Source organism: Crotalus tigris, unplaced genomic scaffold (assembly GCF_016545835.1).
Source record: "Crotalus tigris isolate CLP2741 ecotype Arizona unplaced genomic scaffold, ASM1654583v1 scf7180000017589.2436309, whole genome shotgun sequence".
In the NCBI taxonomy this organism is placed as follows: Eukaryota; Metazoa; Chordata; class Lepidosauria; order Squamata; family Viperidae; genus Crotalus; species Crotalus tigris.
The window spans coordinates 733,729-877,907 of NW_024096495.1; the positions used below are offsets into that span (position 1 = coordinate 733,729).

Consider the following 144,179-nt stretch of genomic DNA (forward strand, 5'->3'; position numbering starts at 1 on the left):
GGGATTAGATTTTGATCTCGGCAGTTGCGTAGGAATGCGAGGTCGCATAAAATGGAAGCTCTTTGGACTTCAAGTTTTTCATAGGTCCTGGTCAGATGGTGGATTTCCTCCCCGTAGAGGTTCAATATTTGTTTTCTGAGGTTTTCGCGGGTATTTGTATGTAGGTCTTTGGTTGTTCGGGTTTTCTCCCACGTAAAATTGGAAGTGTCTTGGCGACGTTTCGACGAAGTCCCATTCGTCATCTTCAGGCTGGTGCTTTCAGCTTCATGCCTCGAGCAGCAGTGTGTGGTCTTGGCTGTTTCTTCCTTTTAACTGCCAGTGGAGGTATGAACTGATTGGGTGGGAGCTTGGCTGTGTTCTGATTGGGTGGAGGTGTGTTCTGATTGGTTAGGGGCTTGGCTGTGCTCTGATTGGCTGGGGGGTTGGCTGTGCTCTGATTGGCTGGGGGGTTGGCTGTGCTCTGATTGGCTGGGGGAGTGTTCTGTTTGGTTGTGCTCAGGTTAGTCTGAGTTGCAGAGGGATTCAAGATTTTGGGCTGCCCTGCCATTCCTTGGCTTCGCGTTCGTGGTCGTGCTTCCTCTTCATGGAGGGTGTCAGTTTGCTTCATGTATGGATTGGGGGGGTTTAAAGTGGCTAATGATGCAGCTATGGTCTGGCTTCTGGTTTGTGGTCGTGCCTCATAGTCAGTGTGGCTTTGGGTTTGTTTTTTGCGTGGATGTTTGGTGGTGACATCCTGTGTGGTTTTTGTGAGTGTGGGTCTGGTATCATTTTTTGTGTTAGGGAGTCGTTTGTCAATGAGGGCGGGTTTCCAAATGGCTGGTAGGCGGGAGGTATCATCTCGCTTGTTCATGCTGTGTGGGCGTTTTTCTATCTCGATGGCTTCTCTGATTATTCTGTTATTAAAATGTTCACTTTTGGCAATGGTTCTGGTATTTTTAAAGTCAATTTCATGTCCTGTAGCTTTAAGGTGTTGGACCAGGGAAGATGTTGGTTCCTCTTTTTTGACTGAGTTCTTATGTTCTTCAATGCGTGCACTTATTCTTCTGTTGGTTTGTCCGATGTATGTGGTGGGACAAGTGGTGCATGGGATTTCGTATACTCCTTGATTATATATATTATATTATATTATATATTCTATATTCTATAATCTCCCAGGATTTGAAATGGTCACCTAACATTAAAGCCATCATTTAAAAAACCACAAAGAATGTTCTTCCTGTGTCAGCTCAGGAAGTTCAGACTGCACCAGGAGCTGTTAATACAGTTTTACAGAGGAATCATTGAGTCTCTTATTTATACTTCTATGTCTGGATTGGTACAGCAACCAAATAGGACAGATACACATTCCAATGCATAGTTAAGACTGCAGAAAGAACAACTGCAAATCAGCCTGCCTTCCATAGAAAACCTGTATATTGCACCTGTCTGAGGGCTGAGAAAATATCTACAGACCCCTCACATCCTCAATGTAAATTGTTTAAATTCCTCCCCTCAGGAGGCCACTATACGACATTGCATGCGGAAACAATTAGACAAGTTTCTTCCCTCATGCCATCCCTCTGCTGAACACCTAATTCTTATAGTACTAATGTCTATGTACTTTTACCCATATTATATGGCTGTAGTATTAAATTATCATTGTCTTTACTACCCCTTCTTATTGATATTATTATGATTATTACTGTTGCTTTTCTCTGTACAGACAGCTTTTGCACCAGAGACAAATTCCTCGTGTGTCTAACCACACTTGGCCAAATAAAATATTTTTCTTTTCTATTCTATTGTAGTCATCTTAACCAAACATATATTCCTAAAAGGGGGGGAAGAAATGTATTATCTCTCTATGGCTTTGAGGGATAAATCAACTATTATCTTCTTCCTTTGCTTATCATCTGGGATTATGATCATGACCATGATGATCAATAGAATACTGAACTACAGTCATCCTTGACTTAGTTCTGAAGAATATTTTATTGGAAACAGGATATCATTATTATTACTCAGTATATTTATTTATTGCCTTTCCTTCAGGATCACCAGACAGCTTATATGGCCAGCCCCCTTCATTCCATTTCCTAGCAACAACTCTGTGGGATTGACTGGGCTGAGGAAATTTATGGCAAGCCCAAAGCCAGCCTGTGAATGTCCAGTCCTCCCCAATTCTAGTTCAGCATCTTAGCCACTACATCATACTAACTCTCATTTTCTTATCTGAATAAGTGCCAGGTTTTAGACACATTTTCAATAGGCAAATATGACCTATGGAGATGCTTTAAGAAAAACATGTTATTTCTAAAATAAAACTAGAAAAACAAACGTGTTTCTTTGTTTTAGCATCAGAAAGTGAACAAAGAAATAAATTGGTGGCAGTCAAGTGAGAACATACATGAAAACAGGAGAGTCAGTGCCCCATAACTTAGGGGAGAAATGATCACACAAAACACGTTTTAAAAAGGCTCTTTTATAATCATCATACAGATTAGATCTATTATGATTTATCTTTCCCTCTGTATACATGCATACATGCTGAAAATTATGAAGACACAAAAAAAATTAAGTAGCAATAATCACCCCAACTAGTTTAATACAGAATTACATTCATACAAGACCGCATTTCCTTTATAACCTCTTGATGAATTATAAAAGAAATTTCACATAATTGTCAAAGATACTGTATGTTTTTGAAAATGAAATGTCTTAAAGTGTTTAAAGGAAAATGTGTTTAATATCCTTAACATATGTAAATTCTCAGTGCTTATTTTGTCTGCTTGTTTCAATTCATTTGTAAATGTTTATATCTGACCCTGAAATTGAAAACATATTTTATTATTGTGTTAACCTTTTTTCCCCCATCAGAGACATTCCATGCAAATAGCTGTAAACAATTTAAATTCTATCTGTCATCCCCAATCTAGGGTTGGATATTTGGATTTTTATACTGCATAATTTTTCTTTATGGATGCCCAAGAATAAATCATTAGTTATGCTATAATTAGTTCCCATCCATACTCAACTGTGCATTCAAGCAAGAAAAAAATGCTTAAAGAAGAATTTTGTTCTCATCAGTCTACAGAAGCAAGCTCACAGATGCTCCATTATATATTTCCCCATTGATTTCTGTTATCCAGAAGAATTTAATTTGCAGAGGAAAAGGAAAATTCAGACACCTATTGCATTTCTGATTTTTCCCCCTACCCCCTTTGACAAATTAGCTTTGTTACTTACCAAAAATATTATTCATTTTTTCTTCTTAATTTTCTATGCAAATGCTAGTAAGATAGCACAATTTAATTAATAGAAGAAAAACAAAGAGAATAATGTTTTTCAATATTCATTTTAATTAAGCCTATAAACAGTAACAAGGGTCTAAGAAGTTTTGAGATTTAATTTGCAGCCTAATCTTAAACATGTATATAGCATTACATATCATTACATTTAATTAAATGTATTTCTTTGCAAGTATTGCTCAGGAATTCAGAGAGAGACTCAGATCTTGAAGGACCCTAAGATAATCATGCAGAACTTTGACCGTAAGTCCAAAGCTGGCAGAATACAACCATAGTACTTCTTATTCAGTCAGTTTTCAACTCAACTTTTCCAAAGCAAAGACAGTGGCAAAGCATGTTCAATCTTCATAGATTCTGTAATTTAAAAAAAAGTGTTGATTTCTATATGTTATCTATCCATCTATATTCAAAAGAATAATGATATAAGATTATCTTGAAGTACATCCCCACCATCCCTGTTGTAGGATATTCAAATATGGCTTATAGTCATCTGGAATGCAACAAATCTTTTACATCTTTATACATTCACAGAAGTGAGATTGGCAAAAGGTGAATTCTGACATAATAGAAAAATGTGACAGAATTATTTAGATGCAGTATGAAGAAATCTCTTTGCTTTTCTGTACCACTTTCCAATTAATTAAAACAAAACCCTTAGTTTCAGACTGATTGAAGGATGATTGAAGGATGAAGTATTCCTTTGGGTCCTCTAGGCCCCTACTATTTTAATTACTCAGAATATGTCTGAGCCCATGGGAAGTAAAGGTACAGATTCAGTATGGAAAAAAGAAAGCTCATCACTGCTTCTTAGAAAAAAGGAAGGCTGGATAAGGTCAGCAGACGAACTAGAGTGGCTAATTCTATAAGCAGAAATGAAGGAAGTGGGTTGACAAAGTGGATTGTGCATTCATAATGCACAGAATAGAAATGAAGTAGGGAAATATGGCTATGTACAAGGAATACTGTACAAATGAAAATGTTTTCCTAAATTAAGTAAGTAGAGAATCAAATTAATGGTTTTATATTTTAATGTTCTTGCTGCTTGTTTGCCTTGTATTTAGACTCTGGAGCAATTATTTGTCTGCTACTCTCAAAGGTTTGACCTTTAGAAATAGTACCCTTGAGACTTTCTGAGTGTACCAGCTCAAAACGGCAGAACCAGATTCCCTATTTGATGCTAACGAAACATATATTGGTATTTTGAATAATCTGGAAATGTTCATTACCCCATGGGTAGTAGAAGTTTTCAGTTTGTGTACAATAACAAGAATTACGGAATTGTGTGGATGGGAACATAGGAAACATACGTTGGTTTAGCTTCTTGTCTAACTAGTTCAATGTATCTTTTCCAACTGGCATCAGCTAGTTCTCTACTTTCTGTCTGAAAGGTACTTTTGCTGGAGAAGCCGAAGAACGATTTCTCCCATTGAACAGCCTAGCAGAATTTATATCCTGATTCCTATTTTAAAAGTTAAGCCTTTATGGAGTTACAGTTAACACTGTAATTTAAAAAACTGTGCATATTATCATACCTTTGGAATTATCAGAAGAGATGACTTCAGTAATAAAACAGTTAATGTTTTTTAAAGTAACTCCATTTGCATATTTGCTTTCTCAGCATGTTAAAAAATAAATAAAAAGGAATCTAATTTTATTGAATTTAAAAAAAAAACATTTTTTTGTAAAACCCAATCAAACAAACAAGGCAAACAACAGGCATTAAGTGTTATATGTCAGCAATAAGAAAACAAGCCTAACCACTCTTACCTCACCCTGAGTTTGCATATTTCTTCACTTTCTTCCTAGCAAAGTTGTTAAGGAGGATTTAGAAGCTTTTGTTTCAACTTTACATGAATCGTAGCATACCATGCTGTAAATCATAATGCACTATGATATACTGGTTTAGAACTATGTCTATTTGACTACAACGAGTCAGATTCAAGTTTGCTCTCAGCCATGGAAGCTCATTGGGTGACTTGGGCCAGCACTTTCTCTCATTCCAACCTACCTCACACAGCAGTTTAACGGGGAGAAATTGAAGGAGGAAATGATAGGGACACCACCTTGAGCTCCTGACAGAAAGATAGGATTTAAATTTAATCAAGTGAATATAATGGCCAAATCTGAAAAACATATTCTCAAGTACTGAAACCATAATTTATAAGTTGTTAGGAACATGTTAAACAATGGCCATCAAATGGAAAATTTTACACTGCTAACAGCTCTGGTGAAAAAATGGAGGGGGGAAAGTTATTTATTTACTTAAATGTTTTTTAGACTCACACTTCCACAGCAATTATTCCGGGCAAAATACAAAGATTAAAATCTTTGTAACAATATAACCTATGGTGCCTTGGTTAAATAATAACCCCACATATAAAAAGCCAGATCACCATCAGAGGTCACTGAACTACCTGACCCAAATGCATAGGGAATTGCGCAAGAAGAATTCAGCATTAATATTTAAATGTATTCTATTTAGATTAGTTTCATTTATTCTAATTGTTCATAGATCTTCATTGTTGCTGTATTAATATTATAAAGCACCTCAAACAATTTCTTTTAACTACATAGCATTATGATTCAGCATATACTTTCTCTATGCAAAGTGGACAGCTTCTGGTCTATTAAAATTGCTCATCTTAATTTGACATGTGCATTAAATTATTCCACTTGTTAGAATATTATTAGAACAATTTGGAGCAGAATTCAGAAATATTTATTTTTATTTTAACAATTGTTTCTGAATAGTTTTTAGAATAAAAATAAATATTTCTGAATTCTGCTCCAAATTGTTCTAATAATGTCTAATTAACAAGTGGAATGGTACTACTAGATGGACCTTTATTCTCTGTCGCTGGTATTCCTTATAAAGAGTACAATTTTAATAATACAATTTTGTCCTAAGGACAGTACATGCTTGTTTTTTTTTACCTGTTCAACAAGTAGTAATGGAATATTTTATTTTACGGCTTTTTCTTCTTGTACTTTCAATTCTTTTTCACTTTCTGCATCGGACTTCATGAACAAATAAACAAGGAAATTAAAAATTAAAAAAGTACAGATTGAAGTTATTTAGAAACAAAGATTACTGGGAGATAACCAAGAAAATCTTACAAAATTGCCTCCTGAAATATTTAGAAATATTTAACACCTCAGATTCCACATGTTCATGTTAAGATGGCACCTAATTTTTATTTCTCCTAAGCAGGTATTTTGGAATATTTGAGAAAAAAAACTAGTATGTAGGCTTGGATTTTTGGAGGGAATTACAAAGTGACTCCTCTGATTATATAACTCTACCTATGGACAAAAAAAAAAATCTTTTGAGAGAAATAGATATCTGAGTAAAAACAAGATGGTATTGCATATTAAAAGGAAAATGTCTACATCTATTTCAGTAATAAAATGGGAGTGTCAAGAGTGATTCGCTTTTCACCTAGTTTCTTCTCCGCTCTCAACTTGACAACAGTAGGGGGGGGGATGGTTGAATTGCATGGGGTGGGAATGGAATGCCAAGAATCTGTCTGCAGATTGTGAGACCCTGCTCCTCCCTTCAAGGCCACGCTACACAGATGTTTGAATGGTCCAGGCAGTTCCCATAACAAAAGGAACATATGTGATTGGACATTGCAATGGCCTAAAGGGGACAGCCAAAGGGGAAATTCAAGTTTAATTATGTGGACATTTGAATGAGAAATTCAGAGCTGGTTTTACTTCTTTTGTTCCAATGTAGTGTATTCAATAAAAGTGTTACTTTTGGGAAGAACTAAGTCCCAGGAGTTCCTTATTTGGATTCACTAGCTGGACATCTGACAGGGAGATAGCAAACTTTTCAGATTATATATTGATCATATTAATTTATTTAATTTTAATCTCAGGAGAATGGGGGCATTGTTCTGGTGATTAATACATTGGCAACCATAAGCTTTATCTTCTCCCCTTATGGCTTAGAGAGACTAGTAAGACAAAAATTTAAAGATTTATGATTTCTATAAGATTTACCTCGAATTGTAATGATCAACTAAGACAGAGGGAATAAAGCTCATGTTCTATAGTTGCTATAATTTACAACTGCCATTAGATATATCCAGCATAGGCAATGTAGTCCAAACTATACTGAAGTTATCTAGAAGTTTATCTTTACCCTAAAATATATTTTGTTTGTTTGATTGATTTGCTGCCCATCTCGCCATGGGGCTACTCTGGGAGGCTTACAATAAAACGGAACAAAAATGATAAAAAATGTAAACATAACAACAGCAAAGGAATAAAACAATAAAAATAAACAATGGAAGTACAATAATATGAAATTTAAAAAGACGGGCAGAGGAGGAGCAGATAGCAAAGGGGGGAGGTGGGGTCAGTTAATTAGTTTGGTAGCCTATAGTGATGTACTCCCCTGATGCAGCAATCCCCAACCTTTCTGATTTGGTGGTCTGGTGGGGGGGGGCAGAAGGGATGGTTCTGTGTGACAGGCAAATGTGCATGTGAGTGCCCTCCACTCACACAAGTGGAGCTATGTGCACATGTGTGCTCGCTCACAGCTCACGCAGCCCGGTTCCAAACAGGCTGCAGCCCAGTTTTAGGTCAAGTCCCGGGTGGTTGGGGACCCCTGCTCTAATGGATCTCCAGACCAAATAGCAGAGCCAGGTTTTCAGGCCTTTCCTAATTATTGCTGAAGTTTGTCATAGCTTGTGTTTATCCCTGCATAGCTTTTATAACTAAAATATGAGGACAAATCAGCAGAAACAAAAACGTACATGCCAAATTTAAAAAAAATGCCAAGAAACATCTCAGACACCATACCTTGTTACTAGCTTTTGCAGACCTTTTCTTTTTTGAACTATCTTTCCAAAGAGATTCTAGGCTTATATATGCTTGTAGACTCCAGTCATATAGGCGGAAGCCAGTTACCTTTCAAAAACAGTGATATGATAATAGTTACCTTAAGAGGTATATTCTGGCTTGATCAATTTCAATAAATAGACATATCTAAATTTAGGTAAGTAGTATAGCAAATCACGATATTGAGAGAAAAAGCTATAAAGTAAACAAGATAGCAAGAAATAACTGCTAGTTTATTCAATTTATACTAAGATACCTTGATACATACACTGCAATACACATTAAACAACGTTTTCAATTTCTCAGTGCCATCATAAAATGAATGTATAGGTCAGCCATAAGTATTGCCCAGTATGACTTTATTATAATATAAATAAATAAGAAGAATAGTTGAGGTTTATTTGGGAAAGGCAGCACAAAAAAAAGCATCTGATTTTCTTACCAAGTTTTGAAATAAACTGTAAGTAGAAATTTTGCTTTAAATTACTGCTTACAGAAACAAAGAGAAATTCCTGTGCCTATTTTACATAGCAACATCTTGCACTTTACCCCATACTGACAAGCAGTATTTCCAGAAACCTTTTCAGGGGCCTCAAATCTCTATAGAGGAGAGGAAAATTTTTTCCCCTTGTGTAAACACCCTTAAATTTCCATGCTATAATTCAGTAGAAAATAAATTATAGAGTTACAAAATGTGAACAGATGTAGCTAAAACTATGATTTAGAATAGTGTAAGACTTGACAGAAACAAATTGAAACATTGGTTTTCTCTGAGAACATTTACAGTTTAAAAACTGAAGTTCTGAATTTCAGCTGCAAAAGCAGGATGCATAAGCTCTGTGTAATCATTAACAGAACTGAAAGCTTCCATCCTATAAACAACTTCAGCTGTAATCATTTCTATTACACTTTCAAGATTCATATAATAGACAGCTTTGTTCTATGGTTCAGTATTTAATGTTGGAAAATATTGTATTGTCTCAAATTATATTCAAGAAAAGATGGCTATACAGTGCTAATATACTTTTTAGCTGCAATTAGAAGAGAAGAGAAGAGAAGAGAAGAGAAGAGAAGAGAAGAGAAGAGAAGAGAAAAGCTGGAAGGGATCTTGGAGGTCTTCTAGTCCAGCCCCCTGCTCAAGTAGGAGAACCTATACCATCTCAGACAAGTGACTGTCTAGCCTCTTCTTAAAAATCTCCAGTGATGGACTATCCACAATTTCTGGAGGCAAGCTGTTCCACTGGTTGATTGTCCTCACTGTCAGGAAGTTTCTCCTTAATTCCAGGTTGCTTCTCTCTTTGATCAGTTTCCAAGCATTGTTTCTTGTCCTGCCCTCTGGTGCTTTGGAGAATAACATGACCCCCTCATTCCTTATGGCAGCCCCTCAGATACTGGAATACTCATGTCTCCCCTATTTCTTCTTTTCTTTAGACTAGCCAAACCCAAGTCCTGCAGCCATTCTTCGTATGTTTTAGTCTCCAGACTTTTGATCATCTTAGTTGCTCTTCTCTGAATATTTTTCCAAACTCTCAACATCTTTTTTGTGATGAAGTGACCAAAATTGGCTGCAATATTCCAGGTGTGGTTCTTACTAGGGTTTAATTGGTTAAGTAGACACATTTTATAGGCACCCCATAAAATTAATACATAAAATTGCTGCAACTTGATATTCTACTACTTGTACTGTTTCATGAGCAACACTATTAAGTTATTTGTGCAGACTTAATTTTAGCATTTATAAAATAAAGAAACATTTCTATTCAGTTATATATAAAAAAATCTGTCTTCAACATTACTAAGAAGAGGAAAACATAACTGATGAAAAAAGAAACTACAGGAAGCTACAAAGTTTTTTCATGAGAGGCTCTGCAGAAAAAATAGCTATAAAAGTATGTGCTAATGAGAACATTTGGTCTCCTGATTATTCATTAAGGAAATAGAATTAGAGTTACAAATCACTAAAATCTCCCCAACTGATATACTGGGATAAATAACAAATAATAATGAATTGGGACTAAGTAGACTCAACTATGAGATGTGTTTGAACATTAGTAGCTCGGATTGGTAGTTGGTTTGATCTCCAAGGTTGGCAATTTGGCTGCAATTTAAAGGCCGATGCTCTGACAGACGAGCACAATTCAAAGCGCACTGAAGATGCCTCCCTCCGAATGGGGATGAAACGTTTGCAGCCAAATCGCCAAGCTTGGAGATCAAACCAACAGACTCAACTATGTTTGTATGTGTGTGTGCACAAAGTCATATTCACTTATGGAATCCTACACTACAGTATATTAACCCAACACTTTGGACTGAATGTATTACTTAATAAAAGTTAAAGATTACAAGAAATATAAGGGTACGTGAATAAAAAGGATGATTTTCAATAATTACCTTGGCAACAGCAACTGTTTGCTGTGGATAGTAGAGAGCAGTACCAATCCCCATGAAGCTTATTGGATACACCAATCTTTTAATTTTGGAACCTATTCCACAGAAGAAATGTTACTTCTGGTATGAATAAGATAAAATTAAAAGGGCTTGCTTATTTACATACATACTTAGTTATTTATTTAGAGTATGGCATACAATGTCAGGGAAATCTACAAATGCTACACATAATGCAGTCCTGATAGCCTAAATTGCTAGTTCATTTTGTTTGGCACTTGCCTGTCTATCCTTGGTGCACCACAGGGGACAAACTAGCTTACACTAGCTGATTAGTGGTGTTCAGAGTGCTGGCTCTTCCAGGCAACTCTGCTGGTCTTGCCTCCCTTTGCCTCATGTTGCATTGTCTCACATCCAGCTAGGTCCAGAGCTGGCTTCCCCTCATCGCACACACAAACATAGCTAGGTTTTTCCTATCAAAGTGATATCTATTTATCTACTTCCAATATTGCATGCTTTCAAACTGCTGGGTGGGCAGGAGCTGGGGAGCAAGTGGCAGGAGCTCATTCTGTCTCACAGAGCTGGTATTGAACCACCGGTCTGCAGACTATTCTGGCCAGCAGTTCCAGCATCATTAAGCCACTATACCACCGTGTGTCCAAAAGGGCAGATTCTTAGCCACACTAAGTTACATAATCTTTCTATTACTATTATAGGAATTACTTTGGCAATAGGTAGACTAGGGAAAAGATGTTAACTGATAATTAGATATAAAGATATAGGAAAACAGGATAGTGAAGAACAAAGGAATATTAAACACTGTAGCAAAATGATGCAAGCCTGGCTTTGGTCTTTGAAGACCCTACCCACATATTCTTAATTTATAATTCAGTCTCCATATTCCAAAACATCTGGGAAAGAATTATATTGCCTAGCCCAGGGGTAGGCAACCTTGGCTCTTTTATGACTCATGGACTTCAACTCCAGAATTCCTGAGTCAGCATATGCTGACTCAGGAATTCTGGGAGTTGAAGTCCATGAGTCATAAAAGAGCCAAGGTTGCCTACCCCTGGGCTAGCCACATAGATAGATTCAACAAGTGATAAACACTTGCTCTATTCATAAATGCTATTTATGAATAACCAGTGCTTATACTGTGTCAGATTATTCATTTATTAATTGAGCCCAGAAGGATCTCTGATTAATAGCAGAGATAAGGTTTAGTCAGGATTCTTTTCTACCTCTACTTCATTTACTAGAGACATGTACCTTATAGCTAAGCTATGATTTTTAACACATGACTTCAGCAACAATATGAAAACAGTGTTTTGCAATGTTTGTCTATTAAATATAGAGTAACTAATGGCTTTAAAAGAGGATCATGATTTATATGTCATTCTGTATAAGAATATGTACATTCTCACTGTATAAAAAATGAGTCATTAAATGCATAATCATCATGTTTCTGTTCCTTAATAGAATTTACTTTTGAATTAGTTGATGCAATTGTTGGTTTATAATAAGTATTTTTACACCTGTATTATGCATGGTCCTCTTGTCTGAAACGTGTCCAGCTTATTCCAAATAAATTCTAATGCTGATCTATTGAAATTTTTATTTGTAGTTTAATGATGGTAAAACTCTGGTTGAGCATCATAGTATCAATTAATTGTACCTTGCAGTTTAAGTTCTGCCTTGCTGAAAGAGTAAATGGACACCAAAATTTGAATAAACATTGAAAACAAACATACCTCTTGCCAAGAACAATCCAACAATACCAGCAAAACCTATAACACCAAGCCTTGGATAAAATCCTGGAGGTGGAGCTTTGATGATTTCATAATTCTCTTAAAAAAAAAAAAAAAAACACCAGTAGCACATTACCTGTTTACACCTATTTTCTAGAGTATTTAAATATTATTCCAGAGTATTTAATTATTATTTGTATATTTCCATTATGAATAGCTAGTTACATATTTGATATATTATTATCTAATATAATAAAGATATATTAGTTAGAAAGATATTTGCACTTCGTCCTTGTGACAATCTTGTTGGTAGGTCAGACTAAGAAACAATGATTAACTAAGAAGTATCAATCAATTTTTATGTTTAATTGGGACTTGAATCAAGTACACCTGTCATAGTCAAATATTAACAATTGGTTCTTTTGTTTTTCCTGTTCTTTTCTGTTGCCACTGTTCATTGGTAATTAGCATATCAAGATCCATTTCCTAGGTCAGCATTAGATTTGAAATGTAACCATTTGGTATATTTTTCATATTATTTAAAAAGCTGTTTGTTCTCTTGGAATTTCCTGATGTCTAGACTGGAAATTTTAAAAAAATAATTTAAATTGCATTCAGATTAAGACATTTACAATTTTGATCAAGTTTTACACTCTTTACTAGACTGACATACCTTCTCATACAAGTAAACACAGTATATTATACATTACTCTCTTGAAATTCCTTCCTCTTCAATTTGTGTTCTGTGAGAGGAGGAAGGATAAGGAATACGACATTGCTTAAAGAAATTGTGTGCTTTTTTCTACTGCACCCACTCAGAGTGACGAGATTGGAGAGGAAAGGATTGAAAGAGAGTAAGGTATTTGCATAGCGTGCCCATTTTAGGCTGTCAATGCAATTCATTGCTTTTGATGTGTGGGAGAGCAAATAGCTTACTCTCTTGTTATCCTTTCCTCTTCAATCTCCCCATTTGAAGGGGAAAATGACACAGATCAGGCACAGGACAATCATTGACTGAGGGACACTGTAAAGATCATAAATTGTCTTAAATTGGCTGTAAAATTATTTTTTCAGCCCCATCGTAACTTGAATGGTTATTGAATAAGTAATTGATAAGCAAGGGCTATCTATACTCGCTGAAATTATGAGAACCTTTTAGATAATTAACTTCTCTATTAAAACAGTTGCAAATGGTAACTGAAGAAATTGATGTTCAGCAATGACTACCTGTATGATGGAATTCATAAGAATTGTTCCTTATCGCTTATCTCCAATCCTCATGTTATGAAAGTGGTTAAACATATTTTTGCTCAAAAAGTAACAATGAAATTATTTGAAAGGATGTTATGGCCTGTTATAATTAAGATACAGGAAAATATATGCCTGGGGAATGTTAAAAGAAGAGAGAGAGAAAGAGAGAGATTGGGTTCTGGAACTGTACAAGTAGACATTAAATAGCATTTATTCAAGATGCTTTAGTTTGGATTTCTAACACAGAGCACGAGATTTGCACTCCAGATCCCAAATGGTATTTTCAAGTATACAAACATTTACTTACTTTCACTATGAATGTTTATATCTAAACAGAATCTAGATATCTGAATTCTAATTATATAGAATATCTTCCAAATGACTCTTTTAAGTATCTTTCTATTGCAGGGATGTCAAACTCAATTTCATTGAGGGCTGCATCAGCATTGTGGTTGTCCTCGGGGGGGCGGGTAGGTGTGGCCAGGGTGGGCGTGGCCTACTGGGTGGGCATGGATGGAGTGGGTGTGGCCTACTGGGTGGACATGGCCAGCTCTTCATCGTTCGTGTCAAGGGTGCCTGTGGGGGTCTGGGCAGGAGTGGGACAGATCTGAGGGTCTCTGGCAGAAGGGGGTGGAACCGGGGCAAGCGCCAAGGCATGATCCACTGGAAGAGCCTCACTGTTCCTCTCAGGCCATGCGGGGGAGCCTGGATGGTGCTGGAGGCTTCCCGGAGCCCTGGGCAGCAGAGGTCAAACACCCAGCCTGGCCCTCAAGCACCTGCGGCACCAAGCCCAGCTCCATTTCCCCAAGGAGGTGCCCAGCTGCACTTACCTCCTCCTAAAGGCTGCTACTGCTGTGCTTGCTCTCCTTAGCCAGACTGCTCATGATGGGTATGAAGACAAAGTCAGAGGGAGGCGCACTCCCTCTCCATGGGAAGAGACCCGGTTTTGTATCCAAAGCTTCCTCAGCAATAGGATGGGAGACCACAGGATAGGCCAGGAGGAGGAGGCAAGGAGATGGTGAAAGGGCAGCAGGGCAGGACTAAGGCAGACTTCCCTCAGACCCTCCCTCTCCTTCCTTCCTTCCTTCCTTCCTTCCTTCCTTCCTTCCTTCCTTCCTTCGAACAGAGTGCTGGGAAAATATTCGAAATGAGGGAGGGAGAAAAACAGGCAAGAAACGCAGCTGGGGAGGTGTCACCCTTCATGAGGAATGAAGAAATGCACCCATGGCCCTCGCCTACTTCACATATCTGTCTTGGTAGGCTTTGGGGGAGGGGATGCCATGAGCAACATGAGAGTCGACATTAGCTGCGCAATGCTGCCCAGCCCCCAGCCTGCCTGGTTTCGGCAGGCAGCAAGGCGCTCTCCTCACAGTGCCAAGAGGCTGAGCCAGGCAGCGCGAATACGAAAAGAAGCACGACACCACCCAGCCCCCAGCCTGCCTGGTTTTGGCAGGCAGTGGGGTGTTTTCCTCACAGTGCCGAGAGGCTGAGCCGGGTAGTACAAAGCTCGCATGTTTCTGCCTGCTGAAATTGGGCAGGCTGGGGGTTGAGCGACGGCGCACTTCTTTTTGGATTTGAGCCGCCTGGCTCAGCCTCTCGACATTGTGAGGAAAGCACCCCGCTGCCTGCCGAAACCCCTCCCCTGGAGCCCATCAAGCCGGATATATGAAGTAGGTGAGGGCCATTTGCTGGCCACTTCCAGGCGATGGTGCATTTCTTCATTCCTCACAAAGGGCGACACCTCCCCAGCGCGCGCCCAGGGGTGGGGCCAACGCGGCAGAGGCTGGTTCCTTAGTGTTTCCAGACGGCCTTGTGGAGCTAAGACTGAATGCGTTTCAGCATAGATGGCCCCACAAAGTTGTACATTGGCTCCTGGGAGGCCTGGGCCGGGGCCAAGCAGTGGGGGCCATTACCTCACTGTTTCCAGGATGGCTTCGTGGGCCACATGAAACCACATCGCGGGCCGCATCCAGCCCCTGGGCCTTGTGTTTGACATGTCTGTTCTACTGTTATTAGAAGGGTGGTATATGACCTTATTCATAAAACAATCATAGGCAATGGGAATGTAAACAGACTGTATAATGAAGTTACAGTACTTTAAAAATATGTACAGTAACACAAGCACAGTACAGTAACAATGTATTATAATATTTCCAAAATGCGTATAGTTTAATTTCTGGAAACATGCTCTCACCTTTAACATATTCACAGGCCTTTTCTACCTTAGGCATAACTTTACCAGTACAGTCCTAAAAAGGGCAAAATTGAATCAACTATTAGTATATTAAAAGATTGTGGCATTTCTTCCAAATCAATTTAAGTATGGGATATTTCTTGGACTTCCCAGTGTAAACCATAGGCCCTGGCATTTTTAATCCAATCCTGAGTAATTTTGTGAGATCAGGTAAGATTGGCTACCACCAAAATAACTGAGTTGACAAAGTAATAACACTGAACACAAGAGAAATAGGTTCTCCTTGTATAATTTCTGCAATAAATTGCTTATACAATAAGCTTATACAAATTGTTCAGTTCTTGGAATGGTAACAAAATGAAGTGCTATACCTGAACCCAAGCTGCGTATGGCCCCAAAGAATGCCGCAGATGAGAAATAGTTTCTTCCAGTTGTGACTCTGGATCTTCCACATACTTTGATTTTGGTGATGGACTAGTATAGAGTGAAAGCTGTAAACAGCAGTAAATACAGTTACTATTTATGTTCCAATAAAAGTGTATATTGGAGGGGTTCTCCACATGGGAAATTCTTTTACATAAATCAGAATGAGGCAGCATTGCAACACACCTTCATAAAAAAGAATAAGTACATTAGAAGAGAAGAAATCTAAATTATGAATCTACATATTGAAATTAGAGAATGGTTGAATAAACAAATCATTTAGAGAAAAGATAGACTCATACCTCATCAACCTTTAGTAGGTTCTTTTTGGAAGATTTATTCTCAGCAGAATCAGCATAAACCTGTACAGCAAGCAAGCTTAAGGTACCAGGTGCAACAATCAACTGCCTTATCTAAATATAATAAAAATGGGGATAATTCATATGTACAAATGGAATTGAACATACATAATTGCATTTCAAACATGAATTAAGCAAGTTATTGCCAGACTGCACAGTTTTAGTAAAATAGAAACTGAAAGATGCATATAAATCCACAAAAGCACATTTTTGAGCCTCAATAAGGCTGTTCCTTGTATCTCCTGTACTTGGTGTGTATTATGTCAAATATGTAAGCTTCTAAACCTGTATTATTGGAAGAAAAAAATCTACAGGAGCCAGGAACTTAAAACAAAGCATTAGGCTGATCATGGGGGAAAAAAACCAATGACATTTTCAAGAAGAGATGTAAACATGTTTTTGAAAAGCATTCATTCTCTTGATCAAATTACAAGGTCAGGTTTTTATGATTAATTAGTATTTACTCTGGACACCACGACCTAATCCTAGAACAAGGGAGTGGCAAGAATTCACTTTTATTCATTGGTTCATCAGGAATAGCTCTCCTTTTGGAAGTTCAACACTTCTACAATTCCCTCAAAAATAGCAGAAGTTTAAAACAAAGTCAAATCTTGAATGCATGCAGTTAAATCCTAATACTTCTTGCCATTAACAAAATTCTAAAACAGGGCTTTTCAACCTTTTCACAGATTATACCACTTTTAGGACATGACAATATTTGAGTACTACCAGTGCTTAGCAAGGTATCAAAAACTTGATGACTAAAAACAAAAGAGGGGGATTTGGGGTTTTACTGATTAGATTCATTTGTTGTTATAGAAATGGCTAGTTTATAATATTATGGAAAAGTAAAAAGTTGAGGTTCAATGTTAATGCTTCCTTCTACTGCAACAGAGGAAGTCTGTTCTTTTTCCCTTCTCCCCCTCACTTTCCCCCCCTTTCCCCCCCCCACTGTGTCCTACTATTTGTTTTTGTATTTTATTCTATAATGTAATAAAATATTACAAACTGTAGAAAAAAAGGAAAAAAGTACCAGTTTTAATTTCTTTGGTGGCTGTTCCTTTGCTGAATCACTTTCCCTTTGCACTGACAAATGTATGATGAATTTATCCATGTTTATTAATAGGCACCACTAACAGCTAGCTCAGGGGTCTTCAAACTTGGCACTTTTAAGACTTGTGGACTTCAACTCCCAGAATTCCTCAGCCATCTTGGCTGGATGATGAATTCTGGGAATTGAAGTCCACAGGTCTTAAAGTTGCTAAGTTTGTAGACCCCTGAGCTAGCTGGTCAGCCCTTCTTCCTCTCTCCCTTCTGAGCACAGTGTAGTAAGAATGCACCCCCCATCCCTTCCCTCTACCTTTAAGGACATAGGAATCAAGTGCAAAGCAAGAAAGGCTCACAAAATAAAGAAATACATAAATTCTGGATTTTTTTCTTTAAGCTGCCTCAGGTGTGTCACGTGTCACAATGTTGCAACCAAGACTGAAAGGCTCTGGCAATTGCAAAAAGCTTTAGCCTTAAATTAGGTCTGTTTACCTTCAAATAAAAGTTTCTAAAATCCATAGACAGACTCAAGATAAGGGGATAAAACTAATGACATTTATTTAAAGGGATTAAACCTACAGAAGTCAACACTTTGGTCTCATTGCTAGCCTAAAATACAGACTAAAATATTCCAATAACCAAAGCACACAAAGGAGCCTCTGAATTACAAAACACTGTAAAAACTGTACAAAAATCCTTATGGTAACGTAATCAAGCTGCCAACTGATCCAGAACTAAATAAACCCACTTCCTTTCCAACATGCTCGTTTGCCAGCGCTGACTGCAGTCTCCTGGCTGGAGAAAACGAACCAGGGGACCTTTTTTCCAGCAGCTGCTGCTTTTTCCCTGTCCCCGTTTCCTCCCTGCCTGCTGCGCAATCCTTCTGTTTCCCTGTTGTCTTTTTTTCCCCTTTCTGGCCCAAACCACCTCCTTTTATAGCTTCTCCTTTCCCCCCCCCCTTTTTCTTCAGTTCACCTCCAGCTCTGTGCTGCTGCTTCCAGAAGCGCCAATCAACTGGAGCCCTGCCAGCTCCTGGGGCTTCTACAGAGCCCAGACAGTCCTGCAGCTGCAGCTGCCTCTCCCTCAGGCTTGGGTCACTTTGGCTCATTCCCCTGCCCCGCTACACTTGGCTAGCAGTTGCATATCACCTGCCACGTGGCAAAGTACCACAGGTGGTACGCATACCACCAGTTGAAAAGTCCTGTTATAAAACAATCACATCACAAATAGATCTATGTAAATCCTTACAGAGAAAACACAGGATGGTTTCAAAGCAGCCACACTGAGCTTCCTAGGGAATGCAGTTACTCTGCAAGAATGTTATTTGGGTGTTAAGGACTCAGCTAAAGCAGCAGTGATCTGCCATAGCTACAAACTATATAATTTGGAGGGGACGGTATCTGCTCTCCCAGGATCAAAGAAGGTAAGCCTACTTTTAAAAATATAATTGCTTATGTATGGATCTCTTTGCCGCTATACTCTGTATTAATAATGTGAGTTGTCAATGGCTCATAGTACTTAATCATACAAACATTATTAATTATGGAAAACCCAGGCATAAACCTGAGAACTTTACTCATTGAGTAGCTCAATCAAATTTTCTAGGACATAGAGTCACAATACAGGCTATTTCCATTTTGTAATTTGAACAGCTCAAATTGCTCAAAATTCAATCCATACAGAACCAAGAACAAAACAATATGACCGTATGGCTATATTTTCTTAGACTGGATTTTGTTATACAAATGATTCTCTGGCTTAAATTTTTTAATGCTAATACATGCTTTTCATTAGAGTTGGCCAAAACAAAATTGTCATTAATTACATCACTTGTTTCATCCAATAGCACAGTGGTTCTCAACCTGTGGGTCGGGACTCCATTTGGGGTCGAACGACCATTTCACAGGGATTGCCAAACAACGCAGTCCACCATTTTTTTCCCCTTTTCCTTAGCTGTGCTACTCCCTTTTATTCTATTGGCTTTTGAAAGCCAATAGGAATTGTCCAGGCTGTCTCTGCCCTGCTGAGCCCGCCAAAAGTCCCATTCTGCAAACGGTGCTGCACCAGTTGAGTAGTCCTTGACTTACGACCAGTTGAGTAGTCCTCGACTTACGACCGGTTGGGGGGGGTCGCAGCATTAAAAAGGTTGAGAAACACTGCAATAGCACATTAAACAGTAAAGGTAAAAAAACACAACTGCAGCCCCCCCACTATACTGAATAGCACAACAGATATATTCAAGATTTGTCTTCACTTAAAGTAAAATCTCTTTCAATTGCTAGTGACAAATTCCTATAGTTCACTTCTCAACAACATTAAAATGATTTGCTAATGCCTTAATTGTGTAGAATATTTTGTGACTATATAATCTAACCTAGAGTCACGGAGTTTCCTGGTCATCTCCCAACCATTTTTTAATGAAGAATGCTCTTATTTAGCTCCTGTGGCCAGAGAAAATCAGACAACACCATCTGCTGAGGCACTTCAATTATTATTAATTATTATTTAATTACTATTCTCTGTCTCTTGGGCTAAGTAGATAGAATGTGTACTACTGATAAACAGCAAATTATAGAGACTTTCTGTTTTCAAATAGAAGGGTTGGGCACTATTTAATTAGAACTCTAGTTATTTAAATTGGAGTTAGGAAAAAAGTATCAATAAAAACAATTCTGGGAATACATGTGACTACATAGCCTAGAACAGGGCTTTTCAATCTTTTCACAGATTGTACCACTTTTAGGACATGACAATATTCAAGTACTACCAGTGCTTAGCAAGGTGTAAAAAACTTGATGACTAAAAAAAAGGGAGAGAGGATTTTGGGCTTTACTGGTTAAATTCATTTGTTGTTATAGAAATGGCTAGTTTATATTATGGAAAAGTAAAATGTTGAGGTTCAATGTTAATGCTTCCTTCCTACTGCAACAGTGGAACTCAGAAGTCAATGCCTTTTCTTTTTCCCTTCTCCCCCTCACTTTTCCCTTTTTCTCTCATACTTCACTCGCAACCCCCCTCCCCCTTTGCTAGTAAAACTTCTAGCTTGCTCTCATTCACTCACACGTTGCTCACAAAAGCTTCTCTCTTGCTCATTCATACACACGTTGCTGGCAAAAGCTTCTCTCTTGCTCCATTCACTCACACGTTGCTCGCAAAAGCTTCTCTCTTGCACCATTCACTCACATTGCTCGCACAAGCTTCTCTCTTGCACCATTCACTCACATTGCTGGCAAAAGCTTCTCTTGCTCCCTTCACTCACACGTTGCTCGCAAAAGCTTCTCTCTTGCTCCATTCACTCACATGTTACTCACACAAGCTTCTCTCTTGCTCCATTCACTCAAACGCTGCTCGCACAAACTTCTCTCTTGCTCTCATTCACTCACACGTTGCTCGCAAAAGCCCCTCGCTTGCTCTTTCACTCACCCTTCGCTCGCAAAGACCACAAAAGAGAAGCAGTGGCTATCAATGAAGGGTCCTGAGTTGCCACATGCACAGCCATTAGAAAAAGCTACATAGTATAGACACTGGTAATGAAATATTTAAGAAAACAACCCACAAGCTCGGAGAACAAATTTCACCCTCATCCTACACCCAAGCTACAGATATTCGCCACTATTGCAAACATGCAATAATGTTTTTTCTCACACTGCCCAGCATGCACACTTTTATTTAGTCACCATGAATATCAATTACATTAAAAATGGATTCAGAGAAAAGAGGGTAATAGATTGTTTTAAATATATATTTAGAACTTATATTTAATATAAATATACAGTATATAAGCATGATGGCTTGATTACTGCAATGTGGTCTACATGGGAGTGACCTTGAAGAGTATCCAGAGGCTTCAACTGGTGTGGTATTCAATGTGTGCCTTATTATATCCATGTAATTCCTCTGATTTGCATGCTGCACTGTTGCCAGTTTAGATCTACATAGGACTTGGTTATAAATTTGGTTCTTTGTCCAGGCCTTTGATAGGGATGACTGAAGCCTCATTTTAATTTAGGTGGTGTTCTTTTGTTTAAACTTGGTTGGTTATACTGTAATATCTACCTTTTTTTGTTATATTCATTTCATGTTTTCATGTTTTTTATCATTTGTAAACTTTCTAAAGTCATGTCATGTTTTCATGACATTTGTAAACTTTCCAAAGTCTCTAGGAATTGGGAAGCATATAAATTTAATAAATAATAATTACTATACATCCTAATTTTCAAAATTAAGAGCCGAGGTGGCGCAGCAGTTAGAGTGCAGTACTGCAGGCCACTTTAGCTGACTGTGTTCAGCAGGTCAGCGGTTCAAATCTCACCGGCTCAAGGTTGACTCAGCCTTCCATCCTTCCGAGGTAGGTAAAATGAGGACCCAGATTGTTGGGGGCAATGTCAATATATATATATACATTGCTTACTGGTGTACACCGCTTAGAGAGTGCTTGCACTTAAAGCGGTATATAAGTCTCATAAATAAATAAATAAATAAATAAATGCTACATTTCCAGTACCAACCTACTTTACAGAATTGTTGTGGGGAAAATAGAAGGGAGCATTGTGTATATTCACTGCCTTGAGTTACTTACAAATAATAAAGGCAGGATAAATACCCATCTAATAAATAAATAAATAATACACAATTTCAATCTATCTAACAATTTAACAGTAAAATCAATTTCCTGGAGAAGTCTCCAGAATATGTGCAAACAGGAGCTAGACTGCCATCTGTTGGATATACTTTAACTACATTGAGTAGTGGAGCTGAACTTAATGATCTTATTTTATTATTCTATTTTAATAGAAAAAAAAACTTTAAACTGACAGCACAAATAGTTAATATAACTAAGGAATAAACCAATATATCCAAATTGTATTATAAATGAACAGTCAGCCTGAAAACAAGTTTCCCATTCAATAGTGAAAAGGAAAATTTCTCTTTTACAGGTTAGTTGACAATATGAATTTGAATGTTCATATGGATTATGAACTGGATGTTATTTCTAGACAATTATCTGTTGGTGTAATTCCTCCGTATCAGTTTAATGTATTTTAAAAAAAAATTATATCTACTCTACAAGACTAACATGTTTTCAAACTAAGAAGTTCACCATTCCTTTTACAACATCTTTCTCCAAAACTATTTCCTCTAGTTTAAATATGCAACTATATACTGACTAGGAACCACAAAAGTTGTGATTCAGGACTTCTGGAGGCATTCTGGTTGACAAAAGTATGCATTCATTCAATCCTCTATCTCAATCTTGCAATCAACTTTAAAATGAATACAGCAGCTGAACTAACTTTTTTTTAAAACGTGAGTGTTTTAGTCTTTTTCACTTTTCATTTTTGCATCATTTAACATGAGGAAGAGTTAATATTTTGTGACTTTTTCCTAATTCTAATAAATATAATTATACATTCAACCATACAACTATACACTCAACTATACATTCGGAAGTGTTACTTTAATTTTAATCATCGCTTTTTTTAGTTACTAAGCTGTTCATATCTCATCATGCGCTCGTCTTCTTTCTCCTGTCTTGCCGTTCCTTATTTATGTACTCGGTAACAAATATTGGTGGGCGAGGCTGGATAAACGGGCATGAGTGCAATACCGCCACCCCTTCGCCTAGCCCGCCTAGACTATCTCCAACTAACAAGCAAAAGCCCAAGGAGCAAGTACTGCTCTACAGATGATCTCAGCTCAAAACACGCACGTTGCAGGAGCTGCACCAAAGATGGAGAAGGCTATGTCGCCAATTTTGTTCCTAAAAGTACTAAGGAAACTTTCTCACCTTGAACATAGCGGTGAAAATGTGTTCTCCTGAAGTGTAGCCAGGGCTGATGACGTAAAAAGTATGCGCTTGATATACGGGTACTGTACTGTAATGGTAAAAGCCGGCGGACGTTACGTGCCACTTTAGAAAAAAAAAAAAACCACTACTCGGAGGCGGGTTTTGCCTGTCCTGCTTTCTGTTGTGTAGAGCGTCTAGTATCTAGGCAACCGCTAAAAGCGGTTGGACTGAAGACGCTGAGAAAACGGATCTTCGAGCGAAAGTGAGGTATGATGTGGAACGATACGCCCTTATCGCCTTCCGTCCTAAATGAAAAGGAAAAGGAAAACCAGAGGTAAACCTCCCTCCCTGTTATTCCAGGAGTTCGACTCTAATATGAGATAGGGATAGCATAACCAGGTTTTGAAATCTGTTGTGAACGACAACTTGTTCCCTTTGTAGTTCACAAAATCATATAAGCTATATGTTCGATTTAGCACACTTGCCTACAAATAAAAATAAATCGTCTCTTTCCAGCAGGGAAAGTGAACTTACTTTGTTGCCTCTAAATTCAGGGACCCCGATTGTGGCGCGGAACTGATAAGTTGATGCCTGAATTTGAGAGACACACAAAGAGACTTTTTTGCCCATCTGAAAAACATTTATTAGGGGGGGGATCAAGTATTTTTATAGGGTATAGAAACTACAGAAACAAATGACATTTGTTATATATGATACGTCAGAAAGCAAGTGAAACAATAAAAGACTGATCAATCAATCAGAATAGAGCTGGAAGGGACCTTGGAGATCTTCTAGTCCAGCCCTCTGCTCAAGCAGGAGACCCTATAACATTTCCAACAAGTGACTGTCCAGTCTCTTTTTAAAAATCTTCATTGATGAAGCACCCACAACTTCTGTTGGCAAGCTGTTCCACTGGTTAATTGTTCTCATTGTTTGGAAGTTTCTCCTTAATTCCAGGTTGCTTCTCTCCTTGATTAGTTTCCACCCATTGTTTCTTGTTCTGCCCTCTGGTGCTTTGGAAAATAAGTTGACCCCCTCCTCTTTGTGGCAACCTCTCAAATACTGGAATACTGCTATCAGGTCCCCCCTAGTCCTTTTCTCTAGACTAGCCAAACCCAAATCCTGCAACCGTACTTCATATGTTTTAGTCTCCAGGCCTTTAAACATCTTAGTGAAAAATTTAAACAGTAGAAAAGACTGATTCTACATAACATTCCACAAATGGCACATTTATTGGTTACATTATTTTTTCCCATCTGAGTTTGTAACATTCTTAAAACTTGCAAGGGACTGCCACAAAGAAGAGGGAGTCAACTTATTCTCTAAAGCACCTGAAAGCAGGATAAGCAGTGGATGGAAACTAATCAAGAAAAGAAGCAACTTAGAACTAAGGAGAAATTTCCTGACAGAATAATTAATCAGTGAAATGACTTGGCTCCGGAAGTTGTGGGTGTTCCAACATTGCGGGTTTTTAAGAAGAGAGTGGATAACCATTTCTCTGAAATTGTATTCTGCCTGAGCAGGGAGTTGGAACACCAAGGTCCCTTCCAACTCTGTTGTTCTGTTAAGTGTATTCAAGGACTTTCAGAATACTGTTCTGCTCCATTCGGTCTCCATTCAGGGGTTCAACAATACTGGACAGATCTCAAAGGAGTCAGACAAAGAATGTCTCTCATAAAAATTATGGTGAGATGTAAATTATGGAAACCCATATTGGCTCAATCATTGCCCAGTCAATAAAGACCACACTAGGTGTTGAAGTTCTTGAACATCTGGTGAAAAATGGGCTATATGACTCAGGACTGTTGGCTGAACAACCAGGGCTAGCAGCTGTAGAAATGCTGGAAAAAAAAGGTATTTGCCCATTGCACATATACACAGATAGAAAACAAAGAAATAATAATCTGTTATTACAGACTAAACCCAACAAGAAAATGATATTTGAAAAGAAAGCAAAGGTAGTACCAATAGTAATAGGAGCCTTGGTTACAATCTCAAAACATCTGGAGCACCACTTGAACACCATTGGCATTAATAAATTTACCATCAGTCAATTGCAAAAGACAGCTTTACTCAGGGTAGCTTACATCTTGCGACAATACCATCAAACGTCAACATCTCCTTGTCCCTTGGGAAGGACTGGATAGGTGGATAAAAATGCCAAATTAGTCTGAACATCTGGCTGACTGTGTGATTAACCATATAATACTATTAGGTGCCTTGAATGCAATTCCAAAACAATTGGTGCACCACTCTAACACCATCGGCATTGACAAAATTATCTTCAGTCAATTGCAAAATGCAGCTTTACTCGGACCATATATCCTGCCATAATATCTTCAACACAGTGAAACATTAATATCTGCCTATCCTAAGTTCTTGGGAAAGGCTAAGTAAGTTGATAAAAATGACAAATCCAGTCTAAACATCCGGCTGATTGTGTGACCAAGCATAATAATAATATTAACACCATCCTATTGCATGTCCTTGGCAAGGACTCGATAGGTGGATATAAATTCCAAATCCAGTCTGACTGTGCAATGAGTCTTAATATACTCTTTATTGCTTAAAGTGCTAGAAAGACAAGTTCTCCCATATCAGTAGAAATGGCTTTGGCTAACAAACAAAAATATATTTTCCTGAAGTTAGAAAAGAGGCCCAGACCGCCAGGTTAAAATGCTAACATCACTTTTTAAAATGCTAATAATGAAGTCTAAAATTCCAAATAATACTATTTTGATGATGATGATGATGGTGGTGATGATGATGATGATGATGATAAAAATGAAATACCATGCTTAATATGGTAAAAATAATCAGAAATCGGGATAGTGACCACAAAACTAAATGAAAAAGGAGTAACTTTTAGATGGCTGGTCCCGGAGGGGATCCTAATCAATTGGAATTCCAGAAGATACAGGTTGGACTCTACTTTTAAAGGAAGAGAGTATCAGCTCTACAAATGAGCATGGCTGCAGCCATTTTCCTTCTCATTCTAGGTTGCCACATAGAACGGAGGGAGGGGGGTTGCCCAGGTGCTTCACTAGTCAAAATAATCTTTTGTCCCCATCGGCTGCTCCTGAGACTAGGGACTGGCGTTGCATAAAAAGCCCGCCAAATAATCATATTGGAGAACGTAATTGCTTACATAGTTTTTATGGGTGGGACATTTAACTTTATATTGGGAAATTGTTGCTTGTGTATCCAGACTTGGTTTCACTCTTGACCATGCTGATACTTTGTAACTAATAAACATGTTCTTTGAGGAATTTGCAAGCCTCAGAGATCTGCTTTATTCGTCTCTGTCTGTCGGAACCATGACAATAAACCAAGTCTGGATACAAGCAACAATTTCCCAGTACAAAGTTAAATGTCCCACCCATAAAAGCTATGTAAGCAACTACGTTCCCCAATATGACTATGAAGAAGGAAGAATCTTAATGGTGGAAACAATGATAAATCAAAAAAAGATATTGATGATAGTAATATATGCACCAAACAATAAACAAGAATTTTATCAAAAACTACACAGGAAAATATTGGAAATGGAATATCAAAATATTTGTCTAGTAGGAGATTTCAATGCAATCGTGGATGAAAATTAGATTACAAAAGTAGCAAAATAGGAGGGGAAAGGAAGAAAGAGACTTCCCAAAGCTTTTTTTCAAATGACAGAAGAAATACGTGTACCGGAAGTTTGGAGAGAAATGAACTTTAAAAAGATTCAATATACATTTTACTCGAACAGACATAAATCATGGTCCAGAATTGATAAGATATTCATGTCCCCTGAACTAAGAACCAATATACAAGACGTTGAGATAGAACCCAATATTTGGGCTGACCATAATCTGATAAAAATGACCTGGAGAGGAGCAAAGAAGAAATCATGGTGGACACTGAATCAATCACCATTAAAAGATAAAGAATTTATAGAAATAGCAGAAAAGGAAATGAATTTTTTCTTTAAAGAAAATAAAAAAGAAGAAACCTCACTCCAGAACATATGGGACACGGCCAAAGCATACTTTAGAGCAGGGGTTCCCAACCAGGGGTGTGAGATGATATTCCAGGGGGTGTGAAAACTTGGGTTTTCAAAATTATAGTGTATATGCATAATTTGTTGCCGTTATTTCTAACCTTTGTAAGGGGTGTGAGAATATATCAGAAGCATTCTAGGGGTGCGGGCTATAGAAAAGGTTGGGAACCACTGCTTTAGAAGATTAATTATAAGCTCTATGGTGAAAAAGAACAAAGAGAAAAAACAATATATAATGCTAAGGGAAGAGTTTAAGAAATTGGAGTTAGAACTACAAAGAGATCCCCAAAAGACTTCCGGTGGTTAAAGCGGTGGAGATGGCGGCTACTTTGTAGCTGTCCTCCTGAGAAGGTGTCAGATCCGCGGAGCACAACGTTTACCAGCTGGCCCGCGGCTCGCAATCCCCTTCCCGGGCGAAGGGAAGGGGTAGAGATCGCATGAATAGAGGTAGAACCTCTTAACTCTCCCTGGATTTTTATTTTTAGGGGGGTAGAAAGAGGGTTCCCTCGGAGTTCATTGCCTTCTCCGCCTCTCAGCTGTCTTTGTTTCTTCGGAAACAAAGCGAGACGCCGCTACCATCTCCGTACTTAAAGAAACCGTGAGTAATCTTAAACCGGACAGAACTGTTTAAAGGATTTTATTTATAGTTTAGCTTTATTTTATTTTTTTTAGTTTATTTAGTTTATTTAGTATCTGCTGATTTTTTTTTATTTTTTTGAGCTTTCTCTTTTTTTCGGGCGGAAAAGTGAGAGTGAAAGTAAAATGGCGTTTTGAAAGTTTTTTTTCCTTTAAAAGACGGATCGGCTGAATTGTTGTTTAATACTGCTTTTTTTTTTACTTTTTTTACTTTTTTATTCTTGGGGACTTTTAGATTGATCTTATTTTATTCTATTTTATCTTATTTTTAATTTTTTTTTGGATTACTTATTTTTATCGGTATTTTTAAGAAGAAAGGAAGATAAATTAAAATGGCTTCAAAACGACAACCAGCTACTGCAGCTTCTAAAGTAACTTCTTCTCCTGCTACTTCTACTGTGCAACAACAACTTAAAATAATACCCTCAGTGCAGCAACCTAAATCTACTCCACCTTCACCTCCCCCATCTGGCACATCAGCACAAGACATTAAAGAAATAATGGTAAGTGCTGTCTCACAGTTTAGGGAGGAAATGAAACAACTTTTGGATCAGAATAAATCTGAAACTAAGGAGGAAATGAAGAAAGAGATGAAGGAGCTTTTAGAACAGAATAATGCTATTTTGAGGGATGATATACTTCTAGCTCTATCTGGAATGGCCTCAGTGGTTGTGAAGCTGGACTCCAGAGTAGAGGAAATTGAAGAAACAGTTGAACTTTTGGATTATAAATTTCAAGATATGGAGAAAAAAGTGGAGACTTCACAAGATGATATTCTTATGTTCCAGTATAGACAGATGGAATATGCTTTGAGAATAAGGGGTCTGAAAGAAGATAAAACTCAAGATTTGATGGAAATGGTGATTAATGACTTGGCTGTTATTTTGAATATTGATAAAGAAGAGTTACGTGGGGATGTGGAAAGAATTTATAGAGTTAATTCTTGGATTGCAAAACAGAGGAATTTGCCTAGAGATGTGGTGATATATTTTGCTAAGAAGTCTTTGCGAAATCAGATTCTACAAACTTTTTATAATAAAAGATTTCAGATTGCTGCCCAAGATATTATTATTTTAAAGGAAATTCCACCTAAAATTTTAAGAAGCAGAAAAGATTTTGCTTTTTTAGTAAATGAACTTAAAGCAAGACAAATGCCATTTAGATGGGAGATTCCGATGGGCATTGTTTTGAGCCATGCGGGGACACGTTATAGACTTAATACAGTTGCTAAAGCTAAGGAATTTTATAAAACGGTCCTGGGAGCAGGCTCTCCTTTGCCCATGATGCATAAAGTCTTGAGTGACAAAGAGATGGAACAGAAATCTGAAGGTACAGGGATGATGACTGCTGGACAGGTGGTATGGATGTCTCAACCAGAGGTTAAAGAACAGAGAATGACCCGTGCAGCACATAAACGTAAAGAAAAAGAACAACAGAAAAAAGAAAAAGAAAAAGAAATTGAAGAATCTACTCAGCAAATTGCTTCAGTGCCGGTGGGAGGAGCAAGACCCAAAAGCTCTGCTACATATTCATCAGCAGCAGAATTTGAGCGGATCTTCTCCAGGCTGAAGGCCAAGGGAGATGGCAAAGCTCCTGTCTTGGAATGTTAATGGATTAAACATTCCTCAAAAGAGAAAAAAAATTTACCACTATTTGAAACAACATAACAATGATATTATTTGCTTGCAAGAAACTCATATTACAGCTAAAGATCAAAAATATTTAAATAATCCTCGCTTGGGATCTCATTTTGTATCTCCCGCCCCTGGGAAGAAAGGGGGTGTGGTAATCTATGTTAAACAGAATCTATCCGCTACCTTGTTAGAATCAGATCCTTACGGAAGATATGTTATGCTTGAACTTGGTTTATATGGCAAGAAAATTCTTATTGTGGGGTTGTATGCACCAAACCAGCAACAGGAGCAATTTTATAGGTTACTACATCAGAAAATAACTTTGTTGGACTATAGATCTGTGATTTTAATGGGAGACTGGAATGGTGTCTTAGATATACAAATGGACAAAAAAGGCTCTTCTACCTTTTTTAAACAGGCTAAATTACCTAAAGCCTTTTTTGATATGAAAGAAGATTGGGAATTGAGAGACTATTGGCGTGAACGTAATCAAGAAGAAAAGGATTTTACGTTTTTCTCAGATAGACACCAATCTTTCTCAAGAATTGATTTCTTTTTGATCACAACAGATTTATACAACAGGGTGAAGAATGTAAAAATTTTTCCTAGGACATTGTCCGATCATAGTCCAGTTTGGATGGAACTGTTTGTAGAGAAGGAAGATAGGAGATCCTGGAGGGTGAATGAGAATTTATTTAAACAAGAAAAAAATGTTCATAAATTAAAGGAATGTTTAAAGGAATATTTTACTTTAAATATGAACAAGGGAACATCAATGTCAATGGTCTGGGATGCAAGTAAAGCTTTTATGCGTGGTATTTTGATAAAAATGAATAATTTGCATAGACAGAAACAGACTCAGAAACGGAAAGACTTGGAAGAGGAGATTAAATTAAAAGAGAAACTTTTAATTTCAAATCCCTTAGATGAAAAGGTTAAAGGAGCTTTAAAATTGTTAAAAACACAATTTAATATGCTGATGGCTGATCAAGCTGCAACTAATTTGCTATTTATGAAACAAAATACATTTTGTAATGCTAATAAACCAGGGAGATGGTTGGCTTATCAGTTAAGAAAAAAACAGAAACAGAGGAATATAGATAAAATAAATTATAATGGTAAATTGGTTTATCAGAAAGAATTGATTAAGAAATCTTTTTTAGAATACTATCAAAAATTATATAAGGGTACTAATATTCAAATTACAGATATAAATAATTATTTAGGCAAAGTTAACTTTCCTAAATTAACAGAAGATCAGGAAAAAAAGATTAATGGTTTAATTACTAAGGAAGAAATTGTTACAGCTATTAAACAATTGAAATTGGGCAAAGCGCCGGGTACGGATGGGTTGACATCTATTTATTATAAAGCTTTAGTAGAAGAGATGACTCAACCGTTGTGTGAACTGTTTAATAATTTATTACAGGGGTTAGAGATCCCTCCATCCTGGCGTAATGCATTTATATCATTGATTCCAAAAGATAGTCAAGATCTTACTTTGCCTAAAAATTATAGGCCTATATCTCTTTTAAATGTGGATTATAAAATTTTTGCAAAAATTTTAGCTAACAGGCTTATGGGGATCTTGCAGCAGTTTATACATAGGGATCAATCGGGTTTTATAACTGGAAGGTATATGAAGAATAACGTTAGACAAATTATTAATTTATTAGAGTATTTAGAAAAGAATAACCAAGTCTCTGCAGGCCTGATATTTTTGGATGCTGAAAAAGCCTTTGATCAAGTGAATTGGCAGTTTATGCTGTGTTTAATCAAGGAGATGAATTTTGGACAAAATATATTACAAGTATTATCCAATATATATCAAAAACAGACTGCTCAAATTATTGTAAATGGGGGTTTGTCAGAGGCTTTTGTAATAGAAAAAGGAACAAGACAGGGATGCCCGTTGTCTCCGTTATTGTTTGTTTTAACACTGGAAATTTTGTTGATTAAAATTCGGGAGTCTCAAGAAATAAAAGGAATAGAAATTAATAAAAAAGAATATAAATTAAGAGCCTTTGCAGATGACTTGGTTGTTACTTTGTCTCAACCTGTTTCTTCGGTGGTGAAATTATTACAATTGATTCAACAATATGGACGTGTTTCTGGCTTTAAAATTAATAATAATAAGACCAAAATATTAGCTAAAAACATGACTAATGGTGATAAACAGGCTCTAGTTAACTTAACAGACTTTGAAATTGTTGATAAGGTAAAATATTTGGGGGTTACATTATCTGCTTCTAATGTAAAATTGTATAAAAATAATTATGAAAAGCTGTGGATGGAGGTACAGAAGGATTTAAAAAACTGGAATAATTTACAGTTATCCCTTATGGGCAGAATTGCAGTTATTAAAATGAATGTCCTGCCAAAGTTTATTTTTTTGTTTCAAATGTTACCTATCTTAAAGAACGAACGTAATTTAGATGAATGGCAAAAAGGTATTAATAAATTTGTTTGGGCAGGGAAAAAACCAAGGGTGAAACTTAAAATAATGCAAGATTTTCGTGAGAGAGGTGGACTCAAGGTACCAAATATGAAATTGTATTATGATGCTGTAGTATTGACATTGATTAGCGACTGGGTGAATTTAACAAATACAGAAATACTTCATTTGGAAGGCTGGGACCTATTTTTTGGATGGCATGCCTATTTAATATTTAATAAAAAAGTGGATTGGGTTTTTAAGTCTCATATTATAAGAAACTCTTTGCTAAGAGTGTGGAGAAAGTATTATAAAAGTGACTTCAAAATACCATTATGGGCTATACCTCGGCATGCCATAGAAGGTATAAGGAAAGGGGTAAATATGGACAAGGTCTCTTACGTACAGTTATTAAGATGGGATGGCCAAGACTGGCAGTTAAAATCTTTGGAAGAGTTAACACATGAAAACTTAACTTATTCATGGTTCCAATATAGACAAATAGTGGATAGATGGAAGATGGATTGTAAAATGGGCTGGCTTAGAGAAGATGAAATTTTTTTAAAACAAGTAAGAGATCAAAGGCCAACCCATATTAAGAGAGTTTATGGGGTTTTAGTGGAATTAGATTCAGAACTTGAACTAGTTAAAGATTGTATGATTAAATGGGCACAGAATATTGGTGAAACGATTTCAATGGATACTTGGGAACTTATTTGGATAAGAAATGTTAAATTCACACAAGCGCAAAATTTAAGAGAGAATTTTTATAAGATGTTTTATAGATGGCACCTTGACCCAAAGAAAATGTCCATTATGTACCCTAATCTACAGCCGAAATGCTGGAGATGTGGATATTTGGATGCTACCTATTACCATATTTGGTGGACGTGTAAGCATATAAAAGCTTTTTGGATTAAGATATGGTGGAATATTCAAAGAATTTTTAAAAGGAGGGTAAAATTTACTCCGCAATTATTTTTACTAGGTATTGTTATTGACTGTGATGCTAAGGAGGTTATATTGATGTTAAATTTGATTACAGCCGCTAGGTTGTTAATAGGACAATATTGGAAGAAGGAATCTTTGCCTACTTTACAAGAATGGTTTCATAAAGTTTCGTATTTGGCAGAAATGGCAAAGATTTCGGCTTTCTTAAAGGAGCAATCTCAAGAAAAATTTTTTGCGGTATGGGAAAAATGGATAAATTTTATACAACATAATTTGGATATGGAAAAATATTATTTAGCCTTTTTATAATTTGTAATGATTGTTTTTTCTTTCTTTCTTTCTTCTTTTTCTTTTTTATATATATACATTTTTTACGTATTATTATTCATATATTTTTTTTTTTTATATATATATATGCTTTATTCTTCGTCTACTTTCTTCTTTCTTCTTTCTCTCTCTCTCTTCTTTTTTATTTTTTTTTTTCTTTTTTAGTATATATTATTCATTTTAAAGTTTATGTTATGTATATTATTATTATATATATTATTACTGTGATTTTTATTATTATTATTAATTATTTTATAAATTGCAAATGTTATTTTTAAAATATTTGTTAAATAATCCTATATTCAGTTCTGGGAAGTCGGGGGGGGGGTGGGGTGGTTGGGGAGGGGGGGGTGGATTTTTATTTGTAAAACTTTTGAAAAATTTCAATAAAAAAAAAAAAAAAGAGATCCCCAAAAGAAAACTCTGAAAAGACAAATAGAGATAAAACACAAATTAAACCTAATAGGGTCAGAAGAACTGGCTCAACAAATCAAAAGGGCAAAACAAAACTTTTTTTGAAAATGCAAATAAACCAGGAAGATGACTGGTTTTTAAACTAAAAAAAGAAAGAGAGGAAAAACTGATAAATAAACTGCAAGATGAGAAGGGATTTCAAAATGATGCAATAAAAAATAGTTAAAAAATTTTATGAAAAATTATATGAGATAGAAAAAATTTATTTGAAAAAAACAGTATAATACATGGAAAAAGCCAACCTACCAAAAATTCCAGAAACCTCTAAAAACTTGTTAAACGAAAAAATTACAATGATGGAACTGATGGAAGTTATAAAAGGACAAAAAAAAATCATAAAACTCCAGGTCCAGATGGGCTACCCGCAGAGTTCTATAAATGCTTGCAAGACACATTAAGCTTTCCAATGAAGGAAGTCTGTAATGAAGTACTATTAAAAGCTAAAATACCAAATACATGGATATAAGCAAACATCACTTTAATGCCAAAAGAGGACTCTGACTTGACACAGATAAAAAACTATAGACCAATATCATTACTGAATGTGGATTACAAAATTTTTGTTTCAGTAATAACAGGGACTGAAAAGAATTTATCCATCCAGATCAAAATGGATTTCTACCAAAAAGACAAAACATAACCTAGGGATCATTTTGGATACATTGGAATATTATGAAATGCACCCAGGAAAACAAATGGCACTAATTTTTCTAGATGCTCAAAAACCTTTTAATAATGTAAGCTGGCAATTTATAATACAACTAAATTGGAGTTTGGAAAAAAGTTTATTAATGTAATTAATATATCAGAAACAAACAGCAAAAGCAATAGTAAATGAAGAATGTACAGAGAATATTAATATAAAGAAAGGCACAAGACAAAGATGCCCTTTATCCCCATTGTTATTTATATTGACTTTGGAAGTTTTGAATAGAAACATCAGACAAAATTCAGAAATCAAAGAAATCAAGATAAAAAATGAAAGCTATAAATTACAAGCATTTGCAGACGATTTGGTATTTATCCTAGAAGAACTGCTGGAGACAATCTCGAAATTATTGAAAAAGATAGAGGAATTTGAAGAAGTAGCAGGATTGAAGATAAATAGAGAAAAAATAAAGTTATAGTTAAAAACCTCACATCTAATCAAAAAAGACAATTGTCAGAAAAAATGGACTTCCAAATAGTTAGAAAAGTTAAATATTTGGGAATATATTTAACAGCAAGATTGCAACAATAAAAGAAAATAACTACTTAATCAAATAAAACTAGATTTGGAAAATGGAAACATTTACAACTATCAGTGTTAGGAAGAATAGCTACAGTGAAGATGAATATTTTACCAAAACTTCTTTTCTTGTTCCAAACAGTGCCTATAAAAATAGAGAAGAATTTTTTTTGATGATTTGAATACAGTGATCTTGAAATTTATTTAGCAAGGAAGAAAAACTAGAATTAAACTGAAAATGTTACAAGAATCTAAAAAAAATAGAGAATTTGGATTACCAGACTGGGTTTTATATTATCAAGCATGTGTCTTAACATGGCTAAAACAATGGATAAGCCTTAGAAATAAAATACTGTTATACTTAGAAGGACATGATTTGCAACTTGGATGGCATGCATTCTTATGGTATGAAGAATAAAGTTCACAGATACTTTCAAAATCACTATGTTAGAAACTCACTACTACTTGTGTGGGAAAAGATAAAAGCCAAAATATACCGGAAAATCCCAGGATGGCTCTCAACGATGGAAGCGTTCGTTCACCCTAATTTATTGAAATTTGAGAAAATCTGGACATATAAGGACATTTTGGATATTGAAAGGAATTTAAAATCTAAACAAGAGCTTGAACACCAGGGCATTGAAGTACCGTGATGGCTTCAAATGCAATTGCAATTTAGATATGATAGAGATCTTAAAATGTATGGTTTTTATAAAGAGCAGACAATGTTTAATCAAATATTGCTGACCTCTGATGAAAAACTGATCAAGAAATTATATATATTTTTATTAAATTTGAAAATGGAAGATGAACATGTGAAAGAAACAATGGCAATGGGTAAAAAACTTTGGATATAATATAGAATTAGAGAAATGGCAAAATCTGTGGGAAAGTAATTATAAATTAACAATGGCAACTTCTTATAAAAAGAACTTATATAAAATGTTTTATAGATGACACTTACCACCGGTTAGATTAGCAAAAATGTTCATAAACATATCTAGTAAATGTTGGAAATGTAACAAAATAAACAGGCACATATTACCATCCGTGGTGGACTTGCGGTAAAACAAGAAAATTTTGGATTAAAATACACACTTGGTTAGAAAAAATGTTAGAGAAACATACAGATTTTAAACCTGAACTTTCCTTATTAGGTATAGTACCAGAAAAATTTGATAAATGAAGTGTATACCTAACTTTGCATGTATTGACAACAGTGAGGATTTGGGAGAAGGAAGCTTATGCAGTGTTCTGGGCCCTCCTTACCTGGAGGCGCTGTTTGGAAGAAAGCAAAATCCCCTTCCAAGTATGGACTAACCATAAAAACCTAGAAGCTCTCAGAATGCCCAGAAAGCTGTCACCTAAACAAGCATGGTGGGCCCAACACTTCCACCAATTCAGTTCACTCTACACTACTTGCCAGGGGAGGGGGGAACAATTTCTTAGCTGACACCCTGTCCAGGATGCCATAGTATAACAGCTCCCAAGCTGATGTAGTGAAGCCTTTATTGCCAGCACAGCAACTAGCGGTCCCAGTGGTCACGAGATCACAGAAGAGAAACCCCATATCACTGGACATTGCTGCCTCAACTGTGTTCAAACAAGCTTTAGAGAAAGAAGAGTGGTTTTCAAAGCATAAAAATCTCTGCTTTATGCAGGATGGCCTAGCATGGGTGAAAGGAAAACTCTTATGTCTCTGCCACGCAAAGATTAAAAACTATGCAAGTTTCCCATGTTTTAAAACTCACGGGGCACTTCGGATTTGTGAAGACCTTACACTGATAAAAAGGCAATTCTGGTGGCCATCGTTGAAAAAAGACATTGAAAGTTATGTGGCGAGACTTCCGGTTCCGGAATGCGGTGATGCCGGTCGCGCCTGAAAACTTCTCTCCAGGCCGTCCGGAGTTTCCTTTGCCGGTAGACCCCCTAGGGGGTTGAAAGTCACCCTGGAGAAGTGACCACCGAGGAGGAGGCCGGCTGGTAGATAGGGGAGGACGACAGCTTCCCCCGAGTCTCCAGCTTCTCCTTAGGGCCGACGGAGCAAAGATCAGCCTGCCGATCACCCTGCTGCACCAGCCGAAAGTCACATTGTCATCTAAGCATTAAAGACCCAACACAGATGATCTGGGTGAGACCCCTTTTGTTCCTCCCCATACCCCTGCTGTTTTTGCCTGTAGAAGCTGTTTGTGCTATTATTTCCCCGTCTGGAGAAAGCGGCTTTAGTAATCGTGGGAACAAACGCGTTTTACAAAAAGGACAGAAAAAATAAATAAATATTCATTTAAAGACTATATTCTATTCCTACTTACATTGTGCTGTAGAAAAAAATGTTTTTTTGTGCTTTTTGGAGCGGTATTATATCGGCAGATTATTTCTTTTTCTATTCTCCCTTTAAAGATAGAAAAAAGGGAAAAAATGGCATTTGAAGAAGTCTTTGTAGTTCACTGAGGACATCTACTGGTCAAAAGTTAATTTGGAGATGAGAGAGCTTTCGCCTTCAAACTGTTTTTCAAGACAAAAGATAATTTGAGCTAGGTGTGTGATCTGTGGGGGTGGATAATGTTCAACTGTTCAACTGTAACCTTCACTAAAAAGGAAAAGGATTCTTCTTCAACTATTGCTAAAATGGAGAAGCCTCAATCACATTTAAACTGTAAACTTATACTGGAAAAGATCTATGAGGCTAAAGAAGAAATATGTACTACAATAAAAGAGGCTGCTACAGAACTAAGAGGCAGAATCTCTACTTTAAAACTTAAAACTGACTCCCAGATTACACTTCACTACTCTACAAAACAGATTATACAAGAAGAGGTTTTAACTGAGGATAAGGAAAATCTTATTTTGCCTTACAAGCAAGACCAGGAAAAGCAAAAACCGAACTTCGGACTTCTGAAGCAACGAGGCTTTATGGACAAGAGAAACAGAGGATTAAATCAGAGATCAAGATGGTCTGTATCGAATCAAGTGACACTACAAGCAATAAAAAGAGACATTATCTGGAAGGGAAGCCCTGTTATGGAAACCTATCTGGCAAATGAGGAAAGCTAGAATAAGATTGAAAAATGAAATTTAAAATTTCTTAAATTGGATTAAAGGCAACCTAGAACTATGGACTGATCTAAGGACTGAGATTTTGAATTTGAAGTAAAAAGATGTCTTAGAGTTGGAGTGAATCAGTAATTAATTGAATGTTAATTAAATATTGAAATGATTTAAGGTTTGATATTAATTTGTTAACTTAAAGAGATTGATTAAGTGAAGGATTAGATATCTAGAGACAGTTTGATAAATACATACATTTAGATGTGTCTAGAATAGATTAATATTTTTGTTTAAAAACAAGATAGCTTTCTATATAAGGGATTAAAGACAATTTAGAATGCTAGGAATGTTCCTTTTAGAATGTTAGATTTATTTCTATGAAAATTATGATGTAATGGAATGATGAAAATTGAAGAGATGTTTCAGATTTTAAGTGAACTAATAGTTAATTGAAATTTAATAAGATGATATGATTTTCTGATGATATGGATGTTATTAGTCATGATAATTAACTGGAGACTTGAATTTTGTTTAATGGAATGACATGATTTAAAGTATGATATTATTTTTTTTAGCTTGAAGAGATAGATTAATTGATAGATTTGATAGGTCTAGGATAGATTAATATTTTACTCTAAATAAGGAAGATTAATGGAAGAAGAAACAAATTAGATTTTGATAAAATTAAGAAAGTAGAACATATGTGGAAGGGATATTTGAATTGAAAATGTTTTTATTTAAAGTTAATTTGATTATGGTAGAAATTGATGAAGCTTAAAAACAGGTTCAGGCTGAATAAATTTAAACTAGAATTGGATATTCTAAATATACTATGCTATTTGAGGGAAAAAGAGAGGAAATATTTGATTATATTATGTATATATGTCTTGTTTTAAGATGTTTGATTACCCCAGCACCACGGTATGTCCTGAATATGTTGCTTTAAGAAGTTAAAAAAACAATAAAATTTGTTTTTTTTTTTAAAAAAAAGAAAGTTATGTGGCCAGCTGCCCTATTTGTGCTGCAGCGAAATGAAGGCAAGGGAAAATGCCTGGTCTTTTGCAGCCTGTAGCGAGCCCTTCGACATCCTGGAGAGAGATTTCTTTTTTATATATAAATGTTTTATTAATTTTCTATTTTTACAAACAAGTGCCTAATAGGCAACGCAATGACTGAGTCCATCAGTAATTCTGTGCTACATATAAGCTTCTTCAAAGTAAGTCCAATATTATACCCTCCAGTACATCCTCTCTTCTTCTGATAATAACCATTTTTCCGCACTAGGCAAATACAATTGTTATTGTTATTGTTAATAAATATACAATTGCGGCTACTTTGTAGCTGTCCTCCTGGGAAAGCGTGAGAACCGCGGAGAACAGCAGGCACCAGCTGTTCCGCGGCTCAAAACCTCCCTCCCGGGCGAAGGGGGGGAGGGGAGTATCACCTGAATAGAGATAGAGCCTCTTGAACCCCCCAGGAATTTTTTCTTGGGGGGTGAAAAGAGAGCTCCCTCGGAGTTCGGGTTGCCTCCGCCTCCCAGCTGTCTTTGTTCCTTTGGGAACAAAGCAAAACGCCGCTACCACCTTCGCGCTTAAAGGGACCGGGTGAGTTATTTTTAAAAAAAGCGGACAGAGTTGGATAAAGGATTTTTCTTATTGGATTTTATTTGGACTTTAGTTTGAAAGATTGACCTTTATTTCTTTTTCCTTTTCCCTTTTTTCTTCGTTTTTTCTTGCGTGGAGAGTGAAAGTAAAATGGTGACTGGAAAGTTTTTTTTTTCTTGGAAAAAAGTGAGTAAAACGGAACGTTATGGATTAGATGGTTTTTTTTCTCTTTAAACTTTTTCTTAAGGTGGATTTGTGTTTTGGGAAGATTTTTCTTTTTTTTTTGTTTTTGTTAAACTCTCCTTTGTTATTTTTTTTTCCCTTTCAAGGGATTGTTTATTTTATTTTTTTTCAAAGAAGGAGGAAAGAAGAAATAAGATTTTTTCTTTTTGAAAATGGCTTCAAAGAGGCAAGCAACCTCTACAGTACCTAAGGTGGTTTCTTCTCCTGCGATCTTACCGGCACAACAACCTAAAGCTACACCACCACCCTCTCCTCCTTTGCCAGCAATAACGGTACAAGATATGAAAGATATAATGGGAAATGCTGTAGCTCAAATTAGAGGGGAAATGAAGGAGCTTTTAGAGCAGAATAATACTCAAATCAGAGGGGAAATGAAGGAGCTTTTAGAGCAGAATAATACTATCTTGAGGCAAGATATAGTTATGGCCTTAACAGGACTTGCTTCTGTGGTTGAGAAGTTGGATTCTAGAGTGGAAGAGGTGGCAGATAAGGTGGATATTCTGGAAGACAAATTTGAAGGCATGGAAAAAAAGATGGAAATTTCACAAGATGACATTGTTATGTCTCAGTACAGAGAGATGGAGTATGCTTTAAGAATCAGAGGCCTGAAAGAAGACATGCAGCAAGACTTGAGAGAGATTGTGGTAAATGACTTTGCTGCTATTTTGAATAGAGAGAAAGAGGAAATACTCAGAGAAGTTGAAAAGATATTTAGAGTTAACTCCTAGGTTGCAAAGCAAAGAAATTTACCAAGAGATGTGGTGATTTATTTTGGGAAGAGATCTCTGCGTAATGAAATTATACAAGCTTTTTATAACAAGAGATTTCAGATTGCTGCTCAAGATGTCATTATTCTAAAGGAGATCCCATCCAAAATTTTAAGACGGAGAAAAGAGTTTGCTTTCTTAGCTAATGAACTTAAAAAAAGATTGATGCCATTCAGATGGGAGATTCCAATGGGTATTGTTGTGAGCCATGCGGGGACGCGTTATAGACTCAATACAGTTTCTAAAGCAAAGGAGTTTTACAAGTCGGTCCTGGGAGCAGGCTCACTACCACCTACGATGCAGAAAGTCTTGGATGGTAAAGAGGTGGAACAGCAGTCTGAAGAAGTAGTATTGATGGATGCTGGAAAATCACAGGTGGAGTAGCTGCAACAAGCAGAGATTAAAGAGCAAAGAATGACTCGCGCAGCACATAGACGTAAGGAAAAGGAACAACAGAAGAAAGAAGTTAAAGAAGTTCTTCAAGAAGTTGCTTCGGTGCCTGTGGGAGGAGCAAGACCCAAGAGCTCTGCAGCACATTCCTCAATGTCAGATCTTCAAGCAGTCTTCTCCAGGCTTCTGGTTAAGGGAGATGGTAAAGTTTCTGACATGGAATGCTAATGGCCTCAATTCCCCTCAAAAGAGAAAGAAAATTTATCATTATTTAAAGCAACATAATAATGATATTATTTGCTTGCAGGAAACACGTATTACATCTAAATTTTTGTTAGGTATTGTTTCTGATTGTGATACTAAAGAGATTATATTGATGTTAAATTTAATCACAGCGGCAAGGTTGTTAGTAGGGCAATGTTGAAAGAAGGAATCTTTGCCTACCTTGCAAGAGTGGTTTTTTAAAGTTTCTTATTTGGCCTGTATTCAGCTCTGGGAAGGTTGGGGGAGGGCATGGGAGGGTTGGGGGGGTTTGGGGAAGGGAACCGTATTGTTTTGTAAAATTTAAAAATTTTCAATATATATATATATATATATATATATATATATATATATATATATACATACACAATTGCATATCAACATTTGTTACATTTTTCTAATAATGTCAATAATATCAGTTTAAAATATATTTTCTAACCAAAGCCTATGTTAATTGCATTTGCATTCAATTTCCACTTATTTAATCCATATCCTATTTTTGCTTTTTTCAATTTTAGTTTCCCATCCATGTTCAAAGTATCCCAATCATTTATAATTTCGAAACAAGTTATATATTGGCAACCAAAATTATCCCTTATTCAAAGTTCTTGGCATATTCTTATTTCCCTTTGCCAACTAACTTTCCAAGTCAATGCATTTGGATCATCAAATAATTCTTCTGCTATTTTTGTATGCATTTGAAACAAGTAAAACAATTTGGTTAAAGTATTTTTGGAAGAAGTAGCCCATTGATATTCATTAAATCGCCTCCCTCTTTCTCCAGTTCCCCACAGTTCTGTTAATGGCTTTATCTTCTATTCCATCAGCTCTCCTTCCTTGTCATCCAGTATGTTCTGAAAACTTGGTTTGTAAAATGTCTTTTCCGTGCCCAGTATTATCGTTGTGTCTTCTAAGTTTTCATTTATCTGGGTCTGGTCATTAGTTTCTTCCTTTAGATCGTCAATATTTGTGTCAGCATTCTCTAGTTTTCCTTCTATTTTCTGGATTGCTGGTTCCTTCTCTGTAGTTGTTTTCTGAGTTTGTAGAGTTAAATTAGAAAATTGTTCTTTTATCTTCTTTGTATTATTTTTAACCTGATCACAAGCTAAACCAATTGTTTTTTATATTAATTTCAACATGGAGAGAATTTCTTTCTATGTTTCATCAGTATTTTTGGGGTGATATGGCAAACTAAAGCTACTGGGAACAGATGTTAAAGATGGTGTTTTACTATTTAAAGCTGAGTATAAAATATCCATTTTATTTTATTTTTATAAGTAGCCTTTATAAATTTATCCAACCAAGTAGCTGTTCCTAAACCTCCACTAAACATATATAAGTAAAATTCAAATTTTTCTGTCCAGTAAGAAATATATCCTTTCTGTCCAGGGACAGAAGGTCCATTTAAGGTTGTTTAACAGTCAAGATTTATGATCCAAAATATTCCATATGTTTGTTCTACAAGAAAATAAATCCACAATACAGTTCTGAAAGTCAGATAAGATAAGATAAGATAAGATAAGATAAGATAAGATAACCTTTATTGTCATTTTTTTTTATTGTGGACAGAATGGCACACATCAAAAATGAAATTTAGTTGCCCGCTCTCAAAGTGAAACACATATATGACACACACCTAAAACATACTATGTACAACATATGTATAGACTCACACCCCTACATATACATAGCAAATAATATTAAATACTGTCCATCTTGAGTATATAACGGAAGGAGGAAGCTTGAGAATTCACAAGGCTAATGCTGTATGGAATGGAACTATGGCTGAACCTGGATGTTCTGCTACAGATACCACGAAGCCTCTTCCCAGAAGGTAACAAGGAAAACAGGTCATGAAGAGGATGTGTAGTGTCCCAGATGATCTTACAGACCCTGCTCAAACAACGCTTCTGTGCTATGTCCTGGATGGGAGGGAGGGAGCTGCCAATGATCTTTTCGGCCATCCTCACCACTCTCTGCACTGCCTCCCTGTCTGAAGCAGTGATGCTTCCAAACCAGACTGTGATGCTGTATGACAGGATGCTCTCGATCGTCCCCCTGTAGAAAGTGGTCAGGACAGGGGAAGGAAGATGTGCTTTTCTCATGTGACGCAGAAAATGCAGGCGCTACTGTGCCTGCTTCACCAGTTTCTCACTGTTGAGCGACCAAGCCAGCCTGCTCGTTAGCTGCACACCCAGGAATTTGATGCTGGTAACCATCTCCACAGGTGAATCATTAATGCACAGAGAAGTGTGGCTGTCCTGCCTTTTCTGAAATTGACAATGATCTCTTTGGTTTTTCCGGTATTTAAAACTAGGTTGTTTTTCTTACACCAGTTCGCCAACCCTCAATCTCCTTGTGGTAAGCTTCCACCTTGTCATCCTGAGTATTCAAAATTCAGACAGGCCAAATTTAGAATAATATTATTGTTGCTGTCACACAGATAAGCAGCCCTCAAGCCTGTCACTTTTTTCTCAGCTGTAATTCTCAATAGTAAAAGCTTCCAAAGCCAGCCAAAATCTTACCTAGTTCTGGGCTTCAAGCCAGGTTTCTTTTAAGCATAAATAAGTTGTAGTGCCGTAGTTCACCACTAGATGTCATCAATGCTGTTTTTCAGTTTTTAGATCCAAAACTTATATTGTAAACTTTTCAAGTCTTTTTTTTTAAGAAAAAGGTCTTAAAATCACTTTTAGTCCCCAAATTTTCAAGCTATATATATATATATTAATTCCAAATAAATCTTATAGATTTCACCATTTTCCCCACGTAATTAATTCACAGCTTTTCTTTTCTGAGGGAATGGGGCGGAAATGCTAATAAAACTCAAGCAGATAAAAAGAGAAGGGAACCCAAGCCTTTTTGCATTGGGGATAAAGTCTATTTATCCACTAGGTTTCTACAATCCCTTCAACCTTCCAAGAAGTTAGGACCCAAATTCATAGGTCCCTTTCCAATCAAGCGCATCATAAATCCAGTTACTGTGGAACTGGAACTCCCCAAGACTTTAAGACAGATTCACCCCATATTTCATTGTAGCTTACTGAAACTTGAAATACCCTCACCTTTAAGGCCAAAAGCAGCTCCTACACCACAGCCCATTATAGTGGAAGGGAACAACACTTTGTGATTAAAGAAATCTTTGACTCAACGTAGGCACCATGGGGCTGTCCAATATTTGGTAGCCTGGAAAGATTTGCTAGTTTCCCAAAATGAATGGGTTCATGAAAAGCATGTTAGGGCCCCAAGACTACTTAAATGCTTCTATGAACGCTATCCTGATAAACCCTGGCAGCTACCTATTTTTCTTTTCCCATTTTCTTATTTTCTTTCTCCTGCAGGTGGATCTTCCATTTTTTTTTAGGAGGGGCACCATGTCAGATCCTCATTTATTATATGCCTTTTTTTTCTGTTTGGGTTTGCCGTTATGTTGGGAGGGGGGAGGAAGATGCTCTGTTATTCTGCTGGGAGGGGGAGCCTGGTATGGGGTGTAAATGGAAGAAAGAATGTACTCTGGGCCATTTGTCTTAGCTCCGCACCGAGGGAAGGAGATCAAGAGGCTGAGAGGAAACCAAACCCGAGAATGGTGCCTGGAAACTGTGCTTATCAATTTGGTTCCCATAACAACCTCGCATCTGAGGATTGGATAAAATCAAATTGGACTTTTGGCCATTGGGGTGGGGTCTGTAAGGGATGCTTTAATGTAATGTTTCACACGGGAAAATACTAGATTTTGCTTTGCTTTCTTGCTGTCACTGTCTCTCAATCATCCTTTTGAGATGATGCCTGTCTCAAGAGTTCTGCTTTCCTGGGAGGACTAGCTGAGGCATGACCTTACATACTATCTGAGATTGGTCCAAGATCTTGGGGCATTCCATTTCACCTCCCTCATTTGACCTCATTCTGGATTTGTTCTGAATATTATTGAAGTTGGGATACACACCTCTTAAAGGTATCTCATTTAAGGTTTATGAATAATGAACAATATAGGAATGTCTGACCTATTACTAATAATTTCAATCTAGAAATATCTGACTTTTCTGAGTTGTCTGTTCAATAATTTCCCAATATTTTAAAGTTTAAATATTGTACAGTAGTACGCAAAGCTGGTAACATTTACTTTTTTTCATCAGGGTTGAAAGAGAGCAAGCAGCTGTAAAAATTCAGAAGAGATGGTGGATGCACATGACAAAAAGACTATTTAAACTTCTGAAACACACAATTCGTGCAGCGGTATGGTCATGTACACAGTAATGTCTGGCTAAATGTATCATTATGGTTTTACCCCTTAACTTCTTTTTCTTTCCACACGCCCTGTTTTAAGATAGTTCCCCTATCTGTAGACATATTGGTTGTGTTCACATACCGGTAATGTAAAAAATTCTGAACAACTAAATTGAAATCTAGGTCAGATATCAGGCAAAAGTTTCCAAACAATCATAAAACATGAAGCAAAAACAGCATCCAAGGACAAATTCAGTGAGTTACTGAAGCAGAGATCCACACGTGTTGAGGGATTGAATGAAATAGCATTGTTCCAGCACTTGTGTTCAAAGCTGGTATTCTAAAGTCAGAACTCTCAAAAACATATTCAGACTCTATCACAATTACTCATCAGGTCAGATAAAAATTCGTTTTGACAAATGGTGCCTGATGTCTAAATAAGGTTTACTTCAACACTCTTATTTCTCAGCTAGGTGCCATTTTTTTTTTCAGATTCATTTTTTGTGCCATCCAACTATTTTACCATTTTCCCTGATTCTGTTGAAGGTTCCCAGTCACATGAAGATCTGAATCTTCCCTTTAGGTTACAGACTACAGAATGCTGTCTGGAAAATTAAAATTTTGAAGTTTTGTGTGTGTGTGTGTGTGTGTGTGTGTGTCTGTATGTAAAAATATAAATTTAAAATGAAAGATAAAATTAACAAAAACCAAGGAGGAAGAAAAAAAAAATAAGAACAGAAAAAATGCAAAAAAGAAATAAAAAATGACTTTTATAGCAGTTTTAAGTATAAATGTAAATTAACCTCTCTTATTATAATTTCATTTTTTTAGTTTCACACAAAAAGTCATCAAAGTGTTCCAATCAGCATTAAACCTAGATAAACTTAGATTAAATTGGCTCTAGAATTCTAAAGATTCATTCTGATTCCCTAGATCACGGGTGTCAAACTCGATTGTGTCACATGACATATTGTGACATTTTTTGCCTTTGCGGAGCTGGGGTGGGCATGGCCTGCACATGATGCATCCGGCCCACAGGCTGCCAGTTTGACACCCCTGCTCTAGGAGAACGATGGCAGAACCCAATATTTAGCACAATTCTATACTGAGGTAAATGTATTATGTATCTATCTTATTTTGGTAAGAAATAAAATATTTGATTTTCTTATTGAATATTCAGCTTTAATTTTGTTTTTTAAAAACATTAGCACTTTTACTGTAAAGATATAAGAATAAAATAGATTTTTCCCCAAATTTCTCCATTTAAAAGACATGTAAAAGCAATAGCTTCAGATACATAAGAACATGACATTCTGGGATGGGATTTTTTTTAAAAAAAAAAAACCCTCCTAAAAAGCTGACAGAAAACATATTTGAGCTAAATTAATAGCTCAACGGATTTCACAGATACAGAATAACATTTGCATTGCAGATTCAGCGACAACAAGCAAAAGGAAAGAATAAATTTATTTTAATAATTAAAACGGATCCATATCTGAGCTTTAACTATCACCATTCAAAATACAGCTTAGTGCAGTATTGCACCTTTGCAATATCATATGCTCCCCAGGTATATAGACCTGCAACCTATATATACATATTTAGTATATTGGCTACACTTTATGGCTTGATAGTGACATCAGTTGCATTCCCCTGCATATAATAATGATGATGATAATGACATTGACAACAACAACAACAATAATAATAGAGTTGGAAGGGACACTGGAGGTCTTCTAGTGCAACCCCCTGCTCAGGCAGGAAAGCCTATACCATTTCAGACAAATGGTTGTCCAGTCTCTTCTTAAAAACTTCCAGTGTTGGAGCATTCACAGCTTCTGGAGGCAGGTTGTTCCACTGGTTAATTGTTCTAACTGTCAGGAAATTTCTCCTTAGTTCTAGGTTGCTTCTCTCTTTGATTAGTTTCCTTCTATTGCTTCTTGTCCTGCCTTTAGGAGCTTTGGAGAATAGCTTGACTCCCTTTACCATAGTTTTATCTTTCCTTCCAGCAACCCTCTACAAATTTTGTGAGGGTTTCTGCCATTAGTAACGGGAAAGTAATGATTTATCTTCACCAATCATTTATTGGCAGTAAGAAACCAATTATTCCATTTCCCAACAATTACAACAGGAAGTATTTAAATTATAGTTGTTGTTGTTGTTAATTGCGAAGTTGTGTCCGACCCATCGCGACCCCATGGTAAATTATAGTACATATTCTAAATTAATTTTTACATAGTATAAAAAATAAAATATCCCTAAGTTTTTTTAAAGCCTCAGTCTTTCTTATATATGTAATATATTTAGGTTTTTTGCATCGTCTCATGCCTTTTGTTCCACTGAAAATAATGCAGCCTTGGCCACCTATCTCTGGCTTACATTTGTAATTATTACAAATATATTGCAAAATTTATTTTTAGAGTTGAACAGCATTATCTTATCATATTTTAATTACTGTTATTTTGCCTAAAGATGGGATGTTTTGGTAGTCTTCAATCTAGAGCTAATAAATACCTCAACATTCTAATTAAAATATACTGAAAGGAGATATTCTTTTTCTGAGTGAAAAATTTGAAAACTAGGGCTGTAAATATGGATCATGTTATTCAGTATGCCTCCAAATAGTGATATAATATGATTTCTTTCAGGATTTTCCATATCACTCTCTTTCCCACATCCTCATCCCAGTGATACTCAAAACTGCATAAATACTGAGTATGCTGAGTGCTCATTGAGCTATTTGCTTGTTCAAATATTTTTCCAAATATTTCAGTTTCTAAATGTTGGGCTATTTTAAGCATGCTGTTGCCTCTCTGTTTCTCTTATTAACCTCAATTTGTGTACACAGTGATCATAACATTTCTGTAAATAGAATGTTACAAATCTATTGGGTAAATACTGTATTTCTTTCAGGAATATTGTATTAGCTATGACATTTTAAAAAGAGTGAGTCCTTTGGAAGCTGAACTTCTTAAAGAACCTACTATTCAGTATAAAGTCCGATTCAGGTAACATTAGTAATTTTATTTTCTTTAGTTCTCCGTATGAGATTACTTTTATCAAAATGACAGTGTTTTTGTATACAAAGAAGTCCCCTGGAATCAGTGCATTTTAAGCATCATTTATATTTTGTAGGCAGCAGAATCAAACCGTATTAGGGAGACAGCCACTATATTCTAGACCAGGGGTAGGCAACCCAAAACACTCAAAGAGCCACTTGAACCCGTTTCCCACCAAAAACAAAACACCGGGAGCCGCAAAACCCTTTTGATATCTAAAATGAAGATAACACTGCATATATCCTTTTTTATCTTTATTATAGGTGTGTGTGTGTGTGTGTGTGTGTGTGTGAGAGAGAGAGAGTGTGTGTTTGTGTATGTGTGTGTGTATACACACACACACACACACACACACATTAAAAATAAAAGTAAAAATATGACTCTTGGGAATATCCATACTATTAAAACAATGATCACCGAGAGAATGCTTTAAGAGAATAAAATTACATACACACACAGGTAAAAAAAGGATATATGCAGTGTTATCTTCATTTTAGATGTCAAAAGGGTCTCTCTCTCTCTCTGTCTCTCTCCCTCCCTCCCTCTCCCTCTCTGCCCTTGGTCTGCCACTCCTCTTCCCCCACTCTCTTTCTTTCTCTCTCTTTCCTCTCTCTCCCCCTCCCTCTCTCTCTCTCTCTTTCTCCCCCCCCCCCATCTGCTGCTCACCTGGCAAGCTTCAAGTTGTTCTCCAACAATCTCAGGGGTAGGCAACCTCGTCTCTTTTATGACTCATGGACTTCAACTCCCAGAATTCCTGAGTCAGCCTAGCTGGGCTAGCTAGCTCTCTCCTGCCCTTCCTGCTTCCTGCTGAGACGCAGCAAAGGGAGGAGCTCCGCCCAGAAAGCTTTTCAGCTCCTCGGAGAACACTGTGAGTGCACTCTCTTTTACACATATACACACACACACACACACACAAAACACACACACACACACACAGAGAGAGAGAGAGAGAGAGAGAAGCAGGGAAGCGCAATTGCCTGTCTCTGTCTTTGTCTCTCTCTGCAAAGGCAGAGGAGGCTGGGAGCCACAGGGGAAGGGTCAAAGAGCCACATGCGGCTCCGGAGCCGCAGGTTGCCGACCTGTGTTCTAGAGTATCAAGCAAACTGTGATTTTGTTTGCCATATTGTTCAAACATAGTGCATGGGTCAGATTATATTTAAGGAGAAATGTAGAAACCAGACAAATAGCAATATAAGAAATGTAAAGAAAGAGAGATTAATACCTTGTTCTTTAAAGTTTTCAAAAGTATTTATTTATGCCACAGGAGCGTATTCAGATTTACAAACAGAAAGTCTGGAAAGAGGGACACATAACTAAATCAGAATATCAACAAATAGCCCGAGCCTGCAAAGATGAAGTGAGGAAAGCTAAGGTTCATAATGAACTAAGGCACAGGTCAGCAACCTGCGGCTCCGGAGCCGCATGCGGCTCTTTGAGCCTTCCCCTGTGGCTCCCAGCCTCCTCTGCCTTTGCAGAGAGAGACAGAGACAGAGAGAGGCAATTGCGCTTCCCTGCTTCAATATCTCTCTCTCTCTCTCTCTCTCTCTCTCTCTCTCTCTCTCTCTCTCTCTCTCTCTCTCTCTGTGTGTGTGTGTGTGTGTGTGTGTGTGTGTAAAAGAGAGTGTACTCACATGTTCTCCGAGGAGCTGAAAAGCTTACTGGGCGGAGCTCCTCCCTTTGCTGCATCTCTGCAGGAAGCAGGAAGGGCAGGAGAGAGCTAGCTAGCCCAGCTAGGCTGACTCAGGAATTCTGGGAGTTGAAGTCCATGAGTCATAAAAGAGACGAGGTTGCCTACCCCTGATCTTGTTGGACAACAGCTTGAAGCTTGCCAGGTGAGCAGCAGATAGGAGAGGGGGGGGGGAGAAAGAGAGAGAGAGAGAAAGGGAGGGAGAGAGAGAGAGAGAGGAGAGAGAGAGAGAGAGAGAGAGAGAGAAAGAAAGAGAGTGGGGGAAGAGGAGTGGTAGACCAACGGCAGATAGAGAGGGAGGGAGAGAGACAGAGAGAGAGAGAGACCCTTTTGACATCTAAAATGAAGATAACACTGCATATATCCTTTTTTTAACCTGTGTATGTGTGTGTGTGTGTGTGTGTGTACACATACATACATACATATACATACATATGTGTGTATATACACACACACACACACACACACAAATACCCCCCCCACACACACAAACACACACACCTATAATAAAGGTAAAAAAGGATATATGCAGTGTTATCTTCATTTTAGATATCAAAAGGTTTTTGCGGCTCCCAGTGCCTTGTTTTTGGTGGGAAACGGGTCCAAGTGGCTCTTTAAGTGTTTTGGGTTGCGTACCCCTGAACTAAGGCTTGCGACTAAAGTAAAAAATAACAAAAAAAGCTTCTTTCAACATGTAAAAAAAAGAAAAAAGTGAAGGAAATGATTGGTCCATTAGTGGGCAAAAGTGGCAAGGAGGTGACAAACAATAGAGAGAAAGCAGAACTATTTAACTCGTTTTTTGCATCTGTCTTTACACAAAGGGAAAAAACAGACCAACCTATTAAAAATAGTGCCATAAAAAACAGTATAGAAACACAAGTTAAGATAGGCAAGAAAATGATAAGTGAGCACCTGTCCAGCCTAAACGAGTTCAAATCACCAGGACCAGATGGATTACACCCCAAGGTTCTCAAGGAACTGACAGATGTGATCTCAGAACCACTGAACTATATTTTTCAAAGATCCTGGAGCACTGGGGAACTACCACAGGACTGAAAAAGAGCTGATGTAGTTCCCATCTTCAAAAAAGGAAAAAAAATGGATCCAGGAAATTACAGACCTATCAGCCTGACCTCAATATCTGGGAAGATTCTGGAAAAGATAATCAAACAACGAATCAGCAAACACCTAGAGGCAAACAAAATCACTACTAAAAGCCAACACGCGTTTGTCAAAAACAGATCATGCCAGACAAACCTTATTGCATTCTTTGACCAAGTGACAAAATTAGTGGATCAGAGGAATGTTGTAGATATAATTTACTTGGACTTCAGTAAGGCATTTGATAAAGTAGATCACAACCTACTACTCGATAAGATAGAAAAAAGTGGGTTAGACAGCATCACCACCAGATGGATTCGTAGCTGGCTGACCGGCCATACTCAGCATGTGGTCTTCGATGGAACCCCATCTACATGGAGGGAAATGTGTAGTGGGGTGCCCCAGGGCTCTGTTTTAGGCCCAGTGCTCTTCAACATCTTCATCAATGATGTGGACGAGGGGATAGATGGGGAACTCATCAAATTTGCAGATGACACCAAGCTGGCAGGAATAGCCAACACTCCAGAAGACAGTCTTAAGATACAGAAGGATCTGGACAGACTTGAACACTGGGCGCTATGTAACAAAATGAAATTCAATGGTGAAAAAAGTAAGATTCTACATTTAGGCAAGAAAAACCAAATGTACAAGTATAGTATAGGGGGTACCTTGCTCAATAGTAGTAACTGTGAGAGGGATCTCAGAGTCCTAGTGGACAATCACTTAAATATGAGCCAGCAGTGTGCTGCAGCTGCCAAAAAGGCCAACACAGTGCTAGGCTGCATTAACAGAGGGATAGAATCAAGATCACGTGAAGTATTAATACCACTCTTCAATGCCTTGGTAAGGCCATACTTGGAATACTGCATCCAGTTTTGGTCACCACAATGTAAAAAAGATGTTGAGACTCTAGAAAGAGTACAGAGAAGAGCAACAAAGATGATTAGGGGACTGGAGGCTAAAACATATAAGGAAAGGCTGCTGGAATTAGGTATGTCTAGTTTAATGAAGAGAGGGATGAGGGGGGACATGATAGCAGTGTTCCAATATCTCAGGGGCTGCCACAAAGAAGAGGGAATCAATCTATTTTCCAAGGTGCCTGAAGGCAGGAGAAGAAGCAATGGATGGAAACTAATCAAGGAGAGAAGCAAGCTAGAACTAAGGAGAAACTTCCCGACAGAACAATTAACTAATGGAATAATCTGCCTCCAGAAGTGCTGAATGCTCCAACACTGGAAGTTTTTAAGAAGAGACTGGACAGCCATCTGTCCGAAATGGTGTAGGGTTTCCTGCCTGAGCAGGGGGTTGGACCCAATGACCTCCAAGGTCCCTTCCAACTTTTTTTATTATTATTATGGATCATCGCACAGTCAGCCAGATGTTCAGACTGGATTTGGCATTTTGTCTACCTATCAAGTCCTTACCCAGGACCTGGGATAGGCAGATGTGGATGTTTGATGGTATTACAGGTATCGTCGCAGGATGGAAGCAGTTCCTAGTAAGGCCGCCTTTTGCAATTGACTAATAGCGAATTTGTCAATGCCAATGGTGTTCAAGTAGTGCTCCAGTTGTTTTGGGATTGCACCCAAGGAGCCTATTACTATTGGTACTACCCTTGCTTGCTTTTGCCACAGTCTTTCTATTTCTGTTTGTAGGTCTTTGTATTTTGTTATCTTCTCCAGTTCTTTCTCGTCTATTCTGCTGTCTCCAGGCACTGCCACATCCACTATCCAGACTTTTTTGTCTTTCTTATCGACAATTGTTAAGTCTGGGGTGTTATGTTGCAGGTGCTTGTCTGTTTGAATTCTGAAGTCCCAGAGCAGTTTAATTTTATCATTTTCTATGACTTTCTCTATTTTATGATCCCACCAGTTTTTGCTTACAGGCAAATGATATTTTTTGCAGATCTTCCAATGCACCATTGTTGCTACTTTGTCATGCCGCTGCTTGTAGTCAGTCTGTGCAATCTTCTTGCAACAGCTTACCAGGTAGTCCACTGTTTCTTCAGCTTCTTTGCATAGGCGGCACTTACTGTCTGTTGCTGTCTTCTCAATTTTGACTTTATACACATTTGTCCTTAAGGCTTGGTCTTGTGCAGCCAGAATTAGTCCCTCGGTCTCTTTCTTCAATTTTCCTGCTCTTAGCCATTGCCAGGTCTTGTTATTATCTGCTTTCCCAGCTATTTTTTTAATGTATTGGCCATGTAGTGCTTTGTCTTCCCATGCCTCTATTCTGTTCTTCATTTGGTCTTTCTTGTAGGCCAGTTTGGTCTCTCCAGTAGTCAGTAAGCCTTCCTGATATACTAATTTCAGTGCATCTTCATCATTGTTCTTCAGATATTCTTCCAAAGCCGTTTTTTCTTCTTCAACCATCTGATGTACTTGTAGCATTCCACGCCCACCTATTTGCCTTGGTAATAAAGTCTGTCAATGTCACTGCGTGGATGAAGGGCATGATTCATTGTCATTATTTTTCTGGTCTTCCTATCCATTGCTTTTAGTTCTGCTTGAGTCCAGTCCACTATTCCAGCTGTGTACCTAATGACTGGGATTGCCCAGGTGTTGATTGCCTTTATGGTATTTCCTCCATTGAGTTTGGACTTTAAGATCTTCTTCACTCTCTTGATGTATTCACCTCTAATCTTTTTCTTGACTTCAGTGTGCTTGATGTTGTCAGCTTGAAGGATACCCAAGTATTTGTAGTAATCTTCCTCATCCAGACTCTTAATGTTATTTTCGTGGGGCATCTTGATTCCTTCAGTTTTCACTACTTTTCCTTGTTTGATAGTAAGTGTGGCACATTTGTCCAAGCCAAACTCCATAACAATATCTTGGCTATATATACGGACAGTGTTGAGCAGCGATTCTATTTCAGGTGATGTTTTTCCATACAGCTTCAGATCATCCATGTAAAGGTGGGGTAGCAGTTAGAGTGCAGTACTGCAGGCCACTTTAGCTGACTGTGTTCAGCAGGTCAGCGGTTCAAATCTCACCGGCTCAAGGTTGACTCAGCCTTCCATCCTTCTGAGGTAGGTAAAATGAGGACCCAGATTGTTGGGGGCAATGTAAATATATATATATACACATTGCTTACTGGTGTACACCGCTTAGAGAGTGCTTGCACTTAAAGCGGTATATAAGTCTCATAAATAAATAAATAAATAAAGGAGATGGGATAGTCTGATAGATGTTTTTGATGTTTGATAGCCATGTCCTGAGTTATTCAGTATTATTATTATTATTATTATTATTATTATTATTATTATTATTATTATTAAGCAAGAGTTATACTGTACATTCAGAATTGGTTTTTATTATGATAGCTGAGAGATAACCTAATGTTTCAGAATTTTCTATATAGTTGTAATTCAGATAGGGAAGACATTCACTAAATTCTTAGGAATTGGATGTGGACAAATATAAATTATTTCTCTTCATAACAGGAAAATATTTACTGTAATAGAGTCGATTACCAAAAGGATTTTTTGCACAAAGTACTTATGCTGACTCAGATTATCATAAAGAAAGTAGACTCATTTATTTTAAGTAATATATTTCTACATTGTGCTTAGATCAGAAATGTGGTTCTTTTCGTGCCTTAATTTACAGCCACATAAAAATGTTTAAAATAATTATTAATCATATTATTTGAATAGGAAACACTTAAATGAGTTATGACTTCTAAGGCAGAACATAAAAAATAAATTTTCCATAAAAATAGTTACTCAATGAGGGTGAAGGGTATTTTCCAAGTTTGTTCTCTAAATGTTTCATTACCAGACTAGGTAATATCTTCTGTGGAGTTTAGGGGATAACAGTGTCAGTGTTCTTCTGTTTATAAGGGCTTCAAGTATGGGTGTGTCAAGTGAGGGTCTTCTGATGGGTCAGGTGTGAGTCATTAGTGATAATTCCTTATAAACAGAACATAGACACTGACATCTCCTAAACTTTGCTGAAGATGTTACCCAGCCTGGTAACGAAATGTTCAGAAACCAACCCACAAGCTCAGAGAACAAATCTTCACCCTCATCCTACACCCGAGCTACAGATATTTAACACTGTTGCATAGTTACTCAGTTTTGATATTTCCTCCCTTCAGATTTGCTGGATCTGATTTCCCCCCTTTTATTATATTTAAAATATTTTGTAAATCAAGAACCAAAACCAACCAATATATCAGCGGGAAAAGAGTAATAACATCAGAAAGTAAGGTAATCTACTGTTGTTTTTGATAATTTTCTATTTATCCAAACTTTTTTGCTTGTTTAATATCTATCATATATTACTTCAGCTGGAGTAGACATGTAACATACTTGTCATGACATGCAAATTTAAGCATTATTTAATATTTAATCAAATATGATTTGAGGATGCCTTTACTTTTTAATATATCTGTTAAAACTCTTTAACGGGTAGTTCTTGAGGGTGAAAGAATTCAGTTTTTTAAAGAAACAGTTATTTTAGGAATACAGTTGTATCTCCTGAAAAATATGTGAAAATCTGTACTCTTGCTCAAATATCCCCAGATGTTTTTATGTCTGTCTATACACTTTAGATGTGACCTACAACCCAAAATCATGTGGCTTGAAGTCCCAAAAAGAAAATACATTCATCCAGTCTGGGAGAGAGAGAAGAGAGTGTTCACCACCTCCTCTAGCAGCCATTTTGGTGACAACTTTACCAGCCACCTGAGCATAAGCAGCTCAACAAGTCCTCCACCTGGCACTGGCAAGAGGAAGCCAAGAGTGGAGGAGGAGGAAATGGCAGCACAAGCATGACTTCTGGCCTGTATGTAAAATAGTGTTTCTCAACCTTGGCAACTTGAACATGTGTGGCTAGGGAATTCTGGGAGTTGAAGTCCACACATCTTCAAGTTACCAAGGTTGAGAAACACTGATGTAAAAGATTAGTGTAATATATTTCACCACTGCCACCACAAAAATACATGAATATGGAGATCCAACTATAGCAGCAGTGCCAAGACATAACTACTTCAGAAATGTAAACCTTGATAGTAAAACAAAAATCATTTATTTATTCCTCAAACTGTACTTAATTGATTTATATCCTGCTTTCCTACTCAATAATTATAGTAAAAATATTGCTTAGTATCAATAATACTTAAAATAATGAAATACAGAGAACAAACAGTTAAAATATGGTGAAATATAGTAACAAAATATGCTGTGTCTTGGTTGCTCTTCTGAAGACAGAGAAGTCCAAGTTGAATATAATTTCCAAAGGATTTCATTCCATAGTTTGAAAATAATAAAAAGAAAGCTTTTTACAAACAGATAAATGGGAATGTAAATGGGCAGAATTTAAATGGTCACCATATCTTACCCAGTTCTGTCCCTCCCTCCCACCCCCCAAAAATGGTATGGTAGAGAACATTGAGTTATCAAGCTTTCAATATATTGGCTCCCATGATGTGCTAAATTAGATGTTGGGGTAGATTTGTGAGGGAAGAGGAAATGCCCTTTTATTGTAGGAATAAGAATATTTTCCATTAACTTAACTCATTCTTAGTGATTTATTATCAGTTATTTACTTTATATTTTCTAATATGTTTAGGCAGCTGTTGATGCTTGCAAATTAATGGGATATCGGACGTATTATAATCAGATTCTTCAAGATGAACTTCAGAATAAAAGGCACGGAATAACAGATGAAATAGATATTGCTACAATAAGAGATTACATGCAAGTAAGCAGTGCTAAGATTTATCTATCAAATGGGATTATATAATTTAAAAAATACTAAAGTTCCATTCAGTCGAGTCCAATCCCCTTAGGATCCAAATTAAAAGCATTTTCAATGCATAGTTCTTGAATGGCTCTATTAAGAGGATCTGTATTATTTGCGATAAATGGTTCCACTGTTAAACTGATCTTGCTGTTTTTCTTAATATTAAATCAAAATCTACTTCCTATAACTTAAAATTATCATTTTGTATCTTACATTCTGGGATGAAACCATAAGAAACAGGTCCTGATACTCTGTTTGACAACTCTTTAGGGATTTGAAAATAGAGATAACCCTTGACTTAGGACCATTTGTTTAGCAATCATTCAAAGTTACAATACTAAAAAAGTAACTTATGACCAGTCCTCGCACTTATGACTAATGCAGTTTCCCTCTGGCCACATGATCAGAATGCAAGTATTTGGAACCAGCATATATTTATGATGGTTGTAGCATCCTTGGTTTGTGTGACACTATTTGTGACCTTCCCAGCTGGGAACAACAAGCAAAGTCAGTGAGGTGCCATATGATTTGATTAATGCCTGTGTGATTTGCTTAATAAGCATGGTAAAAAAGTTCATATAATTGGATGTAATCATGTAATGCCTCAGTTAATGACACATTACCACTTAATGACAAATTTACTGGTCCAAAATTATGTTTGTAAATCAAGGACCACCTATAGTTGTCATATTCTCCATCCATCTCATAATAAGTAGTCCTTGACCTATACTGTAGCCATTTGGTCAGTTATTGTTCCAATAGTGGTTACAACTGATGCTCAAGAGTTCAGGCTGTCTCAGCATTCCTCTGGTCACATGATAGGGATCTGATTGCTTGGCAACTCATTCACACTTATGCCCAGTTACAGCACATCCCACAATTAGTGATTGCCTTTTGCAATCTTCTCTGTTGTCTTTCCCAGAAAATTAATGGGGAATCCAGCAAGAAAGGTCACAAATTGCAGGGGTAAGTTCTCTCCTACCCATGCACCTTCCCCCAGCCCTTCTGCACTTGTGCCACACTTGCAACTAATCCACTCACATGCAATATTGCCAACCTGCACTGTGCCTTAGATAGATAACCTTTATTGTCATTTTTTACTGTGGGCACAATGGCACACATTAAAAATGAAATTTAGTTGCTTATTCTCAAAGTGTACACATACATAACACACATTTAAACATACTATATACAACATATGTATAGACCTATACCCTTACATATAAGTAACATTCCCTGTACCTACCCAACCTGCACCATGCCTCTCAAGCACCTTCTCCTTCATTTTACTAGAAAACATTAGGTGAAATACTTAGCTGACTAAAGCCATGATGAAAATAATGAAGGTCAATATTTACGGTTCTGTCTCTTGACTCTGAGTGTTTTTATTGCACATTCCTTGATTTAGTGAAAGTGTATGATAAAATGACTAGGGTAGCATTTTGGAATATTTTATATAGTGTGACAGAAATTTGTTTGCTGAATCTGATAAAAATAGTATATGATAAAAGTTTAGCCTAAGTAGGAATAAAGGGAGTGTTTAAATCTATTCAGTTTGGATAAGAGAACAAAAAGATGAAGAGAACAAAAAAAATGGTGATTCCTTTGCTGCTAAATGTATTCACAGATTAATATATAAATGTTACCTGTGGTAACATTAGAGATGTGATGGTTGGTGATACACATATATATATACTTTTGTATACAAAATACACCTTGTTTCTGACTGAAAATGGAATAGATTACCGCAAATGTTAGATTGTATGGTGCAATAAGGAATAATTCATGTATCAAGTACCAAAACAGAATTGTTTGATGTGGAACGTGGATTGAATAATTCCAACATGAAAATAAATAGGAAAACAGAAATGTTAAGACATGCAAATGTTTATAGAAAAAATGGTAATATGTGATCTGTTGCAAAGAATATTTGTCAAAAGTGAAAATGTCTTTATAATAGAGTGTGTTTCTTCCCACTTTATATGTGGAAGTGATGGTTCAGTATTTATGCTGCTGATGTTTGAGTATGCTATACAGTTCAACATGGGCTACTTCCAAGGCAAGTACATCTCTGTATATCTCTCTGAATTTTTAAGAACTTTTGAAGTACATTAGAAGCTCTGCCATTGAAGAAGGCACTAAGGAATTTGGGAAGGAAATATCTCTGAAACAATGACCAACAGGTCATGGATTGTCTAGTTATTTTTAATAATTTAAATGGAATGCTTCCCAAAAAGAAAGCAGGTTGTTGCCCAAGAATTCTAATACTGTTCCAGCCTCCTTGCTATCTAGCAAATTCCATATTTGACCTTGATTCTATCTCTGGGTTGGCAGTAGAGTTTCTCAGGCTTATTTTGAGAAAGTTCAATCTGAATTCTCTAGAGGTGGGTTCTAACGTGGGATTCCCAGGATTTCACGGCTACCATGACAGTCATGGGCCTATCCCCAGTTATCCAGGGCCAAACACAGGACAGTGATCATACAGCTGATCTGGTGTTTTTGTCGAGCAGTCACAGTGTGATCTAAAAGTGGAGGAACTTTCTGTGATCTTCCTGTCATGATCGGATCATTTCCTGGTGGCCATGAATCCTACAAGGAGGTGGGACCTATTTGATTGGTTCACCTTGACAACTGATGGATCTGGAAGGGTTCAGAGGGAGCTAGATGTTGTGCCTGATAGTCTGTTGCATGATCCTACTGAGGCCTTTGTTGCTTCTTGGAATGAGATGGCAGCTATGGCTTGGATTGGATTGGGCTACCTTTCTTAGGAAAGGTTATAGAGAAAGTGATTGTGAGAATCCTTTTTTAAAAATATTTTTTTTATTTACAAAGTTAAAATACAGAATAAAAAAACTACAAACTACAAACATAACAACCAAACAAAAAACAATAATAAAAATCTGTGTACAATAAATAAATATATCATTAACATTCAACATAAAATGTCCATCTTGACTAAATGCTGAAAAATATATCTCAAATATCTGATACATTTACCCCCCCCCTTGCAAAATAGGTCTACAACTAGTTACTGTTTTCCCATCTACAGTGGGGCAAAAAAAATATTTAGTCAGCCACCAATTGTGCAAGTTCTCTCACTTAAAAAGATGAGAGAGGCCTGTAATTGTCATCATAGGTAGACCTCAACTATGAGAGACAAAATGAGAAAACAAATCCAGACAATCACATTGTTTGATTTGGAAAGAATTTATTTGCAAATTATGGTGGAAAATAAGTATGTGATCAATATCAAAAGTTCATCTCAATACTTTGTTGTATATCCTTTGTTGGCAATGACAGAGGTCAAACGTTTTCTGTAAGTCTTCACGAAGTTGGCACACACTGTTGCTGGTATGTTGGCCCATTCCTCCATGCAGATCTCCTCTAGAGCAGTGATGTTTTGGGGCTGTCGCTGGGCAACACGGACTTTCAACTCCCTCCAAAGGTTTTCTATGGGGTTGAGATCTGGAGACTGGCTAGGCCACTCCAGGACCTTGAAATGCTTCTTACGAAGCCACTCCTTTGTTGCCCGGGCGGTGTGTTTGGGATCATTGTCATGCTGAAAGACCCAGCCACAATTCATCTTCAATGCCCTTGCTGATGGAATACATGGCCCCATTGATTCTTTCCTGTACAAGGATCAGTCATCCTGGTCCCTTTGCAGAGAAACAGCCCCAAAGCATGATGTTGCCACCCCCATGCTTCATAGTAGATATGGTGTTCTTTGGATGCAATTCAGCATTCTGTCTCCTCCAAACACGACGAGTTGTGTTTCTACCAAACAGTTCTACTTTGGTTTCATCTGACCATAGGACATTCTCCCAATCCTCTTCTGGATCATCCAAATGCTCTCTAGCAAACTTCAGACGGGCCTGGACATGTACTGGCTTAAGCAAGAGGACAGGTCTGGCACTGCAGGATCTGAGTCCCTGGTGGCGTAGTGTGTTACTGATGGTTGCTTTTGTTACGTTGGTCCCAGCTCTCTGCAGGTCATTCACTAGGTCCCCCCGTGTGGTTCTGGGATTTTTGCTCACCGTTCTTGTGATCATGTTGACCCCACGGGGTGAGATCTTGCGTGGAGCCTCAGATCGAGGGAGATTATCAGTGGTCTTGTATGTCTTCCATTTTCTAATTATTGCTCCCACAGTTGATTTCTTCACACCAAGCTGCTTGCCTATTGCAGATTCAGTCTTTCCAGCCTGGTGCAGGTCTACAATTTTGTTTCTGGTGTCCTTCAACAGCTCTTTGGTCTTCACCATAGTGGAGTTTGGAGTGTGACTGTTTGAGGTTGTGGACAGGTGTCTTTTATACTGATAACAAGTTCAAACAGGTGCCATTAATACAGGTAATGAGTGGAGGATAGAGGAACCTCTTAAAGAAGAAGTTACAGGTCTGTGAGAGCCAGAAATCTTACTTGTTTGTAGGTGACCACATACTTATTTTCCACCATAATTTGCAAATAAATTCTTTCCAAATCAAACAATGTGATTGTCTGGATTTGTTTTCTCATTTTGTCTCTCATAGTTGAGGTCTACCTATGATGACAATTACAGGCCTCTCTCATCTTTTTAAGTGGGAGAACTTGCACAATTGGTGGCTGACTAAATACTTTTTGGCCCCACTGTATATAGACCAAAAGTACAATGTTACATAAAAATATGCCCCTGATGTGGAAATTTGTAGTTTGTCTATCAAATTGATCCACTATCTATTCACTTAACAAAAAACAAAAAACCTAAAAAACAAAACTAGTCTTCAAAACCCTCTATCAACAATCTGTTACTGGACTTAACACACAGAAATTCCACAAATGGCTTGCAATGTCTTATAAACTTGTTTAATCAATTGTTTCTAATTAATGCAATTAATTTTGCCATTTCTGCCAATTCAGACAGTTTTAAAATCCATTTTTCAACAGTTGGCATCCCTTTTTATTTCTAAAATTTGGCATAGACAATTTTTGCAGCAATCACCAGGTAAAGAAATAAGGTCTCAAAACTGTTTTTCTTTCAATTTGTCCATAATGCCTAAAAGAAAAGCTTTAAATTTAATTAGTATTTGCATTTTGAGTATTTTTTGACTTATCATTATTATGTTTATCCAGTATGATTTAGCATACTTACAAGACCACTACATTGATAAAATGTACCTGGAATTTGATTACAGCACATTTCCAACACTTGTTAGAAGTTCCTGTATACATTTTTTGCCAGTTTGTTCCTAGTCAAATACCATCAATACAGTACATCCTTTTATAAAAAATATCTTCAGAGAATCCTGATGAAATGGATTATCTGGTTTCATTCCAGCCAGGATTCAGATCCAAATTTGGACAAAAACACCATTGGCATTTGGATGATCTCTGGTAGAATGAGTACTGTAGTGCATTCAATCCTCACTCTACTTGAACTCTCAGTAACTTTTGATACTGTCATTTTATGTTATACTTCTGGGCCAACTTTGAGGGCTGGGATTGGGCAGCAGGGTATTGTGTTGGTTCATTTCCTTCCTCTGAGTCCAGTTCCATTAGTGTTAATTGGGAGCGAAAGGTAGGGCTTCTGGCTCCTACCATGTAGAATGCTGCAAGACTCAGTCAGTACTATTTATTATTTAGCATATGACGTATCATACACGGACTAGCAATATATATTAACATTTCACCTAGATTAGTAAAACACAATAAAATATAAAGTAAATGTTAAAAAGATCTATGTTCAAATACCAATGTCTAGGCCAAGGGTAGGCAATCTTGGCTCTTTTATGACTCGTGGACTTCAACTCCCAGAATTCCTGAGCCAGCATGGCTGGCTCAGGAATTCTGGGAGTTAGTCCACGAGTCATAAAAGAGCCAAGGTTGCCTACCCCTGGTCTAGGCCATCTAACCATTGAAGCACAGCATTAAAAAAAAAACACATACTCTGTACTTTCCTATTCCTGTTTAACATCTATTGAAATCATCTATCAGCGTGGGGTCAGCATGAGGTTCCTAATGTCAGTGTGTTGATGATACCTAATTATATATTTCCATGCCTAGTGAACTAAGTGATTCTATTCATGTCTTCTTTTGTTGCCTTGAATCTGTGGAGATCTGGAACAAAAGACTTCAACTGAACCCTGAAATGATTAAGTGGCTTTGGCAACTTCTCTGTCTGAGGATTTACTATATTTGATGATGGATGGGATTGCACTATCCTAAATAGACCTGGTGCAGAATCTGGGAGTCCTTCTGGACTCACAACACCTGCTAAAAAAAACAGGTGTCAGTAATGGCCAGTAACCCCTTTGCACAGCTTCATGTTAAGCACCAGTTGCACCCACTCCTGTATTGGGAAGCCCTACTCTCAGTCACTCATGGCCTAGTCTCCTTTCAAATGGATTACTAAATGTGCTTTACATGGGTTTACCCTTGAAGAGTGTCTGAAAACTTCAACTGGTACAGATTGCACCTTTGCTCTGCAAGATCCACTGGCTGCCGGTTTGCTTCCAAGCCCAATTCATGTCGCTGGTATGACCTGTAAAGCCCTATATCATGTAGGACCAGGTTATTTGAGGGGGCCACCTCTCCCCAATTACATCTACCCATCCCATCAGGTCCAGCAGAAGGGCATGTTATGGATCCCGCTGGTCAAGGAGCTTTGTTTAGCAGTAGCCAGAAAGAGAGTCTTTTTTGCTGTTGTACCCACCTTTTGATACATCCTTTCCTCCCACCCGAGGTGAGATTGTCCCCAACGTTTCTGGCTTACAGAAGAGTCCTTAAAACATGGATGCTCATCAGGCTTTGGGATCTCATGGAGCCTGTTAAATGGTTATATTGCCAAAGTGCATTCTCCTCTATCTTTTTATTATTGTATTTTAAATGTAGGTTTTAATTGTTTTTAATGGTAGAAGATCATGGTTTTACTTACGTTTAACTATACATGCCACCGAGAATCATATGTAAGTGAGATGGGCAGCGATATAAATTTTAAAAATGAATAAAATAAATCTATAATTAAGCTACCCAAACTTAATTGAATTATAATTAACATTTCATAAATGTTGTTTCTTTATGGCTTTCTAGTATGCCAGTCATATGGATGAAACTCCAGCATATTATGGTGGCAGACATAATTATTGGAGAAGGCTGACATTGGAAAATTGGCCTAGAGCAATGATAGCATATGACATCATGGATTATGTACAGTCTGGGAAGCTGTCTGCTAGACTTAGAGCTGAACTTCCATTTCTGTTGCTGAAACCACAGAATGAAGAGACATGTCGTGCTCAAATCTTGGCTGTTTGTCAAATTAGGTAAATAATGTCAATTGTTGCCACATTTGATTACTAACTTTCTTTGGAATGTCTTTCTTCCCTTTTACTTTTATTTGTTAAAAGACAGATAAGAATTATTGCCAAGAGAAGAAGAGTTCCTATTTGTAACTACAATATAATCCCAAACACTGCAATTTCTTAAATCTAACCCACTAATGTTATTTCTTTAATATGGCTGTCCATCTCAAATATATTATTTGGGTAGCTATAAAAACAGGATAAAAACAATATAATGAAATTATAAATAAATTGTAAACAAGAAAAATTGCAGTGGTAAAAAACAATAACCATACACCAAAAGACACAATAGAGAGCAAACAGCTTCTAAAAAAATACATGAACATAAAGAAGAAAACTGATACACCCAAATTGAACACAATAAGGAATAAACAGCTTCCCTAAAAAATGAGCCTACATATGTACCTAAAGACCAATGGAAACATGTCACTTTTAGAAGAAAACAACAACCAAGAGCAAAGCCCCTACTATTTACCCTAACCCACTCCAATGAAATCTCTCTGGGACTGAACGATCGCTTTCATAGCCTCCCCCTGGAAGAAAATATACAGACACTCACAAAAGAGCATTCATCAATAGTTTCTTTTATAAAGGCACAACACTGCATTCCTGTGACAGGACGAAAAGTATTTCAGACTTCCCTAGGGAAAAAGGGTGAATATTGGTAATAGGAGACTCAGTTCTTTGGCGAACAGAAACTATAGTCTGCAGACCAGGCAATCAATCTACGGAGGTCCAGGTAATCCCCGAGTTATGAGTGTTCCCTTAGCAAATGTTCAAAATTATGCCCCCTAGTGTTTACGAAAAAGTCCTGAAATTACGAATGTTGCCTCACCACAGCAGTTGTTCACCCTTACGAACGACCGCAGTGGTACTGCAACATTCACGCTGGCTATTCCTTCCTTTCCCCCCCCCCCGCCCTGGGTCTCCCTAGGGAGTAGGCCTTTGATATTCACTTTCTTGGCTGCTCCAGGCCTTCAGTGCATTCGCAGAGAATGGAGGCCTAAAGTAACGCAAGAGATCAGTGGTGTGAGATCTCACGCTACTGATCTCGCATGATCTCACGGTACTTTAGGCCTCTGTTCTCTGCATCAGAGAATGGAACTGAAGTTGGGGAGGCTTCTGCATGCCTATGGAGGCCTGATCTGGGCATTGGAGGCCTTTTCTAGGCTGTTTCCACCTGGAAAGGAGGCGGGGGGATGCTTCTGTGGACCTCTGGAGGCCCAATCCGGATGTTTGAGGCCTTTTCCGGGCTGCTGCCAACCAGAAAGGAGTCCAGGTGAACCTCTGGAGGTCCAATCTGGGCCACTGCTGCCCCCAAAAGGAGGCCGGGTGATGCTTCTTGGACCTCCAGAGGCCTGATGCGGGCGTTGGAGGCCTTTTCCGGACTGCTGGTATCCAGAAAGGAGGCCAGGGGACGCTTCCATGGGCCTCCAGGGGTCCATTCTGTGACTAAATTAGTAGACCAGTGAAATGTTATGGACAGAGTATATTTGGACTACAGCAAGGCATTGGACAAAGTAGACCACAACCTACTTCTTAGTAAACTAGAAAAATGTGGGATAGACAGCATTACCACTAGATGGATTTGTAACTGGCTGACAGACCGTACTCAATGAGTAGTCCTTAATGGTACTGCATCTATATGGAGGGAAGTGAGCAGTGGGGTACCACAAGGTTCTGTCTTAGGTCCAGTACTCTTCAATATCTTCATAAATGACTTAGATAAGGTAATAGAAGGGGAACTCATCAAACTTGCAGATGACATTAACCTGGCAAAAATAGCCAATGCCCCAGAAGACAAGCTCAGGATCCAAAAAAATCTTGACAGTCTTGAATGATGGGTCCTCTCCAACAACATGAAATTTTATGTAGAGAAAAGCAAGGTTTTACACTTAGGCAGGAAAAACCAAAGGTACAAGTACAGATTAGAGGAAACCTGGCTCAAAAACAGTAACTCTGAGAGGGATCTTGGAGTCCTAGTGGACAATTACTTAAACATGAGCCAGCAGTGTGTGGCAGTAGCCAAAACAGCTAATACAATCCTTGGTTGTATAAACCAGGGGTCCCCAACCCCTGGTCCGTGGACCAGTACCGGGCCGCAGCATGCCAGCAACCGGTCCATACAAACAAGCAAAGCCCCATCCGCGGGATGCAGGCAGCACACAAAACCACACACCTTCCAGTGTGTGGAAAAACCTCCATGGAACCAGTCCCTGGTGCCCAAAAGGTTGGGGACCTCTGGTTTAGATGAAATAATATTCTGTACCAATGGCTTTCCATGTTTGAGGTGCTAGAAGTTATCTTTAAGGCTTGGGGCTGGGATACTTATGAGACTGTCTCTTCCTGGTTTTATCTTTCCATCCTGTTAGATCTAGCAGAGGCATGCTCTGGGTCCTGTCCATCAGGGAGTGTCATCTGGTGTGGGCCAGGAAGAAAGCCTTTTCTGTCATGGCCCTGTGGAACAGTATTCCTCTAGACCAGATTTATTCTGCTCGCCTTGTGTGGACTGGTTGCTGGTCACGGACCGGGGGTTGGGGACCCCTGATCTAAACTATTGTTAAAGGTTTACTGATAAATAACCATATTCCAAGGTTGTAGCATGGTCTCCCATATGGAAAATGGATAATGTTCAGGTGGTAGAAATGTGGCTTCTTGGTATTTACAAATCTTCAATGCAATAAGGACTAAACTTGCCCTGTTATTTTATTGGCAAATATTGATACAATGTCGGACAAGAGCTAAAGATCATTCATGTTTCCCATTACATTGCTCTTTCTAGCTGGGCTGCCAGTCATATCATCCCATTATATTTTAAACATGTTATTCATTTTGCCTTATCCAAATGATTTTCTCTTCTCAGTTTAATAAAATTTCCATTGTTATTGAATGCAATTATACAAATGTTCTCATCTAAAATAATTGGCACATTTCCTCTTAGAACTTGAGTCTTTTTCTCAAGAAACTTGTGAATATCCCTTTCTATAAGCTGTTCAAAATTCTGAAATGGACCACAGTATTAGTTCAGCCAGGGGTCATGGTTGTTTATGACAGATTAGAAGAGGTAAAGGCTGGTTTAGTAGCATCATCCTAATGCCATCTTAATGTCTTCTTAGTACTACAAAAGGGGGGGGGGAATATAGTTTTACAGGTTGCTGTAGGAATATTCGGTTTGCACATTTGTCCATTATTTTAATTATGATATTATACTATGAATATTAGAGTAGATGTGATAACACAGATTTGACATTGGTTAATCTCAAGCTAAAGAGAGTTAGGCTAGGTTAGTACTTGAATGGGAGACTACCAGAAAATACCAGATCTGTGGAGTAGACCTTTTCTAGACTACTTTTCAGCCTTTCAGATATTATATTTAAACCATAGCTGATCCGCAGACATAAAAAAAACAGAAAATTATTTTAATCATAGTATTTATATATATACATTGCTTACTGGTGTACACCGCTTAGAGATTGCTTGCACTTAAAGCGGTATATAAGTCTCATAAATAAATAAATAAATAAATAAATAAATATTGTATTTATTCAAAAGGAAGATGACCCCCCAAAAGCAGACATGATTGTATTAGTAACTATTCATTAAAATACCAAATTCCCGTAAAATAGCCCCATTGAAGCAATAATTCATACTGATCTGCATGTACCAATTATTGTTTCATTCATACATAAATCTCTCTTGCACATAGAAACATATTATGTATACATTCCCCTTCCTCTTCCATCAGGAACAGTAAAAAAAAAAAAGTAAAAAAGCATACCAGCAAATGGAGTAAGAATAAATGAGGGAAAGGAATGAGAACACACTTTGGATGGAGGTGAGACAGAGGGAAGCAGTAACTGGATAGAGAAAGAAAAAGGGAAAGAAACTGAAAAAAGATACACATTCAGCAGGCAAAGAATTCCCCTCCCCTTTCAGTCTAGACTCAGAACAGGACATGGTATAAGACAGCATTGGTCATGTTTGTTGCTTGCCTATGGAAGGCAGGGGATGGAAGTAATGCATCCATCCTTCTTGACCTCTCAGCAGCTTTTAATACCATCAACCATAGTATTGGGGGTTGTCTTGGACTCATGGCTTTCATCTGATGAGTAAGTGGAAGCTATGGTCAGGAAATAATAATAATAATAGTAATAAATACTACAAATACAGATTGCACAGACTGACTACAAGCAACGGCATGACAAAGTAGCAACAATGGTGCATTGGAAGATCTGCAAAAAATATCATTTGCCCGTAAGCAAAAACTGGTGGGATCATAAAACAGAGAAAGTCATAGAAAATGATAAAATTAAACTGCTTTGGGACTTCAGAATTCAAACAGACAAGCACCTGCAACATAACACCCCAGACTTAACAATTGTCGATAAGAAAGACAAAAAAGTCTGGATAGTGGACGTGGCAGTGCCTGGAGATAGCAGAATAGAAGAGAAAGAATTGGAGAAGATAACAAAATACAAAGACCTACAAATAGAAATAGAAAGACTGTGGCAAAAGCAAGCAAGGGTAGTACCAATAGTGATAGGCTCCTTGGGTGCAATCCCAAAACAACTGGAGCACCACTTGAACACCATTGGCATTGACAAATTCACTATTAGTCAATTGCAAAAGGCAGCCTTACTAGGAATTGCTTCCATCCTGCGACGATGCCTGTAATACCATCAAACATCCACATCTGCCTATCCCAAGTCCTGGGTAAGGACTTGATAGGTAGACAAAATGCCAAATCCAGTTTGAACATCTGGCTGATTGTGCGATGATCAATAATAATAATAATAATAATAATAATAATAATAATAACCACAAAAATGGAAGGTTGGACTAGAAAATAAGATCAGCAAGTTAAGATCACATGCAAGCAAGCTAGAACAGATGAAAGAAAAGAAGCTGAAGAACAAGAAGACCAAAGAATACCTAATCAAGAAATACCACCTAGAAACAAGGAAGATCAAGGAAGCACTGGAAATAATAAAGCAACAAATAACAACTATAGCCAGGAAAATCAGTAGATATGAAGCTCGAATTGCAAACTATAGGCAGAACCTCCAATTTCAATCCAATCAGAAACGTTTCTACCAATCCATCAATGGAGAAACTGCAAGGAATCAGTCAGTACCTGACAAGGAAGAAACAGTGCAGTTCTGGAAGCAGATATGGGATAACCCAAAGAAATACAACAAGGATGCGGCTTGGTTAAAAGAGGTGGATGCAAATAAAACAGAAGTTGAAATGAAAGAACTAGTAATAACAACAAAAATGGTAGAAAAAAGAGCAAGGAAAATCAAAAATTGGTCAGCACCAGGTGAAGATGAACTGCATGGGTTTTGGTTGAAACATCTAACTGTTATACACCCACTCATTGCCAAGCAGTTCAACAATATACTACAAGGAGGAGAAATTGAAAAGTGGCTAACAAAATCTACCTAATAATGAAAAATCCAGCAAAAGAGGCAACACCAGGCAACTATAGGCCAATTACCTGCTTACCAACAACTTTCAAATTACTAACTGGTGTGGTAGCAGATGCAGTACAACAGCATCTAGTTGAAAACAATCTCTTTCCACCTGAGCAGAAAGGAAACTGCCCCAATAGCAGAGGAACAAAAGATCAACTCCTAATAGACAAAATGATCTTGGAAAACTGCAAGAAAAGGAAGACCAACCTGAATGTGGCATGGATTGACTACAAAAAGGCATTTGACTCTCTGCCACATGACTGGATAATCAAGTGCGTAGAAATAACAGGAGTCAGTAGAAACATCAGAAATTTTGTGCAAAGATCGATGGCACAGTGGCAGACACAGTTGCAGATCAATGGTGAGAGACTGGGAGAGGTTAATATCGAGAGAGGAATATTTCAAGGAGATTCATTGTCACTATTAGTATTTGTTATTGCACTGTTTCCTCTGTCAACAATACTGAATAACTCAGGACATGGCTATCAAACATCAAAAACATCTACCAGACTATCCCATCTCCTTTACATGGATGATCTGAAGCTGTATGGAAAAACATCATCTGAAATAGAATCGCTGCTCAACACTGTCCGTATATATAGCCAAGATATTGTAATGGAGTTTGGCTTGGACAAATGTGCCACACTTACTATCAAACAAGGAAAAGTAGTGAAAACTGAAGGAATCAAGATGCCCCACGAAAATAACATTAAGAGTCTGGATGAGGAAGAGTACTACAAATACTTGGGTATCCTTCAAGCTGACAACATCAAGCACACTGAAGTCAAGAAAAAGATTAGAGGTGAATACATCAAGAGAGTGAAGAAGATCTTAAAGTCCAAACTCAATGGAGGAAATACCATAAAGGCAATCAACACCTGGGCAATTCCAGTCATTAGGTACACAGCTGGAATAGTGGACTGGACTCAAGCAGAACTAAAAGCAATGGATAGGAAGACCAGAAAAATAATGACAATGAATCATGCCCTTCATCCACGCAGTGACATTGACAGACTTTATCTACCAAGGCAAATAGGTGGGCGTGGAATGCTACAAGTACATCAGATGGTTGAAGAAGAAAAAATGGCTTTGGAAGAATATCTGAAGAACAATGATGAAGATGCACTGAAATTAGTATATCAGGAAGGCTTACTGACTACTGGAGAGACCAAACTGGCCTACAAGAAAGACCAAATGAAGAACAGAATAGAGGCATGGGAAGACAAAGCACTACATGGCCAATACATTAAAAAAATAGCTGGGAAAGCAGATAATAACAAGACCTGGCAATGGCTAAGAGCAGGAAAATTGAAGAAAGAGACCGAGGGACTAATTCTGGCTGCACAAGACCAAGCCTTAAGGACAAATGCATATAAAGTCAAAATTGAGAAGACAGCAACAGACAGTAAGTGCCGCCTATGCAAAGAAGCTGAAGAAACAGTGGACCACCTGGTAAGCTGTTGCAAGAAGATTGCACAGACTGACTACAAGCAGCGGCATGACAAAGTAGCAACAATGGTGCATTGGAAGATCTGCAAAAAATATCATTTGCCTGTAAGCAAAAACTGGTGGGATCATAAAATAGAGAAAGTCATAGAAAATGATAAAATTAAACTGCTCTGGGACTTCAGAATTCAAACAGACAAGCACCTGCAACATAACACCCCAGACTTAACAATTGTCGATAAGAAAGACAAAAAAGTCTGGATAGTGGACGTGGCAGTGCCTGGAGACAGCAGAATAGAAGAGAAAGAACTGGAGAAGATAACAAAATACAAAGACCTACAAATAGAAATAGAAAGACTGTGGCAAAAGCAAGCAAGGGTAGTACCAATAGTAGTAGGCGCCTTGGGTGCAATCCCAAAACAACTGGAGCACCACTTGAACACCATTGGCATTGACAAATTCGCTATTAGGCAATTGCAAAAGGCGGTTTTACTAGGAACTGCTTCCATCCTGCGACGAATACCTGTAATACCATCAAACATCCACATCTGCCTATCCCAGGTCCTGGGTAATGACTCGATAGGTAGACAAAATGCCAAATCCAGTCTGAACATCTGGCTGACTGTTCGATGATTGATGATAATAATAATAATAAAGTTGGAAGGGGCCTTGGAGGTCATCTAGTCCAACCCCCTGCTCAGGCAGGAAATGGCTGTCCAGTCTCTTCTTAAAAACTTCCAGTGTTGGAGCATTCACCGCTTCTGGGGCAGGTTGTTCCACTGGTTAATTGTTCTAACTATCAGGAAGTTTCTCCTTAGTTCTAGGTTGCTTCTCTCCTTGATTAGTTTCCATCCATTGCTTCTTGTCCTGCCTTCAGGCGCCTTAGAAAACAGCTTGACTCCCTCTTCTTTGTGGCAGCCCCTGAGATATTGGAACACTGCTATCATATCCCCCCTCGTCCTTCTCTTCATTAAACTAGACATACCTAATTCCAGCAGCCTTCCTTATATGTTTTAGCCTCCAGTCCCCTAATCTTCTTTGTTACTCTTCTCTGTAGTCTTTCTAGAGTCTCAACATCTTTTTTACATCATGGTGACCAAAACTGGATGCAGTATTCCAAGTGTGGCCTTACCAAAGCATTGTAAAGTGGTATTAATACTTCACGTGATCTTGATTCTATCCCTCTGTTAATGCAGCCTAGCACTGTGTTGGCCTTTTTGGCAGCTGCAGCACACTGCTGGCTCATATTTAAGTGATTGTCCACTAGGACTCCGAGGTCCCTCTCACAGTTACTACTGTTGAGCAAGGTACCCCTATACTATACCTGTACATTTGGTTTTTCTTGCCTAAATGTAGAACCTTACTTTTTTCACCATTGAATTTCATTTTGTTAGATAGCGCCCAGTGTTCAAGTCTGTCCAGATCCTCCTGTATCTAAGCCTGTCTTCTGGAGTGTTGGCTATTCCTGCCAGCTTGGTGTCATCTGCAAATTTGATGATTTCCCCATCTATCCCCTCGTCCAAATCGTTGATGAAGATGTTGAAGAGCACTGGGCCCAGAACAGAGCCTTGGGGCACCCCACTACACATTTCCCTCCATGTAGATGGGGTTCTATCGAAGACCACATGCTGAGTACAGCCGGTCAGCCAGCTACGAATCCATCTGGTGGTGATGCTGTCTAACCCACATTTTTTCTATCTTATCAAGTAGTAAGTTGTGATCTACTTTATCAAATGTCTTACTGAAGTCCAAGTAAATTATATCCACAGCATTCCTCTGATCCACTTAGTCACTTGGTCAAAGAATGCAATAGGATTTGCCTGGCATAATCTGTTTTTGACAAACCCATGTTGGCTTTTAGTAATGACCTTGTTTGCCTCTAGGTGTTTGCTGATTCGTTGTTTGATTATCTTTTCCAGAATCTTCCCAGGTATTGAGGTTAGGATGATGGGTCTGTAATTTCCTGGGTCCATTTTTTTTCCTTTTTTGAAGATGGGAACTACATCAGCTCTTTTTCAGTCCTGTGGTAGTTCCCCAGTGCTCCAGGATCTTTGAAAAATATAGTTCAATGGTTCTGAGATCACATCTGTCAGTTCCTTGAGAACCCTGGGATGTAATCCATCTGGTCCCGGTGATTTGAAATCATCTAGGCTGGACAGGTGCTCACTTACCATTTTCTTGCCTATCTTAACTTGCATTTCTATTCTGTTTTTATGGCACTATTTTTGGTAGGTTGGTCTGTTTTTTCCCTTTGTATAAAGACAGATGCAAAAAATGAGTTAAATAGTTCTGCTTTCTCCCTGTTGCTTGTCATCTTCTTGCCACTTTCACCCAATAATGGACCAATCATTTCCTTCACTTTTTTTCTTGTTTTTTACATGTTGAAAGAAGCTTTTTTTGTTATTTTTGACTTTGGTCGCAAGCCTTAGTTCATTTTGAGCCTTAGCTTTCCTCACTTCATCTTTGCAGGCTCTAACTATTTGCTGATATTCTGACTTAGTTATGTGCCCCTCTTTCCACTTTCTATACTTGTCCTTTTTATCTTGTAATTTATCAGAGAGTTCTTTATGCAGCCATGCCGGTTTCTTTTGAGAGAAACTCAAAACTACATGCATAACTACATGTACAGTAGTGCAACCATTCGTGGACTGGGACAATCTGTTCAACATCACTTAGACTGTAGTTACTTCTTCCATATCTTGGATTTATTGCATGAGGATGCCCTTAAAAACAATCTGGAAGATGCAGCTGCTCCAGAATCTAATAGTGCAGGGGTTATGGATACACTTCAATGCAGGGCTTTTCAACCAGTGGTATGCATACCACAGGTACTACATTGGTACTTGGCAGGTGGTACGCGACCCTGCCTAGCCTAGCCAAGGGTAGCGGCGTGAGGGAACGAACTAAAGTGGCAGAGTGTAGGACTTGCTGTGAGAGTGTCATCAGGAGCTGCTGGAGTGAGACAAACGCCCCAGGATTGGCACTTCCTGCACACCCGGAAGAGAAAGGAGGAGGAGGGCGGAGACAGGAAGGGATATAAAAGGAGGCAGTTTTGGCGGGAGAGGGAGAGAGGGAAAAAAAGATGTCGGAAAAAGAGTCAGAAGAGAAAGGGCTTTTGTCAGAGAAGCGGTGAGAGAGAGAGAGAGAGAGAGGAAAGGCTTTGGAGGGAAGTGTGTATGTGGGGGTAGAGAGGAAAGGCTTTGGGGGGGGAGTGTGTGTGTGAGAGGCAGAGAGAAAAGGCTTTTGGGGGAAGTGTGTGTGAGAGAGGCAGAGAGGAAAGGCTTTTGGGAAGGTGTGTATGTATGAGAGACAGAGAGGAAAGACTTTTGGGGGAAGTGTGTGTGAGAGAGGCAGAGAGGAAAGGCTTTTGGGGGAAGTGTGTATGTGTGAGGCAGAGACGAAAGGCTTTTGGGGAGGTCTGTGTGTATAAGAAGCAGAGGGAAAGACTTTTGGGGGAAGTGTGTGTGAGAGAGGCAGAGAGGAAAGGCTTTTGGGGGAAGTGTGTGAGAGAGTGAGGGGCTTTTGCAAGTGAAGGGTGAGAGAATGAGAGAGGAGAGGGAGGTAGTAGTACATATTAATAAATATATTAATTCATCATACATTTGCCAGTGCAAAGGAAAAGTGATTCAGCAAAGGAACTGCCACCAAAGAAATTAAAACCGGTACTTTTTTTCCTTTTTTTCCAATTTGTAACATTTTATTAGATTATAGAATAAAATACAAAAATACAAAAACAAATAGTAGACACAGTGGGGAGGAAAAAGGAGAAAAAGTGAGGGGGAGAAGGGAAAAAGAAAAGAAAAGGCACTGCCTTCTGAGTTCCACTGTTGCAGTAGGAAGGAAGCATTAACATTGAACCTCAACTTTTTATTTTTCCATAATATTATAAACTAGCCATTTCTATAACAACAAATGAATCTAACCAGTAAAATCCAAAATCCCCCCACCTTTTTTTTAGTCATCAAGTTTTTGACACCTTGCTAAACACTGGTGGTACTCGAATATTGTCATGTTCTAAAAGTGGTATAATCTATGAAAAGGTTGAAAAGCCCTGCCTTAATGCATCAGTGTAGTGGATCTCTCTCCTTTGCAAGCTGCCTTGGTTCCCAGTAAGCTTCCAAGTGCAATTCAAAGTACTGAGTCATGATCTTTAAAGTCCTTAATGGCATGCATCCCAAACATTGCAACAGAGTGGGTATGCTTCAGCTCCCTAACTTTAAAATAATGCCTTCAGACAGAACCAGAATTCCTTTTCATTTGTGGCACCAGCCCAATGGAATGATCTCCTCTTTAATATTTGAACTGGTCTCAGTCATGTTAGTCTTTAAGAAGGCCTTGAAGACCTGGATATTCTTTCAGACTTTGAGACCAGAATGTTAGGTGGCTTTATCCTGAGAGATTGACTATATGTCCAATTGTGTTATTTGTTTCCATTGTTAGATTTATGATATTTTTTACATTGTGATTTTTTTTATGACTGTACATTGTCCGAAGTTGCATTCAGTATTTGCAAATTGGGTGGCCATGTAATCTTAAATTAAAAGATAACCTAAATAGTAACTAAGCTTCAGAGATTATTTTTAAAGCATCCATGGTTTTCAGGTATACATAGATATTTGCATTTCTTTCCTATTTCTTTATTTTCATCTGTTGTGTCATCCCCCAATTTACAGGTATCATTTGGAAAAAAATAGTGCCCTGGATATTGTTAGAAACTTTAATATTTCTACTTCTGAAAAGATATATAAAATTTACTTAAGTCACTACTTTCTAGAAGTGAGAGACAAGAAAATAATAGCAATGTAAATTTGCACATATGTTCCTTAATAGGAAGAAAAAAATAGGTTAGCAATATGATCTTCTAGAAGAATCTGTAGTGATATTAATTTAGCTTCAAAACATGTGCAATTTTGTGACTGTGGTTACTCCCTTTTTATGTGCACTGCAGGTATGTAAAGAGGGCTGGTATGAGCCAATGACTGTTAAGCCAATAACTGTTGTTATATACATCTCTGCTTCAGAGCACAAAAATAGTAGTTTTCACAGTATTTATGTTAATATTTAATGACATTTCATATTCATAGTAGCATTTGTACTATAGGAACTGTGAAAATAATGTTCAGAACACCAGTTCTTTTCTAGGTCTATGTCACCTGGTTTCATAACTACTTCCCTATCAAGACAAGAACAAAAAGCAGCCCAGAGAATGTCACAACGCCGCTCTTATCAAGCTAGACAGAAGATTGCAAAAATGAAGAAAGTTTATAAAGCTGTAAAAGAAGAGGTAAGCAAGGATAAAGCACATGGAATATTTGGTATTTAGAATAGTACTGCTAGATCATTAGAAGTCTATCAATATGTTTTAAAGGGAGTTGATCAAATACCAGGTTTTTGAAAACTACTTTTACTAGAGAGTTCAAATGGCAGGATATAGTTTAATTGTACTATATATGGATGGCATATTTTTATATGAAACTCATACCTGAAAAAAGAGAATAAAACAGCTGCTGTGACTAATTGTTTTCTGTAATTATCCAACCTGCTAAAAAATCTTCTTAAGGGGGGCACTTTGCTGGCCAATGAATGTTGTGATTACATGATTTGAGCATGTTATAAATCAAATTATTAGAAAATAATTTCCACCTTCCAAAACCATTGTGGTCCAGTGAAGTACACAATTTGGCCAAGGATTCCTATAGCTCATTTTCCTGAAAAGTTTAAAAACTGACCTTTCCATCTCTTACCATAGTCTTTAATTGAAAAGAACTCACTCTGACTTCAGTGGGATTTATTACTTAGTGATAAGAGTGTTTTATATAGACCTGGTTCTGATAATTAAGTTGAGAGTCCATTTTTTATTGTTTCAGTAATATCAGTACCTTCATACATTATCTTCTTCCTTTGTAAATTCAACTTCATCTGTTATAACTTTATATTATACAGTTTTCCAATGTTGTGTGGTTTACTTTGTTGTGACATGTAGGATATAAATCAAAGAGTTATATAGGATAGTGAGACTGGGATGTAGCCGAGGTGGCGCAGCAGTTAGAGTGCAGTACTGCAGGCCACTTTAGCTGACTGTGTTCAGCAGGTCAGCGGTTCAAATCTCACCGGCTCAAGGTTGACTCAGCCTTCCATCCTTCCGAGGTAGGTAAAATGAGGACCCAGATTGTTGGGGGCAATGTAAATATATATATACATTGCTTACTGGTGTACACTGCTTAGAGAGTGCTTGCACTTAAAGCGGTATATAAGTCTCATAAATAAATAAATAAATAAATAAATAAACATAAATGAACTAATATCCTGAAAAGTATTCAGGATACAGTCTCCAGGAACCTGGTATAGACTTTGATAAAGGCAGGCAAGGAGGTCCCATTATTTAGGACTAGTGGGTATGTCTGGCATTTTGAAATGCCACCAGCTATTTCAGGAGAATATAATGAGGTACAAAGGACATGTTTGAGATGTATTCTTTCCCTTCTACACTGTGTGCACAATTATTAGGCAAGTGAGTATTTTGACCATATTATTATTTTCATGCATATTTTCCACTTCCAAGCTGTATAAACTTGAATGCTTAGTGGATATAAGCATATCAAGTGATGTGTATTTGTGTAATGAGGGAGGGTGCGGCCTAAGGCGAGCAACACCCGATATTGAATTGTGCATAATTATTAGGCAGCTTCTTTTACTCAGGCAAAATGGGCCAAAAAAGAGATTTTTGAAACATCAAAAATTGTAAAAAGTCTTTCAGAGGGATGCAGCACTCTTGAAATTGTGATCACAGAATCATCAAATATTTTGTTGCAAATAGTCAACAGGGTTGCAAGAAACATGTTGAGAAAAAAAGACGCACATTAACTGCCAAAGATTTGAAAAGACTCAAACGTGAAGCTTCCAGGAACCCATTATCCTCCAGTGCTGTCATATTTCAGAACTGCAACCTACCTGGAGTGCCCAGAAGTACAAGGTGTTCAGTGCTCAGAGACATGGCAAGATAAGGAAGGCTGAAACCCGACCACCATTGAACAAGACACATAAGTTGAAACGGCAAGACTGGACCAAGAAATATCTGAAGACAGGTTTTTCAAGTGTTTATGGATGAGATGAGAGTGACTCTTGACAGACCAGATGGATGGGCCCATGGCTGGATCAGTAACAGGCATAGAGCACAGAGCTCCACTTCGACTCAGACGCCAGCAAGGTGGAGGTGGGGCACTGGTATGGGATGGTATTATTAAGATGAGCTAACTGGACCTTTTCGGGTAGAAGATGGATTCAAAATGAACTCCCAGCCTACTGTCAGCCTACCTTACCTTGGCCATGTGTCTGAGCACTGAACACCTTGTATTTCTGGGCACTCCAGGTAGGTTGTAGTTCTGGAATATGACAGCACTGGAGGATAATGGGTTCCTGGCAGCTTCACGTTTGACTCTTCTCAAATCTTTGGCAGTTAATGTGCATCTTTTTTTCTCAACATATTTCTTGAGACCCTGTTAACTATTTTCAACAAAACATTTGATGGTTCTGTAATCACGCCCCAATATCTTAGCAATTTCAAGAGTGCTGCATCCCTCTGAAAGATTTTACAATTTTTAACTATTCAGAGTGAGTTAAATCTCTTTTTTGGCCCATTTTGCCTAAGGAAAAGAAGCTACTTAATAATTATGCACACCTCGATATAGGGTGTTGATCTCCTTAGGCCACACCCTCCCTCATTACATAAATACACATCATCTGATATGCTTATATCCATACAGCTTGGAGGTGGAAAATATGCATGAAAATGATAATATGGTCAAAATACTCATTTGCCTAATAACTATGTACACAGTATAATTTCTACCTATGATACTCCCCAATTCCTTTTCCTGAAAATTGTTTCAGCTGGGGTAATGTTATTTTTTTTCCTAAAGTTTATGGGATCCATTTGGTCCAAAGACATTTTGGAAATAATAACAATGAAGGACATTAACAATTTATTATGCAGCATTTTTTTTATATTGTAAATTAAAATGATTTAAAATAGATTTTTTTCAGATTCCAAGTGAAGTGTATCCCAAGATATATCTCATGTATGGAGAACATTATGTACTTGGCAATAGCTTTCTGCATTACAAATAACTGGAAAATAGATAGGCTGACACTGACACCAATTTTAAAAAAGGCTCCAAAGAAATATCCAGGAAATTATAAACTGGTTACCTGAACATCTGCTCCCATGAAATCAGTATAACTGGTAATCAAAAGAAAACCCTTTCTCACCAATCTAGTTTTTTTGAAAATGTCAGCAGGCATCTGGATGATATTCTGTTCTTCAATTTTCAAAAGTCTTTGACAACATCTTCTCAGGGCACCCAAGGACAATTAGTAGTCAAGAGATAAGAGAAGCTGTTTGTGAGAAAAGTTGGGCAGTGGTTCAGAATATTGCTCACAGCTCCATTTTAAGCCAACTATTATCTGTCTTTTCCTTCTAATCATGTGAGCAATATGAAACTCACCTCTATATGCCCTCTAGTGCAGGGGTAGGCAACCTTGGTTCTTTTATGACTCATGGACTTCAACTCCCAGAATTCCTGAGCCAGCCATGCTGAGGGGAAAGGGAGAGTTTCCAAGCTGAGCCATGCTGGCTCAGGAATTCTGGGATGTGAAGTCCACAAGTCATAAAAGAGCCAAGGTTGCCTACCCCTGTTCTAGCATAACAGCTATAACACAAGGGGCGAGCAACATATGTGCACAGACACACATGCAATCTGTTTTATTACATAAAGATGCTTATATGACCAGTGCTGGCTAAAGGAGTTAGAAGGCCATACAGTACTGTGCCTGTTTGTTATTTCTAGTGTTTTCATTTACTAAAAAAAAAATACTCCCATTTAATACTTTGTTTGCATATTAAGAATCTAATTCCAGAGCTGCAGTGGCCATATGAATTTTATATCCAAGAATACTCATTGTCTCAAGGATATATTGCTCAAAGAATGCTTAATTCTGAGGAGAAAAAATGTCCTTAATTTTGGTTGAAATCTTGAAAAACTACAATTTATATTGTAAATCTCAAGATAGATAGCTGCATTTATATTAAAAATCTCTGCAAAACAAGAATTTAGTTTAAAATGTATAATATTAGATTTCACTTTCAAATTATAATGTTTGCTGTTTTATATTTTGTTGTTTAGGACTTAAGCAGTCCTTCTTTGAGTGATCATTCAGCTGGAGATCCAGGGCCTAAAAATCAATTTTCTAATGAAGACTGGGAGCAAGAAGCAGTAATGCTTTACGATTGGGCCAGATCACTCCGAACTGAAGATATTGGGGAAGATTAATCAGAGATAAATGTATTTTTTGTTTAAGCTTCTACCATTTCTATCATGGGCAGCAACAGTTGAAATTGTTTTTCCCCTATATTTTTTTTGCTCTTTTTTGCAGACATAACCATGGCAGAAGATGAATATACACAATTCTCTGGCTTTAGGAAATTCCTAACAAACAAGTTACTGTTGATAGAAAGATGTGATATTATGTGAGAAGAATAAAGTGGTGTAGCCAATGTACATCTGTTGCAAGTAATAACTTGAGGCATCTAGATGGAAAATAGGAAGAGGTTGATAAATACTAAAGGTAACTAAAGAGGTGCTTCCCAGTATGCATTAATATAAACACTAATAATAATAATAATAATAATAATAATAATAATAATAATAATGATAATAATAAATAATATCATCGCAGGATGAAAGCAGTTCCCAGGCGGCCTTACTAGGAACTGCTTCCATCCTGCGATGATATCTGTAATATCATCAACATCCACATCTGCCTATCCCAGGTCCTTGGTAAGGACTCGATAGGTAGACAAAAATGCCAAATCCAGTCTGAACATCGGGCTGACTGTGCGATTATTATTATTATTATTAATAATAATAATAATAATAATAATAATATTCAGAATGTAGTGGCAAACCAGGGGGAGTTGGCAGTGAAAGAATCCAGCAGAGATATACAACTGTTCTCATTTGGAAACCAGGCATCTCTTCCTCAGGAAGAACAAAACCCTCTAACTAAAGAAATAAAAGAATTGAAACAAAGAATAACTGAGCATCTAGAACAGCACAAAAACAACAGAATAAGGCTGCCTGCATTGAAGCTTGTTCCAAAGAAACAGCTAGCACAAGCATTAAAAGATGCAAATACTGCAATATCAAGTATAAGCACCAATTCACTGCAAGAAACAAACCAACTAATGTACAGCACAGCTGCAGTTATAACAGAATACCTGGGATGCAAAATCAACAAAAAAGAAAAACAAACAAACAGTGCACCACAAAAATGGAAGGTTAGACTAGAAAATAAGATCAGCAAGTAAGATCACATGCAAGCAAGCTAGAACAGATGAAAGACAGGAAGCTGAAGAACAAGAAGACCAAAGAATTACCTAATCAAGAAATACCACTTAGAAACAAGGAAGATCAAGGAAGCACTGGAAATAATAAAGCAACAAATAACAGGTATAGCCAGGAAAATCAGTAGATATGAAGCTCAAATTGCAAACTATAGGCAGAACCTCCAATTTCAATCCAATCAGAAACGTTTCTACCAATCCATCAATGGAAAAACTGCAATGAATCAGTCAGTACACAAGGAAGAAACATTGCAGTTCTGGAAGCAGATATGGGATAACCGCAAAGAAATACAACAAGGATACAGCTTGGTTAAAAGAGGTGGATGCAAATAAAACAGAAGTTGAAATGAAAGAACTAGTAATAACAACAAAAATGGTAGAAAAAAGAGCAAGGAAAATCAAAAATTGGTCAGCACCAGGTGAAGATGAACTGCATGGGTTTTGGTTGAAACATCTAACTGTTATACACCCACTCATTGCCAAGCAGTTCAACAATATACTACAAGGAGGAGAAATTGAAAAGTGGCTAACAACTGGGAAAACCTACCTAATAATGAAAAATCCAGCAAAAGAGGTAACACCAGGCAACCACAGGCCAATTACCTGCTTACCAACAACTTTCAAATTACTAACTGGTGTGGTAGCGGATGCAGTACAACAGCATCTAGTTGAAAACAATCTCTTTCCACCTGAGGAGAAAGGAAACCGCCCCAATAGCAGAGGAACAAAAGATCAACTCCTAATAGACAAAATGATCTTGGAAAACTGCACTGTTTCCTCTGTCAATAATACTGAATAACTCAGGACATGGCTATCAAACATCAAAAACATCTGCCAGACTATCCCACCTCTTTTACATGGATGATCTGAAGCTGTATGGAAAAACATCATCTGAAATAGAATCGCTGCTCAACACTGTCCGTATATATAGCCAAGATATTGCAATGGAGTTTGGCTTAGATAAGTGTACCACACTTACTATCAAAGAAGGAAAAATAATGAAAACTGAAGGAATCAAGATGCCCCACAAAAATAACATTAAGAGTCTGGATGAGGAAGATTACTACAAATATTTGGGTATCCTTCAAGCTGACAACATCAAGCACACTGAAGTCAAGAAAAAGATTAGAGGTGAATGCATCAAGAGAGTGAAGAAGATCTTAAAATCCAAACTCAATGGAGGAAATACCATAAAGGCAATCAACACCTGGGCAATTTCAGTCATTAGGTACACAGCTGGAATAGTGGACTGGACTCAAGCAGAACTAAAAGCAATGGATAGGAAGACCAGAAAAATAATGACAATGAATCATGCCCTTCATCCACGAAGTGACATTGACAGACTTTATCTACCAAGGCAAATAGGTGGGCGTGGAATGCTGCAAGTACATCAGATGGTTGAAGAAGAAAAAGTGGCTTTGGAAGAATATCTGAAGGACAATGATGAAGATGCATTGAAATTTGGTTGAAAGGAAGGCTTACTGACTACTGGAGAGACCAAACTGGCCTACAAGAAAGACCAAATGAAGAACAGAATAGAGGCATGGGAAGACAAAGCACTACATGGCCAGTACATTAAAAAAAAAATAGCTGAGAAAGCTGATAATAACAAGACCTGGCAATGGCTAAGAGCAGGAAAATTGAAGAAAGAGACCGAGGGACTAATTCTGGCTGCCCAAGACCAAGCCTTAAGGACAAATGCATATAAAGTCAAAATTGAGAAGACAGCAACAGACAGTAAGTGCCGCCTACGCAAAGAAGCTGAAGAAACAGTGGACCACCTGGTAAGCTGCTGCAAGAAGATCGCACAGACTGACTACAAGCAGTGGTATGACAAAGTAGCAACAATGGTGAATTGGAAGATCTGCAAGAAATATCATTTGCCTGTAAGCAAAAACTGGTGGGATCATAAAATAGAGAAAGTCATAGAAAATGATAAAATTAAACTGCTCTGGGACTTCAGAATTCAAACAGACAAGCACTTGCAACATAACACCCCAGACTTAACAATTGTCGATAAGAAAGACAAAAAAGTCTGGATAGTGGACGTGGCAATGCCTGGAGACAGCAGAATAGATGAGAAAGAACTGGAGAAGATAACAAAATACAAAGACCTACAAATAGAAATAGAAAGACTGTGGCAAAGCAAGCAAGGGTAGTACCAATAGTCATAGGCTCCTTGGGTGCAATCCCAAAACAACTGGAGCACCACTTGAACACCATTGGCATTGACAAATTCGCTATTAGTCAATTGCAAAAGGCGGCCTTACTAGGAACTGCTTCCATCCTGCAACAATATCTGTAATACCATCAAACATCCACATCTGCCTATCCCAGGTCCTTGGTAAGGACTCGATAGGTAGACAAAATGCCAAATCCAGTCTGAACATCTGGCTGACTGTGCAATGATCCATAATAATAGTTGGAAGGGACCTTGGAGGTCATCTAGTCCAACCCCTTGCTCAGACAGGAAACCCTATACCATTTTGGACAAATGGCTATCCATTCTCTTGTTAAAAACTTCCAGTGTTTGAGCATTCAACGCTTCTGGAGCCAGGTTGTTCCGCTGGTTAATTGTTCTAACTGTCAGGAAGTTTCTCCTTAGTTCTAGGTTGCTTCTCTCCTTGATTTGTTTCCATCCATTGCTTCTTGTCCTGCCTTCAGGGGCTTTGGAGAATAGAATGACTCTCTCTTCTTTGTGGCAGCCTCTGAGATATTGGAATACTGCTATCATATCCCCCCTCGTCCTTCTCTTCATTAAACTAGACATACCCAATTCCAGCAACCATTCCATATATGTTTTAGCCTCCAGTCCCCTAATCATCTTTGTTGCTCTTCTCTGTACTCTTTCTAGAGTCTCAACATCTTTTTTACATCGTGGTACCAAAACTGGATGCAGTATTCCAAGTGTGGCTCTACCAAGGCATTGTAAAGTGGTATTAATACTTCACGTGATCTTGATTCTATCCCTCTGTTAATGCAGCCTAGCACTGTGTTGGCCTTTTTGGCAGCTGCAGCACATTGCTGGCTCATATTTAAGTGATTGTCCACTAGGACTCCAAGGTCCCTCTCACAGTTACTATTGAACAAGGTACCACCTATACTATACCTGTACATTTGATCCAAACTGTTCTATTTGCATTTCGGCTCAGCTAAATACTTTCACAAGTAAGCCTATATATATGACTTTAACAACGTGAAACATTAGACTTACTAATGGAAGAGGAACAAAAATAATAGAAAAACTATAATGAAAATTAAAAATATTTTATTTACATTCTTATTTATATACAAATTTTTACACCTCGCTTAAAAACAGAGTATATATGCATGACTGAACATAATGGATTCACAGGATGAGTCAGATGAACGTTTACAAAGAATTAATGTTTTTAAGAATATTAAAAGATTGCAGTTTCACAACTGCTTCAGGTAATTATTAGAATGCACAGTGCATATTTGAATAAAGTATTCCAATTTATTATAGCACAATTCAAAGGTAACTGAAATTAACATGCAAACATTTATTAGATACGTTGAAAAGCAGCATTGGCTTATGCATAACCATCCTGCAACAGCAACATCTCCAACTATTGTTACTAATATATTCTCAAAATTTGGTGTAGTGTTTGAAATTCCCTTTATAAAACACATATGAAATTTAATCCTAATCAAGATTTATTAATTTAATTCAGAATAAGTAGTCCTGATTTTTATTCAAATGTTTGTCTCTGTCCCTTTTTTTTTTTTCAAAAGTTGAATAAATCTTGTAATGCTACAATGCCATAAAATTGAGAGAAAGTATTTTCTGGTTATGGAACTTTAAGCAAGTTTTGTTTTCAGGTATTGGCCCTTATTTCTTATTTATACTGATACTAAGAAATATTCTTGAATTATGTATAAATATTCTCACTTTAGAGATGGAATTTTATTCTTTAATTCCATTTCTTCGGAATATCAGCTTATATGATAAGAAATTTCAGAATTTTCATTCAACCACTTTATAACAATAAAAAATGAGCAGTGATGGACTCTACGAGGTTAGCCTAGTGGTTGTTATAGTTTTACATGTGATCACCTTTCTTCTAGTACTGAGTAACTTAATATAAGAAATGAACATACAAATCATGCTTAAAGTGTTTATTTGGTGTCTGGTTTTTTTCATGTGGTATTCTTCCCATTTTACTTGTACTACTTTTCTCCGTTAAATAGTATAGGAAATACTATTCACAAGTAAGTTGTATCAACATGAACACACCATAAGATAAAATTTAAGAATGGGCTTTCTAGAGTAATTTGTTTTAAAAAATAATTTATAAAGCACATGTAAACATTCATTAATTGCTGCAAGACACTAGAGTTTTTGGAGAGACATTTCTTCTTAAGAATAAACCGTTTTTTTTCTTCTAACACTGCCAAGTGTTTTTTTTATATATATACAGACTCCCAAATGAAATGAACAGGCCTTAGTCTAGTGCAAGGGTGTCAAACTCACAACGTCATGTGACGTGTTGCGATGTATCACGACTTTTTTGCCATTGCCGGCAATGGGATGGGCGTGGTTTTGCTATGATGCATCCAGCCTGCGGGCCGGCAGTTTGACACCCTGGTCTAGTGCATTATGTCTAACTCCTCTAAAAATGTTCTTGTTTCCTTCCTCTTCCAATTTGCCACTAAAGTTGGCATTTTAATTATTCTTGAAATGAAAATGGTTTAAACTAAATAGTGAGCTTTTTAGGAGAGCATAGGAATCAACAATTTGGAAATTGCTCAAAGTTCAGTATAGGTTGAGTAGCTATGTTTTAAATACATTTAAATAAAGAAATTATAGTTGTGACAGACATGGAAAAATACCAAAGAACTACAATTCTTAATACCAAAAGGATGAATAATTGCTGTACTTGCTACATTCTTACATCCTTTTCTCTTGTAACCTTATTTTCATATGCACAGGAATTTCAAGAAAGTACAATTTAGAATATTATCATGAACCAAATGAAGATACATAATAGGTTAGAAATCATCTGACATTTATAAGGTGAAGAATATTTGCCTTTTAATCAAAGAAACAAAATCAACATTCATGTTAAAATAAATAAGTTGTATTTTTATCCAGTGTATGTAACAGCAGGTTTGAAAAACTTAAGGCTGATATCCTACATAGGCTAACTTTAAGTATCGGCTCAGTAACTCATTTAAGCTAACTGTCCATTAAGTATGCAAACAACCAGCCTCTTGTATTACAATGGATGAGAAATTAAATAAAAAGCACAAGCAGCATAGTTCCACTTCATTTCATTTAATGTGCCTTTTCAGATAACTTACTATAATTAAGAAAGCAATTCATAAAATATCTATTAATATATTTCATAACTTTGCTATTGTCTCAGTAATAAATTATTTTTTAAAACTCCTCTTCTATGTGATACCCAAGATGATTTAGGTATTGATCAGGCCACATAGCATATAACTTGGATATGGAGGATTCCTGTTTTAAAAGCACTCTTAGAGTAAAAATGCCTTTAATTTATCAACTCTGCATGGGTAGACACACATTGGTATATTTTGTAAAAAATATTTTATATATAAGCAGTGAAGACCTTGGCCTTAGAAGCCCTTTGAGATTACTTAAAAGCCAGGCAGGTAAGCCATCGCTTAAGCCTAACCTAATGACTTTCCCCAAGTTAGATGTAATCAAAAACTCTCATTTTCTTACAGCCAAGTCTTTGATCTCATAGCAACCATAGTGAAGCAGCAACAGTAAGTGCCTAAGGTTCTCTGCTCTTCATACATGTAATAATTAACATGATACAAAAGTAGCTCTTTAATGTACTTGGGGGAAAAAAATCACTTCCATTTTTATCTGATCTTATCCTGCTATCACAAACACTTCTAGAATTAGTTAATTTTACTCTAATGAATAGACTAAATAAAATAAAAGTAAATTTTATGGTGAGCAAAAATTCAAGAAGTTACTGAAAAACTGTACTTATTTTGAGAAACTTAGATTATGTTCCTCTGGCAACATAAGTTCTTAAAATGGGATGTGAGAAGTTATACATCACATTTTGAAACATGCTGTGGATTAAACTCATTTACAATTTCCCCCTCTTTATATGCTATATTCTATATACTAATAAAGAAATGAATAGGTCTATAGCAAAATAGAAATAACGAATGAATGTGTGTATATACACATTAGTATGCTACTTTTATTTTATGAATAAAAGATCAGAATTATTTTATTCATTCAGGAATTACTGGCGATATACTGTATACCAATATGCCTTCAAAACTGAATACAAACAGGGTTGTTTTGCTCTTAAACTGTTGACCTCTGGCATTACATTTTCCCTATCGCATAAATTCTGTTTATCTTATTATGTTGTTAATTGCAGAATGAAGCTTTGGTTGCATCTTAGTAAGGTTAGTAACTGTAAATGTCTATATTAAAAGAAGTAAACATAAGTTACACAAACAAGAGGATCACTTTTGGTTTAATGTGCATTTGAATTTGTGCTAATTAGATGCTTTTTTCAGAAACAAAAAATTTATGAACATTTAAATATTGTCTGTGTACAAGAAACTAATGAGAAAATTTGGTCTACCTTTTTTAATATAACATGACCTCAGTAAACATAGCATATTATTACATGGGTAATTTATACTTGTGATCTTTGAGATAATCACAAAGTAATATTGCCCCATAAATTTATCTTTCAGAGAGAAAAGCTTGGAAAGAACACAATTATATAAACATTAGAGCCTCATTTGCTTCAGTCAAGTATGTTGCTGTTTAACACAACACAAATTGGGAACTTATCACATGCATAATTTTAAACTCCAAGAATATAGCATGTTGTTGTATAGAGGTTCCCCAAGTGCTGAAATAAAATTGTGCAGCTTATATCTTTGTTTTACATGAGCATTTGAGTCTCATGAAACCATTTCAGCAGTCTGTCTCGAGTAAGCAAGTTTCAAATTGTCAAGTATTATTTTTCACATTTCCAAATTACTTTGAAGAGATAAAGTTCATTATCAATCCAAGGTTCTATTCAGATTGAGGGATATCATTCATTTCCCGACATGCATCTATAGATTTAGAGAGTGCTTTTAAAAACATCCTATTGTCCAGAGATGGGAAGTCCAAATTTTGCCAACTACAACCGGCCTTGTTGACTGAGGTTGGGTGTTGTAGTTCAACAAAATTTCAAGGGATACAGGATCCCTGTGCTGGCCATCCACCTTATTTAGAAATAGTGAAGCCAGTAATATTTTCAAGTTTGCTGAAATAATGCTGAGTCAGTCAAATCTCTGTTTTTAAGTACAATAGCTTAATCAGTGCAAGGAAATGGTTTTGTCAATAGCTGGTAATACCTGGAGAAAATTATCTTCTCATAGAGAGGAGATTTTATGCTTATTATAGACATTATGTATATCTTCAGGACAAAGCACTAATATGATAAAACTTGGAAAACCTTTAAAAATTACACACACTTTCTTCACTTTCTTCCTTATTTGCATTAAAAGGACTTCAAATATTATTCCATCAGTCAGCAGATACCAAACATATATACATTAATGACAATGAAGCTTTCAATTATCCAATAAATGTATATATGAAAGGATACCATCACAGCTAAAATTCTACAGATATGGCTGATATCTGTGCACTTTAAAAATAGATTTTTAGCTGCACAAAAATATGCATTTAATTTTGACCATACTGTATACATAAATTTTATTTTCACAATTAAAACAAAGGCAGTCTAGAATTTTCATAAAAAACTGTTACTTTGAGAAACTTATTTTTCAGCAAGACTAACTGGAACTATTGCATAAAACTAAGGAAAATCATATAAAAAAATAGAAAACTATTTTAAATTGTGACCAATATCAAAAGATGATGTGTCAAATTTGTTCAGGGGACATAAAAGTGAAAAAGAAGTATCCAAAAAACAAATTATGTACTTAAAACAAAAAAAACCATTGCACTACTATATTAGAAGAGAATATGTTCTAGTAAGGGTGCCGAAATTTTCACCTGTTTAAAAAATTTAAATGCACAATACATTTGCTTTTGAACCACCTTTCAGAAACAATATGTTCCAGTATTTTCTGAACCATAAAGTTTTGTTTACAAAGACATGTGTTCATGTGTGTCTATTACATGGTTTTATAACAAATAAAATGGAAGAACATCTTTTATTTTCTCTCTTCTCAGACCATATAATATGTAAAAAAAATTAATCATTATGAAACTGCAGTTATTGGCATTCCTAATAAACTTTGTAAATGCATTCCTGTACACTTTTTTCTTTATTAAGATGTATATTATACAGGTCAGTGACATTTAATTTGCTTTATTTCCCTCTACTTTACTCTGCTTTTCTCATGAATACTTTCTTAAGTCTGTTGTTTTAACTACAACGTCTAACATGTTCTAGCACATACTCAGGAAAATGTAGGCTACAAACTTGTAAACCGTCAAGTTTGCAGGGCATTCTCGGATATTCATCTTCTTTCCATTTATTATCTTCAGGGTCAAAAGTAAGAATTGAATCACTGTAGTGACCATTGTAACAAAGGCCTCCAAGAACCATTATCTGCTTGTCCAGAACAGCCACTCCATGGCCACTTCTACCAATTGGCATAGAAGCCAAAATTGTCCATTGATCAGTATCTGGATCGTAAACCTCTGTAGAAGGGCATCCTTGAGATTCAAACGAGGCTCTCAGAATTACACAGACACCTCCAAAAACATAAAGCTTGCCGTTATAGGAAAGCATTTTGTGAAAACATCTTGCATAATTCATTTTGCATTTGTTTTCCCAACAATTAGTCACCACTTGAGTCCTCCTTGTTCGCTGCTCCACTGTCCCTTCTTTACTGGGATCAAACACACAAACCTGTTTGGATGTAGAAGACGATGTTATTCCACCAGTGATGTACAACTTGCTGCCAAGAACAGTTCCTTCATGTCCATATTTATTGACCGGATAAGGATCTACAAACTCCCACTTATCTTCTGTAATATCATATCGTTCGGTTGAATAAAATGTCTCATCTCTTGTTCTTCCAGCTACTGCGTAGATGTATCTTCCAATAACACCAACAGCAAATTCTGACCGTGGCACAGACATATCTGCCATTCGCAACCAAGAGTTTTGCCTTGGATCATAACGGAACACCTTGGAGGAAGCATGAAATTCACCATCTGGCCCCAACTCTTCCCCACCCAATAAGAATACAAAGTTATTAACAATAGCAAGGCAATCTGGTCTCAAAGGTACTTGTGGGCCTTCTAACTCCCACCAGACCCTTGGCTTGTGCAGGAGGAGGATTTTGCTATTTACCATGCTGTGTCCTATCATTCCTCTAAATACTGCAGTCTGGGGTTTGGCAGAACGGATGCGATTTGATTTCATTTCCATCAAAGGCTGTTGATGCACACAATGGAAGTAATTCATAGCCTGATCCACTTCGTGCCGTAACTGTCTGGAATAACGATAAAATTCTGAAGTTTTCACCTAAGGATAGAGCAAAATACATACATTTATTTTCAAGATGCATCTACCATCTGAAACTAGGCAGATTCTAGGTATTCTAGATAAACTAGAACTTACCACATAATATGCAATTTAAGTCAATATAATTAAAATAGTAGTCATTAATCTCAAATTAATGCTAAAAGTAATGTTCTATGTACTGAATTATACATGTGCTGGTTATAATTATACCCCAGGACTTAAGGACAGACATATTTTCACTTGCTTCTAGAAGTCCATGAATGTGAGGGCTATCCTTGCATCAGAGTATTTGAAAGTATTTCAAAAGAGGCAGATCTACAAAGAGTACCCCATGCTGGGACCCTTCCCACTATAACACCTAGCCTATTTGGGACAAAGAGCAACAACCGTTAGGGAGAGGTAGTTCTTAGTTATGTAGACTATATATGGCTTTGTATATAGTATGAAAATATTACAGAAAAATTGTTCAGAAATAAGTTGGCTAATTTCCCGAATTAAGGGAAACCATGAAACAAATACTTCAAATACGATTTACTAGCTGAAATCATAAAAACTCAGAAGAGCTTTTAAATAATCTGATCAACCAGTATCACATTTTGCTGCTCTTCAACAAAATTACTCAGAATTGTACAATTCAGATGGTTATAGGCTACACTGAACTCATTTTCAGTACGACAGATCCCAATACTGATTTTTAGGCATCTTTTAAAATAACATCTTAGATTGGCCTTCTTCATGATTAACTCCTTCTACCATTTATATCTTTAATATACCAATACTCCTTTTTCTATATTTTATATCTATTTCTCCAAGGCCATAAAAATGTGCAACAGAAGAAACTAATTAAAATATCTAGTCCTCTGAACATGCCTTTTAAATTCTAATTCGTAAGTTATCAGGCCCTAAACTAAAATACAAAAATTACCGTATCAGCCAAATGCAAACTTGTAGTTTACTAGTTCACTTATGCAGTTCAACATAATAACATAACATCATCAATAATGAATTCCATAATAGAATAGAATAGAATAGAATAGAATAACAGAGTTGGAAGGGACCTTGGAGGTCTTCTAGTCCAACCCCCAGCTAGACAGGAAACCCTATACCATTTCAGACAAATGGCTGTCCAATCAGTAAGTGGAGGCAACTTCTGGAGGCAGGTTGTTCCATTGATTAATTGTTCTAACTGTCAGGAAATTTCTTCTTAGTTCTAGGTTGCTTCTTTCCTTGATTAGTTTTCATCTGTTGCTTCTTGTCCTGCCTTCAGATGCTTTGGCGAATAGCTTGACTCCCTCTTCTTTGTACCAACCCCTGAGATATTGGAACACTGCTATCATGTCACCCCAGTCCTTCTTTTCAGGAAACTAGACATATCTAATTCCAGCAACCTTTCTTTATATGTTTTAGCCTCCAGTCCCCTGATCATTTTTGTTGCTGTTCTCTGCACTCTTTCTAGTGTCTCAACGTCTTTTTTACATTGTGGTGACCAAAACTGGATGCAGTATTCCAAACGTGGCCTTGCCAAGGCATTATCAAGTAATATTAACACTTCATGTGATCTTGATTCTATCCCTGTTAATGCAGCCTAGCACTGTTTTGGCTTTTTTGGCAGCTGCAGCACGCTTATTATACCGATACTGATTTCCCCAAAGCTCTTTTTATAGAATATTAATGTCTAGTCTAGAACTGAGGCAAGTTCTCCAATTATATTTGTTGTTGTTAATTGCGAAGTCGTGTCCGACCCATCGCGACCCCATGGACAACATTCCTCCAGGTCTTCCTCTCCTCTACCATCTTCTGGAGTCCAATTATATTACATTAACTTAACAACATAGTTACCAATTAGGGCCTGCAAAATTCAGGCAGTCTTCATTCAGTGACCATCTGAAATTACAGTGGAAATGAATGGGATTTACAACTGTTCCTCGTAATTGTGGTTGTCACAGCATCCCTTTTGTCATGTGATTATAGGTGCCTGGCAACTGTCTTGCAATTACATTGCAGCATTCCATGGTTGCATGATAGCCATTTGTGACCTTCAGCCTCCATCAATGGGAAGCCAAATAACAATTGTATGACTGTGGGATGCTGTGACCGCATGGAATTCACCTAACAATGACAACTGGAACTACTACAACTGCTATCATAAGTCAGCAGGGTCATATGATGTCACACTTTACGACCATGTCACTTAGTGACAGAGTTGCCAGTCCCAATTACCATATTTAAATGAGGAGTATCTGTATTTTTTAAATTTTTAAAATTAAATAAATTTCTATATAAAAATAGGGTAAAGTCTCCATTTACTAGCAATTACATGAATGAGAATTATGCTCTCTCATTTTCAACCTACATGAATTGATTTTTAATACAACACACCTTTCTTAGTGCAAGAGTGCTTCTCTATCTCGTATCTTCTTATTTATCAACATATCGAGACCACCAACCTAGAAATATATTTTAGTTGATAAGTGTTTTTTGTAAATTACATTAAATAAAAGATTTTGAAATAAACACCTATTTGATATTTATGACAACTTAATTTCAAAAGGTATTGTTACAAGGAAAGCTTAGTTTTAACACTTTTATTTCTAAATATCCATAATGTATTCTTAAGTTTCATCTCTATTGGTCTTCACCATGAAAATGATTATTTACCAATTAATGACCTTCATTTCATAAATATTTATATTAATTAAACTTTGAATCATTATAATAAAGTGATTAGTGTACAACATGGGTCTTGCTTGAACAGGCTACCTATTATAGTCATAAAACATGAATTCTGAACTCAGAAGCAAACGAAAAATTAGTTTATGTATTAAGTCTTTAAAAGAGTTTTGTTTGGTCCACACCAAGTTCCTTTTTTTAACAGTATCCATTTCATAAAACATTTCCTTCTATAATTTGCTAGTGAAGGTCTTATTACTTCTGGAACTTTTAATTTGTCATTATTTGTTTAAGAATCCTTTATTGTCATTCTAGGGTTAAATGGTACCAGCTATTAGCTTGAGTATTATCACCTTATTCCTCTTTTTTACCCAAAACATGCATATGAAGATACCTTTTATTTTTACTTAACAATTATAGGATAAAAGAGATAGTGCTAGAGAAAAGCATTTTGAAAAAAAAAAGCGGAGTCCCTGGACAAAAAGTTATTACAAGTATCCTTGCGTAATTACGATAATTGGGAGCCACAATTCTATTGTTAAGTAATGGGGTTGTTAAACAAAACTTCATGTGACCTTGACTGGTTTATCAACTCATTTCAACCACAGCCATTAAGCAAGTCACATGCAGTCATTAAGTAAGACATCATGTGACTGAGACTTGCGAAATTCTCCATTCTGTTCGTTAGAAGCCATCTGTGAAGTGTATATATGACATGATCGTAAAATGCTGTGACAGTTGTAAACACCCACTAGGTATGAAGTGCCTGAATCTCAATTATGTGACTGCAGGGGTGCTGCAAAGGTTGTAAGTGCAAGGATGAATCATAAAGTTAATTTTTCAGCACTGTCATAATCTTGAATGATTACTAAACAGGGCAATCATTAAGTGAGAACTTCTTGTACAAATGAGGCTAAGTCTACACTGCAGATAGATGAAGAACAGCAATATGGATACAAATGGATACACTAAGAAAAAAATAAAACCGGATACAAAAAGATGAAACAGATATAAATACAGTATCTAAAAGTGAATGATGCAATTAGCAAATATCATATATGGAAAACCAATTAAATTTCAGTGCTTTAATCAATTCAAATATTTGTAACCAATGATTACAGTACACAGCAATCATAATATTTATTTTTAAATATTTATTTTTTTTAAAAAAAGTCAATATGTAGCATTATAGTTAAATGTTGGAAAATATACTTGTAATACTGTTGGTTACTTAGCTTGATCTCTTAGGATGTAGTTATTTCATTTTTAACGCAAAATACATAATCTAAGAAGATTGTGTGTGTGTGTGTTTTCTTAACATATAAACACATAAAAAAATACAGTAATAAAGACTCCCTTTGCTCTAAAATTTGCTTTTAATGTCAACTACGTCAATTAGGTTTCATCTAACTCATACCTTTAGCAAAATATACATGGATTTTGGTATGTTGCATATTTTAACAGGTGCAATAATTTTATAGATGTTAAGAGAAAACTGGGCAGTTGACACATCTTTACACTATTATAGTTTACTATTATAGTTCACAGTACACTATTATAGTTCACAAATAACTTCAATTTTACAAATTATATTTGTGTATTAGTGGCAGCTGAACAGCAAGTACAGATTGTCCTCGACTTATGATCATAACTGAGCCCAAAATTTCTGTTACAATGTGAGTCAGTTGTTAAATGAATTTTGCCCCCAGTTTACAACCTTTCTTGCCATGTTGTTAAGCCTTGCCATGTTGTTAAGTGAATCACTGCAGGTGTTAAGTTACTAATACAGTTGTTAATCTGGCTTCCCCATTGACTTTGCTTATCAGAAGGTCGCAAAAGGTGATCACATTGACTCCAGGACACTGCAACCATCATAAATATGAGTCAGTTGCCAAGCATTTGAATTTTGATTGTGTGACAATGGGGGTGCTGCAATGATCAAGTGATAAATGGTCATGTCACTTTTTTCAGTGCCATCATAACTTCAAATGGTCACTAAATGAACTATTTTAAGTCAAGGACTACCTGTACAGAATTTATATTTGATTACATGATATTTTAGAAGTTCTGTGTATTAATTGAAACTGTCTGTAAAATAACAGGATGCATTAATAGAAGATATATTTAAGAAGAGTTTGCTTTAATAAAATCTATTACAGGAATATGGAAGCTTACAGCTCTCTGAATATGCTAGCTTATAACCCCCAGCAGCTCTTTCAACAGTTCAGGTATGCTAATATTTCTGAAGTCATAGGCCAGCAATATATAAAAGTCATGGTTTCTCCACACCTATGTCATAAAACATTTTGTTTAAACAGATACATCTCTGAATATCTCCCTGAATTTTTAAGAGTTTTTCCAGTGAATGCAATACATTACAAGCTCTGCACTGCTGAAGACATTGAGGAATTTGGTAAGAAAATCTCTCTCAAATGATGACCCAATAGGTCATAAATGATCTAGCACCTTTTAAAATTAATCACATATTATTCTAGTCATCAAAAGGGAGATTCACATATTCCAGGCAAGATTTTCCAGTCCGCACTGATACGTTGAGGTTGTCAAAAAGTTCAATTCTAGATAACACAGCAGTACATGAGCTATCTCTTGAAGGTTTTTCTTCCATAATACTATTGGGGATTTTTTTATTTAGAAATTATAGAAAAGCTGTTATTTATGTAGATTTAGGGGTCGGGGGAATGTAGGTATCCTATCCAAGAAGGATGTTAACATTGCTTATAGGCCACACATGCTTCTGATGCATAAGTAAGTATAGAAGGTAATAAAAGGTAAAAGAGTCCCTGCGGATTTTACTCCAATAGTTGTCGCTGACTATTACAGGGTGGTGCTTATCTCCACTTCAAGGCCTTTTAGCCAGCGCTGTCCGAAGACATTTCCGTGGTCATGTGGCCAGCAGGATATTATGGAGTGTTGTTATCTTCCCATCGACATGTGTACCTATTTATCTACTTGCATTTGCATGCTTTCAAACTGCTAGGTTGGCAGGAGCTGGGATGTGGACGAGAACTCACCCCATTGCTTGGTGCTTAGAACTTGAACCTGGGTTGCCGACTTTAACCGCTAAGCCTCTGTGCTGCCCAAGAGGAAACTCTTATAGTCGCCTAATTTAAAGAGTCTTTCTAAAGTCAAATTGTGCTCAACTTCTAAAGTCATATGTTAATCAGTAAACCTGGTCAATAAACCTGTTCCTAATTGACCCACGTTATTTCTTACCCTCCAACAACCATAGCCTCAAAGATCTGTATCGATGTAGAGAACATCTACCACAATGCCCACTGCTCTGCAGTTGGAAAAAAAAAAAAACAATGCTGGAAGAGGAACCTAAATTTATATCCCAATCAGAGAACAGAAAACAGAACTAAAACTTAGTACCTCACATCTCTTTTTATAAAATCAAAATAAAAACAGTACCTAGATTTTTTTAAAATTACAGATCCTGTACTAAATCTGTTGGAACCAACAAATAAAGCCAAGGAGGGAGCACTATGTACCCCATCTTGAGCTCCTGTACAAATGGGATATATATCAGATTAATAAATCAAGTTCAGCATCTAAAGATAAAAGCTGAGATTCTTTTTCTAGTGCACTTATATTTTTGAATTTTCATTTTTAGAAGTTAAAACCTTAGAGCAAACATGTCAAACTCGCAATGTCACGTGACATTGCGCGACATATCGGAACTTTTTCCCCATTGCCGGCAATGGAGTGAGCGCGGTTTCCTCGTGACACGTCCGGCCCACGGGCCGGCAGTTTGACACTCCTGCCTTAGAGTGTATTTTATTTGAAATATATAAGACTTCCACTGTGCCAAGTCAATACACATCAGTATACACAAATCACAGATTTCACCGATTCTGATTATCATAAACAGTCTTGTAGGCTTTTCACTACTGAATAGTTTTCACTTTGATTGATAATCAGAAAAGCTGTAAACCTACCTGTTTTCTGATTGTAAATTCTTTTAACTTGTAACTGGGAAACTTTACAATTAAAACGACACTCATTTCAGAAACAATTTCAAGGTTCCGCTTTCTAAAACAGTCTTATATTTCCCCTTCAACTAATTTTGGCTATTTTACCTATGAATACCACGTTGCCCTAAACACATGAACACTATCTACTGCTTTCAAATGCACCAACCTTTTCAAAAACACTGGATGGTGTCATCAAACAAAACCTGATATTCTGAATGATGGTGTCGGTATGTCTCCAGCGTCTTCTATCATGCCGCAGCCAAGCCTGAACAGCCTCATAGAGTTCTATCTCTGGGAATCTGCTCAGATGATCATTATCCAAATAAGTCATAAGCTTTTCAAAACTGAGATAGGACAAAAAATCAGGTCTGGCCATGAGAGGCACAAAATGTTCTAACAAAAAGGAATCCAGTTTTTCTCTTACTCCTTCAATGTTTACACCAAAGTCATCTAAAAGTCTCATAATTTCTGCACAATTTTCCAAACATATTTTTGCTAAGAGAAAGGAGCAGCAGAACTTCACCACTTCAATAAGTTGAACATACATGGCAGCCTGCAGGATCTCATGAACAGTGCTCATGCTCAGTTCAATAGTGCCATAGTACATGAACTGGAGAACATGGCTAAAGCCTGTTGCTGTCAGTCCTTTTAAGTGGATTTTGTCCTGATCTCGTTCCCTCATATCAGCAGTAAACATAATCCTGAAGTAATCGCTTTGGGTGGCAAGAAGTGCTTTATGAGCTTGAAATTGGTGATCCTCAATGACAAGAGTGACATCAAGCAGTAATCCCTCCTCATACAGTGTTCTGAACCCAGCTGAGACGCTGGTGTCATGGATGGAGGAACTAAATCCTTCCACGTCCCCTGCCATGAATCACCTAGAAAATGTAAACAAAGAAAACTTTAGAATTTCATGAAATTCCTGAAGGTTGGAAATACCTTAATATTTAATCCAGTGTCTCGTTTTTTAATCCTGAATAATATAATTGGCATTTTATACAACAGTCAATACAGAAAATCTTGCTTTAGCAAAAGTAATCATAACAATCAGTTAAGGATTTGTTTAAATATTAACTTTTAAACACTTTATCCCCAACTTTCATATTATGCATAGTAATTATAATTCTATTTCATGGAACTAGGTTTAAAATATTAAATTTGAACTAAGATCAGCCTTATTTGCAAATAAAGGGATCACAGGGCAAAAGATGCTACATTTAGTAAGATTTTTTTTTTTAACATCTTTGAGTCATTCTAGACTAATGGTGATTAGTTTGATGTGTCCAAGCAGTTTTCTTGGCAAGATTTTTAAAGCTTTTTAAAATTTAAGATCATCCTGAACTTGTGTAAAGTTGAACAGCATCAGTCATAATGGAATAGAGAAGATAGAAACTGTTAACATAGGACAAAAAACAACAATCAAGCCTTATAAAATACTGAGATCAGTAAAGTCCACAGTATTTCATGTACTAAAACTGATAAATTCCTAGACAAATCCATCGCCACTGCAATTAATAAAATGCTCATTTTAGGGAAATTCAGCAATATGAAATAAGCAATTATGTTTCATAACCCCAAACTTTTAAATACAGTTTGGAAATGGGATAAATTACAGCTAAACTTACTGCTGCTTTCCCTTTACTTACAATTTATATTCTCAGCACTTCCAGGTAGATCAGATAGGAAATACAATAAGATGAACTAATCCTACTTTATTCTAAGGCTACACTAATAAAATCTTGCAAATCTGAAAGTGCAAATCTCCCACTGTCTCTTTTTACCACCTGATTAGGATGGTAAATTTGGGCCGATCCTTTCTAAGTTTCTTTCTCTACCCATTATGCAGCTGGGGCTCTTCCCTTCCTTTCTCAAGGTCATACCCACATACTATTATAATATAGATATCAGAAAAGTCCAAATGATAAATTTCTTAATATAACATTTATAAACAGCATATAGAATCACAATGCAAGCTTAATTTTTTTTTAAAAAATTATATTTTAATTCTTCACCTCCTCTGTATCTTCAAACAGATCTGTACAGTAATACTCTGGGGCATCGCTCTAAAGACTTATTTCAAAAGTAACCTTTACAGGGAAGATTTCTAAAATCCTGCAAAGACATTTCTTAAATGTCATAATAAACATAAATATTTAAGAACCATTTTTGAAATATTAAGTTACGTAATTTTAGTCTAATTGTTTTTTTTTAAAAAAAACTTGACTTTATTTTGTAAGTTTTAGCATTTTCAATTTTGTTTTTGATTTTTTTCCTTGTTAAATCAATTACAGAATAGTATTTTGAAAGTATGAGATATAAATCAATCAATCAATACATTCTTGTGATTAAATTGAGAATTAAGAGTCACAAACTTACACTCTCTACAGGCTAACTTCATGGCAAAGTTTCACCCGGTTTCTATCTTACTTCAGGTAACTAAAGCAAACTAAAAGCTAGTATTACCACATAATTAGAGAATAAGTCTGCTTTTACTACATAGCCCTAACCATCTAATATTAAAATGCATAACCTTTTAAAGAAAAGAATATAAATGTCAGCCTGCATCTTCCTTTCTTTCAAGCTTGCTGTCAGCTGCCATGGAAATGGGGGCAGGAGAAGCACAGGGTATTTGGGGGGGGAAGCGTACAGGAGGTGGAAATGAAATTTCTGTGAAGTGGTGAGTAGGCCTGGTCTCAGGGAGACCAGATCAGCTTGTTTAACATTTCTCAAGGCCAACTGTCCAGGCTTGGAATGCACGAAGGAGGAACACTGCACCTGGACCAGAGACTTTCCCAAAACATCTTTCTGGCTGATGATTGAACTCTGGTTGCCTGGCTACCGGGGGCTGGGCTCTGGGGCTTGCTTCAGATTGTTTTTTCATGTGAATTTTCTTCACATCTTGCCTGACCATTGCTGTATTCAGTTCATTCCTAGCAAAAGTACCTTTTCTCTAAATCTCTGGAGTCAAGGGTTTTTCTTTCTTAGGGATTGAATGGAGGCAGCCCTGACAATAACTTCATAATATACAATTTATTTTTTAGGAAAGTTTTGCACAATATTTTTATTAGACCTTCAACTGTAATTAACAGGTTGAAGAAAAAAGTATTTTAAAAAATGAACTGAAGTACAAGTAACATCACAGTACTTGATGTGACAATTTGTTGCATATCACTATTAATAAACACCACATAAGGTTCCCATTCCCACCACATAAGGTTCCCATTTAACACAGGGGTCCGAACCCCGGTCCACGGCCCAGTGCCAGGCCGTACGTAGCCTGTTCAAAACCAGGCAGTGGAAGTGATAGGCGAGCATGTGTGCAAAACCATCCTCTCTCTCCCACCCCACTGCTGCTGCCTCCCCCGGTCTGGGTTGGAGACTGCTGCTGGGGAGAGATCATCCATCTGTTTGAGATAAGGTATTTTCAGTATGCTGATGTTATATAACTGTATACCATCATCCACGATTGAGCCAGAGCTGCTGTGATAATCCTAACCTGTAGTTTGAAGGCTATGAGAGTCTGGATCATAGACACAAATTCAGATTAAATCCCAACAAGATGGATTTGCTATTTCTTCACCTTCACCCCTAAAAAACACTCTGGCTCAAATATAGCCGCACCACTAGCTTTAATAATAACAACAATAACAACAATGTTGGAAGGGACCTTGGAGGTCATCTAGTCCAACCCCCTGCTCAGGCAGGAAACCCTATATCATTTAAGACAAATGGCTGTCCAGTCTCTTCTTAAAAACTTCCAGTGTTAGAGCATTCACAGCTTCTGGCAACGGAAAAAACTGAGAATTAAATTCAAACTTTTACAGGATTTGAAGGAAAGAGGTGGATTCGGCCTCCCAGATTGGGAAAAATATTATCAAGCAGCCACGCTTACTGGGCGAAAGAGTGTATACATTTGAGAAATAGGAGATTATTAGCCTTAGAAGGCTACACTACGCAGACAGGGTGGCACGGAATTCTTTGGGAAGGAAAGCACAAGGCTCACCAGTACTTCCAGAAACATTACATCAGACGGGCACTACTAGATGTATGGGTCAGAATTAAAAAACGTAATTACATGAAAATCCTTAATTGAGTATCCACATTGGAGATATTCATACATTCATTCATAAATTTCATGAAATCAGGAAAGGCGATCAATATAAAGACATCTTGGACGAAGGAAGGGAATTAAAATCAAGGGAAAAGTTATTAGAAGAAGGGATAGAACTTGAATGGTGGGCGTACCTTCAAATTCAATCACAATATATGAAGGATAAAAAAGAATGTGGAATAAAATTAGAGCACACAGAATTAGATAAAATTCTATTATGAACGGAGGAAAAAGAGGTAAAAAGTATATATCAATATTTATTGGAATGGGATATGTTGGAAGAGCAAGTAAAAGACACAATGTTAATTTGGAGTAAAAATTTCAGCTATGGTATCGACTTAGATAATTGGCAGGATTTATGGGAAAGGAATAGGAGGCTCACATTAGCTACTGCTTACAAAGAAAATTTATACAAGATGTTTTATAGGTGGCACCTTTTCCTCTGTGAGATTAGCCAAAATGGACAAAAAGACTTCACCGAAATGTTGGAAATGCAAAGAATCACTAGGGACTTATTACCATATGTGGTGGGAATGTTCAAAAGCACAAAAAAATTGACATTTAATAAAACTGTGGTTAGAAGAGATACTAATGCAGAACATTGAGCTAAAACCAGAACTCTTTTTGCTGGGTATCACTAAAGATAGATACAATAAAGGATCCCTATACCTATTATTACACATGCTAATAGCAGCAAGATTAGTCTTTGCACAGATGGAAAGACAGAGAGACACCCTCAGAAGAAGAGGTAATAAATAAGGCTTTATCTTGTGCTGAAATTGATAGGTTGACGTTAGAACTTAAGGATAAGAGTGACAGATTACTATGAAATCTGGAACAAATTCTATGGTTGGTTGGGGGAAAATAGAGGGAAAAACGCTCCGATTTAGCGAAACACATTGATCAAGTATGATACTGACTAAAGGGAAAATATTTAAATATTAAAGGGAAAATTAAGAATATTGATGACGGGAACTATCAGAGAGAATATCAATGGGGAAAAAAAGAAACATTTGTGTGAATACATGGATTATGGATTATAGATATTAATCGTTGATGATTTTCCTTTATAAATGTAAACCAAGCAAACACACTGTTAACTATTATGTGATTTATGATTTAAAAATATTTAAAGTTTATTAAAAAAATAATAACAACAACAAAGTTGGAAGTGACCTTGGAGGTCATCTAGTCCAGTGGTTCTTAACCTTTTTGAACGAATCGCCCCCTTGAGCCAATGAGGAAGTTGTCATTGCCCCCCTCCCCCAACATAACCTCTCAATCACAACAGAGGAAATAATTCTTCAATTTATGCAAACACTTGTTTTATTTTCTTTAAAATTGTCATCAGGACATATTGATGCAAATAATTTATTTCCAATCTTTTTCCCATATCATAACTGTGTGAAAAAAGTTTGGTGCCACCCGTCACTTTATTCCCAAACTTCGTGATACATGTATTTCATTATTATCTTATTTATTCAAGACACTTAAATGTAATGACCACTTTGAAAACAAAATTCAGTTGCAAGAAAGTGAAATGCCCGAAAAGAAAAACAGTAATATTTAATGACTGAATTACAAGTAAAATTTAAGACGCAAAAAGAAATATAAAAAGGGTAGAGGCTGCTGCGCAACGCGCATGAAGCGATGCGTATTCACATATGTACGGCATTCTGTACTGAAGCTAGCTGGAGGAACATTTGAAAACACAATTCAATCCACTAATAGCGAGCAATCTGATGTTTTTGTACGACAGATATACAGCGATTCACTGTATGAAAAAGTCTCAAAAGTGTCCCCAAAACTTCTTGCTCCATCGCCCCCATATCGCCCCCTTTTTGTCCCTTTGCCCCCACATCGCCCCTTTTTGTTCCATCGCCCCCCTGAAAAATGAAATCGCCTCCTGGGGGGCAATATCGCCCAGATTAAGAACCACTGATCTAGTCCAACCCCGTTCAGGCAGGAAACCCTATACCATTTCAGACAAATGGCTGTCCAGTCTCTTCTTAAAAACTTCCAGTGTTGGTGCATTCACAGCTTCTGGAGGCAGGTTGTTCCACTGATTAATTGTTCTAACTGTCAGGAACTTTCTCCTTAGTTCTAGGTTGGGGATTTGGATTAAATTATCCTCCCATTGAAAAAACATAACCCTAATTTAGAAATCTTTTGGATCCATGCCTCCACTTCAAACAACAGGTGGAATTGACAGGTCTTTGCCCATAGCTGATATTACAGTTGCACCCTTATCCAGGTCAGAAGGGCCTGCCATATACCCTTATTACCACATATTTAAATTATTGCCATGTACTTTACTTGTTTCTGTCTCTGACAATAATTAGAACCTGAAGCTGATAAAAATGTGATAACCAGGAATGTAACAGGCTAGACCAGGGGTAGGCAACCCTGGCTCTTTTATGACTGAAGTCCATGAGTCATAAAAGAGCCAAGGTTGCCTACCCCTGGGCTAGAGCTATTATCTGAGCATAACATCTATTTTTTGGTAATCTATTTTCTGATAGATTAAAGCTAGCCTTTCAATGCAATTCAAAATGCTTTTTTTGACCTGCAAAGCTCTGCAAGTTGAAAAATCTCCCCCCCCCCTTTAATATACTTTACAAGCTGTTTTCCTCAGAATATAATCTGCCCAGCCCATGAGTGCACATGGAGAAGGGATGTTTAAACTTCCAATCCTGTGAGAAATTAAAGGAACATGGAATACTATGAAACATCTTGGCCCTAGAGGTCTGCTCAATACTCTCCCTCTTGATCTTCTGGAAAATAGTAAAAATTATGCTACTAATTGGTATGAAAATGTTTATAATTTAGATCTTTAAAGTACCAAACTATTAATAAATATTGCCATGCATTTTTTTCATGATAGTAATGAAATTGTTCTATCCAACAGCAAATTTCTAACTATGCTAAAGTCATTTTGTTTGATTTATTGCAATTTTTAAAAAGAGAACTATGATTCTTATGTTCATATATTGTTTACTTAATTCTTACTATGTCTATTTTATCATAAAAAGTTTTTAAATCTCTTTAGACTTATTCTAACTCTATGTAGACCAGGGTGAGAAGAGTTGAAATAAATATCCCAAATGCAGTTCCTGTATGTATTTCACATTAATCCACCCTAAGTAGTCAGACAGGATATAGGACATTCCTTTAAAGGATAGAGTTAAGTTACAACAAGAGAATGGAGTGGAGAAACACACACACACACACACATTCTATCCTGGGTCAGCCACTATGTTTGAAAAAAGTAATATCGAAATCAAAAGTTGCAATGTAGTCCTTCATGGATTCTTTACACTACCTTAAGCAGTAGTTGCTATTGAGAATCTTCATGCAGGAACATAATCCATTTTGTAAATCAAAGATAGAAACCAGCAACTCCTATGAAACACAGCAGCATAGCTAGTGGTGAAGAAAACTAGGCTTTATAATATATAGGGGTCAGTATAACTAGAACCAGCCCCATCTGAAGTGTTATAGCAGCATATTTGATTGAGTTGGGTGTCTCAACAAACAGAACCTGACATTCCTTGAATGTTCCACCATAGAGAACAATGGTCAATTGAAACAACTCCTTGATCATTTGTATTTTATCTTGAGGCCAAAAGTCTAGGATGAGTGCTCTTTCCATCCAATTTATTACAAAATAAGCTTTAAAAATCCATAATAAACAGACAAATACATTTTGTAGCTTTTGTCTGTATAAAGAATTGGAATGACCAATCATTCCCCATTAAAAACGAACTCCAAAGAAAGCTCTGAATATCTTCTACAACCCAACAAAAGCTAGATTAATCCAAGTTCCTTAATTCTGTTGTAGGTAGTATATACTACAGATCGTGTATGTATGTATGTATGTATGTATGTATGTGTGTGTGTGTGTATGTTATTGTATGTCCAAGCTATACACTACAAATATTTTAGGTTTTCCTCTACTTTGTAAAATATCTATTCATTTTGGGCATATGACTGGACCTACATTTTTCTAATTAAAGAAAATATTCATGTGAAATACGTCATATTCTTGCTGCTTCTGTAATGGTTATAATTTTTACAGAAAGTTTGCTAGCCCTATGCCACATTCTCCTCCCTTCTCATTTTGGCTTGCGACTGGCAATAGTGGTCGTCAAATGATAAATGTTTTCCAAATGCATTGGAAAAGCAACAGCTGTTTTCCAGAGGATGAATAAAATCTGATCCTCATTTCATCATCATTTTAGCCATTGTCTATCCACTGCAAGATGAAGGCCTCTTCCGCTTGTTTCCAACCACTACTGTCCTGAGCTTTCTTTTGCAATGGGGCTCGCAAAACTTGCTGATGCCATCAATCCATCTTGTTTTAGATCTCTTTCATGGATGCTTTTTATCAAGTGGGATCCATTCTATGACTGCCTTGGTCCACCTGCCATAAGTTTTTCTTGCTATGTGACCAGCCATTTCCATTTCAATTCTTTTACTCTCTTGATGATATCGTATACTTTCATTTGTTCTCTAATCCATGTGCAGGTCTTTCTATCTTGTCTTGTAATGCTGAGCATGTATTTTTTCATGCATCTGGTATTTTTTCTCCTCAACTATAGTTTTGCTACTATCTTGTGTAAACTGTGACCACCAGCTTTCAGCATTTCAACTGTAACCCAATCATTACCTGAAGCTTTGCCATTTTTCATTGATTTTATGGCATTTGATTCTCCCTCCACTATTTCCTCTTTTATGGGTGTTGTTACTTTTGAGTGATCATCTTTGTATAGCTCTGAATAGAATTTTCCAATTATTTCTAACTTATCTATATCAGGGCTTTTCAACCAGTGGTACGGGTACCACCTGTGGTACATTGGCACCTGGCAGGTGGTACACGACCATCCTAGAAAAGTAGCGGGGGAGGGGAATGAGCTGAACCGGCGGCAGCACTGGACTAGCCTGAACAAGAGATGGCTGGAGCTGCACGGCTGTCAGGGCTCAGTGGAAGGGCCAGGATGAATGCCAGGCTCCAGCTGGAGCTCGGCACTGATCCTGGTGCTTCTGCTGAGCCCAGAAGAAACGCCGATCAGTTGGAATGTTGCAGCATCTCCAGGGTCTTGTGATTTACATTCAGATGCTTGGCAACTGATTCATATTTACGATGGTCACAGTGTCCCAGGGTCATGTGAAGTGACCAAAACCTGCTGCAACCACCCAGCAGACGGTGGGGGGGGGAATAAAAACCAAACACCTCACACCCCACCCCTGCTGCCAATCCTCAACAGAAATGCTCAAAACAATGAAAACCTCAGACAGGAGGAAGAACGCCACTGGGTGGGCAGGCAGGTGTCTTGCTCGGCTGTGGCTTGGGGGACACTTTTTTTAGTGCCATTGTAACTTCAAATAGTCACTAAGCGAACTGTTGTAAGTCGAGGACTACCTGAACTTTATTACTTTTTTCCTTTTTTTTTTGGTCAAGTTTTTGACACCTTGTTAGGCAACTGGTGGTTCTCAGATATTGCCATATCCTAAAAGTGGTACAATGGGTGAAAAGGTTGAAAAGCCTTGATCTATACCACTGAAACTTAAAATCTGTTTGCTTGCCTTTATAGCGATCCCAACAACCATTTATGCCAGGGAGACCAGGAAGGTATCAGTGAATATTAACAAGAGACTTGATGTCTGTTGGAATATTCATGAGCAGGAAGAGTCATGTGGTAACTCAGTCAGCCAATGTGAAGAAAGAGCTACTGAGTCTGTGCAAAAGAATATTGAGTTAGGAGCTGGATTTCCAGTCTCAGGTTTGTCTCTGTATCTCTCTGTAAGAAGTCTTCATTTGTGCTATGTTGCTGTAAAGAAGAATGTATGGTATTGTAAATATTTTGATATAAATATAAAGAAGTTATTTTGAATCAGCTAAATGCAGTCAACTGTGAGAGCTTCTGATTTATTTTTTCACCAACAGAGAAATTAAAATTCTCTAACAGGTTATGGGCCCAGAGCTTACTAAGGACTGCATTGTAATTTAAAGCTGGAAGAAATTGCCTGTGTTTAGAAAGTATAAGAACAAGGCAGAATTTGCAGAATGGCTGCAATGGAATTTAAGAAAAGCTCTGTGCCTCGTTTGGGCCAGAAGAATTACATTGTGTGGGCTGCAAAAATGGAATGTTTGCTGAAAGCTAAAGAGCTGTGGTATATTGTAGAAAATCCACCACAAGTATTTGCAGCTGCTGATCAGAAGAGTCATGATCAAGCAATGGCTTATCTCATCTTGAATTTAGATGATGAACAATTTCTAAATGTTGCAAATTTAAAGACTGCAAAGGAGATTTGGTTGAAGTTGAGAGCTGTGCATGTGAATGTTTCTGCATGCAATATAGTGCAATTGTCACGAAAACTTTACAGGGCTTGTTTGGAACCAGGTGAATCTATGGAACAGCATTTAAATAAAATGCAAAGTTTATTTTTGGATTTAGAACAACGTGGGATTAAATTCCCTGAGTCCCAGAAGGTTTTATTGATGTTGAACAGTTTAGATAAAACCTGGGACACAGTTTCTGCCATATTTGAGGGTAAAGAAGAGCAAGACTTGTATTTTGAGGCTTTAAAGCAGTGGTTCTCAACCTATGGGTCGGGACCCCATTTGGGGTCGAACGACCATTTCACAGGGGTCGCCAAACGCAGTCCGCCATTTTCCCCCCTTTTCCTTAGCTGTGCTACTCCCTTTTATTCTATTGGCTTTTGAAAGCCAATAGAATAGACTCTCTTGAATAGAGTCTAATTCTATTGGCTTTCAAAAGCCAATAGGAATCGTCCAGGCTGTCTCTGCCCTGCTGAGCCCGCCAAAAGTCCCATTCTGCAAATGGTATTGCACCAGTTGAGTAGTCCTCGACTTACACCGGTTGAGTAGTCTTCAACTTATGACCGGTTCGGGGTCCCGGCATTAAAAAGGTTGAGAACCACTGCTTTAAAGGCATATTTGCTTAATGAAGAAAAAAAGTGCCATTTTAGAAGCAGCCACAAGGAGGTGAAATTCCTGAGGAGGGGGTCCAGACTGCAAGTCTCTGAAGAAGAAACATTTTGCAGGCAGAGAGCTAAGCAAAAAAAAGAATTGCTACATTTGTGGAGCAAACGGCCATCTGAAAAGGAACTGTTTGCAAAGGAACAATTTGCAGCAAAGGACATTTGTGCAAGAAAAAAAGACTGATTTGCAAAAGGAACAGTTTGGTGTTGCAAAAGTTTGCTATAGCAACAACAGAGACAAGTGGCTAATAGATAGTGGGCCAAGTCAAACAATTGTTAATGATTCTGAATTATTTTGCAGGTTTGTTCCAGTAGCACAAGAAGCTGTGGCTTTGGCAAATGGCCAGAAAGCAAAAGTCATCGGAAGAGGCGATGTAAAAATTCCATATTTGGAATCAAAATTTACCAATGTGCTTTGTGTACCTGAGATGGAACACAATTTGTTAAGTGTGTCTAATTTAGACAAACAAGGTTTTGAGATCATTTTTGTAAATGGGAAGTGTCTCATCAAAAGGAATGGGAATATTTGTGCAGAAAGCATAAAGGAAGATAATCTATATGTATTGCAGGGACAAAAGGTTCAATGTTCCCATATATTTAAGAATGTTGCAGAGCATGATTCATGTGTTCATCTTCTACATAGAAGACTTGGCCATGCAAGCTTTAAAGTTTTGCAGCAAATGCAAGATTTTGCAGAAGGGCTAAATTTGAAGGGATGCAAAACATATTTGGACTGTGCAGTATGCAAAGCATCAAAGTCAAAGGCAAATGTAAATGTAGCACAAGGCAAACAAAAAGAGTTCTAGAGCTGGTCCATGCAGATCTGGTGGGACCTATGCAAGCCAGTTTGGGAGGAGCAAAATATGCACTGGTAATTGTTGATGATTATAGCAGGTATTCATTTTGCTACTTGCTTAGAGCAAAGGCAGAGGTGCTACAACAATTCAAACAGTGGTTAAGTTTTGTAGAGAGAAGGTACAGATAACAAGTGTGTCAGTTGCAAACTGACAGAGGTACTGAATTTATGTCAACTAAATTCCAACAATGGTTGGGGCAGTTGGGGATAAGACACAGATGTACAAATCCTTACACAGAAGCAGAGAACGGTGTAGCTGAAAGAAGGAATGGTGTTTTGCAAACAATGAAAGATTCATTATTAGAGGATTCTGGTATGAGCAGGTCATATTGGGGAGAAACCATATTGACTGCCAATTATACAGTTAACAGGCTGTGGAGTTCCTCCATTAATAATACTCCATATGCCATTCTATATGGGAGAAAGCCATCACTGGCACATTTGAGAATTTTTGGAAGTACTGCATGGGTACATATTCCAAAAGCAATCAGAAGAAAGGGACAGCAAAAGGCAAGAAAGCTCAGGTTTGTGGGCTATGAGCCAGGGTCAAAAGGATATCGCTTTAGCGATGGAAGTAAAAGAATTGTAATTTCAAGGTCTGCTAATTTTGCAGAACAAAATTGGGACAGAATTAATGCAAATTCTGGGTATGTCTCACTTAATGACGGTGATCTATTTAATGATAGTAACTCATCTAATGATAAAAAAATGATTATTGAAGATGTCAATGTTCACGGAGGAGACGCTGAACAAGACATGAAACCAGAAAGAATTGAGACACAGGAGCAGTTAATACCACATAGGTCAGAGCGATGTAACAAAGGAATTCCGCCTGACAGGTATTCTGCCAGCAAGGTAAAGGTTTGCAATGTGTGGTATGAGCCAAGAAGTTATAAAGAAGTGTTGGCATTACCAAAAGCTGAAGAAAGATGGAAGGAGGCCATGGATAAAGAGATGAAATCCATGGGAGACCATGAAGTATTTAAATCAGTGCCTTTGCCACAGGTAACCAAAGCTGTGGGTTATAAGTGGGTATATAAGAAAAAGGTATTGCCAAATAATGATGTACAGTATAAGGGTAGGTTAGTGGCACAAGGTTTTTCACAATTAAAGAATGTATTAAGTCAATAGGTCTGATGTCTCTTCCTGTCATGAAGGGAGGAGTGTTGGAATATTCATGAGCAGGAAGAGTCATATGGTAACTCAGTCAGCCAATGTGAAGAAAGAGCTACTGTGCAAAAGAGTATTGAGTTAAGAGCTGGATTTCCAGTCTCAGGTTTGTCTCTGTATCTCTCTGTAAGAAGTCTTCATTTGTGCTATGTTGCTGTAAAGAAGAATGTATGGCATTGTAAATATTTTGATATAAATATAAAGAAGTTATTTTGAATCAGCTAAATGCAGTCAATTGTGAGAGCTTCTGATTTATTTTTTCACCAACAGAGAAATTAAAATTCTCTAACAATGTCTTCCAAAAAAGATGCCTTTGCCGTATCCTAAAGATTAGCTATTTTGACTATGTTACTAACAAAGAAGTGATCCAAATGAGTTTCTCCTGCAAATTACATAACATTGTCACTCACAGAAAATTCCAACTTGCAGGTTATATTCTCTGTATGAAGAACAATCAAATCCCCAAGATGGCAATGAGACAGACTCCCCCATGCCAAAGAGCTAAGAAGATGCCCTCAAAATACATAACAAAGAACGTTCATAGAAGACTTAAAGACTTTAAATATCACATGGCAAGACATTGAAGTATGCACCCCAAACCAAAAATATGAAAACTCCTTGCTGTCTGATATGCTACATAGCATGGGAGGATCTAATGCTAATGAAACAGTTATCTATCCACTCAGATCCATAAAATACTCTCAACTACACACATTTTTCAGGTATTTTAATGACATTTTTAATTGTCACAAGCTAGCCATCCAGTTTGTCTACAAGTACAGAATATGAACTGAAAATTACAACACCTTTCCAAATTAGCAATAGCACTTAAGACTTATATACCGCTTCACAGTGCTTTACAGCCCTCTCTAAATAGTTTATAGAGTCAGCATATTGCCATCAGAAGTAAGTCTTCATCCTGGTTCATCCAAGCCGGGAATAAATAAGCAACATGGCGACTGCTTTGGGAAGAAGATTACAGTTTATTGAAGAAGCAGAAAGATAGTCCTTGCAAGAAAGAGCAGAGGAGAGGAAAGAGGAGTTGAGCACATGGGCAGTAGGTTTTTATACCCTCTCTAGCCTTGTTTGGAATAGTTTCCTGTTCCTGTGACATGAACCTTGAGGCTATTTCTGAGTGTTTTTCTATGCCTTGATATCTGTGGTTTAATCCTATTATCATATCCTGCTTCCCAGGTGATGGGGCTAATGACTCCTAGAGTTTGGGTGGGGCATGCAGATCTTCTCTTTGTCTTCTTGATTACTCTGGCTTCAACTCTCTGATGGTTTTACATCTGCATTTGTATGGGGCTAGCTCTTGCCTGGGGCAGAGAGATAGATTTGGGGCCAGGTTTGGTTTTAAAAAGTCCTTTTGAGGAAAATATATTTTTCTGCCCTTTTAATATTTCCTTCTCTGGGCTAACTTCCCTCAATCCCCGCTTTGTGCCTTAAGTGTGAGGATATCACACTTATTGGTACAACATTAAAATTGATCTGGTCAGGGAGACTTGGTAGGCAAGCTTTTAAACTGTTAAGCCAAAAAAAAAAAAAAAAATAAGACATTAATGGAAGCATCAGAAAAAGATCCCTTTAGTGGCTCTCAAAAGGGGAGCTTGCACCCATAAAGTCAGGGCAAAAATTTTGTTAAGTGGAAAAGAAATTTATAGTGTCCAATATTCTGTGCCAATCATTTTCAAATGTTGGATGTCACTTTTAGCTTCCAGTCAGGTTTGCATATCTCCCAAAATTCTTCACAGCCATGGTTTTCCTTAGTACATGACCACTGGCTGCCCATTTTCAAGGGTTGTTTCCTGCCTTAGCTCTTAATTCAGTGCATCCAGGTTTTTAATGTCCAATTGAGATTAGCCAATATGCCAGGCTATTAAATTTTTCTTTAAATTGCACATAATGAGCTCTAGGAATCCCAATCTGAGCCCAACAGTGCAAGATATTCAGGGCTGAAGTTTGGGATCTCTTTCCTGTTGCTTCCTTAGTCAGGGCATATGAATTGCAAATCACCTGAGGGGGCCTAGTTCCCTCCCCCTTGGAATCTGTTGGAAGTTGTTCCTACAAAGCTTTGGTGCAACAGAGCAAAAATAAGCCTGGGAAACTTTACTAAAGGTAGGTGGAGGGGATAGACTCAATGTGATTCTGAATGGTGTGTGTGTGTGTGCATGTATGTGCAGCTACTTTTACAAAATAGGCAATACAAACATTCTGGATAAATTTTCCCTTTCACCAGATAGAAGTCCAAGGTGTTCAATACTTGTTCTGCCAACTATTCCCAAATGCCATCTCTCCATTAATACATTCAACTGGCTTGTTATAATATAAATATGGCAAGAAAGGAAAGTTTACACTGAGTTTCCACCCTCCCCCCACAGTCTAATTTTCTCTTGAGGCTTCACATGGCACCAGTGGCTCCAGGACTCCTTCCTTCTGCAGCTCTCACAGGCATCTGAGGAAAGGTAGGACTTGGGAAGATGTTCCACTCAGATTGCATGGTGGCTTTTTAGTGGATGGCTGGATTCAAAACCCAATTCCATGGCTCAAATGGATGGAGGCAGCATCTGGGTCTGTGTGTTCTGCTTTCAAAGGTTTGGGGGAGGATTGTAGGGCTGAAAGATATAAGAACAAGGTCTCCCCCCCCCTTTCTGGGTGGACTCTCCCAGGAGAGGCAGACAAAAGGTATGGAGAACAAAGGGCGAGAAAAGAATTGGAAGGGGGGTAGCTTGCAGGCAGTTTGAAAAGGCATCAGTATTGCAGTGGTGAAAGAAACAGGCAAACAAAATCTGCCTTTAACATTTATTCTAAAATAGATCACATTATTTTAGAGATTGGAAAATGCTTATTTGTTTCAGAAAAGTTTCATAGTAGCTTCACCAATTAGTGATAGGATAAGAAAAGTAACTTAAGAAAATTATTTCCCCACACAAGCAGACTTGAACTTCAAAAGGCTATTTTAGATAGACACACATTTTTCAGGAAAAGGATAGATAGATAAAACCCATTTAGAACACAAATTCATTTACAACATATTGCAGAATGATTTTCCAGAGCTTGGGGCAGGACCCAGCAGGCAGGACACCTCCTCCTCACTCCAAAGAGGAAATATCTTGGCAAATACAAGGAGGACTGGAGGAATTTTTAAACAAGGGACAGTTAATTGATACAGAACATCCCTGTCCCTGGCAATCAAAAATTACAGGGTTAGCAGTGTAAGTAACATAGATGTGTGTGGACAAGAATATCAATCTTGCTATCAAGCAAAATCAAGCTTTTAATAGTGAGTGTCACACAAAGTGGACTAACGCATAGGTGTGTCAGTCATAAAGAATGAGGGCAAATATGATATAGTTGTCATTATAGAAACATGGTGGAATAAAACCTACAAATGGAACACTCAGCTAGAGGGACTTCAATTGCTTAAAAGGAACAGACCAAATAAAAGAGGCAGAATTTCTCTCTATATAAGAAATAACTACATATCTACAGAAATAGGGCATAACAATGATGGAAACTGTCTTGAATGCATTCGGATCAGTATAAAAGTGGAAAGAGGGGCACATGACTACAGCAGAATATTAGCAAATAGTCTGAGCCTGCAAAGATGAGGTGAAGTAAACTAAGGCTCAAAATGAACTAAGGCTTGTGACCGCAGTCAAAAATAATAATAATAAAAAAAACAGTCCAACATCAAAAACAGTACCATTAAAAATAGATTAGAAGCACAACTTAAGTTAGGCAAGAAAATGGTGAGCAAGCACTTATCCAGCCTAGAAGAGTTCAAATCATCAGGGCCAGATGGATTACACCCCAAAGTTCTCAAGGAACTGACAGATGTGATCTCAGAACCACTGAACTATATTTTTCAAAGACCCTGGAGCGCTAGGTAACTACCAGAGAACTGGAAAAGAGCTAATGTAGTTCCCCTCTTCAAAAATAAAAATAGATCTAGGAAACAACAGACCTATCAGCTTGACCTCAATACCTGGGAAGATTCTGGAAAAGACAATCAAACAAGAATCCGTGAACACCTAGAGGCAGTCATTACTAAAAGCCAACATGGGTTTGTCAAAAATAGATCATGCTAGACACATCTTACTGCATTCTTTGACCCAGTTACAAAATTAGTGGACTAGAGGAATGGTGTGGATATAATTTTCTTGGACTACAGTAAGGCATTTGATAAAGTTCGTATAGGGCAGTGGTTCTCAACCTTTTTAATGCCGCGACCCCCCAACTGGTCATAAGTCGAGGACTACTCAACTGGTCGTAAGTCGAGGACTACTCAACTGGTGCAGCACTGTTTGCAGAATGGGACTTTTGGCGGGCTCAGCAGGGCAGAGACAGCCTAGACAATTCCTATTGGCTTTTGAAAGCCAATAGAATTAGACTCTATTCAAGAGTCTATTCTATTGGCTTTCAAAAGCCAATAAAATAAAAGGGAGTAGCACAGCTAAGGAAAAGGGGGAAAAAATGGCGGACTGCGTTGTTTGGCGACCCCCCCGTGAAATGGTCGTTCGCCCCCAAATGGGGTCTCGACCCACAGGTTGAGAACCACTGGTATAAGGTTTCCTGCCTGAGCAGGGGGTTGGACTAGATGACCTCCAAAGTCCCTTCCAACTTTATTATATATTATTAAATGCAAGAGTGAAATCTTTCTAGCAGATGAACTTAAAACATTCCCTCCTGCTAACTTAAGGCTGTTCTTGAGAGTACACAGAGAGAAAGAGGAAAACAAACAAACAAACAATTTTTTTTTCTTCACTGTTTGTTGGCCAGACAAATAGAGTGAGGTATTTCCTTTTTGTGGCTTATTTTAAGCAGAATTTCTAGCAGAATTTAAAATTCTTTTTTCCTTGGATTTGAAACAGTTAACAGTCACATTTACTTCTCACACAGAGACTTTGATAAACATATATACACAAAGACAAGAGAACAGAAAAGGAAACAAGTCTTAGTTTTACATATCCTAGTCATTCCCAGTATAAATTTCAGATAACTCAAGTTAGGGAAGGGACACATTTTAAACATACCACGTGGTTGCATAGAGAAGAGAGAGAGCGAGATAGAGAGAGAGAGAATCACTATTTCTTATTTTCCCTTTTAAGTACCTTTATTTAGCCAAATTGGTTTCGCAGCAAAGCCCTAAGCAAAGTCTATTTTTACCTATCTCTTTTTCATTCCAGCCTGGACAGGAAGCTGATTCCTGTCCCAGGCTTCAAGCAAGCTCTCAACTGGGAAACCTACCTTAGCCCTTGAACTGGAAACTTCCTCTAACGCTAAATGGCACTATACACCGGAAGCCTCCTTGTGAGACTTCTTCCTACCACCACGGTTTTGTGGGTCCAAAAAGGGGACTCACGGAGCACTCTGGATCCCTCTCAGAGTACATGGGCTCTTTGAGGGATCCACCACGTTTTCAGACCAAAAAAGGGTCTGCAGAGACACTTCTGGTTTTCCCCTCAGAAGGTACGGGCTACTCTTCGACCGGCCAGCTTCACACCACTGTTTACGGACCTCCAATGTCCGCAAGGACCTCTGCTTGCTCTCAGAGGTAAGTGGTCGCTCCTAGCCAGAGGCTTAATTTCCTAACTTTGCTTTGCTTACAGGGCCTTATCAGCTAGTTGCCCAAATCCAATTCTTTCATTCACTCATTCCATTTCATTTTCACACAGCCTCTCCCTTTTCCCTAACAAAAGGTTCTGTGCTCTGACCAAACCCCCATTCTTTCCAGGTTCTGCCAATTAAACAGATCCTTTCTGCGGCTAGGAAAGACCAGAAGGAGCAAAATCCAACTGTGATTGGGAAAAAAAAGGTCTTCTCACTCACACAAACAGAAATACACACATTTCTTTGTTCCCCTGGGCTTTAAACTTAAAATTTAGAGGTACTCACCTTCACCTTCTTTCCAAAGTAGCCCTTGAGCTCAAACTCTCAAAACTCCCTTTACAACCCTAGCTCCACATGGGCAAGGCCTGGGAAACCCATCCACAGACACATGGGGGTCTGCTGCCGGCAAGATGGGGCTTACCAGTCTTAGTCCATTGGAGAGGTTAGCTTGGAGTCCCATCTCTGGGGTGCCAAATTGTCAGAAGTAAGTCTTTATCCTGGTTCATCCAAGCCGGGAATAAATAAGCAACATGGCGACTGCTTTGAGAAGAAGGTTACAGTTTATTGAAGAAGCAGAAAGATGGTCCTTGTAAGAAAGAGCAGAGGAGAGGAAAGAGGAGTTGAGCACATGGGCAGTAGGTTTTTATACCCTCTCTAGCCTTGTTTGGAATAGTTTCTTGTTCCTGTGGCATGAACCTTGAGGCTATTTCTGAGTGTTTTTCTAGGCCTTGATATCTGTGGTTTAATCCTATTATCATATCCTGCTTCCCAAGTGATGGGGCTAATGACTCCTAGAGTTTGGGTGGGGCATGCAGATCTTCTCTTTGTCTTCTTAATTGCTCTGGCTTCAACTCTCTGATGATTTTACATCTACATTTGTATGGAGCTAGCTCTTGCTTGGGGCAGAGAGATAGATTTGGGGCCAGGTTTGGTTTTAAAAAGTCCTTTTGAGGAAAATATATTTTTCTGCCCTTTTAATATTTCTTTCTCTGGGCTAACTTCCCTCAGCCCCCAACAATCTGGGTCCTCATTTTACCAACCTCGGAAGGATGTAAAGCTGAGCCAAACCTTGAGCCTGGTCAGATTTGAACTGAACTGCTGGCAGCTGGCAGTCAGCAGAAGTAGCCTGCAGTACTGCATTCTAACCACTGCACCAAGGCTCATTCCTGTTGTTTTCATATTTAAGTCTAGATGTTGCCTAGTTTCAAGTGGTACAACATGATGATTTTCTGAAATCAGTAACATATATCTATATCTACCCTGTGGTTAAAAAATCAAATTAAGACCATGTAGATTTCCAGGTGCTAATACTGTCTTTGCCAACTTGGGCATTCTCCAGTATGGATTTCAGCTTCTAATATTCTCTAATACAATTACTGCACGGCAAAATATGAACATGTTCTACTAATCAACAAGCTCATAACAGCATACAACAGACTGTTTATGTCTAGGAATAATTTTAAAAAATCTAACATTATTATTAGAAATAAAAATTAACATGATATAGCAACTGCAATGAATTATTTTTCCCACACATTCCACATTTTTGCCTAGAACCAATTAATTATGAATGTAAAACAGCCTGCTCTAGAAAATAATTATTTATGTACCATAGTCCTTGACTACAGCCATTGTTTAGCTACCATTTGAAGTTATAACAGCACTAAAAATTGATCCTCGTATTTATGACTATCACAGCATACAAATGATCCTAACATTTATGACTGTCACAGCATCCAGTCAGGTGATCAAAATTCAGGCTCTTGGTAACCAGCATATATTTACAATGGTTGCAGCATCCCAGGGACATATGATTACCATCTGCAATCTTCCCAGTCAGCTTCCAAAAGAAAAGTTAAACATGTGATTCACTTAACAACCATAGCAAAAAGAGGTTGTAAAACTGGCCGCAACTCACAACTACCTTAACAGAAATTCTGGTCCCAATTGCGGTTGTAAGTTAAGGGCTACTTGTACAGAAGGCTGAAAGTAAGTATGTACACTGTATTCCATATTGGAATCACTAATGACATATGAAGTGATGTCATGGGAAAAGACATCCATATTATTCCATAAATATAGCCTTATTATTCTTAAGGCCAACACTTATTTCTATTTTTATAATTTTCATTGTATAATGAAAATTATAAAAAAATGTAATTTTCATAATCATTTAGACTAACTGAAAAAAACAACTGTGGACTAACCCTATAGCTATTTTCTTTTTCTTAAAAAAAAATGCATTGGTGTCCTACTAACAAATATTTAATTATTTGAAAAATGACTCAAAATAAATTATTTTTCCTTTTTCTGTTTAACTGGTTGGCAGTTAAGCGAGTTCAAGGAAAGTTACACAATTATGCCAGATCAAAATGTGAAAAGTTCAAAGTTAATTAGGACAATACCAATTACTTGAATGCTGGATTAAAGACTGTCGATACTGGATTAAAGTATTGTCAGATACTATAATTCACACTAACATAACTTTTGAAACATTTTCAAAATATTGCTGGGAGGGGACAGGATAAAGCTAAACTGAAATTAAAGCTAAATAGTTCAATTCACTCAGAAATAAAACAGAGACAGAGAAAATGGATAATTTTAGATACAGTAGACTGGAGTTACCTGGAAAATCACTAATACACAGATGAACCCTTACTTTAACCTGCTTTCCCACCTTGTTTTTTGTTTTGCTGAATTAAAAGAGAAAATAAATACAATAACAAAGTAAAAATATCTGAATATAAAAGATGCGTTTTGTGTTCATTCCTAACGCCATTATCCATATTCTCAGTTAACAAGAAAAGTCGCCAAAAAATTCCCCCACCCCCTTCCCCAACGTGGGATAGTAGCATCTATAAACAGGAAATCTTTCCAGCCTTTTTCTGTTGGAAATTTCAGCGAAGATTTCCTCTCTTCTTAAAATAAAACAGTCGCCCCTTCTAAATTAGGAATTCGGAGAAAAGGAAAAAGGCCTAGCTTAAACGTTCATTTTGGGTCAAACATGGTAGCAAAAGAGTGAGAGGAAGTAGGAAAGCTTTATCCGAGAAGGATCCAAAGGAAAAGTACAACCCAAGTAACGCTCAAAAAGCAGCAAAGAGGAGGCCAGGAGCAGGGAGAGCAACGAGCGAGAAAAACGCCCCGCTCCCAGCTTCACATACCTCTCAGCAGCGCTGAAGATGCAGATCTTCCCGCTGACCCTACGAAGAGGGGCGGTCTTTGGGGGACATAACGATAGAGGAGGAGGAGGAGGAGGAGGAGGAGGAGAGTCTCACAGTCGGGCTGAAGTAGCTGGACATGGCAACTGAGGTGTTGCGCCCAGGATATATCTTCGTCAACGCGTTCGTGAGAAAGGCCTCTTTCGGCGGTAATGTCCGGGCACTGGCTTTTGCCGGGCCCTGCTGCTTCGTCCCCCTCCCAGAATCCCTGCCTCTCCCTTCCCTGTCACAGTTGTTTACCTTCTGGTTTGCCTAGCACAGCCACAGTCGGCATCTTCCCCCAACGACAAGCACCCCACACTGACCGTCACTTCCGCTGCTGCTGCCGCCGCCGCCACCACCACCTTAGGAAAGGCAGAGAAATACAGAAAAGGAGGAGGAAAAATCTCCATGAATACGAAGACGCTACTGCTGCTGAGGGCGTCGCAATCTCCCAGTGTCGCCACCTTCCCATTTCACGCACACCAACCACCCTATTCGCTGCCGCCGCTGCCTCACAAAAGTCGCCAACCGCGTACGCAACACTTAGCCCCACCTCGCCTGCGCCCCTGGCCTCTGAATCTCCTCCCCTTGGGGTTTTCATTCATTGCCGCCTTTCTCATTCGGCCTCTTCTTCACCGCTAGGACTCCCCTGGCTTACGCTTTCCCCCCCCAAAGTTTTATCTGTTTGGCTTTGGCTACAAATCCCCTGTTAATTGTGTTGCAAACCAGGTAAAAAAATCGGATTTATTTCATGGGATATACAGTGGTATTTTTTGTAAAAAAAAAAAAAAGTGCCGGAACTCACACGTTATACAATCCGCCTTGCCTACCCTACAAGGTTCCATCCAAAAAAAGTGCTGGAACTCCGTTCTGGACGTTCTATAACAAAAAAAAACCCCTGGATATACATATACCTCAAGAACTAATTTACAGTAAAAGATGTCGCTTAAAACATAGTCAAGTCTACTTCAACTTATACTGATTCTGTGGACACATTTAAAGTTTAACTGCTTTAAACAAATTTAATAAAATTTACAAATTGTCACGTGCCCTTTATATTTAGAGAAATATCTTTCTGGAAACTAGTTTGATGATACTGTTGGAAAGAGATTCACAGTTTATTAGATTCGTAATAAATGCGATGGGAAACAATTATCCACATCATTTTTCCTCATAGAAAATGTTAGACCATTAACTGGGATAGCTAATGTCTGTCTAAATTTTTATTTACTCTTTCTAGACATCAACATGCTATCACCATTTCACAACTCAACTTGCCTGGAATGACTACCTGCAGAGAAAGAGTAAATACTAAAATTCTAAGCATAAGCATAGCTATGACTTTAAAATTATTAATACATATTCATTCCCAAAACAACTGGGGCAATATCTTTATTAGTCAAAACAGGGATAAAAAGCAATCTTTTTAATAGTAGTATTATGCCCCCTTGGTAGTAAACAAAACAAGGAGGCAGAGAGAGATAAATCAGGTGGCTAATACTGTCCTTTCAGGTAGTTTTAAATATAATAAAGAGTGCAGCTGACATTGATTAAAAGATTAGGGGCATTAGAATCCAACAATATCCAGAAGGTTGCCCACTTTTGGATAGGTAAAATAATACTGTATTGTTGATTCATTTTTTTCTGGTAAGAACAAATTAGGCAATGGTTGTTTTCCCAGATTAATTAATGTAAAATATAAGGGAATGTTATATATGCAGCATTGGCCAATGACCATAATTCAGAGACATTGCAATCATGATTTACTGAATTAACCAAACTGCTCTAAAATAAATAGACTGGGCCACAACCTAGCCATTCATTTTAGTGCATCAAAATGTGAAACCTAATTGCTTATATTAATGTATTTAACATCAGTGCTACTTAGTTGCATAGATGATACTATTCAATTGTTTCATTTCCCATTGCACAATGGCTGGGAATACAAAATGGAAAATGTGGTATTAGCTAGGCTAAACAGATCACTCTCAATCTCCCCTTTATCTTTCTTGGGTCTCTTGGAAAGCAGTAAAAATACCAGTGCAGCCATAAAAATGCTTAGAAGGCAAAGGAATGTTGATAACAGAAGTGATGTTTGAAATTGAGGAATGCTCCAGAAAACAAGACCAAGGGAGGTACACTTATAAATAAAAATTTAACAGCAATGGCTATTCTAATACACAGCTTCTGCATTTTTAAATATATTTTATTAATATTTTACAATAATGATCTTTAGTACTTAGTGAATAATGTATTGTCTGGGTTCATATATTTAAAAATAATAATTAATTTCTATAGTTGATCAATATGTTAGTTGATAATATATTTCTTTGATCCTCTCTTCTTCCAACAATATTCTCTTTTGTCTACATTAAAGAAATATAATTCTTAATACTTTCAATACATATAGAGTTGGGTATAAACATTTTTCTAGTATTTATACATATAACAATAACATCAAAATATAACATCTTTTCTAATCAGCTTATATTTCAATTGTATTTATAAAAGTAATCTTATTAAGTCATTATATGTCCTGTTTTCAAGATCTTATTTAAGCTTTATTTCCCCTCAGTATTGAAACCACTGTTATCAATCATAATTTTCTCAAAATTCATTACCTTTGAATATCCAAACTTTTCATTCAAATACACCATCTCAATATTTTTACATTTCATATATTATAAAAATATTATACTACTTATATATCTTATCCCTCTTACTATTGGTCCCCTTTATATCCAAACTTTATCTATTCTTTTGACCATGTTCAAACAAGTATTTAATCATATAATACACCATCTAGCAATCTTACTATAGGGCAGGCATGTCAAACTTGCGACATCATGTGACATCGCGCAATGTATCAGGACATTTTCCCCATTGCCGGCAATGGAGTGGATGTGGTTTCAACGTGATGCATCCGGCCTGCGGGCTGTCAGTTTGACATACCTACTCTACGGCCTCTTTATATCCAAATTTTATATTTTTTAACAGTATTCAAACAGGTGTTTAGTTATATAGTATTCCATCTGGTACGTTGAATCACATCTCTTAAATCTAGTTCTAATCTTCTTTTGCCAAGTCGCTTTCCAAATCAGTAGGTTTAGCTTTCCAGGTTGTATTTTTGCAGATACTGTTGGCGATAAAAAAGACAAATTGAGTAGAATATTTGTTTTTTTGTCTCCCATGCTTTAATGATTCTCCTGACAACTCTTCAATCCATTTTATTAAATCATCGTTTTTTTGTCCTCAAGTTTGTTTTGAAATCCTGGAAGATAAAACATCTTTTTTATTTCCTTCGTTGTAGCAAAATTTTGCAGATTTTCTTTTGTTTGTGTTAAGTTGTAGTTATCTTCAATTGTAGCTTTCATATTTAAGTCATTTTCCTCTGCTTTATGTTCTATTGTCTGATTTATTTGTTCATTTTTTATCATCATTTTTTGAGTGTTGTTTAATTGTGAGTTTAGGTTAGAGATATGTTCATTTATGTTATCAAAGTTGTTTTTAATCTCATCATGATTTAAGACAATTGTTATTTGAATCTGTCGCAGCATTGCATATATTTTCTCCTGGAATGTATTTGCTTTGTCTTGAGTCATTATTCCTGCAGATCTCTGATGTTCCACACTGGGGTCTTCAGGAGGAGGTGTTAGGTGTGGTTTTCTGTCACTTTTAGATAGATATACAACATCCATTTTGTCTCCCTCCTCTAGGTAGTCTTTCACCGGTGCTGTAATCTCTTTAATTAGCTTTATTAAACCAGCCCATCTTAAAATCCAAACAACCAAATCTTGTGTAGTTCTTATCTTTATATATGGTTTTTGTAATTTAATACATTCCAATTATCAAAGCACCACTGAAAGCAGTGTTTTGTAACAGATCTTTTTTTTTTTTTCAGGGATCTTATGATTATCAGCCAGCCAAGATTTCAGTCCAAAGTGTTTAACCACTTGAAAGCTTTCAGTAACTTCCCCTTTAGAAGATTAGCCAAAGGCCAATGTTTTTCTTTCTCTGCAAACAGTTCTTAAACTTAAAAATGCAGCTCAGTGTGTTTATAATTCCAGAAGATCAACAGTTTCTAAACATATATAGTTTCACTCTGTGTTAGATAGCCCAATGCTTTGTTCCCAGCTGTTTTTTGCCAAATTCTGAGTCAATGCCGCTATAGTTTTCTCTAGTCCTCCACTAGGTGTCAGTAGCTGTTCATTTTCCAATTATTAAAGCAAAGAGTTATTATTATTATTTTATAATTTCATCAATACTTTTTCAGGTATAGAATTTTAACAGTTTTCTTAGTTTTCAAATTTGTCCAAAATGTAGTATTTTTAACCTCATTTCAATATATTTTTGTTCTCCATAAGAATTTAATTCGCCACTTCCATCTATGGGACGATGGGGGTGTAGTTCCCTCCCTTCTCACTTTGGGAGGATTTTTGCTTCTTGTGGATCTTTTCCAGGAAATCAGATACAAAATAGGAGAGAGAAGATCGAATTCGTCACCCAGTTTCAAACACACTGTTCACCATTGTTCTGGTTAGTTCCTTTAGACTTCAGCTGCAAGTAGCTTGGGATGGTCACCGAGCTGTGGCCAACTTTTCTCCTGTTGGGTTACTTCCCCCGGATCGAGCGGGACAACCGCCATCGTTCCACTATCATTGGGGCACCCCTCTTCCTTTGTCGCCTCTCAGGGGTTACTTTAGACCTATTCAGGGTCACTTGGCAGGGCAAAACTAGCTGTGGGGTGTGGAGCTCTGCAATCCCTCAGCCATGCGCTATGGTACAAAACCAGAAGTCTCCCACAGCCTCTGCATTTTTAATAACACAATTGGCTTTGTAGTCTCATCTTCATTACATCAGTACCTCTGATCTCATTAATTACATATACACTTCAATTTGCATAAGTCTGTATAAAGGGGTTGCATTCCCACCCCTTTTGGGGTGTGCTATGGCAATCCACCATCCTGAAATTAACAGAATTACAGAGTTGAAAGGGAGTTTGGAGGTCTTCTCGCCCAATCCCTTGCTCAGGCAGGAAACCTTATACCACGGCTGTCAAACTGGGTCATGTCACATGATGTATCGTGAAGTATCGTGACTTTGCAAAGGTGGGGTGGGCGTGGCCTGCGTGTGATGGATCCAACCCGCAAGCTGCCAGTTTGACACCCCTGCCCTATACCATTTCAGACAAATTGTTGTCCAATCTCTTCTTAAAAACTTCCAGTGTTGGAGCATTCACAACTTCTGGAGGCAAGTCATTCCACTGATTAATTGTTCTAACTGTCAAGAAATTTCTCCTTGGTTCTAAATTGATTCTCCCCTTGATTAGTCTCCATCTATTGCTTCTTGTCCTGCTTCAAGTGTTTTGGAGAATAAGTTGACCCCCCCTTCTTGTTTGTGGCAGCTCCTTAGATATTGGAACACTGCTATTATGTCACCCTTAGTCCTTCTTTTCATTAAATTAGATATACCCAATTTCTACAACCATTCATATGTTTTAGCCTTCTTTCACTTTGTGAAAAGAAATTTGCATTTCTATTGATGACGATTATGGTCTTCATTATTATGTACAATCTGATGAAGGACCTATAGAAGTTATCATACAGGAGGTAAAGTACCTATCATGTGTGTAATCATTCAACATTCAGCATTAAAATCCCATCCACTTGTGCATCATAAATTAATTTCTGAATTGTATTAATGGTGTTCAAAGTACACATTTAGTCATAGAATTGGGCCTACTATCTGAACCCTGAACTGTTCCCCCCCCATTTATTTGATTATATTTTATTAGATCACAAAGCCACCCATATTAAAAATATTCTGGGCATTATACAACATCAAAAGCAAATAAAAACAATTTACAGAAAATTATGGTAACACAGAAGATTCATATCAATTAATACTTTGTCACTATCTGATTCAGTAAAATCATTCCTGCAATAATTTTTTTCAATATTATGTTTGCAGTTCAGTTCATCTGAAGAGCTTACCAATTTGCTTCATTCAGGGTGGAGAACAATAGTTGCTCTGAGATCATCTGAGATTTTCAGGTGAATTCTCTAGCACGGGTCCCCAACCCGTTCTGTGGACCAGTACCAGGCCATAGCAACCGGGCCGCACAAACAAGCAAAGCCCCATCCGCAAGATGCAGACAGCACACAAAACCATGCCCCCCTCAGTCCATGGAAAAACCTCCTCCACGTAACCAGTCTCTGGTGCCCAAAAGGTTGGGGACCTCTGCTGTAACACTTTGAATTAGGCAGTTCTACCAAAGAACTCTCCTACTTGAAAAGTAGCACCAGACCTCTAGTAGAATTATAGATGTGCAAAAATGATTTGGAACTTTTGAAAAATGCAGGAGCTAAGTATATCACCCCTTAAACTCATCAGGTCATTTTTCAGGCTTTCCTATAAATGGAGAATAATGAGAAAATTTTTGTGCAGCCTAAAAGAAATTGTTTTTGTTTTTTTTAGAAACTATTGTGTCACCTCCTGTTCCCATGCCCTACCTTCCCTTTACTTGCTGTTGCCCCTATAGCTATAGAAGCTTTATGGAAGTGCATGTTTGTGAAATGGTTGATAGAGGGATTTTTTTAATATAGGAAAATATCATTTTTTAAAATAATAGAGCTTCATTTTGCCACAAGTTCATAGTTGGTTATGTTTTGCAAATGGAAATCTAACAAATATACATATATAGCAAAAATATGGCTTGGGGATATTAGCAATTAATGTTATTTCCAGTTTGTGTGAAGTGAACTAAGAAATGCATAGGAGCAGGGTTAGAGGATAGCAAATATGCACATGCATATTTTTATAAAACCGGCAGCTGGGAAACTCGTTTATACTAGGTCAGTGGTGGTGAACCTATGGCACAGGTGCCAGAGGTGGCACTCGGAGCCCTCTCTGTGGGCACACGCACCGTCTCCCCAGCCCTGCTTCCCATGGCCCCCTCACCAGCAGCCCCCTGGAGAGTTGCCCCTGGGCGCAGTCCACACGAAGCAGCAGAGCCAAGGACATGGTAGCTGGGCAGTGGGGACAAGACTCCGCCCTTGCACCCCGTTGCGCACAGATGATGCTGCGGGGCAGGGGCAGAGGACATGGCCGCTATGGTGCTGCTGGGCTGCCTGGGTTATCTGTGGCGGGCCACAGAGGTGGTGGGTGGTCCAGTGGGCATGGTGGAGCGGGGACAGGAGGCAGTTTTGGGCACTCAGTCTTTCAAAGGTTTGCTATCACTGTACTAGGTTATATAGAAAGGAAAAGTCTTCATCATGGTTCAGTCCAAGCTAGGAATAAACAACATGGCGACTGCTTTAGAAAGAAGGTTGCAGTTTATTGAAAAGGAGAGCCAGACAGAAAGATGGCTCTGGAAGAAAAGAGTGAGCAGATGTAGTAGGGAGTGGGTTTTATACCCTCTTAAGCTTTTGCTTGGAGTCATTTCCTGTTCCTGTTTGAGGCTTTGTATTTCCTGTGTCATGTATTTTGACCTGAGTCTGAGTGTCCCCCTTTAGCATCTGCGGGTTAATCCTATTATGTCCTGTCCTAGAGTTTGGATGGGGTATGTAGATTTTAGGTGTCTGTCTTCTTAAGCTTCTAGCTGGAGGGCTCCAACCTTCCTGAATGGATTATTTACATCTGCATTTCTATAGAGCTGGTTTCTGCTTGGGGAAGGAAGCCTTGGGGCTATTGAGAAAAACTAGGTATGCTTTTCTGCCTCTTTAAGATCCTTTGAGGAAATATAATATTCTGCCCTTTTAATATTTCCTTCTCTGGGGGGGGGGTTGACTTTCCACAGTTAGCTTGCTGAACAAACCAAGCTGTGTTTTATAAAATATAATTAACCTAACACAGGTTTAGAATAATGATGACTAAGGATCACAATGGACTCTGAGCAAAACAAAGGTATGGTAGTGCAATTTCTGCAACTTACTGAGTCTCTTTACGTATACATTTAGCACCGTTGAGCTAGAATGGTATAAGGAAAAATTACAATAGAGCTCTAATGAGACACTCGTAAGCAACAATACTTCCGGTTTGGTCGTAAACTTACGGCCGTTGGCACCACCCCCTCCGCAGCCGACCGAAGAAAACGCGCTCTGCGGCTGTCATGCCTTTCCTTAGACGCCGGTTGCATCAGCCAGGCCCGGGGTCCTTTTTGAGCAGCTCACCATATTGCCTGAGCCAACTGCGAATTTTTTCCAAACTTCTCCCTGGACAAAGCAAGGCGGCAGGATGTAACTCTGTTCCTCGATATTTTGCAGCATCGTCTGGGAGTAAGCTGCGTGCCTCTGAAATTACTGGGTTCTGTAGGGAAAGATCAGGCAGATTCGGCGGACTCCTAACTTCCTTTCAGGAAAGATGGCGGGGACTGAAGCGGGAGTGACACTGGGGCAACCGCACCTTTCCCGGCAAGACCTGACTACTTTGGTAAGAAGGGAATTCGGAGTGGGGAGGGAGTGTCATCTGAGGGGCGCAGTATTCCAAGGATTGCCGTGAGCAATTCTTTGTCCGGTCCTCGAAGGCTGGGTGATGGTCGGGAGTTCAGAAAATTTCCCTCGCCTTGCTTGTCTTCTGTTTTTTTGTTCCTATCAAAAGGTAGTTAGAATGGGAAAGAAAGTCTTTATGAAACGGTGGGAAATGTTCTCACGCTTTTTCTCTATATACAACAATTTTATTTCATTTAGTATGAAAGTACAAAGCCATAATGCCAAGCAGAGCGACATCCTACCTTTACAAGCTGGTTCCAGCGAAAGAAACGTGATCTCTATCAATATCTGAATTCCGATGTTATATAGTTGTGTTCAGAGAAGATATTTCTTTCTCTCTGCTTCTTTCTGTAGCGCAATCAATATGGGGTAGAACAGAGAGAAGTTGAGTTCCCATTGAATACTGTAATAGGCTATGCTTTACTTAACAAGTTGTTCGATCAGGTTTGCATAAAAAGTCACAGAATACTATAAAGTTAGAATGGTTAGTGCATTCCCAAGTCACACCTGGTCTTAAGTATAGTAGTTACGATCTTCAGTGTTACTAATGATTATGAAAAATTGTCAGCATGGTATTGCTGACATTTCATTTGGGAAATATATGTTTACTTAGCATTTGACAATAAATTGGGTAAAAGTGTTTATTTGAGTAACGATGCATTAACTCATTACCCAATGCCAATGCAAAAGGTCCATCCTTAATGAAAGATTATAGATTTTGTCCAGTAGATATGAAAAACAATCTTTTGATAAATTGATTTCAATTTTAAATCACAGGACATCGGTTTGAGGACTTTGCATTGTGGGCAAGCTTTATAGCTAATTATCAGATGTTTATAGGATAATTATAAGTTGATTATAAGATAAGATATTTTATGACATGAACAACTAGTAAATAGTTAATTAATTTATATAACTGCTTCTTAAACATTATTTCAAACCGTATTTTAAAAAAATCCTCATCACTCTAAAAGCAGTGGAAGGAAAATGATATATTAAAATTCAGTTTTATTTAGTTGCAAAATAATCTTAAATTATATGTCTTATATGCATTTTTGGATCTTTAATGCTCTGGAATTCACTAATATGTTCTCTGCAGGATATTACGAAATTAACACCTCTGTCTCCAGAAGTCATCAGTAGACAAGCTACAATTAATATAGGTAAGAATATAGCAAATTATAGCTAGATGTTCTGACTGGTATTAATTGCGTACTATTCACCATGCAATACTTCAGTAGGAACTGTTAGAAAATATTATGTTTTATTTCTTTAACGTTTAATCTAAAATGCAAGAGTGTAAGACATAAGTGCATGTACTGTAGCTCTGCATGTACCCTCTGTATTGATTAGTTGAATCACAAATAAAACTTTTTGAAACTTTTTTCTAGGATGTATAATGCTTTATGGGTTGACTTTGTTCAGCTTCTTTAATGCACTGCCTAAATCAGTGGTTCTCAACCTGTGGGTCGGGACCCCATTTGGGGTCAAACGACCATTTCATGGGGGTCGCCAAACAACGCAGTCCGCCATTTTTCCCCCTTTTCCTTAGCTGTGCTACTCCCTTTTATTCTATTGGCTTTTGAAAGCCAATAGAATAGATTATCTTGAATAGAGTCTAATTCTATTGGCTTTCAAAAGCCAATAAGAATTGTCCAGGCTGTCTCTACCCTGCTGAGCCCACCAAAAGTCCCATTCTGCAAACGGTGCTGCACCAGTTGAATAGTCCTCGACTTACGACCGGTTGAGTAGTCCTCGACATATGACCGGTTGGGGGTCGCGGCATTAGAAAGGTTGAGTACTACTGGCCTAAATAGTCTGAATTCATTTTAATTTGTAAGTCTTAAATGGTTTCCACCATCACACTCACATCCAGAAGGGTAATTATTTGATTCCTGAATTGTACTGCATTTTCAATAGGAACCCTTCATTTGATTTCTATCTTTTCTATACCTTTCTGGTCCTTTCTTTGAACTTCTTTTTGTAAGAAATATCTGTTCATGTGTGTGTATGTCAGGGAGAGGGAGGGAGGGAGAGAAGAGTATGTTCATCTCATTCCATCCTCTATTCTAGTTAATTTTGCTACACTGAAAACAATTCAGTTATATGGAGCATAGTTGCTATATGGGAAAGAAGGTTAAGATTCAAAAGATCATCTTATTATAGAACTGATGTTGCCTCAAGTATATTTAGAAGAAGGTTAATTGTAAATAAACGTATTGCTGACAGTATTAAATCAGGCCATCAGTTTACGTTGCTCACTGAAATATTTTTCCATGAATGCATGTAATATAATAAGACTAGTTTCAGAATTATTAGATTAGTATATGAAATGATATATCATCTTTTTGGCATTGTTCCTAATTGCAGTTCTCACATAAGATCTCTGTTTTATGTTAATATTGTTATAACTAGACTTGGAGTACTTGGGGGTAACATAATATATTCAGTATTTAAATAGATGTTGAGGATTATAAAATTCATTCACTTCTTAGAGAATTTTTATGAAATTAATAACAAATTTTGCTTTGAAAATTTAGGTACAATTGGCCATGTAGCTCATGGAAAATCAACAGTAGTAAAAGCCATTTCTGGAGTTCACACAGTCAGATTCAAAAATGAACTGGAAAGAAATATCACTATCAAGCTTGGCTATGCCAATGCTAAGGTTTGTCACTATTGTACATCTAATTATCAAAAATTATCAGTTTTTATTTGAACCACCCTGTGTTATCTAAACTCAGCTGATTGTAGTAAAGTCTTATTGTCTTTTCTCTGCAGATTTACAAGCTTGATGATCCAAATTGTTCCCGACCAGAATGTTACCGATCCTGTGGAAGCAGTACACCTGATGAATTTCCTACAGATATTCCTGGGACCAAAGGGAATTTTAAACTAGTCAGGTGACAAGTCTAGTTCAACATGATTTATTTTTTATACATCTTGCAGAATGTCCAACAACAGCCTTTTTGAATTTCAGTTTGTTATTAGTTTTCCGTGATTAGACATAGAATCAGTGTGTTGATAATCATAACATTTCCATAAATTCTGTTGTGCTTTGTTTATATGTAATTGTTACATATCTCAAGTCATTAATGTTTATATTTCAAACAAAACACATATTATGAAACATTTAAAATATATTCTTTATATATTCCTTAGGCAGAATACAAATCTGTTTTATTTAAACTCATAAAATATATTAATACATAGCACAGGAAAAAGGGTGTGTATACATCACACACGTGCACATACACACAAAACATACTTATCATAGTGCAATATGTTATTTAAAAACAATGAAATTAATTAAAATTTAAAATCCTTTTTAAATCTGAGAAAGCTGTATTCTCTATTAGAGTCTTGTAGTCTCAAGAAAGATACATCATTTTTCACATTTGCTATAGTATGTCAACTTTCATGTTTTTTTACATTCTTTTGTGAGGAAATACTATTTATGGTTATTCTTCCCCCCCCCCTTTCTTTATATTATAGACATGTCTCTTTTGTGGATTGTCCTGGCCATGACATTTTGATGGCTACTATGTTGAATGGAGCAGCTGTCATGGATGCAGCTTTACTGTTAATAGGTAATTATTAGTGTCGGAGTTTGATATCGCAATACACCCATGGCATTATTGTGGCTAAGGAATTTTACTGCTAATATGAGGTTTGCAAGATACATTATATCGAGTTATGCTGTAGAAGGCAACACTCTGGAGGGATTTTGTTGATAGATATATGCATTCCTAAAAAGATAGTGGGAAGTACCTGTTGGGACAAAGAGCAGGGAAATGAGTGATCACCAGTAAAGAAAGCCAAGTAATTCTCATTTCATCCTTATCATTTTTTCTTAGCAATGACTAGGACGATTTAAGCACTGCTATGTAATCAAATTTATTGCCTGATTGAATTTAATAAGGTAATAAGGTTTTGAAGCAAGTTAATATATTATGTGCTACTTTCTCTGCTGGAAAAATAGGTAGTTTCTACATCTCCTCTTCCATATAAACTTGTCTTTCAATTAACTTGTCATTCCTGAACAAGAAAAGGCAAAGAGAATGGTGCCAGAAGTATGCATTTAGATCATGGAGAACTGCACTCCTCATATTCCATACAAACACAGAGAAGTATAGGCTTCTGAAGTCACATTCTGCACATGCTGATTACTTGTTCTGCCCTCAATCTCCTGAAATAAGGATAGGGAGCTTCTCTGCTGAGTTACAGAATAGAGATAAAATTGGTGGCTAACATTAGCGGACACCTAAAGTAGACTTCCTGCTATCTCTGCTTCAGAAAGAAGAAAATGAAATTCACAGCAGTATGAGATAGTTCCTTTGCCAGATCTCTTCCTAATACTGCACTGATTAGTTTATAGTGAATGTATTCAGTCAACCTCACATCCAGTACATTTTGTCTCTTTTTTGTCACATATGCACAGGTATGTTAGCATTGAAATATAGAAATAAAGTTGTGCTAATGTTCATGTTGCTATAAGGATACATTTCCTGGATTGCATAATCAATTAGAGACACAAACTTCATGTGCTTGTAAACAAGGTTTCATTCATTGTAATCCTTATTGTAACAAACTATATTTACTCATTACACAAAAATCACATGTACATTTTCACTCTCAGGTGTTCTAATTATTCCTAACTATCATTTACAGGAGGATTAGTATCCTATATTTTAAACATTTATTAAGAAGTCGATCAGTGTTCTATATTCTGTTGTAAACATTGTTTTTCTGTTGTTCCAGCTGGCAATGAATCATGTCCTCAGCCGCAGACCTCAGAACACTTAGCTGCTATTGAAATTATGAAACTGAAACACATTCTAATTCTACAGAATAAAATTGATTTGGTCAAAGAGAGCCAAGCCAAAGAACAGTATGAACAAATTCTAGCATTTGTGCAAGGTGAGTTTCCAGATCAAAATCAAGAAGTCTCTCTTGTTTACTACAAGCCAACTTTTGGTCTGACCTCACAAACAGCTCATTTTCACAGTTATTGCCATATCAAATCTGTCAAACTAATTTTGCAAATTTATTAGCTAATTTTAGTAAATTTAATCCAACATCAGAACACTAAAAGCAAGCAAGCAAGCAAACAGTGACTAAAGATTAAATGGGGAAACCCAGAAAAGCAACTAAATTCTTCATAGCAAGGGCTTTGACAAAGTGAGAATCAAACGACGCTCATACATCAAGATTGCACCAATAATTTAGACTTGCCAATAGTGATCCTTAAAAGATCTTAGTCTAGATCCGTGGTGGCGAATCTATGGCATGCATGCCACAGGTGGCACGCAGAACCCTCTCTGTGGGCACGCGCACTGTCATCCCAGTCCTAGGCCTTCAGCTGGGTTTTATAAAACCTTTTCACTTTAGGCCTCTGCCGCCGTGTGCAAAAAAAAAAAAAAAAAAGGTTCAATCAATCAATTTCAACTCGCAGGAAAAAAAAAGATCTCGCAGAGTTGGAATTGATTAATTGAACATTTTAGTCCCACCCAGTCTGCCGTTACCATAGAAGCCACGCCCACCCAATGGGCCACGCCCATCCGGCACCCGACGATACATAAATGGGTTTTGGGTTGCGGTTTGGGCACTCGGTCTCTAAAAGGTTTGCAATCACTGGTCTAGATAATGGGTTCAGCAAGAGGTCCTTTTTCACACATATTTTTATTTATTAAATGTATAGCCACCCAACTTACACATAGGTGACTCTGCAGCTTACAAAATGATGTAATGGAATGTGTGGGTGACCTTGAGGAATGAGGGGCAGAGATGCTGCCTAGGAAATAATCAGACAAGAATCCCAAATGTGGTTTTTCCAAAAGGCAACTCGTCTTACTCAGGTTTTTCTTTGAAAGAATTTCACTTCTCATCCAAGAAGCTTCTTTAGTTTTAACTGAAGAAATTAGAACTGAAGAAGCTTCTTGGATGAGAAGCAAAATGTTTTCAAAGAATAAAAACAAAGAAAATCCAGTTGCCTTTTGGAAAAAGCATCTTTGGGACAACCATGACCTGTATCATTGAGGATCTCCATAGACAATCGGACGAGAGATGAAGAAGTCTCCAGTGGCTTAACATGAGAGAAGGAAAGGTAGGATCAATCCTAATTGATCAGATGTTTAAAAGGGACAAGAGGAATTTTGTACCTTCAGTCATGCAAGATTCTGTAATGTTACCTTACAGTAAGGTAGAATTGCTCATTTAGCTTTGATTCCTATCTGGTTTACCAGGGAATGTTGTCATAACAAACAGTCTGTAGTACTTCTGATAGTTTGGTTGAGCATTAACTCTATGTAATCCGGTCACTTTTCATCTGCAGTAGAACATTTAAACATTGAGCCAACAAATAAATGAAGAATAGAGACAAGCAATTCAATCTGATTGCAACAGTGCTATCTGTATAGAATGTTGTTGATACATACACTATACTCCTTCTAAAAAATTAAATATTTACTAGATTTTCTATTTGTAATGTCCTTATCTGTTAAGAGTAGAATATTTATCCAATGATTTCAAGTCATTATAGAGTACTTATCTCAAAGAAAGCTTGTACTGTATATTGTTACTGTCTTTTGCTTATCTGTTCTCAAGTAAAATTATAGACTCAGATTTTGCACTAAATACTTTTGCAGTCTAATAACAAAAAAGAGTAAAGAACATTGCTCTACATCCCATTTGTTTCCTGGTCTTTTTTTTTTTAGATTTTTTTTTTATTGTAAGGGATTATCAAACATTGATTTAAAAAAAAGATGAGTTTTTATCCTTTTAATCCTTTTCAGGCCAATTTTTGTGTTTCTTATATAAAACTAATTCAGGAAGAAGAGGAATATACAAATATTTCCTAGCAGAAAATAATCCTGAAACTGCTCAGTTACTTTTAGTCAAGGAGAAGCCAGAACAGCCATTTTTATCATTAGAAAAATCTTCCTCTTGCCAATTATTCAGAGGAGGAATTTGGAGAGTGTTGGCTAATTGTAACTACTACTTCCAATTGAAGACCAGTAGATGAACTGAAAATAAATTGATGCTTCAGCTGAAGGAAGCATTTTTCCACTACAAATTCTATCTATTCTTAATTGTGGCATGAAGAGCTCTTTGAAGCATAAAAATCAAATCACTTTGGACTCTGAATCGTTGCCATTCATTCTCAAACATTAATTTTCTAGGAATAAAATTGATTTATTGAAAATTATGATTATTTCTTCCAGACCAACTTTTCTTTAGCAAACCATTCTGTTAGTGAAATCTGTATAGTTTCTTTTTTTGTTATCCAAGAATAGCATGTATTCTGTAGATTATAAAGCAAAAAATGTATTTGTGCTGGAGTTTCCAATATGTTAATCATAATAAAGCTTTACAAGTATTATAATAGTGACTCTTTGTTGAAATAGGTACAGTTGCAGAAGGAGCTCCAATTATTCCAATCTCAGCACAGCTAAAATATAACATTGAAGTTGTTTGTGAATACATTGTAAAGAAAATTCCAGTGCCTTTAAGAGACTTCACATCAGAACCAAGACTTATTGGTATGTCTATTTGAGTCACTGTTTGATTCTACACAGTACATACACTGACACAGGAATTTGGTTAATGATGTGATAAATATGTATTAACTGTACTCACTTGGTACTATTGTTAACATAGCATCTTTGCTACATAGATCTTATAGGAAATATTTTGATACGACAAATTTAGCTTAAACTCAACAATGCTATATATCATTAATTCTAAGTGAAAATGATATATTGTGTGATTAGAATCCGGCAGGACGCATATTTAGATGAATTGGGACATATTAAAATATGTATGTAACATATTTTAGAACTTCATAATGATGTAAATTTCTGTGCCCTCTAAATGGATGATAAGGATAGTCATAAATTAAATCATAGAGCCAATATTTATTGATTTGAGGATTGCAACATTTAACAGTTTATAAGTGGAACTCATTATTTTGTATGACTAATAAGAGTTTTTTGTCAAATCAAGTGCAGTTTGGCTCATATTCATGAGGTCCTTATTCAAGAAAACCGAATAGATGGCTCCATAAACGAATTTTGAAATTCTAGTTTGTAAATTACCATGTCTTTAAAATTGCTATTCAAGAGAAATAAATCTGATATTGTTTTACTCCTACAATTAGTAACCTGTTTTTGAATTGAACCTTGTCAGACATATTTTCATAAATAGGTAAGATGTTTAGAAGGAATTTATTTCTAGACACACAATGTTTGTTTCAAGGGTTTGTGATAATGTCACATCTACCACATGAAGGACTATCAAGAAACTGATTTGAGGAAGCAGTCACGTATATCTTTAGTTTCTTTATATTTCTTTTAATCCAAATAATATTACCATCTTCCAAAAAGAAATATGGAGTCAACAATATATACAAATCAGTGGTTTAATAAAGTATTACATCCAGAATTTGACTAATCGATAAATATATTATGGTATTAAAATGCTTAAAGTTTTTTGCAAGCTGAACCTAATGGAATGTTTTTTTCAGTTATTAGATCTTTTGATGTTAATAAGCCTGGATGTGAAGTTGATGACTTGAAGGGAGGTGTAGCTGGTGGTAGCATTCTCAAAGGTGTATTAAAGGTAATGTTTCTTTCCAGTGCTGATTATCACACTGTTACCATTTTATGTTAATGATAGAATTGTGTGTATTCTTACTCCTATTCTCTCTGCATATGTGGAAGTTGAAGGACTCTCTAGAATTTATTTGGTGAACATGAAGGCTGAGAGATTAAAACTAAATCCTATTGGATGAATAAAAGTCCACTCAACGTAAGTTTAGATGTAATACTACCACATTTCCCCGAAAATAAGACCTGGTTTTAATTTAATTTAATTTAATTTAATTTATTTAGCCTCTAAAAGAGGCACCAGGTGTTATTTTTGGGGAATGTCTTTTATACTCACCTCTGGCACCGACAGCCCTGCCCAGCCGGTCCACTTCTTCTGGCCGAAGGAGCAGCTTCATTCTGCAGCTGCATTCTGGCCTGCATTTTCGCAGTCAGGCTTTTCCGGAAGGCCACTGCAGTTGAGTACCGAGCTGCACACTCCCACCCCTGCCCTAGCTTGATTTTTAGGTGTGTGCCTCGCCCCAAAACTATATTAGGCCCACCCCCAAAAATCAAGCTAGGGCTTATTTTTGGGGTAGGCCTTACTTTCGAGGAAACAGTAGTATAAATTGATGTTTATGACAGTAACTGTCCTGTCCCAGGCCAAACGCGCACACACATACACAAGTGGTTTTGTTCTCTTTACTAAATGAGGATTGCAAACAAAGGCACTTGCAGTATAGAGACAGGTTCCCACTCCTGTCCCTTCCAAGTTCAACAAGTTTGGCTTAGAAGTGTTCCAAATCAAAGGAGCACACAAGAAAGTAGTGAAGCAAAGTCCAAGGGACAAAACTTGTAGTAGATTGGCTGGCATGTCCAGGCTCAAAATCAGGATTGTAAAGTTTTGCAAATCAAGCTCCAAGGAGTGGGAGTTAATAGGCAGTTGTCAACAGAGAACTCTATTACCTGTTCTATTCTCTTTGCAGCCCACCAAGCTGTTGTTTTGGGAAGGGGTGGTAATTCCACACCCTCATTTTCAGAAAGCTACAGCAGCTGTGACTGCTGTATGTTGTTTTGCCTTACCTTTTTTGTCTATTCACATGTCTGTTTGGTGGTGCTGGAGCTGGCTACTTATCATCAATCAGCATTTCTGAAGTTGGCTTTGTTGCTGGTTGCTCATCATTAGTCCCCTCCTGTGAATCTGAGAATGAACTTATCCCAATAATGGAATCAATGACATTGTTTCAAGGTCTTTGTTGTGATCTATGAAATGCTTGGCGTTTTCTTTGGAACAAGGATCTCCATGGCATACTCTACGTCAGAGGCGTCAAACTGCCGGCCCACAGGCCGGTTGCATCATGCAGAGGCCATGCCCACCCCGTTCCGGCAATGTGAAAAAAGTCACGACACGTCACATGACGTAGCGAGTTTGACACCTGTGCTCTACATATTTATGGTATCTCATTAATTTCCATGATACTTATCGTAAAGTAATGATTGGGGAAAAACAAGCACTTCTGAAACTAATCATGAGTGTATGTGGACACATTATAGAGAAAATCAGTGTTCTACATAAACCTGTACAAACCATGGTTATAGCGAACTGACATAGACAATTGGTTATAAAATCCATTACCAGTGCATTATATAAAAATTGATATGTAATAACCTTCCTTTCTTATATATTTTATTACTAGGTTGGCCAGGAACTTGAGGTGAGACCTGGCATTGTCTCAAAGGATAGTGAAGGAAAACTTATGTGCAAGCCTATTTTCTCCAAAATTGTATCTCTGTTTGCAGAACATAATGATTTGCAATATGCTGTACCAGGAGGCCTTATTGGTATGTCTGTTTTACATTTATGTTTAAGAGATCATGGAAGATAACAAGATAAAACTGTGGCTATGAATATACAGTTTCAAGGTCTTTTTTATGCAACAGCTATATTTCTATACTTTCTAAAACCATTTTTAAAATAGTAGCTATATGTGCATTCTGTAGATATAAAGTAAGTCAAGCTAAAAGTGAATACTTTTCAGTTTCATTTAATAGGTTTCATTTATAGCACAGCACAAGGTGGTAGATAGAATTAAGATCTATCAACAAAAGAGGAAAATGTAAGTTTTTTTTTTAGTTTGTTCACCAATGGCTGTTGGTTGAAGGGGAAAGGAAACTATAACTCTTACATCACTTCAGTTCGTTTTACTATGTAGATGATTTAAGGAGTCTATATTCCTGGTAGTAATGCTGTTTTACTGTCAGCTGGGTCCTTACTAGCTTTCACTCCCCCACCCTGAGAATGTATTTTGAACAACTTAGTGTCTTTCAAATCATCTAGAACAAATGTTATAATATTCATTTATTAATACATATTTATGGAGTATTACAAATAAAATTATAAACGTGATAAAAGAAACTGAGGAACAGTGAAACATGTAGGTAATCCCCGAGTTACCTTTGATGTTTCAGGCCTTTCCTGTATTTGCAAAGCATTTGCCATCTTTGCAAAAAGCCTTTACTGCCAAGAATGGAGCCCCCAGAGGGAGCACGCATCACTCCAGGGCTCCGTTTTCATAGAGAATGGAGGCCCTGGAAAAAATGTGCATCACTCCAGGGCTCCATTTTTGTCGGGAAAGGCCTTTGCTGAAGAGAATGGAACCCTGGAGGGAGCTCACTCCGCTCTAGGGTACCATTTTCGTTGGGAAAGACCTTTCCTCAAGGCCTTTGCCGAAGAGAACGGAGCCCCTGGAGGGAGTGCTCCAGGGCTCCATTTTCGTCTGCAAAGGCTTCCTCACGCTCTATGGGGCTCTTTGAATTGGCACCCCATAGGTGCATAAACACTTTTCGGCCAGAGGCCGGAAGCTGCTGGGGCCATGATTTCTTGCGACCAGGTACCCATCCACTTTTGCAGAGAATGGGTGCCTGAAGTCTCACGAGATTAGAGCATCCAGAAGCTTCCAGTCTGTGCATGCAAACGCTTTTCTGCGTTGAACCTGAAAACCCTTGGAAGAGACTCACCGAGGCTGCCCACCGCTCTTGAAGTGGCAGGCAGCCCAGTGAGTCAAAAAAGCTGAGCAGGGCGCGCTTGTCCTGCTTTCCCTCTGTTCTCCCTGGGAGCAGGCAAAGAAACAGGCTGGAGAGGAGATAGATCTTCACAAGGTAAGTGACCCCGCACAGCTAGATGGGGGGGAGGAGCACTTGTGGGGACCCCTGGGGAGGGAGAATGCATATTCGATTAGCGAATGTGTGGACAAAAGGAGGGAGTGATGGCATTCAAGGTACGCCATTCACTCCTACGAATCCTCGAGTTACAAATGGAATGGGCAGACTCCATTACATTAATAACTCAAGGACTACCTGTTTATGTGGCCTAAATAGCAGAATCTATTTTTGGCAAATTCATTAGAATTATTAAACTATACTTACAAGATCAATAAAAAGAAAAGAATCCATTGGAATGGCCAGCTGATAAATTTAAATAAATAAATATCACCCTAAAAGCACTGAATGGAGTCTGTTGATTTAAAAGTAAGTTAATAATTGAAAACCTGTTGCTTTTTAAAAATAAAAGTATTTTGTTATTAGGTGTTGGTACCAAGATTGACCCAACTTTGTGCCGAGCTGATCGAATGGTAGGGCAAGTTTTAGGTGCAGTTGAAGCACTACCTGAAATATTCACAGAACTTGAAATTTCCTACTTTTTGTTGAGGCGACTACTGGGTGTCCGTACTGAAGGTGACAAGAAAGCTGCCAAGGTTAGTTAAATTATTTCTGGTGAATCTGGACATTCTGTAAATTTCTGTATTTTAAAAGGGATGCTTGCAAATTTAAAATGGCACAAATTGCACATCTTTAAAATTTTTAACTACTTGTTGTAGGTGCAAAAATTATCTAAAAATGAAGTCCTAATGGTAAACATAGGATCTCTTTCAACTGGAGGACGGGTCAGTGCGGTGAAGGCTGATCTGGGGAAAATAATGCTAACTAATCCTGTATGCACTGAAGTAGGGGAAAAAATTGCCCTTAGTCGAAGAGTTGAGAAACACTGGCGGTAAGTTGATTTGAAATAAAACATAATGAATACTATATAATGAATTATCACTATGAATACATTTTAAACTAAACATAAATTATTGAATGAATATAACAGAAAAAGCAGATAATATAAAGTTAGTATCTATTCTGCTGAATGTAATCCATGATAATTAATACTAATTAATAACTTTGTTGGACCTGTCATAATGTTGCAAAGTACACTGAACGTTATGTCTTTACATGCTGATAAATAGATATTCCTTTCCAATCTACCCAACAGTTTTCCATTCATACCTACATCCTGCCATTCTGTAGAAGTTGAGAGAGTTTGTTGAGAGTTGCCTCAAATCACAAGATGGGTGGCAAATAAATTTAATAATATATAAAAATAAATTCCTCCATAAATGTTTCAGATTACTTTTGTATTTTTGCAAACCGTTGTGTACCTTACGCATAAATGTAACATTTTAACAACGTAAGAACCACTATTTAGAGATTGCAATTTGTATATATAATGGTAAAAATTCTAAGATTCAATAAAATAGTATTATAATAATAACTTCAATTACTGAAGTATCACACAACTCTAGGGACTGTTGTTGCTTGTATTAATGTTTCTTATCAAATATAATAAAATAATAAAGATGTTAAATAAATGAAACACAGGTAGTCCTTGATTGAAGACTGCCCTGTTTAGCAACTGCTCAAAATCATAATAGCACTGAAAAAGTAAGTTTATAGTTGATCCTCAAATTTATGATGAGTGCAGAATTCCAAGGTTATGTGATCTCAATTCAGGCATTTGGTAACCAGCATCTATTTTTGGTCATCTCAGTCTCCCACAGTCACATTATCATAATTTGTGATTTCATAGTTGGCTTTTGATACGAAGTCAATGGGGAAGATGACAGTAATTTCAACTCACAGTCACCATGGGATGTTGCACTTAATGACTGCATGTGATTTGCTTAACTATATCAGAACTTACATAAGTCAGGCATGGTCACATGTTTCACTTAACTGTTGCTTAGCCTCAGAGCTACCAGTTCCAACTGTCATTACGTGAGAACTTACCTGTATACAATGGTGTACAAAACATTTCATATTGGAGTGATCAGATTTTGGGGTTTTTTTCTGAAAGTGGCCAATCCCAGCATTCCTAAGGTGATTCATGAATTATCCAGAATGGGAAATGATTACTAATGTTTGCATTAGCCCGTTTTGTTTAAATCAGCCCATCTGGGGGATTAGTTTTCAAATGTTAAGTATTACTATTACCTATCCCTGAATTAAATGTTCTCATATTTCAAATATTTTATGCATCATAAATATCAGGACTTGTATTATAGGAAACCCAAGAATACATACAGTATACCTACTACCTGCTGTGTTAAAGTGTGTATAAAGGCGAAGGAAGTTTCTTATTGCTTGCAACTTTTTTTTCTCACAGTGGCAGGGAAAGACACATTGGGTATTTTTATTCTATCCTTTAGAACTGGGCTGGTCCCCAATCCCTGGGCTGGTCCGCAGGGTGCCAGAAAACAAGCCTAAACTGTGATCAAGTAGCTGTCAGTTTTAGAATTAAGAAGAAAAAGATCACAAACTATAAAGTGGAAGTAACTTCTGCACAATTCAAAGTTAAAGAGAAATGGAGAAATCTGGAGTCAGATTTCCCAGTTGGATAGGTTAATGTCAGGAAAAATTGAACCAAACTACGTTGCCCAGTTAACTGTCTGACACTGAAAGATGTCTTCCTGCCTCTTAGTCTGAGGAAGTATTTTTTACTTAAATTTCAGAGATTGGCCTGCATAAACCTGGAGTTTCCTTATTTCTGCATGTAATACTTGGGAAGTGATATTTGTTCATGAAGTTAAATAACTAATTTAACTAAAAAACAATTAGGATTCAAGTAAAATTCATATATATTGTATTTAGAGGATTTTCTTTTATTCTAATTTATTTTTGATGCCTCTACATTATTCTAATCTGCTTTTCTTGTTTTCCAGTTTAATTGGATGGGGACAGATTAGAAGAGGAGTGACAATCAAGCCTACTGTGGATGATGACTGAAAGCAAAAAAAAAGTTCTTCAATTTGTAAAGAATGATATGTGTTTCCTTACAATTGGAATGCATTTTCAGTGAGAAAGCTGTTGCACAGATAATGTCCACATTGTATTAAAAATCAAATCTCTCACTAAAAGTCTTGACAGTATCTACAATAAATTAAACATATTGGCAAAGATAGATCTAATTCTCCAGTATTTACTAAAACTAAATTTGTTTTGTGTTTATTTTATGTCAGTTTTTTAGAGACTGGGGCTGGCTATTTGATTTTAAACAATGTAACTCAAAACCCCATAATCTGATTTGAAATTTTGAAAATTGCTTGTTTTTTCATTTAACTCTTATAGGTCATAGAGTAACAAAAAAACTGAAATGTTTGTCAATGAAACAAATTTAAACAAATAAACTTTTCTTGGAAGATGAATTTTCTTGTTGTATACCATACTTTGAACTTGTAGCAAATATGATTCTACATATTATTGAACACTGTTATATCTACAGCTAGATGGTCTAAAACCACTGGTCCTATTTATCTGTCAGTAGATGTTTTTTTAAAAAGAAAACCCTCAAAAGAGAATTTTGAAATATAATTCTAATTATACAGCCAAAATAAAATATTTACAACCTCAATGGACAATATCCAAAAAGGGAAGTTAATTACTGTCTATTTTAATTATATTTGGAAAAAGCTGAAATTGTTGTATAGAAATGCCGTATAACTGAATTGCAAGTTGAGAAGTGAAGAATGAGTTATATAGATGATCCAGTTTAATGTAATTATGATGCAATACTATCTCAGTCATTCATGACATTTAGTTACTCAGTATCCTGTAGGATTGCTAATAGAACATGAATACTTTAATTAACTAGATTTATACCCCACTAATAATTCTCAGCAGGTTTGGTAATATGTAACAGTTATAAACATCCACGGTATAAATCACGATAAATCTCCAGAAATAAAATAACAAATAAGATAATACAGCAATACAGGATAGAACGTTTCTTAAACTAAATTAATGC

The 144,179-nt window shown here is 37.3% G+C and overlaps 4 protein-coding genes across 10 annotated transcripts; 2 read left to right on the plus strand and 2 right to left on the minus strand.

The window, feature by feature from the left end:
* Positions 1-2,441: 2,441 nt before the first annotated feature.
* Positions 2,442-23,465, minus strand: APOO (apolipoprotein O). Of its 2 annotated transcripts, XM_039363006.1 has the most exons (9): positions 23,331-23,465; positions 16,439-16,549; positions 16,085-16,204; positions 15,714-15,768; positions 12,272-12,367; positions 10,527-10,618; positions 8,097-8,204; positions 6,222-6,305; positions 2,442-3,641 (listed from the first exon to the last, which is right to left on the minus strand). In XM_039363006.1, exons 1-8 carry the CDS (start codon positions 23,337-23,339, stop codon positions 6,249-6,251), a joined length of 648 nt encoding a protein of 215 aa, XP_039218940.1. In that variant the 5' UTR covers positions 23,340-23,465; the 3' UTR covers positions 2,442-3,641; positions 6,222-6,248. The 2 variants fall into 2 exon arrangements, with proteins under 2 accessions (XP_039218940.1, XP_039218948.1); XM_039363014.1 differs by lacking the exon at positions 6,222-6,305.
* Positions 23,466-23,472: 7 nt separating this feature from the next.
* Positions 23,473-81,175, plus strand: CUNHXorf58 (chromosome unknown CXorf58 homolog). 4 transcript variants are annotated; one of them, XM_039362966.1, is made up of 9 exons: positions 23,473-23,664; positions 45,497-45,596; positions 48,501-48,595; positions 55,533-55,644; positions 57,008-57,139; positions 64,242-64,471; positions 76,573-76,714; positions 80,613-80,771; positions 80,863-81,175. In XM_039362966.1, the coding sequence occupies exons 1-8, from the start codon at positions 23,600-23,602 to the stop codon at positions 80,757-80,759; spliced, it is 1,023 nt and encodes a 340-aa protein (XP_039218900.1). In that variant the 5' UTR covers positions 23,473-23,599; the 3' UTR covers positions 80,760-80,771; positions 80,863-81,175. The 4 variants fall into 4 exon arrangements, with proteins under 4 accessions (XP_039218900.1, XP_039218926.1, XP_039218918.1 ...); XM_039362975.1 differs by having other exon boundaries at positions 23,511-23,597; positions 80,613-81,175; XM_039362992.1 differs by lacking the exons at positions 48,501-48,595; positions 55,533-55,644 and having other exon boundaries at positions 80,613-81,175.
* Positions 81,176-85,083: 3,908 nt separating this feature from the next.
* KLHL15 (kelch like family member 15) lies at positions 85,084-121,017 on the minus strand. Of its 3 annotated transcripts, none has more exons than XM_039363056.1 (3): positions 120,306-121,017; positions 98,194-98,905; positions 85,084-91,362 (listed from the first exon to the last, which is right to left on the minus strand). In XM_039363056.1, exons 2-3 carry the CDS (start codon positions 98,896-98,898, stop codon positions 90,253-90,255), a joined length of 1,815 nt encoding a protein of 604 aa, XP_039218990.1. In that variant the 5' UTR covers positions 98,899-98,905; positions 120,306-121,017; the 3' UTR covers positions 85,084-90,252. The 3 variants fall into 3 exon arrangements, with proteins under 3 accessions (XP_039218990.1, XP_039218974.1, XP_039218981.1); XM_039363040.1 differs by having other exon boundaries at positions 120,241-121,017; XM_039363047.1 differs by having other exon boundaries at positions 119,944-121,017.
* Positions 121,018-128,135: 7,118 nt separating this feature from the next.
* Positions 128,136-143,580, plus strand: EIF2S3 (eukaryotic translation initiation factor 2 subunit gamma). The gene is made up of 12 exons (XM_039363068.1): positions 128,136-128,412; positions 129,571-129,634; positions 131,012-131,139; positions 131,253-131,374; positions 131,967-132,061; positions 133,233-133,391; positions 135,878-136,012; positions 136,996-137,090; positions 138,754-138,898; positions 140,642-140,811; positions 140,935-141,107; positions 143,098-143,580. Exons 1-12 carry the CDS (start codon positions 128,344-128,346, stop codon positions 143,159-143,161), a joined length of 1,419 nt encoding a protein of 472 aa, XP_039219002.1. The 5' UTR covers positions 128,136-128,343; the 3' UTR covers positions 143,162-143,580.
* The last annotated feature ends 599 nt before the right edge of the window (positions 143,581-144,179 follow it).

Excerpts from the sequence above, each read along its gene's own strand:
- APOO (XM_039363006.1), bottom strand. Across the intron at positions 12,368-15,713 it reads GGCCTGTGAATATGTTAAAG|AGAATTATGAAATCATCAAA; the intron begins GTGAGAGCATGT and ends TTTTTTTTTAAG. Across the intron at positions 10,619-12,271 it reads TGGATTGTTCTTGGCAAGAG|GTTCCAAAATTAAAAGATTG; the intron begins GTATGTTTGTTT and ends TCTGTGGAATAG.
- CUNHXorf58 (XM_039362966.1), top strand. The coding sequence starts at position 23,600 with ATGATGTGGAACGATACGCCCTTATCGCCTTCCGTCCTAAATGAAAAG. Across the intron at positions 45,597-48,500 it reads AACACACAATTCGTGCAGCG|GAATATTGTATTAGCTATGA; the intron begins GTATGGTCATGT and ends TATTTCTTTCAG. Across the intron at positions 57,140-64,241 it reads CAATAAGAGATTACATGCAA|TATGCCAGTCATATGGATGA; the intron begins GTAAGCAGTGCT and ends ATGGCTTTCTAG.
- KLHL15 (XM_039363056.1), bottom strand. The coding sequence starts at position 98,898 with ATGGCAGGGGACGTGGAAGGATTTAGTTCCTCCATCCATGACACCAGC. Across the intron at positions 91,363-98,193 it reads CATCCAGTGTTTTTGAAAAG|GTGAAAACTTCAGAATTTTA; the intron begins GTTGGTGCATTT and ends CTCTATCCTTAG.
- EIF2S3 (XM_039363068.1), top strand. The coding sequence starts at position 128,344 with ATGGCGGGGACTGAAGCGGGAGTGACACTGGGGCAACCGCACCTTTCC. Across the intron at positions 131,140-131,252 it reads TTGGCTATGCCAATGCTAAG|ATTTACAAGCTTGATGATCC; the intron begins GTTTGTCACTAT and ends TTTTCTCTGCAG. Across the intron at positions 132,062-133,232 it reads TGCAGCTTTACTGTTAATAG|CTGGCAATGAATCATGTCCT; the intron begins GTAATTATTAGT and ends CTGTTGTTCCAG.